Raw genomic sequence first — 144,179 nt, 5'->3', positions numbered from 1 at the left:
GTATGGTCGAGTTGTATCGCTTACCTATATTGAGGCGATTTAGATTTCGTTTGATCATGTTTACTGTTTTGACTGGTAGTTAATGTCTCATTTCATCATGTGAACCGTCTCTGAACTCTTTTCTTTTTGGCTGGGTATACATACAAGTGTGTATATATGTATACATTTGCTTATTATACTTGAAATAATTTATAAGACAGTTCTACACCCTTGTATATCTTATAAGCCAACCCACAGTTTGCTAAGAATATGAACCGTACAAATGTTGAAAATGACTCACACATCAGCAAAAATCCGTATATTTCATCAAGTATTTATTGATTTTATATCTTAAGCATGGATTAGGCAATGTTAGATAGGAAATTTTGATCGAGAGTCTAATATATTTTTTCCATTTGTTCCAATCTTCTTAATTCACAGTTAAAACATTTTAAGCAAGAACTCAATAAAATAAAAATATTGATTACTTGGTGCTGGCAACAAGACAGCCTCCTTTTCTATTTTTTATGGTTTGATAATTCATTCAATTTTTTTTTGCCTCGCAAAGTGCGACGGAATAATCGAAAACATAACTTCCTATTATCTATCTTGTTTCTCAATCTTTCGTTCGATGAGTTTCATCTCAGTATAAAAATAACAGAGACCCAGAAATTACAGACGGTATCCACCGTATTCATTCCCTCTAATTACAGCGTCTTCAAAACAAAAGTGACCAACGAAAAAACAAACACCCGAAAGCGAAACCAGTCTGATTGATCTGTACGCGAGCACTGTGGACATGGTGCGGTTTGGCGAATTTGAATTTCTTTCCCATCTCGAGTACGTAATATTTTCAAACTTGTTTTTCGGCTTTGCATTTTCACCGGATAAAGCAACCTTAAAAGAAACATTTGGGAAAATAAATTTTGTAGCTTTATTCTTTGTGTCGAATGTTATGATTGTTTTGAGTCAGTTTTTTTCTCAATCAGTTGAACTCAAAATCTGATAGGGTTTTTGTTTTTAATAGGTACATTTCTTCGTAGTTTAGTATTCAGATTAAGATAATTTTTTTAATACTAACCTCGTCAAATGTTCCCACTTGGGGGCCAAAAATGCTGTGTCACACATGAGGTGTTAATTCAATGTTATCAGTGTGGAACACAATATACTATCATATTCTACACAGCAAAAACTGTGTTGTTAACCGGTGTACATGTGTACACTGTGTGTGTTGTTAACCGGTGTAAGAACCACAACATTTATTTTACACCGGTGTTAAATTGGTGGTGTTAGTTTTACACCTATAGGTGTTATTACAACATCTTTTGTTGTTACATTTACACTATCTGGTGTTATGTTTAATCTCTAGGGTGTAATTTTAACACCTCAGGGTGTGGTCCTCTATTAACACCAACTGGTGTCAATTTTAACACCGCAGTTTTTAGAGTGTAGCAGCGTGAATCAAAAGATCATGTAATCAACGGACTAAACATGCTGTGAAAAGTTACTAGCGCCTTAGGCAAACAGAGGTGTCGAAAAAAAAGTGAAATTATTCTCATGTAGTTCGCAATGTGAACAAACTGCCACACATTGTGCGACACTATTTGCTTTCCAACATTGGTGCTAATCGAATATTGAATCATTTTCAGAGTCCGTTTAGGATTTCAAAAAAAAATTGCAATAAACAATTGCACGTTTCTTTTCTTTTTTTTTTTTTATTATTCATTTATTTATTTTATTAATTCATTTATTTATTCATTTGATTTTTTTTTTTTGGGGGGGGGCTATCGTATTATATTGGATGACTCAGTATGGAATACCAGAAATATTCCAAGAGTTCGGGAAAACATTCTACAAATCGGAAATGAGTGGAATATTTCTGGTATTGAAATAAAGCAATCCAATATAATTGTCACCATCTTTCCCACCCCACTCCCGAATAAAGAAGACGGAACAATTTGATTTAACAAGTCATATCACTTATCACATTATGCCATTATCACTTCATATGTTCAATGACGTATTCATGGCGGTGGTGCAACCTTGTCATTGTTCAATCTCTGTATATAGACAGACCTATAATTTTCACTTTTGTTACGTTTTCTTTGATGTTATCTTAATCTGTATATACATTTATGAAGAAGTCACATCAGTATGCACTGTAACTCTATGTGCGCCATCGGCTGATATGTGCCAAGTTTGCTACTGATAGTTAATAGTTCTAGCCATTAGAAAATTGATACATGTACACTGTCGCAAAATGACAGCCCTCGAGGATATTTTTATTTCTATCGTCATGGATGAAGTTGTCGGTTAAAATATATTATTAGCCTGCGTTTACTGTGCCGTCATTTAGGAAGCCTGAACATAAATAAATCTTAAACCCGTTGTTTTTAATTCGATTTTTAATCAAACTTTCACCAATATTATCATTTTTCTGTTTTCGATGTTCTAAAACCAATTTATCGTCGGGGTGAAAACTTCTCGTAATTCATCACTCTCCCTTTTTCTCTGTGTTTGGGGGTAATGCATGAAGATGAAAAGGAAACATAAATATAATTTTTCTACGCTGATGGAATGGGGACACCGGTTGGAATGGAAATAGGGGAAGAAACGGCCAATGTATCCAACTGCAATCGCTGCAGTGGAGAAAAGAAATACAATATTTATAGAACTTAAGATTCTTGGAAGACAGAGATTAGGTGAAACAAGTATAAGATTGAAAGAGATTCACCAAAGTAGGAAACAAATTATCTGGGGAGATTTCATGGTGAAGCATATTCTTCATCAATCTCCTTCAAATAAATCTCTCAGTCTGGACATCCGGTATAGATTGGACAGCGCGCATGTGTAGTTGGAACATCGGCAATTCGTAACTATACAATCTAAAGCCTTTTGGGGACCAGATATCATCTATCATGTATATTGTATGATTATTTCCCTATTATTTGAAGGTTAGGGTTTAGGGTAAAAGGTATTAGTTATATGACTTTAGAATGTAATTTATCAGTGGATACTATAAACCCATCAATGATATTTTGATATCAGCCATAATGTTGTTGTCTAGCAATTAAAATGTGAAATGAGCAATGTCACTTGTACTTAATTTTAATCCTATACCCAACCTTTCACTATAGGAGACGATGGATGGAGCTGTTTGGTTGTTAAAATATGAACATTGCTGTCAACAAAAGTGAACAAACAAAAATGAATGAAGAAAAACTGTGAGAAAAAGAAGAAGAGGAAGAAGAAAACAGGAGAAGAAAAAGAAGGAGGAGGACGAGGAGGAGAAAGAGAAGAAGAGAAAGAGGAGGGGGAAGAAGAAGAAGAAGAAGGAGAAGAAGAAGACGAAGAAGAAGAAAGCAAAACGGGAGAAGAGAAAAAACAAAAAAGACGAGTATGAAGAAGAGGGAGAGAGAAAAAAAAGAATGGGAAAGGCTGAGGAATGGATCATTCTTGTATATAGATTAAATATTGCTGTGTTGATTTTAAAGAGCAGCCTTGATTAAGCTTGTCCATGATTTATTTCGACAGTAATCGACATTAATGTTTGATAGTGTGATAAAGTGCACTATACTTTCCATATTCCTCAGATGTTTTGCAAACATTCCCTAATGTAGCTCTTAGCTATCAGGAAGCTGTCCGATCGATTTAACGCATATGTGCCAAGCAATCTTTTCACATGAAAGCACCCATTCGTCATCGATAAGCAGGTCTGGGTATCATTTTTCGTAGAGTTTTTTTTTTTTGCTTTTTTTCAAACGGTTGTTGAAGAGCAGAAAATATCAGTCTGGTAAGAATACAGTCCTCCAAGCCATTTTTTTATATTCCCAGATACATTAAATTTAATGGGTTGTTATATATACTAACATACTAATTTCACAAACATAAATCATATCCATACATAAATAATAATTATTCATATATATTGTTAGGTAATTGGTAGTATACATCATACTCATGCATTATATTTCTTATACGAAATATTGATGCATTATCAGGTAGGGGTATAATGTTTTATTTTTTTTGTAAATAAACCAAATGTATTAAGTGTCTTAGACACTTAATACAACACCCAAACCGAATTGCATTTTAAGCGTGATTACGATCATTTAAGTGATTTATTAGACTAATAAATCACTTAAATGATCGTAATCACGCTTAAAATGCAATTCGGTTTGGGTGTTAACTTTATGGCAATTTCTAATTCGCGGGTTTCAAGTTCTCCTAACAAAATGAATAAAATATTGAACCTGTTTTTTGTTTTTCGTTGACCCCCCCCCCTCCCTTGCCTCATGTCTTAATAAACTTTTTTTATTCATTTTAGACAACGCTCAATATTATAATACAAATCTGCAAAAGACGGGTTTATTTACCCCCGCCACATAGCCGGCTCCAATATGGCAAATGCCAACGTGCTGAACACTTAAAAATATATACTACATTCAGGAACCTGGTTGAATTAAATAAATAAAGATACACTGCAAAAACTCCGGTTTGATTTAACACCAGCCCGGAATCTACATGTATATATGTCCACACCAGAGAAGTGTTAAACAACACCAGTTTCCTTTTGGTCTAATACCAGAAAGGTGTTTATACAACGCCAATTAGTATACAACAGCATCGGTTTGATTCAAAACCGGTGTTGTTTCAATACTTCTCTGGTGTGGACATATATTGATTCGGGGTTGGTGTTAAATCAAGTGTAAAGTTAAAGCAAAACAAGCATGATAAAGGTGTATACATTTTGCCCTAATAATTTATCAAGGGCGTAAGGCTGGTTTGAGGAGGGGCACATCTTGGGAGGTGGAACTAAAGTGGTATGGTTGGAGGTGCACATCTTTGGGAGGTGGAGCATAGGTTTTGAAGATCAGCTGTTGTAAGCAGAAGTAGGTGTTCAAATTTAGTCCTGCTTATCAGTGTCGGAACTCCTCTGCCTCAGCGGGAGGGTGTACATGCACACTGTGCACACCCGGGCTACACCTTTATGCATAAGTATATTGTGACGGAACCGCTGGGCGGCGGCGTGGGTTCGGTCCGCCGGCAGCTCGCTCTTGTCAGGATGCCTGCCGCCGGCGGGTGCGTCGCCGCGTCGATTTCCAAACTCTTAGTCGTGGATCCGTTTGGCAGAGATATACTGCCGCAGTTGACACTTGCACACGCCTCGATCCTGTCAGTACCACCACCAGGCAACCTCCAGACGGCTACACTCTTTGTTGTCAGCTCCAACAGCTCACCCGACCATATGCATCTGATTCCTGTAGTTAAGCTCCTACGACCATATGCATCTGAATCCTATAATTAAGCTCTCTCGACCATAAGTATGGGTTTCTCTGTAGTTATACTCCTACGACCATACCCATGGACTCTGTTAATTTCCTCCGTCGTCTGCTCACGACCAGCTACTACGTCTGTTCAGTACAGCAACCACGTCTGCTCCGTACTGCTAGAACGTCTGAATTTCCGTACTGCAACCACGTCTGTTCAGTACACGACCACGTCTGATACCGTACTGCAACAACGTCTGTTCAGCACTGCAACCACGTCTGTTCAGTACCACGACCACGTCTGAGTCCGTACTGCAACCACTGACATCTGTTCAGTACTGCAACCACGTCTGTTCAGTACCACGACCACGTCTGAGTCCGTACTGCAACCACCGACATCTGTTCAGTACTGCAGCCACGTCTGTTCAGTACCACGACCACGTCTGAGTCCGTACTGCAACCACCGACATCTGTTCAGTACTGCAACCAAGCACGTCTGATTCCGTACTGCAACCACGTCTGTTCAGTACCGCAACCTCGTCTGTTACCGTACTGCAACCAGGGACCTCTGTTCAGTACCGGAAACGACGTCTGGTTCTTCGACCATATGTATGGGTCCTTCTGCAGTCAGGTTCCCACGACCACACCCATTGGCTCTGCTCTACTTGTAGTTTTTCCCGTTGTCTGCTCCGGACCTCCGACCGTCTGCTTCCAGACCAGCAACCATCCGCTTCAGACCAACCCGTCTGCTCCGGACCACCAGCCGTCTGCTCCAGACTCCGAACCGTCCGCCTCCAGACCAACCAGACTACCAAAAGAGCAAGCCCTGGTATAGTCTCTTGCTGGCGTGCAAAAGACCCAACATACAAGGAAATCTAACCACAGTCGTCGCCTAGGATTCTAGGTTTCCCCGTGGAAAGACATGCGAACGATCATATAAATCATTTCGATCGCATCCACCAACTTTATTTATTGGATAGCGAATCCAAATCGATCTGCATACTTTACGTGCAATGCACCCCGTGGGCGCCGTATTTCAACAGATCATCGGCAAAGCCTCACGAGTACACCAACTTACTGTAGTTATGCATTAATTATACAATATCTGTTATAGTTAACCTCTGTTACAATCTTAAAACAGCTATAACTTTGGTCTCCAAAACCGGATATGCATGAATGACATATCAAATTAAAGCATTTATTTAGATCAAGCTAGTGATAACCATAATAATCAGTTAAACATCTCCAGGAAATTGTTATTCCACAAAAACGGTTCAAAACATGCATAACTTTCAATGTCTTGTCTACGTCATTATTAGTGTAGAAACATGCATGTAATATCGCCAGCTACGACAAAATCATTATAAATCAACCAAAAATAATTTCCTAACACGAAATAAAACCCATTTCGTGACACAACTCCCTTATTTTTCAAAGCTCGGCCCCCGAGCGTCATTTAACAACATCATACACTGTAGCACGTTAACAAAACGTATCCATATGTATTAAACTATCCATTGTGTCTTTTCTCCAAGTATAGAAATGCATGAAAGAGTCCTTAGAAAAAAACAACTAATGTTCAGGTTCAACAAAACAAAAACAGCTAAAGTTCAAAGAAAACACTTAAACAATGCGCATGAAGAATAATGTCCAAGGTACATGGTGACATGCCGTCATATAGTGTCCTTGTATTAACAACATAACAACATGATAAAGAACACGATAGAGATACTGTTCAAGACGACTCTTTCTTCTTGAGTTCCTCCGTCATTACTTCTAACAGTTCTCCTTCCTTAGTGATGTAACGCTCTGTGGTACGAACAAAGCTAGGTGACATCTGGTGGAATCTGGAATGTGTCGGTTGACTTGTTCAGGGTCACCTTCTCTTCTGATCCGCCAGTTCTCATTGCCTGGATTCTCTGGCGGGGGTTGTCAGTCTGCGTCTCAGCATTCCTACCGCTGCACTCTATCCAGTCCCTGGTAGACGAAATCTCCGACACCAGTTTCCTAAAAGCGTATCTCTCATCATAGTCCAGGTCCTCTGGTTCAGGGGTAGAATTCCGACCATGCCGTGGGGATACTTCTGGTCGGTCAGGTTGAACAGACTTTGGACAATCTGGAATGGATGATTTAGGTATGTCCTTTTGTAGTGTCCTGGACCTCCGTCTTGGTGATCGGGAACGGGAGTGTCGAGCCAAACTACCACGTTCTGACCGACGTGGTGAGCGAGATTCAGAGCGACGTGGTGACCTCTTCAGAGATCGGCTCAGTCGTGGTTCCTTATCTTCCCGGTCCGGTGGCACAGGGTCTATTCGAAGAAGATGGCATGTAGAATCTTCCTTCAGTTCTAAGGCATCCCAATATTCCAGTAGATGTCTAGAAGCCATGGAACACGTGCATGCTTCATCTTGATTAGGCCTGTTGCCAAGTTTCTTGGCCGTGTAGATAGGACGTATGTCCTTGTCTTCTTCTTGCCAGTCAGCTATCTCCTCTGAGCCCCGGTCAGTGATGGTTTCAACCAGTTGTATCTGCTCCTGAATGTCGTAAATTCTAGGCAGCGGGTAGGCATCTTTAATCGTCTCTGCATTGAGTTGACGGTAGTCAACACACAATCTTTGACTGCCATCTTTCTTTTTGATCAGTACGATGTTAGATGCCCATGGGCTGGTCACTGGCTCAATCAGTCCCTGAGCTAGTAGATTCTTTACTTGCTCGTCTATTCCTTTCCTCTGCGTCCAGGGATGTCTCCTGTCGGCTTGACGTATTGGTTTCGCAGTAACAGTATCTATGCCATGTTGGACAAAACTGGTCTGTCCAAGATCCGAAGGTCCTGTAGAGGAAACATCTGCATTCTCAACCAGCAGTTCTTTTGTCAAATCATGGCATTGGGCTGGCACTTCGTCAGTACTGCGAACAAAGAGGTCCTTCAAATGTTCTGGTATGTCTTTGTTGGCATTGGTCTCAGTTGGCTCGGCAGGGTTGCACATTTCCATGGTCACTTCTTCCAGCCCTGACAATGAAGCAATGGCAGTGCCTGCCTTTATGATCCTTTGTTCCTTGGTTGGGTTGAAAACCCGAACAGGTAGTACATCTTCGTCTGCCTTCACAACAGATCTGGCGACGATGAGTCCTTTCTTGATTAATTCTGTTGGATTTGCAGGTGGTTCTACTAATCCATCACCTAGTGACACTTTTCTGCCGGTAACTCTACCTGCTAATACCATCTCGTGTCCTGGAGGAATTGAATAATCTTCTCCCGCTACTATCCTCCTGCAGAATGATTCTCCGTTACTATCTAGGCATGGAATTATGCCATAGTTGGTCCTCAATTCCATCTTTTGGCAGTCTAACACAGCATTGATTTTGACTAGGAAATCTAGCCCTAGAATGCCCTCATTCTTTAGACTAGCCACTGTAGCCATTGTAGTGACGACTATATCTCCAATCTGCACTTCCAACATTGACTTTCCTCTGATTCTCAATTGAGATCCATCTGCTTGTAGTACAACACTTGTCACTGGTAGTAATTCTGGTCTTCTGATTTCCTCTATCTGGTCAAACACTTTCTCTCCAATGAGAGTGTTGGTAGCTCCAGTGTCGACCAGTAATTTCAATTCTTGTCCATTTACTTTGCCTTGAAGGTAAAGCCCTTTTCTCTTGGTATCTAGAGTCGCTCCGACTCTGGTTTGTTCCTCTTTCTTTTGTCCTCTTTTATTTTGCTCATCTAGAGTCACTTCGACTCTTGTTTGTTCCTCTTTTTCTTGTTCCTTTGTTCCTCTTTTCTCTTGTCCATCTAGAGTCGCTTTGACTCTGATTTGTTCCTCTTTTTCTTGTCCATCTAGAGTCGCTTCGACTCTGATTTGTTCATCTGTTTCTTGTTCTCTTATTCCTTTCTTGTCTTGTCCATCTAGAGTCGTTCCGACTCTGATTTGTTCCTCTTTTCCTTTTATTTCGTTCATCATTTCCCTTTCGGGTACTTGAAAAGCTGCTGTTCTTCCTTTTATTTTCTTTGGATATGGGCAGTTGTTCCTCCAATGACCCAATCCATTGCAGTTGAAACATCTTTGTTCCTCCTGTTCATCAATTCTTGATTTATTTGGTTCCTCTCTTTTTCCTTTTGGCTCTACGCCATCTGTTCTTGATTCCTGATATTTGGTCCTGATTTTTGTTTCCTTTTTCTTGTCTCTTTCATCCAAGGCGTCTATGACAGCCTTTACTATCTTGTCGATAGTTGGATTTCTTGGTTGCTGTTCCCGCACTGCTGCAACCTCACACTCCTGCTCTTCCAGAGCTCGGCTGTACCTTGTAATCCGCTTTACTTCATTCCTCTGACCCTCCATTCTCAGAAAGGCCTCTGTGTTTAAAGCAGCTTCCACAGCATCATCCAATGTGCGAGGTTGAGCACGGAACAATCCCTCTCTTATTTCTGATGTTACTATGGCATCTAGAAAATGCCCTCGGGCAAGCCGATCTTGCCCCTTTTCGTCAAATTCGGGATATGCCAATCCACACAGCTCCCGTATTCTTTGTCCTAACTCCTGGAGGCTTTCCTTTGGTTGGCGACGACGTTGCCTCAACTCCGCCAGGTATACCTCAGCTTTGCCTCCTAGGCCAAACCTGTTTCTGAGCCTGTATACCAACTCGTCGTATGTCAACACCACTCCAGGTTGTTGGGTCAACAACTTCACAGCAGGGCCCCTCAGACTTGCAGCAAGAAACTGAACTGCTTCCCTTTTTGTCCATCCGTTTACTCCAGCACAGGCCTCAAAGTGATGCAAATAATCTTCGACAGGTGTACGTCCATCAAATCTGTCCGGTACCAGATGTGGTCGTCTGCCAACCATAGCATCAAAATTTGCCATCCCCGCATCCTGAATATGTGGGGAAAACTGTGGGGGTGTAAATTGAACACCGGGTCTTGCAGTAGATGATCGTCTCATCTGCTCTCTGGGCGTTGAGCTGAATCCAGCCTGCTGTGCCCCTTCCATCTGTGAGTTATTCCTTGGTCCTCTATCCGCTTGTCCACTCACAGTTGGGGGAATATTCTGTCCACTTGATTCTGCACCGGGTGCTTGTCTCATGGACAATCTTAACTGCTCCATCATTTGGTCAATTTCTGTCATACTCCTCTCTAAGTGCGCCATCATCTCTCCTGGCGTCGGTCGATACTGCATATTTCCTTGTTGTGCCATTGTCACTGGATCCCACTTCTGACACCACTTGTGACGGAACCGCTGGGCGGCGGCGTGGGTTCGGTCCGCCGGCAGCTCGCTCTTGTCAGGATGCCTGCCGCCGGCGGGTGCGTCGCCGCGTCGATTTCCAAACTCTTAGTCGTGGATCCGTTTGGCAGAGATATACTGCCGCAGTTGACACTTGCACACGCCTCGATCCTGTCAGTACCACCACCAGGCAACCTCCAGACGGCTACACTCTTTGTTGTCAGCTCCAACAGCTCACCCGACCATATGCATCTGATTCCTGTAGTTAAGCTCCTACGACCATATGCATCTGAATCCTATAATTAAGCTCTCTCGACCATAAGTATGGGTTTCTCTGTAGTTATACTCCTACGACCATACCCATGGACTCTGTTAATTTCATCCGTCGTCTGCTTACGACCAGCTACTACGTCTGTTCAGTACAGCAACCACGTCTGCTCCGTACTGCTAGAACGTCTGAATTTCCGTACTGCAACCACGTCTGTTCAGTACACGACCACGTCTGATACCGTACTGCAACAACGTCTGTTCAGCACTGCAACCACGTCTGTTCAGTACCACGACCACGTCTGAGTCCGTACTGCAACCACTGACATCTGTTCAGTACTGCAACCACGTCTGTTCAGTACCACGACCACGTCTGAGTCCGTACTGCAACCACCGACATCTGTTCAGTACTGCAACCACGTCTGTTCAGTACCACGACCACGTCTGAGTCCGTACTGCAACCACCGACATCTGTTCAGTACTGCAACCAAGCACGTCTGATTCCGTACTGCAACCACGTCTGTTCAGTACCGCAACCTCGTCTGTTACCGTACTGCAACCAGGGACCTCTGTTCAGTACCGGAAACGACGTCTGGTTCTTCGACCATATGTATGGGTCCTTCTGCAGTCAGGTTCCCACGACCACACCCATTGGCTCTGCTCTACTTGTAGTTTTTCCCGTTGTCTGCTCCGGACCTCCGACCGTCTGCTTCCAGACCAGCAACCATCCGCTTCAGACCAACCCGTCTGCTCCGGACCACCAGCCGTCTGCTCCAGACTCCGAACCGTCCGCCTCCAGACCAACCAGACTACCAAAAGAGCAAGCCCTGGTATAGTCTCTTGCTGGCGTGCAAAAGACCCAACATACAAGGAAATCTAACCACAGTCGTCGCCTAGGATTCTAGGTTTCCCCGTGGAAAGACATGCGAACGATCATATAAATCATTTCGATCGCATCCACCACCTTTATTTATTGGATAGCGAATCCAAATCGATCTGCATACTTTACGTGCAATGCACCCCGTGGGCGCCGTATTTCAACAGATCATCGGCAAAGCCTCACGAGTACACCAACTTACTGTACTTATGCATTAATTATACAATATCTGTTATAGTTTACCTCTGTTACAATCTTAAAACAGCTATAACTTTGGTCTCCAAAACCGGATATGCATGAATGACATATCAAATTAAAGCATTTATTTAGATCAAGCTAGTGATAACCATAATAATCAGTTAAACATCTCCAGGAAATTGTTATTCCACAAAAACGGTTCAAAACATGCATAACTTTCAATGTCTTGTCTACGTCATTATTAGTGTAGAAACATGCATGTAATCTCGCCAGCTACGACAGAATCATTATAAATCAACCAAAAATAATTTCCTAACACGAAATAAAACCCATTTCGTGACAATATTCAGGATTGACAAGTTTTCAATCAACTTTTTTGTAACGGTATTGTTCCTAACTCCCGACTAAAGATGAACAGTGGAATACCCACCCCCTCCAAAAAAAAAAAAAAACACCCTCAGCCTTTTCTCAAAATTACTTCACTGTTCAACTGTCAGTCTAGACTCTAGAAAAATATTGTTTACAGGTAAAACAAAAATAATTAATAAAAATACAAATTCAGTCAACTTCTGCAAGAATCGATATTCGTTTAACTAAAAAAAGCAGCTAAAGATTACAATCACGTTTGTGGTAATGCATTCCCACGGCCAAGTCAAATCTCAATTCAGTTGTTTTGGTGAAACATTAGGAGGAAACACTCAACGTTCTAATTGGAAGCAATCTGTTTCGTCCTAGATCAGAACAAAAACACAATTGAAGGCCCAAGTCACGTCCTATCCAAGTTGGTTCCATTGCATTGCCTTCATGATAAACGTGATCGAAAGATCTGAAACAAACGATGATATTTATATCCAAGTAAAGATACAAAGGTTTTCTAAAACGAATTGTGTGTAGGCATTCATACTGATGTACGCGTGGAATAATTAGAGAATGCATAAAAAGTATTGTATGTGCATGTTTATATTCGAAGAATGACTTTAGTTCGTTTTGCGACATAATTATTTCTCAAGAATTTGTGATGGATTTCCGTGAGGCCATGGCCCTGGCAACTCTATTTCCCCGTTTGCAGCGATGAATATAATATATGTATACAGGGGCCGCGGAACCGCCGGGGGGGGGGGGGAGTGGCTTATCCCCCCCCCATTTTTTTTTCAAAACTCTGTACAAAAACGCAAAAATGACCATGCGATTGTGATTTTTGCATTGTCAGCCACTTTGAAAACCGTTCAGCGGCCCCTGGATATATTTCTAATTTCTAGCAATAATTCAAACAATGTGGAAAATGCAATTTCACCTAGAATATACTCGCGTTTTCCACCATAATCATCGCTTAGTTATTGTTGTTGTTTTTCATTACTATTATAATCATAGTGGTATAGCATGTGATGGATTACCGCTGACATGGTTAAGTTAAATGTAGTCGTAGAAGGACTTTGAAGGGCAATTATATTCATTCTGATACTTAACAACCGGAAGCTTGGTCCGGTCTAATGATGGATGTGGACCTTTATTTCAATCAGTCCGTAGGAACGGTCGGATGGAAAGGCTGGTGGGGGGGGGGGGGGTGCTGTTGGATAAGCCGTATGGTCCATGGATAAGCATATAAATTCTAAGTAGGCATCGAGGAGCTGGGGATGGGGGATAGGGTGCGGGTTGGAGTAATGAGAAGACGACTTCTGAAGGATATGTACCTTGATTGGTGTCGGGAAGGGTGGGAATATTCTTTTTTTGGGGGGTGGGGGAGTGGATGGGGCTTGTCGTGTCGGCCCTATTTGAGTGTTTTATGTCGTGAGGCGTGGTGAGGTTGGGCGAGCTTCTGCGATGGATACGCACATCTTATCAGTCGGGTACGGGCGGGATCCATGCCGGGAAGGGAAAGTTTATCTCACAATATCGTGATATTGCAGTGGGCATAACAAAATAATGCATTATGACACTGAAAGTCGTTATTACTTGGAGCTTTTATTAATAGTAATTAACGTATGAAGCGTTCTACCAAAAAATAAAAAACGCAAGAAAAGAAGAAATAAGAGGATGTTATCAAATTATTATCTTTTCAGCCGAATCGAGGTTCGTAAATTCTGGTTACATTCGTATCACGTTTGTATGATTATGGGATGTTCATCATTTAGTTTATCTTTTATGTTTATGGTGGTAGAGTTATAGATTTCGACCTCCTTATGCAGCGGTCACATCAACGAAACCGGCTCCAACTCGGACCGATGACAAACCATTAGAAACAACGTTAAAACTTTTATTGGTCTGGAGTCGGTATTGCCGGCGGTATTGTTGGTGTGACGGATCATTGCTTGGACTGCCAGGAAAGGACGCCCGTCCCTCAATTTGTTGATTACCATTTATGATAACACGTAACTATCTTCGCCGAGATCTACGCATCAACGTAGTAATCTAGCGTACATCTGCGCTAAATGGTGCGTGAGTGCAATTCGAGGAGGAGATCTTGAGGACGGATTTGAGATTTAGGATTGTCACAGCAAATCGAAAATTGATAGCTCAGGAGTTGGAATAGGTCGTCCAGAGGTGCAGGGGAGGATTGTGAAACATGGTAGGGTCCATGGTGAAACAGAGGGCAATGAAGGGATTAAGCTACCGCGTACATTGTTTTGTTTGTATATAGAGGGGGCGTATAATAAAGAAAGAGGGTAAAAAAAACGCTGATAATGTAGAAGGGTCAAAAGAAGAAAAAAAGGAGGAGGAGGAGAAAGAAGGGAGGATGGGGAGATGGGGAACAGGAAAAAATAGAAGAAGTAGAAGAAGAATAAGCGAAGCAGATGAAGGTTCATTTGACTCATTTGAATAATAAGGCAATCACTATGGATAGGACTGTTATTAATAGGCATGCGCGTCGTTTCTATCGAAAATTAAGTTCAACAAACAAATCCATCTGGTCTTAATACTTATGCGCATTTTTTTATTAGAATTCCCAACAATTATATATGTGACAGGATAGATAATGCCCATTGTTTGCCTCGCTAAGAAGTAGTTAAAAATGTTTTGATCCATTGGACATCGTAAACAATGTATTAAACTGCTTAAATTTAATAAAAAAAAACAATTTTGAGGTAGAGATTCAAATGTTTACCTCCTCGCTTGATACTATGGATTCATGTATTATTCGGCTGGCTAATTGATAGTATAGAGTAGTTCCATTAACAGTGTTTTTTGAAAAAAAAATTAAAAAAAATGCCCGACCTTGAACCTGAAATGTAAATGGAAATTTTCACACTAAAGAACAAAGAAATAATAATTGGCAGATATTGGTATGTTCCTCAGTCTCCTCTCATGACAAGCTCCGACCCACTTTGTCATCTTGGTCATAGAAGGGCACCATACGCTTCAGGGTCGAAACTTTATAGCTTCCTTTTATTACATTAACTACACCCTAAACAAATTACAGAGTACTACTTATGATTTTTGAGGCATTTGTGTTAATTGTTAATGTGATCCTGATATCGATACATCCGTAGAGTGTTCAGTATCGATGCCCGGGGGACTCGCGTGTCATGAATGTAATAAAAAAAGGGTCGTCCCAAGAGGACGATCATACTGATAATGATATCGGAGTGCATCGGTTGACGATGATCAAATGACGATATCCAGTCGGCTGTTCGATCCGGGACGAGTCTTTGTATTAGCATGCCTTCAATGGCGGGTTTGCGGCATCGCGGAAAATAAGAAAAAGTGTGTCATCGTTCTGTGAAACCATTTTATCACCAACTCTTGAATTCTGATTTGAAGAATGATCTTGAAGGTAGAATTCCAAGGTTGAGAATAGTTTGAAAATGCTCATAAAACAGACAAATGTAATGCACCCGACCGCATAAAAGCGATTGATCATTGACCCGAAGCACCGATTTTTTTTATTTTTATTTTTTGGATAAATTTCATACATTCAGGAAAATCAGGATATGATAGCCGTATTGGCATTGTAGCAGGTCTTTTCTGTTTAGCGTAGCAAAATTGTACAACCTGTTTTATGATTGTTAGTCATTCATTTTCCGATGTGTAAAGCAAACAAAAATTATAGGTCAATAATCTTTAACAAATCCTACCGATTTTGATAAGATTATCGACAGTCATGGATGGATTGATATCAATTTTTTAAAATCTCAAATAAATGATTTAATATCATTTAAACTTCATCATGAGGAATTGTTTGTGTCTACTAAAAAAAAACAGGTGTACAAAAGATTGCACCGATAATCAATTAATAATTTGCACGCATTTGAAACAATATCTGAATCCATTTATAAAATTGCAATGGGGAAAAAATGTCGTAAATAATAACTCAGTTTTCGGATACTTGATTTTCAGGCCTATGCTATCAGGACTAATGATTCGTTGTGTGTCATTCCACATGAATGATTTAAGTAATTCTACATCGAATGCTGAAAAAATCCAAGCTGATAGTTTCCAGCGGTTTGTCCTATAGGGCACATGCGAGTAATCACTCCGCGCACAAAGCATGTCGGACAGGCGTACGTAAAGATCACTTGGCTTTATTGCTTAAGTTGAATCATTGAAAATAGACGAAATGTTTGTATACGAGAATAAACATTAACAAAAATAATTGTAAGTTCGTACCCTTTCATAATGTGTAGAAGCTATACTGTATTTTGTTTAAATTATTATTATCGGCAATGCAGTTCCGTTTTTTCTCGCCGTGAACTGACCGAGATTATGGTTAGTCTTCTATCAGGCCATTTAACGTTTGTTTGAGCGGGAAAAGTACCCGATTAATGTATCTAGTTTTGTTTTGTTTTGTATTGTTTATTTTGATTAATGTCAAGGAATAAAAAGTAAAACGAAATCTATCGAGGGATTGATATTGATGATTTTTTTTTGTTGAGCCATGATTTAACAAGGTTTTGAATTAGAGTTGGAATACTCATGTGTGCCCTGTAAAGAGTGTCCAATTGAGGATGCCATTTCGGGCAGCAAGATTCCCCTTTTTTATTCTTTGATTTTTTTTGGTTGGGGGCATATACAAAAACTACATTTTCTTTCTGTCCCTCCCTCCCTCCTCTGTCTTGCATTCTGAGAATTTGTCAGTAAAGAGTTCGAAAATAGCTGCGAATCTAGTGATTATTTTGCCTCATCATAATTAAATATGGGGTCAATACTTTTCTGCTGATTCTGAATTAATTCTGTCGTCATCGCCTTCAACTAAGACATTTCAACTATAGTTGCGATTTCGTTTTTTTTCCCCTAGTTTTTCGATTTAACGAGAGCAATTTCGAAATCAACTGAGGGTAATGATCACCTTTGTCGACATACGACACTTCCAATCATTGTATATTGTGCTAGACTCACAAGTAACTCTCCAAGCTTTCAGTTTGTCTGGATAATCTTTCGTTTTCACATTGCATTCTAAACTCTTGTTATTTGACAAATTTAGAGTGGTCTTAACGAAAGAGAATAGAAATGGGACAGTCCCTGTATTCATGCACCTCGACGTTGATACTTAACATTGCTAGTGAATCAAATAATTAAAGGTCAATCAATGTTGATTTGAATAAATATAAAAAAAAATCTACCTAGCATTTCGATCAAAATTTCAGCAAAATCATCTGGTGAAAAATAAGAAAGTTATGACGTTTTAAAGTTTTGTTATTTTTCACAAACAGTAATATGCATATTCATTGACACGCAAATGAGACAGTCGTTGATGTCCCTCACCCACTAATTCTCTTGTGTTCTATTGTTTCAATTATACAATATTTCATTTCTAATAGACTTGACAATAAGGACCAACTCGTCTAAACTATAATACACAATGCTAATTCCACATGTTTAGGGAGGAATTAATCGTTGTCTCACTTGACAAAAAGGAGAAGATTAGAATATTTCATATGATAAAATACAAGAGAAATAGTGAAAGGACAATAATCCGCTTTTATGTTTTATTGCGCTTTTTGTGCTTTTTATTGTGCTTTTTTCTAAGCGCTTTACAGATATATTATTACCCCGGTCATCGGATTCAATCAGTAATTCCCGCACGTAATGTGTGCACATCCTCCACTCCCTGGGGAGTATTCTAGAGAGTCTCCGATGAGGCGCACACATAGGCGCATACTGAACAAGCGACAATGACTTTCACATCCTACCGGGTACCCATTTATCACCTGGGTCGAGAGTGGCAAAGTGTGAATTAACTAACGCCTTGACAAATGACGTCAGACTACGGTGGGATTCGAACACACCACCCTCTGTTTACAAGGCGAGAGTCCGAACCACTTCACCACGGCTCCTCCTTTGCATACCGAGCAGGATGTCATAACTTTCTTGTTTTACATCCGATTTTAATGAAATTGTCAGTGTTATGTTTGTTAAATCATTCTCGTTTTATTCAAATAAACGTTTTGCTGGGTTGGACTTGACCTTTGCTATGTCTCATGTACTAGGTAGCATGGCTTGCATGCCCTAGCTCCTGTCATGTGCGATGGGTGAGATGGTCCAGGGGTAGGGGGTGAGGGCGTTACGGGTTATAGCTGGAAGGTGGAAAAGAAGAGCTTGGGCGAGACCAGAGTTGGAAAAATACACTGCGAGGTGGAAATAAAGATGGATTGATAACATATAGTAACTAAGTTTCCATTATCGATAATGGAAAAAAAAGGTGAACCGTTCCTGTGCACGATAGATAGATAGATAGATAGAGATAGAGATAGATAGACGGATAAATAGATAAATATATAGATAGATGAATACATATAGATAGATATATAAATATAAAGATAGAGATAGATAGATAGATATAGATAGAGAGATCATGGGATAGACTCCTGCTGCGTAACCTACGAACTACTTTATGAATCACCCATATATATATATTCCATATTATTCCTCATGTTATAACATATATACTTTGTTTGGACCTCTAGGTAGAACAGAGCCATTACATCATTGCCTCTGAATAGAGTGATCCATCCGTTTGAATATTTATATATTTTGATCTTAATATTTTTTGCAATGTATTTCGTTGAGATTTTTATGCGGTAAATAAAACCAAACCAAATCAGAACAAAATAATAAAAAAGATAGATAAAAACAAAGCAATACTATCACAAGTATAAGCTTTCTTTTTTCATATTTTACATTCCTATCCTCTAGCCTTTCTCGCACAATGGGGTTTTCGGCTGGATGAAAAAGTACATGCCAAAGTTTACCCCATTTTCGCTTTTGTTCTATACACAACAAAAAAAGTAAGTCCCCCCTAAATCAAACTGCTGTAACTTTTGAACCGAATTATTTTGAGATATGATATTTCATGGGTGGATTTATACACTCATTAAGCAACTCCTGGGGGAAAATGAGATTGATCGGTAGAGTCATGCATGATTAATTAAAGATTGAATTAAAAATGACCATTTTTGAAAGTCACAAGAGTCGTTTTTCAGATTGTGCAAATACAAAGTTGGGCAACAATTGTTTTTAGATGAACTTTATAGTGTTATGCTGTTTTACTATCCACCATTTAACCATTTCAGACAAAATTTTGATATCGTATGTTCATGGTTGAGTGAGCACGATGTATTGCAGGGGCCGCGGAAGCGGGGAGGGGGGGCTGGGGGGCTTCAGCCCCCCCCCCCACTTTTTTCCATAAGCAGGTACAAAATGTAATACGATTGTGATTTTTGGCATGGTCAGCCCCCCCCCCCCACTTTGAAAACTGCTCTGCGGCCCCTGTTTTATGACGTGTCATCAAGGGTTTGGGGTATTATCTTTTACAACTTGTTAGATCATGTTAAAATTTGAAAATGTTGATGGCTCCCCGATTATAGGCCCCTCCCCCATTTAAATTCTGGATCCACCACTGATCTGTCCATACATTCAACTGATCCTGAGAAATTGTTCGGAAAAGAATACATTTATGCAGTATAAAGAGCATTCATTCCTAAATTTTCGAATGTGCTCGCTCAACCATGAAATGGCTAAAGTTCGGAAAGTGTTTGGTGATAGAAATGATGGATGATAAAAACAACAGCAATTAAAGACACCTTTCAAACCAAATTTGCCCCCAATATTAACTTTATTACCCTTTAAAATGAGTCTGTGACATTGAAAATACCAATTTTCCCCCTTTGATGCGTGCTCACTCATCCATAACCAAAGAAATCGATTTCATTTTTGAACAGAATTCTGCCCATAGGTTGATAAACATTACTGCCAAACGACATTGCGAAAGACAGTCTTGAAAAAAAGTTCCACCATATTGAATAAGGGGTTTATGTATGCTTAAACATATGCACCCATAATGTACACAAGTCTATGAGAGAGGAAGTCAAAATTTTAACAAATATGAAATGAGGGTTTGTTTCACGAAGGGTTTTTGTTACTTCTGCCAACAGTTATTTCATGAAACTTCGCACATGGCTTCAGAGTAACACTATCCAAAATGTGCGCACACCAAAATAACCATTCGATTCGGTACAGAGTGGGGCCAAGGCCTTGAAATTTCTTCTCATTTGCATAATTTTCGAATATTGTGTGCTCACTGATGCATTAAACATCGGGATTTTCATAAAAATCAAATCAAATGAACTGTGCAAGGAGTTGTGTGACAGATATCCATAGCTACAAATTGCAGTTATTCCACTAACGTAAAAAAGAACTAATCACATTCTACAAGTTCATTCAAGCGTAAATGTTTAATTTAACACCTTTGAATCATTGAAGCATGTTAATTGGTCATGAATATAACAAAAAAGTTGAGAAAAGATCATTTTCAGTTAGAAAAATGAAGCAATACTTGCCTACGATATTTGAAAATCGCATTTTTTGTTTCCAATAAATGTTCATTGAACCGTGAAACGGTGAATATTGTTGGAGATAGTCTTCCCCAAAATAACTGTCATCATATTCTAGCATTTTTTATTGAAAGAAATGTGTAAAAATCCAATTATAGCAAATTTGGACTTGAGTTTATTCAACCGTGAAATTTAGCTCAAAAAGTTGTATCGTCTTTTAAAAGTACCCTTTCCAAGCCTTCTGACTAGTTTTCATGATGAGAATGTGGAATTAGTTCCAATACAATGGAATCAAAGTCGTGATATTTTGCTTGTGACTTTTGAAAAGTGACATTTTTGCCTTCTGACGGTGCTCACTGAAGCATGACGTAAGATACATCCACAACATTTACTCATAGGGTAGCTTATAAAATTACCTACACGCTCATGTAAAAATTTATCAAAAACTCGCATTGGTTCGGAAATTATTGATGTTTGTTTATGGGGGGACTTACTTTTTTTGTTGTGTATATTTCCATAACCTCATTATAATTCAATGAAATGCCATTTTCAAGATCTGTCTCCTTTACATTATTCCAGGGTGGGGCATATAACACAATTGGCCCTGTTAGATGCATGTCGGAGAACAAGGTCAATATCAAAGTTTACAAAAGCAATAGACAAACGACATAGATTGACAAGAAATGCATAGATTATACGCTGTTTCAATCTGGCATTTTAAGGATGGGTTATCATAAAAGGTTTCTTGTATATATCTCGTCGCATCTATCCATTAGCACTAACTCGATGGAATATATCCCCGCACAGGCACTTCCTCACAATTTTCTCCCTCTCTCGCTCCCCCCCCCCCCCCTCCCAATATATATAAATATATCCTTAGTGAAAGAGCATCATCATAATGTTCAATATAGAATGAATATTGTCTTTATCTTTTTCCGTGATTTCTCCCAATCATACATGATGTTCGTTTATCTGTTTATGATAATGTCAAAACAAAATTGGTGACATTTGGCGCCCTGTAATAATTGGTTTATATCAATTTCTTTTAGTCCGATCATTGTTTCCGTTGATGCATTTCCGGTTTTCGCGCTTTGGCATGGCTGAAATGATTTTGTTTCATGAACGTAGATGTATTTTAGCTGACATAGCATACCAATTAAGGTATCTTATTTTGACAATAATGAACGGAACAATTATACATGCAGGTCATTGATATAACAGGAATCCGTTGTTGTACTGAATGAATATTTTATTATAACCATGCTTTAGCCGTTAACTGATTTATAAACATATTTTCTGATTAAACTTTAATGATTTAGAATTATATTTTCTGTTTTCTATTCCCTTCGAACTTTTTATAATTTTCACGACACATTCCAATGGGCGTTGTGGCGTTCGCCTGTAATCCCAACTGTGGGGAAGTTACAAATTGATGAAGAGGTTCGAGCCCTTATCGCGTCTTTCGGATGGTGACGTTATAGGTCGGTCCCAGACCTAAATAATCATACCTGATTGATACACGTCTGACAAAACTCAAACACACACACACACACACTCATGTTGGGTTTGTATAGCTTTTTTGTGTGCATGTTTGCTTCCTTAATTAGCCCCAAAACCCGAACTTCCTAAACACAGAGGGAGATGGAGCCCTGCCTCCACCCCTCCCCCGAAATAGATCACCATTAGAATTAACACCCCAAAACAAATCTTTTTAAACTGTAAAAGTTACAAAGTATGCGCAACATCTTGTAATTTTAAACGAGAAGTTTTAACATAATCAGCTTGTTCGTTTTTACTCTCTTGCTTATATGTATTACTTTTCAGCATATTTATGTCCAAAGGGACAACCGCAATTCATTTAAAAGCATTGAAGGTACTATTGGTTTATATTAACCGCTTGATTTTTTTTCTTTCGAAAGTTGTCTTAACATTTTTATTTGATTGTGGTATTTCAGAGCGGCAGTGGTTTAAACATTCTTCGGCTGCTATTTTCAGTCTCAATTGAAATTTTCAGAATACGATCGATGTCCTAAGTTGCCCCCGTTGTAGTCCTATGGTTATGTCGGTATATTACACGCGGATGGTGAATAAAACATGAAAAGAAAACAAAGACGATATCAACATGCCGTTTTCCCCAACTTCAAATAACTAGATTCTTTGGACTTGAAGGATGCTGTATGTGTACGGAGAATAATGGTGACAGTGGTAATATTAAGGTTTGAAATAACTGTATTATAAAAAAAAATAACTGTTCTGATGTTTCGTTAAAATCACTAAAAAGGGGGGGGGGGGGTTCATGGAATGGAGATAATAATCCCAATCGAACGATTGGATGAATTCTTTCACGTGTATGTATACCAGGAAAGTTTGCCATTTATTTCAGCTAAGTGAAAGTTTGCCATTTACTGGTACTCATACAGTTGTATTGACCGGCCCTGGTTTTAAGATGATGATTTATCAGATAACAACATGAACAAGGATGCCTGTCACTTTCTTATTAAACACTATTGATTGAGCGTTATACGCAAACTATTCCCTTCGAAATAGTACCAGCTCTTCCAAAGGGACCTCAAATTTTCCCACTGATTCATTAAATAGCTACTAAAGCATAAAATACATGGATATGCTCTAATCGATCTCTTTCTCACAGATTGAAAACCTTCGTTGATAAGGGGTGACCGTTTTATATTGTCTGGTTGTTCGATTTGGCGGGAGTGCGCCGAGGGGACACGCCGTCACTCTGTAATTTGAGGTATATCTTATCTAGGGGTAGCAATTTACATTCATCTCGGTATAAGTTGAGGGACGCCATCCTTGCTTAGAGATGCAGTTTGGTTCAAATTGAGTGGAATCATCCAGAAGGACATTGCTGCTTTCTTGATATAAAAGGTCTACATCTATCTGATATGATGTGGGTTAATTTCGGAAGGTAATAGATGAAATAAAATGACGAAGTGGTGTATGTTCTCTGTTCACAGAAGCGTGCCAGGCAAGCCTCACCCCCTACCCTTATGTAAATATAATGCATATCATCTATCTTATAATGCACGATAATGCTCCACATGAGGAAAATCTAAAAAGAAAAATAGGCATAAGGAGTTATAAAATGTTTAAGGTAGGTCTTCTAAGGCAAGAGGAAAGGTCTTCGATTTTATGTGCCATTGAGTCACTGTAAACATCGTCATGACCATAGAGAAAAATAAGTAATTGGAATACACAATCCGATTAAAAAAAACAGATAATAAAAAAATAGCATATAAAAGAGATTTTTATTAATTAATACACCGTAAACAGCCATTATGGAGTACTCTGGAAAAAGAAAGAATTTGTGTTCTCTTGAACATTCTCCATACTTAATCAGAAAACTCCATCCTTGATCTGTTCCATCATGTCCATTGGCCGATTGTCTATCCTCGATCTCTCATTACTTGACAAAGATGAATTGGATGCAGTGATGGATTTGTGATGAAGTTAGCAATAATGGACAAATTTGACCATGGATAGGATGGAAGGATTGGGGAATAATTCATTGATCGATAGGATGGGCAAATGAATGATTGTTCATTCATTTAACATAAGTTCCCTGAGAAAAACATTCTAAATAAAAAACTTGCCAATGTCACTGATAGAAACTGATAGAATACAAGTACATGTATCTTGATCCGAATCTTCATGTAGTTCTATTTTCGTGTTCGTAACAAGAGCATGACATATCAATATATAAACTAATCAAACTAGTGATATATACAGTGCGTCCCAGAAAAAAAACGAAACCGAGATTAAGCGATGATTTATCATAACTTAATGACAAATACAATAGACAAATGACCTACCAATGTAATGCTTAGAATCTCCTCTTTCATCTGATAATACTTAGATTATTCCCCATTCACGCATGAGTGAGCAAAAACAATTTGAAGAAAGGATACCAAAAACTCATTTGGCGGGGGTATCTGAATTAAGAAAGAAAATCACATGCCTAAAAAGTTCCATATCTGCTCTTTTATTTGATACCTTAATCACAAAAAATGGTAAAGAAGTAAAAAACTTATGCTCCCTCGAAACAATGCTTGTATTTCCATAATTTCATATAATAAAACGTGTTTTCACCGGTTTGCAACAGAAGCTATCGCATGGTTAACAAAAAACTTAATGCATGGCTAATCGTCAACAAAACGGAGTGTCAAGTGAGTTTGAACGCTAGCCTGTAGAACCTCTTAAATTTATGAAATTATTGAAATTCAAGCCTTATTTCAAATACCAGAACTTTATTATTTCTTGACAATTTTCTGTAATTGGGGTATCAAATTAAAGAGCAGATATTGAACTTTTAAAAATGTGGCTTTCGTTTTGAAACCCAGATACAGCCCGCCAAATGACTTTTTGGTATCCCCTCTTCAAATTGTTTTTGCTCACTCATGCGTGAATGAGAAATAATCTAATTTCAAATGAAAGAGGAGATTCTAAGCTTTACAATGGTAGGTCATTTGTCTATTGTATTTGTGATTAAGTTATGATAAATCATCGATAAATCTCGGTTTCGTTTTTTGTGGGACGCACTGTATAGTCGTTGTTTAGATTGAAAGTTATTATTTTAATCGAAACTCGCTTTATAGTCTACTTTTTATTTACTTATAAACTACTACGTAGGATACCAAAACAAATATACCAGGCCTTTATTTCGAAAGTATAGAGGGAATTTTTCATCCTCGGTTGTACTGGTATAATCACTATTTTTTCCCTCGGGGCTTCGCCCCTCGGGAAAATTAGTAATGCCAGTCCAACCTCGGATGAATAATTCCCGCTATACTTACTCAAAGCCTGCATAAATTGCTGGCATAATGCTACGATCGGGGCCATATACCGGATTACGTAATTGCATAAAAGAGGGCAATTGACCGATCAGAAGTCTTTTCTCATACAACCTTTTATAACAAGATGTAAAATACCTAGTGACACATAATTCGTGTTTGTGTAAAATTACCGTGCACCCAGGTGTCCTGTTTTTAATAAAAGAAGAACTACTTCTTATTATGATGCTAAAAATTATTTTGAAAAAAAAAACGTGACTCTGATTTAATATCTTTTCACGCATGTGGTTACTTTGGAAGAACGTCGTGGAATACTAATTGGAAACTAATATCAAAACGAAACTGCTGGCGATAATTCTGTGAGAGAAAATGAGAAAATCCATCCATTTGCAGTTTTGAAAATCGCGGTTATTATTGAAGGAGTATTAAATCGATAAAGCGCCCCTTAAAAGAAGCTGGGTAACTGGATGTATTTGGAATACTTGACATCTGAGAAGATGAAACGTGAATATTACCCCATTCGTTGTAGACATCTCGAGGCCGTGGAATTTATTTTGGTAGAGCAATATAGGGAACATATACTTCAAAAGCGGAAATGAATGCCCAGTCCTGCTTCGAGGAAACTCCTAATATTTCTACTGTTTTTAGCGGGATCCCGTTTCTGAAATGTTTGAAGGAGGAGCAACACATGGGATGATCGTGATTTCTGCATCGTAGGTAGTTAAATATACTATGTATTGAAAAACAAGGTCCTCGGTCAATGTGCTCGCTTGTCATCAAAGTCCCCAGTTGATGTGTACACTGAAAATATGGAAGGCGTTGTTGATAGGAACTTTTCGAGTTGGACAACTGCTAGTGGACTGTGATACGAAATTAGAAGCCTTTTTGAGTGTGTGTTCAAGTTTTGTAATATGTAATGTCGATTGAGGTAACGCAGGCTACTGCGCATGCCCAAATTCGACTACTGGTGCCTGACATATCAACACTGGCATAAATCATTGCGTCACACCTATTGCTCAGATTGGATGATCTACTGTTCCATCCCACTGAACTGCTCGTGACAGCAACTTGAATCCCCTCCCCTCCATTTTATACCAAGATAACAGACGGACAAATTGTGCTTGCGTATGCTAAGTGTATCGTGGGGCTTCATCAACTTCGTATGCAGTGGAAACAGTAAAATATATCGTACTTCCTTTAGTCCACTGCTAAACATGCAAGTCGACAAGTCCCTTATAATACGGGTTGCACAGCGAGATGTAGTATTAGGTTATACAGTAACATAGACAGATAAAGGACAAGTTTAAAATCTTCACTTAATCACAATAAAAGCATTAATGTGTTCGGTGATATGACGTACTAGTTTTACGAGTTTGTTTGTCTCTGTTTCCATGACATTACGTCAGGTCTCGCTTGATGTGTATCTATAACAAAATAATTACGAATAGTTCGCAGGAAAAATGTATTCTTTTCACATATTGTCTTTTCATGTATTGTCACAATACTGAAATATTACCGGAATAAATGCACTGACTCATTGGCTTTCTAATGTTGTTTTGGGAAATTGCGCTCAATGCATATAGGATTAATACAATGTGCACTTTCCTTATGTTACACACATGCATAATTACATATCTGTATTATGCTCGCACTTTTTAGTTTAACAGACTAAAACAAGAATCGAATCAAAACATACCCATGACAAATATCTTTCATGACATGACTAAAAAGAAATTGAATAAATGGTAATCACTTTTATCGTTGTCTTACGATGATGGTTGTGTATGTGCGTGAGTATGTAGAGAGTGTGTTTAGGGCTGTGTTTGCAAGGGAAAAGGTGGTGAATAACTACCCAATTATTTTTTAAATGTGTTTATAGTGTGATAAAATTGCAAACGACTTATATCTTCTGAGTAAATTTCCGCACCAGGGTCGATTGAGGGGTTGACTAAACCTCATCCTTCCCCCACCCCACCCCAAAAGAATTAGATTAACGGAACGTGATTTTCAACACAGTAATGTCCATCGAATTTCCATTATCTTGACATCTATGGCACCCTAAATTTGGTCGAAAAGTAGTAATCAATTAATATTTTTAAAAATACTTTCCTTCTTAAACTTTCCAAGACCTATAATAGCCAGGGGGGCGTATTCTGAAAAATGTTTTAAGATAAATATTCTTCTATCTTCAGAGGTACAATAACAATCCGTAATATGAAATTTCTTGCATCTTTTTTCATGTGTTTTTTGTAAATTTTCTTGTAACTTTCGCTGAGCGCGTTTGATGTCAGAGCTAGAATTATGCGTAAGTTAAAAACGGCGCATAAATATTTATGTGCGCAAGATAACATATCGAGATAAAAGGTATTCTGAAAATTATCTTATCTTTGCGTTCTGTTAATTCCTTGGAAAATACAAGAAAATTTACAAGAGGTAGGGGACTGTAATTGTAACTTAATGTTGCATGCGATATTTGTCCGTCTGCAATAATAATTTCTTACTGCATCCCGCAAGAACATCATGTTTTACAAAAGGAGACATTCCAAAGACATAACGACGGATGGGAAGACTTTTCAATAATTACAAATTGGTATTCGATATCATGAAACTCTTCAGAGAAAACATATATTTGAGAACAGCCACGAGGATTTTTAGCACAGAATTTGCAAGCGCACAAGCATAAGCGTCGGGGTGCAAGGAAATTACGCCTCATATCAACGATGCGCTCAATTATTTTTATTATTTATAGACGCTTCTATTGGTTGACTTAAGCATATAAACAATTTATTGATTGGTTGATGATAAAATATTGGGCTTGTCAGAGATAAAATAGGGGACGTCCTTACAGAGATAAGACAATTTTCAGAATACCGATTTGAGACAATTTTAGCGAGCTGTTATCTTACTGAGTTACAAGAAAAATTTACAAGAATATTTAAGACAATTTTCAGAATACCACCCTAGGCCTGCCATGGCTACCATGTCCCATATGCCCTCCCTATTACTGGACCATCCATGATGTTGACCATAAATAGAGACGGAAAATAAAACAGTTGGATCATCCTCTCCACCAAAGTTCAACAACATTCACTTGTTAACACAAAGACATTAGCAAACATTTGCGTTCTCGCTCCGGGAATAGCACCACGTGTAAATGATATGGGGCAAATGCGGCAAAATCCACCCCAGGAAATCGATTTCGATCAATATAGATCGCGGGCCATAACGCCACACCACGCCTCTCAAGCATATTCCTTGCTCCAGGATCTTCGAGACATTAATGCTGCAGTCACACCGATGCCTAATCCATGCCGGTCAAAGCTATGCGACATTGGTTTCAATGACATACCATTGATCGGTCTGGATGGGTTTTCGTTGGTGTGAATGCACGAAATCCTACAGTCATACCCGCAGAAGCAAGTTCAGACCGGCAAAATCTTTTAACGTTATTTCCAGTAACAGAATCGGTCGCTTTGGAGTCGGTTTGACTTTGGCTCCCGCGCTTGCCTGACCTGTGTGCGGGAACTCCTCATATCCACGTCCCTCACGCTTTTTGCACCATTCAGAATCTATTGACACCCTTCAGAATCTATTGAAAATAGATTAGAGGTAAATGGACAAATTAGAGGTAAATGTCGAATGTTGGTGGACCGGGACAGCACGTCATCCAGAGATTCGGACCAGACGAAAAATTGCAAAATATGTTTTCTGTCCATGACGACACTGCTATTTTGATTCACCGTATTTCGACAAAAGCTGTTTTGTTATGAAGGGCTTCTGACAAGAGATTATCAGCGTTATAGAAAGCGTCTGCGAAATGATTGCTAAAATGCCCTTATGTGCTGAATGACCACGTGGGTGACCTCCATGGTATAATCTACTCGATAGGGTTTACAACGTCTGACGAGTCTTTCAGCCACTTCAGTATGTGCGGTCTGCACTAAATTCTATCCACCCGAAGCGGTAAATTTAGAAATCTGATATTGACCGGAATTCAAATAAGACAGATCCAATTGCAAGTACACCATAAGCGAGGGAATGCATGGCAATACATACTTCAGAGATTGTTGGGCGCCATAAAATGGAGCATTTGAACATTGATTTTGGACTTCATATCTATTCTTGAACATGATTAATTTACTGCGAATTTCATGGGGAGTTTTCGTCGTTAAACATAATACATAATTGCACTCCATATCGGGTTTTTTTTAATCAAAAAATTGAAAGGTCTTTGAAATCCTTTAAAAAAATGATCATCTGTCGGAGATTAAAATAACACACATTACGGATTGCTCGGATATTGATTTCTATTTCATCAATTTAAAAAATACACACCAATCAATAGACGCCGTATGACCTCAGAACCAGATCTTCCATCAGATGTGCCTTCCCTGTACGACCAAAATGAGGTCAGTGCACGCACTCTTCTTTTCGTGGTGACATCCACAAAGTTCTCCTGACTTGTGATGCTTGGGTTGTCTGGGGACTAAGTATTTTGGATTGATTAGCTTAAACAAGAGACAATTGCTTCGAGGGTTGTCCTCTTCCAGAAGTTTACACTTATTTACAGTGACACTCCCCCTCCCACTTCTAACTCTGAATGCAGACTATACATCATTATAATTCTCCAAACTCCTCGATTTTATCTAAAAGCCAGTGCGAAAGATATACTTAGCAAGGCTGTTATTGGATCAAATATCGAGAACACATTAAAATAACACATTAAGTACCCGAGGAAAACTAATCGAGAAATAGCCTACGAACCAATTGATTTACATGAAATTTTAAAAGGATATTCACCCTCTTTAACAAAAAAAAAAGATCGTTATAGAAATAAGCTCATTGTACTCAACATAACTTTGGTGCTTTCCTTGGTTCCGATTAAGAAAACATAATTTTCTAGTAAACGGCTTTTTCGTTTAAAATTTGGGGAATAGAAATTTCAAAAATAATTTCATCAAGTCAAACAATACTGAAGGTAATTCAATAACTAAAAGCTTTCGAAATACTCCCGTACTTTTGAGCTCCGTCTACTTTTCTCTTATTTATAAACCATTGATAATTATACTTGCTTAACACTTACTTTATCAGAAGTCTTAAAGCGCTCTACAGCAATGGAGCATAATTACCCTGGCTTTGGCTGAACAGCTGTTACGCGCGCAGGTACCCTTTTGCCTCACCTGGGTTGAGTGGAGCATAAAGTGGGTAAATTTCTTGTTGAAGGAAGAAACGCCATGGCTTGAAATTGAACCTACTTCCCTCAGATTGACCATGACGCCCTCGGTCTCATGGCCCTTCTCTTGGGCTTATCATTAATCGATCCCAGATAAAAAGGGAGAGTGAGGCGAAGGTATACATACGAGAGACAAAGCCACAAAACAATATAAATGAAAACACACAAAAAAAAAACAATACGGAGAATTGGAGTCCCTTCCATGTAGGGTATAGGCATAGAGGGGAGAATGCTCCTAACCTGGGGACGGAGGGGAGGGGTGGGAGGTGTTACAACATTTTTATCTTTTTTCTCTCTTATGTCATTATATTTTGTTAATATTTCATTTTTCTAATTGCTGAAACGCATTAGAATTAATTTCTAGTATTTTTGAAGTTTGATGTATAATTTGTATAATTATTTTGTAATGGATTTATTGCATAATTTATAATCATGTTTCAAATAGTTTGTACAAATTGTTTATAGAATGTGATTGTGTATTTGATTTGAGAGAATATAATAAAACATCCTTTAAAAAAACCCGGCCACCGTAGACATGGTAGATTGATCGCGAAGGAATATTTTTTTCCATCCATGGATTGATTGTCATTTTAGATTGCTTTAAGCAGATCTTGTGATTGCGGGATATGGTTTTGTCCGCAACTGATGCATGTTGAAATCTTAATGGAATTTACATATTTTCTAAATTTCTTTTTTTTTCGGAGGAAAAAAAATAACAAACTATAATAAAAAAAATCTTTCAGATCGTATAATTCAACCAAGGAAATCTCCAAGAATGACAAAGTATTTTAGTCGCACTTTAAATCTCTCGTATAGTGCAAACTTTCGGCAAAGTGCTTTAAGTAATATTTTTTGGTTGGTCGGAGCAATTTTACATCTCTTTAACACGCACAATTTCGCAATCAGATTTGGGTTGTGCGGTAATCGTTTTACTGTTGCAACCTGCAAGACGTTTTTCGGATAATCAAATCGATTTGTTAAATCACTTGGACGATCGCTCCCACAAAAATCAATACCCGTATATCTATTCACGCCAGGTTAGATCAGGGAGAATGGAAAATCTGTCTCCCTGGTTAAATGACGGTAAAAGGAGAAAGACTAGTCTAAATTGAGCGCATGCCGGTCTTTGGAAATGTAATAAAAGTGCTGACATGAAATGTGATTAATGGGACTGAAGTAAGTGAATAAAAAGGAAAGCTAAAGGCGCATGCTTGTCAAATGTCCAACGAACAGTCAAATGAACGTCGACACGGCGCGACAAGACTGGCAATCGGTTTGTTTTAATCTCTCAAAGACAACATGTCTTTAAACAAACAAATCTGCCTGTTATCACCATTTTATTTCATTTTTGGACCATTTTTGTTTGCTGTGCTGAGGGAACACCAATCATTTTAAGGATGACCCTCTTAGCATGACCCAGCACGAAGATATATTTTGGTTAAGGAAGGATTTGCAAATGCTTCTTGAAACTCCCCGACTATCGATATTGTGATCAATATTTATACCCTCCCCGGCTCTTTCCTTGCCCCCAAGAGCTAGTCAAGAGGTCCCGCGATTAAATCTTAATGCACATAAACGAAACCAGTGAATAAATCACCCATGAACTCCGTATGTGATGCTAATTAATCCGCAATCCCGGCCAGTGCATTTTCTCTTAAATTATTTCGCATCCGTAGGAACGCAGGAGACAAGACGGATGGGAAGATTCGCCGTTATGACAGAAACTTGTTGAACGAGCACGCACACTCTCTCACGCACACTCTCACGCTCGCACCCATCCCTCGCGCACACACAGAGCGGTGCCTTCGTCATGTTCGTCGGTAGTGAGTGTACTTGTATCAATGCATCAGTTCGCGCTGTACTCTCCGGTGACACACGGCAGATGGAGTCACCCTCGCTCATTCGCTGCTGATGGATGGTAATTAAAGCTATCTGTGGACGACATTTGATTCGTTAGTGGTCCTCATACTTGTTTATGTCCTCTTTTACTTCCTGCTCAGATATTTCAAGCTTACTTGCACCAAGAAGACTAATTATTTCGGTGATTGCGTTCCACGGATTCTTGTTCCGTTCCGCAGGCCCCTGGAAGAATTACGGTAAGAGAAACCAATTTCACTCTTCTAATTAGAGCTTGTCATCAGTATATTCAATTCACGATTGTGAAATATGACCAAAATTGTAATAGGAAGTAGGAAGAATGTGCAATGCACCATGGGTTCATTTTCTTTTTTGTTTTATGCATACAAATTATCAATAGCTGATGATTAAAAAGATGCATCAGCATGCGCGCCTACATTCAATTTTTAGTATATTGCTGCATATTGTTCGTGGTAACATTAATCTTGTCAAAATGTTATTGAAATATCTATAGCATTTTAAAAAGTATTTTCTGCGCCAGGATACGTCAACGACTGATCTCAAAGTACGCTGCATAGTACAATTTTCAAATGCCACTCGAAGCTTTTCATCCACGTTTAACGTTTATTCTCAATCTCTTTCCTTTGGGGATAAAATGTTACGCATCTGATTTTATCAATTTTGCGATTGGAAATTTTCGAGGTTTGTCGGCAGCTGACAGTCATAGAGGATGAGAGAGTATATATAGTTGTATTTTCCGGATTAACGTATTTCACTTTGGGCAAAATACAGCTATAAACAAAAAAATATATTCAGTATAATTGTAAGACAAATCCTACATGGAATAATTGCAATTAAGTTTTTAGATCACATATGAATAATGGTTTAGTTGTCTGCAGAAATTGGCGCGGGAGATAATTATTTATGACCCATATTCTAGTCGACATGCTTGTATTTACACTTGTGTATCATTTTAATGAAGAAAGTCACTGTGAAAACTTATCTACCATTGAAGCGAACGTGGGCATACATGTATAATAATTATTGTAAAAGTTGTCTTGTACACATCAAACATTATTAAATCCAGTAATTTCAAACAATGCGTAAAAACACCAAATCCGGAGTAGACTTTTGGACAGAAATGGCGCCTCACTTGACAGGATTATAGTCATGGCCTGAGAAGCGAGGGTGCTAAAGTACCCAAACATTTTCCCAGGGGATGCTGCGTGTATAGGCAGCATTCCAGAAAATCTGACAGTTTTGGCAAATTGTGAAAAATATAGGGAAAATTACCCACAATTAGTAGTGAAACCTTTCTTTCTTCGCTTTTCGAATTTCTTAGCACAAAAGGCCTTCACTTTGTAATGCTAGTGAATCTTCTTTTGTGTTGCTTGTCAAATTTACCTCAACACCCACGGCAAAAGAAAAAAAAATGTTCCCGGGGCCCTAGTTGTAATCATTTTTTTTACAAATATCAATTAGCTCTGGGGGCTTTGTTTTTCTAATAATTGCATTTAAAATTTTAAATATTCGACTCTGATTGATATTTCTAATTATAAAGGTGCTGGGACATGAAATAGTAAAAAAAGATAAAATATACAGTAATTTGGCCCGTAAATGCCAAATATGGGTATTTTGAAAAAAAAGTAAAATCCCATGAGGAAGATACACACACCCTCACAAACATACATAATGTTTTTAAGGGTGCGTTAGTTACAATGTGAATGATGAGTTGTGCTGATGTTGACCCTTAAAGAAATGTACGTGTTTACATTATTTGAATGCAAACATTTAATCCTTAAATGTGCCAACTTTCCCATTTTCAAGATTGGTCCCTTTTTCGAGTTATATAATATGTATACATGTATACTTATATATGCTTATATAGCGCTTAATACTTACTTTGTCAGAAGTCTCTAAGCGCTCTACAGTATATGCAGCATAATTACCCTGGCTTTAGCAGTGCAGCTGTTACGCGCGCTGCGTTTCAAGGAATGAATTCCTGCCAGGTACCCATTTACCTCACCTGGGTGGAGTGCAGCACATTGTGGATCAATTTCTTGCTGAAGGAAATTACGCCATGGTTGGGATTCGAACCCACGACCCTCTGTTTCAGAGTCCGGAGACTAATCCACTGGGCCACAACCGCTCCACTGTATAATGTGCTCGCATCCTGTCAGGTATGCACACTTTGAGAACCTGGATGGAGAGTTTTGAATCTGATATTTTTTTTCAAAATTATTTTATTTTGATTCACAGCCCCAACCTTCACTGAATCAATAAGTCATTATACGTCCACTGTTGTAACTTACAAGTCATGAAGGGTAACCGAATGTTGATCTATACTATCAGTTGATCAGCGTAACGGACGTCAGTGATGCAAACCTTATTTAACATGAAATATTGGAAAGTGTCCACTTGATCCCCATATTTAGATTCTCCTCAGGACTCGTTTCGACAAGTGTCTTGTCCGCTGGGATAATTTAGGTAATCCCGAGAGTGTAAACTTTAAAGCCCAGTATACGCTTCACTTCAAAATATGATTTGCTGTATTTAGGCTAATTGCTTATTTCGGCAATTCTTTCTTGCAAGTTTTAGAACCCCCCCCCCCAGCTTACAGTATGTAAATTAACATGCGAACTGCACTGTTCCTAGTTTATTGTCGCATCAAAGCGACGTAAAATGCATGTTTCGGTGGGGGTTTTTTTCATGCCAAATACATGTTGTCCCTTTTCGACGTCATGAACTAGCACGATATTGAGCTTAAAATCATCCGTCGTCTATGAATAGCAATTAAGTGAAAACTATTCGTATACTGGATTTCACTTCATTAATTGTATCGTGCTTCTGGTTAATTAAAACCGATATCTATGTGTAGATTTTTCCTTTAAGCCGTACTGACCACTTCGCAAAAGCAGTAGCCGTCGGCCATTCACACGTTCGAAGTGCTTTGAGAGAGGTGAAATTCTCTCCGTCGAGTCCGTCTGCTTGTCCACCCCTTCCCCCCCCCCCCCTCTCTTTACGTTCTCTTTCTAAGAGGCGTTGCATACTCGCTTTAACAATTTCTGAAATGAAATATAATTTTAACTTCCTGATCGTTCTTTTAATACAATCGAGAAAGGAAATTGTGTTCTCAGCTATTACACAACATGACATTCTGAGATCTTTTTGAAGTGAATGATGTGGCTTTTTATCATAACTATAACATTTTATTGTGTGCTTATAAAAAAAAATAATATATATATATATATATATATACATCAGAAATGCGAAACAAATTCACGAGTAATGCAATCCTTGCAATGCCAACAAGTTCTCTTATTCACTTTCCAAATCATCCGTAGACATCTACCTTCTTCATGTTCTTCAGGGAAGATTCGTGAATCTTTCTCAAACAATACCGACATCTATATTCAAAGGGTCTATGCATTGAAGAAACGACATGAACTTACCGAGAAAGGTTAAAAACTGTCACATCCAAAGTTTTCAGAACAATTTTTCGTTATTTATAATACCGTAAAACATGAAAAATTTACCCCCAAAATAAATCCATAACTTCGAATCGAACCCAAACCTCGGTAGTTGAACAAAAATGATAATAATAAAACTGTGATGATCAGCGTATGAATGATAATAAATAGATGAAAATAATTGAAAACGTTTAAGCTTAAATATCCCCTTTTCAGCATTCTATTATTTTGAGATTTAGGCCTATCCGAGATACGTGACAGATGTACAGAACGATCGTTTGCCATTGAATTGATGGTAATGGGGGCACGGCATTGTGGGTGTTGAGTGGGATAAGCATCATTGCAAGAGACAAGGGGGCACACTTGACTCAAACCAATAACCGTACTCCAGGCACATTGGTGAAGCTGAACCCAAACTGAGAGAGGTAATACGTTATCATCAATGACAGAATATCGGTCGGTTCGTACAGGCATGGTGGGTGTGACTGTTATGACTAGAGAATAGATTGATTTTATACGCTTGAATTTGGGGAAACTGGAATAATAGTCCTACAACCGGTCTACAGGGAGTTGAAATTCTCCTTTTTTTAGGGGGGGGGGGTGAAGAAATCGTCTTCAAGTTCAATATCTGATGGTTACTTACATTGGGAACCCTAAACGTTTTTTGACGGAAAAATGGGAGGGGATGATTTAAAAAATAGAAAGTCATTTTTGGAATAATTTATGTCAAAATAACATATCACAAGATTAGATTTACATTTATTAAATATACCAACATTCTGCGCGCTCGCTACATATAACACTTTTCTTTCTTCCCCTTCATTCAGACAGCAAAAACTGTGGTGTTAGCCGGTGTACATAGAGGACCACACCAGTTATTTTACACCGGTGTTAAATTGGTGGTGTCACTTTTGCACCTATAGGTGTTATTACACACCTTTTGTTGTTACATTTACACTCTTTGGTGTTCGTGTAATCTCTAGGGTGTAATTATAACACCTCAGGGTGTGGTCCTCTATTAACACCAATTGGTGTCAGTTTTAACACCGCAGTTTTTACAGTGCATCTTTCTGTCCCTTTTCTCTTTTTTCCTGCTATTTTACTATCATAGGTGGTTACAGGGTAGTCCATATAGTATAGATATAGATGGATAGATTAGGAGAGAGTAAGATGGACAAGGTATAAGCTCAAGAATCCCTGATAGGAAAACAAGGGAGACCGGACATCAACTGTCGTCTGTAAAGAGAATATGAAAAGAGGGTGATACATTTGTGTGTGTGTGAGAGAGAGAGAGAGATAAAGAGAGAAACAAACAGAGAGAGGGGCATTTATAATGAGAAAGAAGCCCCCCAAAAAAAAATATATATATATATATGAAATAAAATAAATAACAAAAATAACAAAATAAAATAAAACGAAAAAACAAATAAAAATAAAAATGAAATCCGTAAAACGAAATACAGAAGGCTCGGATGGCAAATTAATGGATCAATGAAAGATATGATGATTAGAAAAAATGAATGTCTGTAATAACGTCGATAAAAATTACACGGTTAACATCTATACAATATATAAACAAAACAAGAAAGGGTAAATCACAGGCGGGATAGATAGACGAGAAGAACGTTGTTATGAGATGAGAATATATATTGAACATCAATGAGATTATAAGAAATCCAAGGACTGAATTCTTTCCTCGCAGTATTTTTTTTCCTAAACACGTTTTCTCGCAAGGCCATCGATAATGTTTCATGAAATTGTACACATAAGGTCATTTCTAATCAATAGTTATTTCCTTGTTTTTCCCACTCTTTTTCCTACAAGGTTTTGTAAACCCAATCGATTGTAATTTGGCATCCTTCACGTACAAAAACAGAAGATAGCAAGGGAAAAAACACACGTTAAACATTCTCATTCGTCTACATTTTTTTTAATGTTTTATTCCTATATCAAGTTAATTTTTTTCATGATATTCACATGGAAAAAAACGCACACGCACACACACACACACGCCAGTTTGCATGTTCCATGGCCCTGGGAAGCTGGGGTGCCCCCCCCCCCCAGATTTTCCTCGGGTGTGCTGCGTGTATTATTCTCCATAGACATCTGGAATTTTTGTAGGTATTAAAAAATTGAGAAATGTAGTCAAAATGAACTACAATATTTTGAAGCGAAACCTTTTTGGTTGGCTTGTAAAGTTTCTCTTGTCCTGAATAACCTTAATTTTGTAATGAAACCTCTTCTTTCTCTGTTTTGTTTGTTTGTTTTTGTTTTTGCTTGTCGAATTTGCTCAGGTCCGGAATTTCTCGTTTTGTAGTGAAACCCCGGAATTTCTTCGTTTTTGTTTTTGCTTGTGAAATTTACATCGGTCTTTGTTTTTGGTAAAATAAAAAATGTTCTCAGGGCCCTGGCATGTTATATCTCCTGTCACAAGCACGGACTGATCTTGACCAATCGATTATATATTAAGGTATATTCGGTAGAATCAATCATAAAGATTTGTTCTACAATTGATTGTTAAGCTTGTGTAATGAGGGCCCTGTGGAAAGTTCGGATCTTTCAAAATGATATAAATCACGCTTTACAAACCAGAAAACAGGATTGATTGCGGAGTGAGCGAGGTTAATGTGGATCAGGTATAAATCACTCCAATTTCTACTAATGATTAGAAATGAGAAAGAATGGAAGGAAGCAAATGAATGATTACCTTTATTTGATGATGAAATATTTCTGATACTGACCGAAAACATCAACTGATAAAAGCGAAAAAAATATATATTTTCTGGTGAATATATGCACGTACATCTATGAATATATGTGACTCGGCATACCGAAATGAGAGAGAAGTCGCAAATGAAATTATTTTACACTGAAAGAGAGATGTCATATACCACCGTATGTTTTATGTTGCCAAACATATTATGGGGTTATTACGACTGGACACATGTTGCAAGTTTTTTTTTGCGTTATACCATTGTTTCTTGATTTCAATAATCAAGAAATGATTTGTCTATTTCAAGAACTGGACACCTGCTAGATCAAGAAATATGATTAACGTCATAAACGTCTTGAGATAGATACATTGCGTCGGGATGCGCTGTCTAAAACGTCCAGGGTTCCGGTTTCATAAAGACGTGTTATGAAATAGTTTCAGCCAATCACATTTAAAGATTTCCGTAGCTTTAAACTGTTATTGCAAATTTGTTATCATAACAAGTTTTATTATGTGACAGCGCCATGTCAATGGGAGATGCGCAGATGAATTATGATTTTCTATTATATTTTCAATTCTCAGTTTGATTCTTTATAGATTGAAAGGACAACTGAACTTGGTGTTATGTTAATCAGGTCTATTTCATTCTTGCTCAACTGTTCTCAATATCTGAGGTGAAATTCCATCCTTCTTGGAGAAAAAAATATACAAATAGGTCAAGATGATTCCTTGTTGGCCTGAAGCTAAAATAAGTCCCCCCACACACACACATACACACAAAAATAAAACTATGGCACGGAATCAAATAAAATCCAATCAATGTAGATATAATACTTATCAAAAATCTATAAAAGATTTCCTTTTCAAGGTTCATCTACAAACTTTCGTAACTGTTGATGTAGGCTAGGCTTATATGATTGTGCTGCTCTTAACACATTCAAATCATGTGTTGCACTATAATAATTCTGACAGAACGATTTATCAAAGGCACCTATTGTGTGATTCATGATACAAATAATGATAATAATAAAGATAAGTTATTATATTGTGGAAGCAATCAGATTTACTCGAATCCATTCTTTAAAAGTGACGTGAGAGAAGGGACTACATTATAGAAAGCGTGGCAATATATATTTAACAATGGAGGTTATGCCGACAAAGCTTTGTCCCTTAAAACCCCGTGTAAAGTACTTCTTTTGAAGTGTGTTAATTATTACCGCGTTTTCGTAATTAGCAAAGCATGTATAGCATTTACCATTTTATTGTTCAGACGAGATTTTCTTTGGTCGATTCGTAAAAAGGTTTCCGCTCGCAAGAGGTCATGCCAAATTAGCCGAAGTCTTTGGGGACCGGTAGTTAGCACCATAAATCAGGATAAAACGCAGTATTAAATTTGTGTAATCATTTGAATTTGTATCTTATACAAAACGCTGTACAACAGACAATAGGATGCAGTCAATGGGGAAATCGATGCAACCTCGTCCGGCTTTTCGGTTTTCTCTAAATACAACAAGCCACTTTTTTTATTCAATCCCGTTGTGCATAATTATGTAAATATTCTACTTAATTGTTTATTTTTTCATAAATATTAAAGCCTCCGTTGTATGTAATCATATAATTATTGTATTTATTTAATCATTCTCAGGCACAGGCATCAAAGAGAAAACACTGCCATCATGACCATGATGCACTTCTGACAGAATGAATAAAATAAAACGATTAAGTGATATGGAATTAAGAAGGACACTAATAACCGTATCTTTGAGCAAACACACCAAAGGTATTGCAACAGATTCCGGAAACAATCAAATAACAATTAGATGTTTGATTTGTATGTTTAACTGAATTATACATCTTTTTAATGGAAAACAAAAATTCTCGTCACATAAAGTTCCATTGTATCAAACTTCGATAAGAGGAGGCGAAACTGTTATCTCGAAGATAAACAAATTAAGTAAATGTTTAGTGAATGAATATGTATAGACCTGCTAAAGATTATTTCATCTATAATGGAGATGTCTTGTTGGTAAAATAAAAAAGTACATGTACATCTCGCGATTGAATACAGGCGTTGTACTGCAGCTGCATGCTCTGCTTCTTTTCCACATCTCGAGTTAATTATTGTTGCTTCGGGCGGATTTGGGGTCCCTCGCCCCACCCACAAACCTGTCCAAATCGGCAAAAATTGAGCAAAATTTGTTGTTTTTTCCCCCTCCAAAATTGCCCAAAACAGTCCGCATACGTGCACTACATTAACATTTCTTAAGAGGAGTGTCTACCGTATAGCGAGATTCGACTTTGACTATTCCTTTACCAGTTAACAATAATCTTAGAAACGAGTACTATACCTATTTGAATTCTAATATATCTGGGAAGTCGGTTTTTTTAAGTTGATAGAAGAGGAAAACACTTTAAAAAGTTAGACAACTCTGATCCCTTTTCTACATTTTCTCTTATATGCTGGAATTTTTTTTCAAACTTTCACAACTATTCTCCATATTTTTTATATTTTTATATGAAACTTTTCGTCTGGGTGATAATTTTCATTAATTTATTTATAAAGCATATCACTACGATTCCACGTGCTTAATTGTTAAGCAATGGGGCTGGTACACACTTGAACATTTTAGCCATCATCCATCCATGCCTTTCTTTTTATTTGGAAGTTAGTAATGAGTGACTATTTTTTTTCACAGGCTGGATGCTAGCTTTTGCCGACGTACGTGCACTGTTGCGAGCCATTTTCTTGATCCCATTTATTTGCATCCAGAAGTGCATTTTTGTTTATTACGCTTATTATTCTTCATTATAAAGAATGTGAGTTCTTGATATTTTGTCCTATTGCAGTCATACCTAATGCAGTTCGCGATATCAGGAATTGAATGCTAGATATCAAGAAGCTTCGAGTAGAAAACTAGACACGCGTACGGTTTGTCGTCAACCGCTCAAAGAAACCATTATTTTCTAATATGTGTGAAAATAGTAGTCAATTCTGACTTGTTTCCATCAAGACCAAGAAAAGAAGAAGACGCAAATAAGGAAATCGAAGAAGAAGAAGAGGAAGAAATGAAGAAGAAGAGGGAGAAGAAAAAAAAGAAGAAAAAAAGAAAAAAAAGGGTAAAACGTTCAGGTGTGACATTCTCTTCAAATTACATCTAGGCGGTATGGTATCGAGCGTTATATCCAAGTATTCTCTTATAATAGGTATCCTCGCTCGGTTGTCAACACAATTAACGGATCCACACGAATCCTTCGTTCGGGAAAAAGTTCTTGTCATGAATAGAAATTTCATCCTTCCACGATAAATCATGATCGCTGAAGTATTAAAAGAACTAATCACATTGGCTCTCCTGTTTTCGCAGCAAGACGATGCCCCTCACCGATCGTCTTTCCGTAATTTGCTGCCGAAATTGGGTCATTCCTTTACCGACGATGTTGCTGTCATCTTTCTTTACCCCACCCTATCACGTTCTCTCTCGTTCCCTACCTCCCCCCCTCTCTCTCTCCCTGGCCATAAGCATATGGTTATTTGTCCTTATCTCTCTTTTCTCACATCCCTTCCTTCCCTTTCAACCTCTCCTCGTCTTCCCTTCTTTTAGCATTCGTAACATTTTGTTCAATTTCTCTTTTCAAATGACCCCCCCCCCCCCCTCTCAAATTTTCACACTCTTTTCTCTCGCTCCATCACCATTATCACTCTCTCCTCTCTTATACACACCCACACACGCACCCACACCGACCCCCACACACTCATACGTACGCATATTATGTGCACTCCATCAACTCCCCTCTCTCCCCCTCTGACAATCACCCCTCCTCCCTCTCTCCATCTTTCTCTCCCTCACACATTCACACACTCTTTCTTACTCTCAACAGGCTTTCCGGCCCGCAGGTTCTGATATTTAAAAATCACTTTATGATCACGGGCGTGATATATTTCAGAATATCAGCAGTCGCTTAAGGCGATATCTTTCAATGGCTATTCTCATTGTAGGGTTCCAAATCATTTTTTTTTTCAATTTTTGTATAGACAGGGTAAGATAAGAAAGTACACGATATCTAGGTGTTGGCCTGGATATTAATTGTATTTTTTTGCAATAGCATGATGAAAATTAATGCTCAATAATAAAAACAACTTTTGCCTATCACCAAATATTGTGTTCATTCGCATGACATTAGACGGTTTGAATATGTTGCGCCCATTTGCGTAAAGAGCCATTTTTTTTTTTGGGGGGGATGCAGCATGGCGATTATGGAGAAAATTTCTTTAAAACAATCACACAGTGAGTGAAAATGTTTCCCTTTGTAGATATGAAATCCTAATTAAGTTTTATAATTTTACATTATATTCAACAAGTAACATGAATTCCTATTCGTTTCCTTTTACCTCTCTTTATTATTATCCGTATTGTCTTCTTTTTTTGTTATTAAACTTGTATTGGGGGTAAGCCCACTGCCACCTTTACCGTTTACGCCATTAGTTGCGTCACTGCATAGTGTCAAAAATCAGTGCTATTGACAACCCTTCAGATTTGTTATTGATATTTTAGTGATGTTTGTGTTACAAGTACATTACTTTTAGCACAAAGTATCAGTATGGTTATGATGAAATTAATTAGTTCCAGTTCAGTTCATTTATTTCGCAATCAAAATAAATACATTAAAAAAAATCATGAATAAGAATCGGAAGGACCCCAAGAAAAAAAATAGCTTGCGAGGATGGGGCTTGCTTAAAATCAGCGCTTGCTCAAGTCTTAGTTCTGAAGTTGATAGTGCTCATGCGATGTCCCAATAACATGAAACACATGGAATGTCATAACGAACTTTAGACAACGTTAACTATGCGCTATCTAAACTACACTCTAATTTATCAATATCGGACACTGCGTAATACATTTCTTGATTTGTTTAGCTGTAGATTATGTTTAATTCTGCACTCCAATGATTTCAGGCGGTTATTTATGGAGCGGTATAACCCTTCATCTTTACAAAACATTCACTGCATTTGGAACGGTATATAGACTGGAATAAGCGTAGGCTACATAGCACGGAATTGGGGGATATTTCCTTTTATCGACGCAGCCTTGGCGATTACTGAGTACAATCAAATGGTCATCAATTGGCGCTTCCTCCCTTTCCTCTGGTTCCGCTGCACTTTCAGCCGCCTCCAAAGGACAACATCATCTGACTTCTCATCTCACTCTTCTTCTTAATCCATCTCAATTGTGCCCCCTTGGTTTACACAACGATCTGTTATCCAGTGTGGGTGATATGGAGAAGAGGAAGGTACGTAGGGGGTAGAGGCGGACTGTGCGAAGAGACTCTTAATGGGGCACTTTAGGCTGCATGAGAGGAGGGAGTCGTAGACGTAGGGGATGGGAGGGGGGGTGTCTCGTGTAATTTAATGTACCTGTAGCTGGTACTTAGCTTATAAATATCGTTTTACAAAGAGTTTAGCATTATCGATTTTGGAATGTGGCTTACAATTTTATTGTAAAGTGGAATGTGGCTTACAATTTTATTGTAAAAGCCCCGCCTCCAAAACATCAGTAAAGTAAAAGATCATTTTGTTTTGAAGACTCACCTTCCGAAAAAAATAATGGGAATTCGACCTCAACTGCCCGACAAAATTTCCTCATCCCCTTCCCTGTTTTGCACTTTTGAATATTTTCCGTATATTTTCTTGATTTATTGGTAGGCTCTGTATTTAGTTTTCTTCTAAATTTTCGACATAACAATCCAGAAATCCAAATTAATAATAAAACAATCAAACAACAAAACAATGAAATTATAGGTGTAGATGGGTAGTATCGATACATCGGAAATAAAAAATCTGATATCATTATTTCTGAAAATAAAGCATTTGACGAACGGAAGGGGCGGCCTCCATTGCATTTCCTTGTCTACGCCACCGATTTGGTCTGAGTCAATATCACACGGGAGTTTTGCCATGCTATGGGGATTTGCTTGTTGATTGCCCGGTGTCTTCTTCACTAATGTAGACAGGGGTAATAATCGCAGTAATACCCCCAGATTCCTCGCAGCTTACTGTATTTCAATTTTAATCTCAAGTCAACGATACCCCCTCGATTGGCTTAGTTCATCTTCTTTTTGTTTATCTTTGTTTTTCTTGGTCATCTAAAGTTTTATTTCTCCCAACGGTTTGCTACTTTCTTTTCTTTCTCCCTTCTTCGTTCCCCTTTTATGCTACTTCTATTCGTACTCCTTTCTCCACTTCTTCCCTTTCATCTTATGCTCCTCCTCATCCCCTTTTACTTCTTCTTCTTCTCCTCCTCCTTTTACTACTTTTACTATTACCACTTCTTCTTGCTGTTCCTTTTTATTTCTTTCCCTTTTTCCTCCTTTCTTCCTCCTTTCTACCTTTCCTCTTTATGTGTGTGTGCCCTTTAGATTTCGACAAAAGCTTTCACTCTATGCATGTTTTTTCTTCTATATCTGCAGCTATCTGTACGTCTGTCCTTCTTTGATTCTATTCATACCATTTTATATCTTTGTATTTTACTTTCATATCCGTGACCTTCGCTTTTCCTTCTCATCTAAGCATAAAAAGACAGACATGAGGAGCATTTCATGAAAGAAATATTCAGCGATTTCCACTGAATACTGTACCTTCAGCCAATCAGACGCAAACATTTGCAGTAGCCTTTAACCTCTATCTGTGAAAATACCCGACAAAACGATTCCTGAAACTCTCCCTTGAAGGTAAGGGTGACCGTGCCCTTTTCATCCAAGTAAACCGCGAAAGGAATTGGCGCCGCCAATCGACATCTTACATGTCGATAGTCGATAGTCTTACAAGACTATCGAACTACACATTATCGGTGCTAGTAGTTGTGATAGCCATGGTCATTTGTTATCGCAGTTTCAACTCGGCTCGAAGTTTCTTTCGGACTATAAAGAGTCTCATCCACGCAAAGCTTCCAGTTTGAGGCAAGGGAGTAGTATAGCGATGAGTTTTATTGCTAACGTATTCCAGTTGATATTTTGTAATGAACACTGATGAAGTAATCATTTCGATTTCGATATTGTCAAATATTCACGCAGATTTTTGTATGATATTAAAGTAATTCTTATTGAACGCAGTGTTCACATGCAGTTGCAAAATATAGTTTTAAGCACTAGCGTACCTCGGGGGGGGGGCGGTGTGCCCCCCTGATGAGTCACTACCCATGCAAAGGACGTATCCCCCCATGACGAGCCTAAAAACCTTTTTTTCTGCTTGTCACTTTTTTCCTGGTACGTAATCCTTATTTATGATTGAAGGCCTTTTTTTGCTTGTCAATTTTTTCGGCGGACGGTTTTACTCCCCTAGGTACGCTACTGGATTTACGTGAATTGAATCTTGCATTTTTTTAAACGCACAACATACTTAAAAACATTACGGTCGAAGCGTTAAAATGTGTGCAGGATTACAAAAAAAAATCATAACGACGCTTTCCCTCTTTTCTAAACTTTTATAATAAAAAAAGCAAATTATACAAATCACAAATTTACAAAACAATACATCATTCAAATCATCATTCCCATCTTTACATAAGATAACTACCATTCCAAAATCGCAGAAAACTTTGATTGGTGTTTTCTTTTTATTTAAATATAATTTAGTTTTTTCGAACTCCCAAAAATGCACTGGCAGTTGAATATTCATGCTATCCGTGAACTAGCGTAACACCCCCATAACACCGTGAACACGACAGTCCAACAGAAATCGTAGAAGACATACCATACATAACCAAGCTCACCATCCTTGACATTGACGAACAAAATATATTCTCTTTTTTTTCATTATCTTGTCGAATACTTGACGATGTCTTCGTCAGTCATCGCCTAAATAACGAGGAACCTTGTCGTTATCCCTGTCATCATCCCAGTCAACACCAAACTTGTCATCATCTACAGGCGCGATCGAAAAGTCATTGACAATCAGACAACGAAGCCGAGTTATTAGAACTATGCTTGACATTGACATTGGCACACCAAACTTCACAAGTGAAGACCCTGAGCTCATTTTCTTTTCAGTAGTGACGCTGAATGTATATTTCGCTCATACTCCATTTATCAGTTTTGTTAGATTTGTATCATATTTTATCAGACAACGCGAAAGCGCGTTTTGACAACTTGCCTGACTTTGAAAGCAGCAAAAACAAGACAGAGAACAGCACATTTTTTTCTAGCATGATTTGGTTGATTTAATATAATATATAACATTTACGGGGCGCCAATTAATCTAGTTTCCTATTCCTATCTATTCCTGCCGGGTACCGATTCACCTCACCTGGGTTGAGTGCAGCGCAATGTGGATAAATTTCGTGCTGAAGGAAAACACGCCGTGGCTAAGATTCGAGCCCACGTCCCTCTCATTGAAAGATGAGATTCGTAACCAGTAGACCACAACGCCCCCATTTTAGCCTTTAATGCATTTGTTAGTGTTTGTGTGTGTTTTTGTGGACGTGTATTATAAGAGAATTTCCACAAAAGTGTCCTACACTGTAAAAAACAACAATAAACATGACGATTTTACAATAAAATAGGAGATTTTGCAAAAAGTAATAACAGAATCATTCTGTCAATTCATAAAGCAGGAATTTTTCTACAATTTAGCAGAACAGGTCTGTTTGAAAAAGGGGAAAATGGTGGTATATTTAAGGAAATTTGTAAGGTTCCATACACAAAATACAAATTTCCAGCAATTTTACATGATATAAGGTAAGATTACGCAATCTGGTAAGATTACAGGTGTTCTCGAGACTCTGCTGCAGAAAATTCTTTTATTTTAAGGATAAATTTTCTGACAGTGTACACGTCAAATGATCCTCATATATCGAAAAAGGGATCATTTCAAACCACCCTTTCCACACTTTCACAACTTTCAAAGGGCATCATGAGTGCCCGTTTGTGACGGAGAAGGGCCGGACGAGCAGTATCAAGCATGGAGACCTACTTCTGAAGTCCAAGGCGTGGGTAAACATGGTCGGAATCCTCGGGGCCTTATTATCTGTCCATCTCATCTCTCACCTGTAATGAAGAAAAAGCGAAATGAACTGCAACCTGAACCTACACAACACCAGAAAATAAATAATCAAAGCTACATACTTCAACGCAGAACCTACTCTGTTTACACATTTCGCGTGTTCGGCATGGTTTTGTTTTTGTATTTTTGACACCAAAAACTATCAAGGCCATCGTGAGTGGTGCAACAGTCACACAAACATGAGACGTGAAACCGACTCCAAATCCAACCGATGATTTGCCATTGAAAGTAACGTAACAGCTTTGAACGGTTTGGGCCAAGTTTCAACATGATCAACGGGATAACTAGTTGCCTGATGATAATGCTCATCGCGCGATCCCTTGACGAACCTTCAAAGCTCCTTGATCCCAACAAGTGTTTTCTTTTTCTTCTTCCTTGCCCTCGACCATGAAGCCCTGAACTTTGATTAGACTTGGGTTTAATCAGGCGTAGGCCGTCGATGCTCCCCGGGGGTTCACGGTCGATCTCGTTTCAAAAGATGATCATGGATTTCCGATTTTGGTCATAACGCCACCAGCCGAAGTTGGGATAGCGTGTCACCAGGATGGCCGAGGGATTTATTACATAGATGACCCCGGCGTTTAATAACCGTCATCAAACTCTTCATTAACTAAGTCATAAAACATCTCATTCATTATATGCCTGTAAGTTTGAAGATGGCAGAAATTCGTTGTGATCAAGTCACAATAATATAGGATTTGTTTAGCACACATATCTTCTTAGTTAAGTGCACAAGGCGCTCATGTATTATCACGGCTAAGCTAGTCTACCGATTTCGGTGATCACAGCTTTTCAAGGAATTTATTTCTGCCGGTACCATTTACCTCACCTGCGTTGAGTGCAGCACAATGTGGGTAAATTTCTCATGTCATGGCTGGGTATCGAACCCACGTCCATCACATTGAAAGACGATAGTCTTTAACCACAATTCCTGACGTCTCCACACATTACCCTTGTAGCAAAAAAATGACTTCATATTAATAATTTGCTTCAAGCCTTTTTTTCCACATAAAAAATGTTTACCGTTAAAAACTTTATTTCTTTATTCATATTTTTGTCTGTGGAAGGGGGGGGGGGTGGCTACCGTTATTGTTAATTTGATTCCCATCCTTAATTGGATGGAATATCATTTAAAAGTTTGAAGAATTTTCTGAGATTTGACATGCGGAAAGCTCGCCCGGATCCATCCGGAAGAGCTAAACGGGTACAAAACAAAACAAACAAATAATATGTAAAAAAAAAAGAAAACAAATAACCAAAGCAATACCCCCCAAAAAATAAACAAACGAAAGTAAACATTTTCGGATGAAGAATATCAAAGAAACGGTCACCGAGCAAATGTATGAAGAAAATAAATATAACATGGTAACTATGGAAACATAGAGAAATCGTATACGGACATATAATGATACTGCTATCAACGTCAAAGAAGTTGATAATCGCTTATGGATACAGGCAACATCAGTTTGACATCTTGATCTCAAGATTTGAACAGAGCATGCACTAACCTTCCCTCTCCTGTATTTTCCTCTTACCATCGGCATAAAAGATACATTTATGGGAAAAGAAAATATAATGGATGTTTTGGGACATTATGGTCATTAGATAATGGCTACGACCTTCCCACATAAACATTAACGTCCACAGCGGAAGAGCGTACTTGAATATTACTAAATTCAGAATAATTATGACCCTCGTCATTATCCATTTACCTTGTTTCTACATCTGTCTTTACTGTTATATCTCATCCCATTTTACTATTAGAATTATAAACCTCGCATCGTCTTACAAAATATCCAGAAGGATTAAAGGCTATTTCAGGTTTGTTTGTATCTATTATCAAGCTGTGCTTAAGGATCATCCTTAGATAACTCATGCCCATCATGTTGTTATTCTGAAGAAAAAAAAATGTACACACAATGATAATAAAAATTCGAATGTTAAATCAACATTTGAAAGGATGGAGGAGTGACAACCTTTTCCAAAGGTTACATCCAACCTTGTATAAAGCTAAATCCAACATTTTAAGTGTTGGGTAGAACAGTTTAAAGTGGCAAATGCTACATTTCAAATGTTTAGTTAACATTTCTTTTTGTAGAGTGTAATAATAATAACACTAATGATAATAATATTAATAATGATGATGATAATCATAACAATGATAACAGTTACAATGACAATAATAATGATAATGATAACAAGAAAGAACTAATCAACGAATAAATTTGTTATCCCGCACTGGGTATCCTTTATGATCATTGTCCCACTAAGAACCATTTGAAAATATTCATTTCGACCGAAATCAACTAAAACGAATGAGGTGATGATAACAAATCATATCTTAATTTTTTTTCCTTCATCCCCCCTTTCTGCGTGAGAAGAATAATGACATGGCTTAAAAAGCCAGGTGCTTAGCTTTAGGATGGCGTCATTTCTGGAATTCTTTGGCTTATTTCGGATATTTCATGTGACAATGTTTAGCAATTATCATTATGTTGCTATGTTTGACTATGCTTTTCTCATAATCATGGATTCGGTAAATGGGGCATAATCGTTATTAGGACATCTCTCCCTTGTGCCCACTTGACACTAACGGATGTTCTATTTTTACATTACCTAATGGTTACGGGTATTGGAATACACATTTGATGTGATCCAATAGTTGCATGCCTTATCTATGGATATTTCAGATAATGGATCAGTTTGAAATAGTGTATTGCTGATTGCACGAACAAAATGCCACTTTCGTTGCATTGTGACATGCAATCCTGTTGATCACGTGATTAAACTAATTTATAAACGTGACATGTGGTGTGAAGGAAATAATGTACGCGACAATTTGATGTGAATTACTGATTTCTAATGACGCAGAAAAGTATTCGGACGGATAATAAACAAATCGGCTCTCAGTGCCAAACATTTTTACATATTTTTGCATTCTTATTTACGATTTATTTCTTTAAAGGTGACGCTAAATATTAATTTTATATAATAATCATTGGCGCAAATCGGCTCTCAGTGCCAAACATTTTTACATCTTTTTTCATTCTTATTTACGATTTATTTCTTTAAAGGTGACGCTAAATATTAATTTTATATAATAATCATTGGCGCCAAATCGGCTCTCAGTGCCAAACATTTTTACATCTTTTTGCATTCTTATTTACGATTTATTTCTTTAAAGGTGACGCTAAATATTAATTTTATATAATAATTATTGGCGCCTAATCTAGAATGATACCCAAAATTATATTTGTACTATATATTTCAACAATTTATAATGAAAATATAACTTAACATAATTTGAACATTGAACGGCGCAGTTGTTAATGTAGGCAAACACAATATCAACGCTGGTGGTGTCAAACTACAAATACGCCAAAGCTACGTAAACTTTGTTGCTGTTAATGTGGTTATGGTGATGATATTTTTTTTTGGCTCATTGTTAAGAAAGCATGAATGCTTGTAAGTAATATGAGGACCGAAAGTTCCCTCCAAACCTCCGAGCGATTTCGTAATGAGGTAAATGCATTAATACCAAAGGGGAGAAGCGCGACAAGATAGAATCGAACCCGGGTCACTGCGGTCCAAAATCACTGTATCTCATCTGATGCCGTCGCAATCAGTCTCACAGCAACTCATGCACGTTGTGCGTTTCCTCCCAGAGGGCCAATCTTACAATTTTAGAATGGCCTGAAACATATCTGATATTATGAAAGTGTGTCTTATTTAGTATTCAGAATATGTACAATTCAAGGGGGGCACTTTTTGGGAGCTGTCTGATAGCGTCCTGTTCTGAACCCTTGGATCACTGTGATTCTAAAAGTTATTTCTTATTTTCAGTGAGCCTCAGTTTCATGTTCTGTGTGTTATATGTTTGAAAGAATATAAGATTTTTAGGCATACTTTATTATTATCTTAAGGGGCGAATAGTGGGGTGTAACTTCTTAATTAACTATAAAAGAATAAGAAGATAATATGACCTTGGTATCCATAAATAGAATAAGCCATAATATTTTCAATATTCGTTCTTTCACAAAGACCTTCAGATAAACTATCAGACTCAGTTGGTCTTTCTTCTTTCTCCAGCCCGCTATAGGGGGGGGGGGGGGTGGACGTGCGAGGGTTGTACGATCGATGTAATTGCCGAACGTCCCCAGCTTGGTTGATGCAATATAACGATGCACACAATGAACTTGGGTGGTTTGGGTCAATCTTTCAACGTCCTCACTAAAGTTTGATATATATTTACTGATCCACGGAGAGAGATGTCAAACCTACACGAAGGGTGAAAATCGAGAGAAACTTCTTATCCATGTACGGCGGCAGTTCCTGATACAACTTGAGAGAGTTGTCCTCCACGTCCAAGATGCTCAGCTACCATGATTACAAAATACATCACTTGATACAGTCTTCAGTATGATCTTGATAGCGTTTAATAAAATAAATGATGTTCGCTATTTGATCCTTGGTAAAACCTTGTTTTGAAGGATGTTATGTCGGAACCGTTAACTTCTCTTTACTGTTCGGTGTTGTATTTCACCACCTACCTCTTCATTCTATGTGTGTCCTCTTACCACCTCTGCAACACCTCATTTTAGTAAAACGTTAATTCCAGGGCAAGGAGCTCGTTATCAACATCACAGCTGGGGTTCATTTCTCCCCCGCTAATGAGAGATGGATACCTAGCAGAGCAAAAAGATAATTTTCAAAGCCAAATATCCCTTGATTGGGAATGTTACTTGATCCATGGACTTTTTTTTGTTTTGTGGTTTTTTTTTTGTAGAAAACGACTTGACAATGATAATGACTTCACACACGTGTCACCCCGCGTGGCAATGGGCGACCGAGAGACATATAAGAAAAGATAATGAAAATGGGTAAAAATAATGCGGAGTTTTCTAACAAAATCTACCAGAGAAATCGATGTTCATAAAAAGATGATAAATTTTCGCTAGCTAACTTTGCCCGCTCGCGCCTTTTTTTCTGCATACGTTTCGTCGTGCCTCTCATTTTCTTTGTTTTCGGCTCATTGCGCCACCATTGATTAGACATGCCTTGTACAGCTAAAGCTTCTATGTGACTTTATTTGCAGCTGATTTTAACAGTTTTATTTGAGTCGTTATGAAGAATATACATGTACATAGGAATTTCAATTTGTAGTGTTATTTTCTATTCATTCACATCTTTACCAAATTAACTGTAATTGCATGTATGTATTTTAAAACTTGCAATGCAATCCATTAACAAAACAAGTGGAATGCCTCTGGCCGTCTCACCTGCATCACGCGGTTCAATATAGCAGCAGTGCTGACTTTGTAAACTACTCTAACTCGCACAAGATATTCAGTGATACATGGTTACTCTTACGTCCACTTTTTATGAACTAGACCAATAAACTTACAGAGATATGATGGTTATTCAACAAAAAAACCAAACATGGCCAAAGTTCATTGACCTTACATGACCTTTGACCTTGATCATGTGACCTGAAACTCGCGCAGGATGTTTAGTGATACTTGATTACTCTTATGTCCAAGTTTCATGAATCAGATCCATAAACTTTCAAAGTTATGATGGTAATTCAACAGATACACCCAATTCGGCCAAAGTTCTTTGACCTTGGTCATGTGACCTGAAATGTGCACAGGATGTTCAGTGATACTTGATTACTCTAATGTCCAAGTTTAACGAACTACACCAATAAATTTTCAAAATTATGATGGTAATTCAACAGATACCCCCCATTCGGCCAAAGTTCATTGACCCTATTGACCTTTGACCTTGGTCATGTGACATAAAAAATCATGCAGGATGTTCAGTGATACTTGATTAACCTTATGTCCAAGTTCCATGAACTAGGTCCATATATTTTCTAAGTTATGATGACATTTCAAAAACTTAACCTCAGGTTAAGATTTCGATGTTGATTCCTCCAACATGGTCTAAGTTCATTGACCCTAAATGACCTTTGACCTTGGTCATGTGACATGAAACTCTAATAGGATGCTCAGTAATACTTGATTAACCTTATGGCCAAGTTTCATGAACTACGTTCATATACTTTCTAAGTTATGATGTCATTTCAAAAACTTAACCTCATGTTAAGATTTGATGTTGACGCCGCCGCCGCCGTCGGAAAAGCGGCGCCTATAGTCTCACTCTGCTATGCAGGTGAGACAAAAATCATTCATGTGGATAATTTGGTTGCCGTCTTGTTGTTCCAAGACACCATTTTGGTGTGTTAAGCTGGAATATTGCTGGTAAAACAAACTGCTTATTATTTTAGAAGTCATCTTTGTTGCTAAGCTCCACAATATGTCACTTCACTTCTTGGATAACCATGATTGTCATTTGTATGCTAAATATAATATGGTTGGTCACAGGTCATCATTCCCCTTCTAAATTTTTAGGTTATGTTGAATGAAATATAGCCTATTGTAATTTCACATAATTGTTTGGTTCAGCGACACACAACCTACATTCCTGGATGGCATTGTTTTTTAAATTTTAGGAGGATTCCCAAAGGAGTTGCTCTGTCAACGCGCCATATGTGTCTGACTTCATCTCTAGAATGTCAAAGAATTAGTAGGTCCATGGTTGAAGACGGTTAATCTAAAGGGAAAATGAGGGTGTGTGTTTTTGTGTGTTTTCGTGTGTCGGGGGGGGGGGGGGGTATTGATAAAAGAATCAGAGTTAGAATTTTAAACATTTTCCGTGTCGTGGCGGATTGATTAACTGAGAAATACTATCCGACAAGAGAGGACCAACTGGCATTTTCTCATCTGGATGTGAGCCCCTTCTTTTTGATAAAATACCATTTTACAACATTAATATAGGGTATTTATATTGTGCACATATCCACCTTGTTAGGTGCTCAAGGCGCTCCTATATTACCCGGCTAAGCTAGGCGTTCATAGCACACACATCTTTTTAAGGAATTACTTCCTACCAGTACCCATTTACCTCACCTGGGTTGAGTGCAGCACAATGTGGATCAATTTCTTGCTGAAGGAAATTACACCATGGCTGGGATTCCAACCCACGGCCATCTGTTTCATAGTCCACAGACTAATCCACTGGGCCACAACGCTCCACATTACGTGTAGCGTGACCAGTATCCTCGTTTCAAACGGAATCACATAAATCAATTCTGAGCAAATAATAATGCCGCAAATGATCCTTTCTCCGTTTTACCATATGATTTGTTCATATGAGTGAAGATGTGATTTTCAACGGCGATGGAGTTAAACAGTGTTCACATCTAGCAAACAAACAGCAATTTCGTTTTCCAGTTTTGATGGTTGTTCTCGCAGACAAAAAATGTGATTGCAGTGACATATTCCGGTCTTGAAAATTACGGATGTATGTCTTCAAATCCCATTATTGAGTGGGATAGTTAGAATTGGATAGGCATAGGTTTCAAACTGATAATGAAAAAATGTCAAGCATGGAATATGGACTGACTTGTTATTATTCATTGAGTGAAAGCCTTCTTATCCATCTATTTTACTATAGAGATTACTGATTGGGTGTGTCTTCTCCAGCACCTTGCTTTGGTTCTAATACAATGACAAGAAAGAAGTGGAATTAATCTGCTTCACTTAGCTGTGAGAAGGTCAACGATAATGGTACTAACGATGATGATGGTGAAGACGATGATGAGAATGATGATGGTGATGGTAATGATGGTGATGAAAATTACAAGGTTGTTGATGATGATGAGATGATAAAGGATGATGATTATTTTGATGATTATGATGATGATGACGATGATGGTGACACGATAATGATGCTGAGGATGATGATTACTAAGATAATGCAGCTCTTACTTAAATGAAAAGTAGTAATAATAATGATAAAATCAGCCAGGTTTTCTTGATGATCTTTAAAACTATCATGCACTTGTTTTAAGTAAAGAGGATCCATAGCTTTCGGCAAACATTCAACCCTGCCCCAAAACTGCCATGATGTTACATCTAAGCATGATGTGTCGACTATAAATCAGCATCATCCTACCCCCACCCCAATGTCAATGCATAACGATTCAATCGAAGCATGCGAATCGCGAAATGGGACCTACTCGATGAATATCAACCTAGATAGACTTCCAAACTGACAGAACATTAAGACATTCTTTGTCTGGTAACTTTGGTCTTGATGAGGCCAGTGAACCACTATTTTGTCCAATAATTCGCGTGTGTATTTTAGTTTGGATACACAATGACGTTGTAGGGTTGGAATATAGATAACTCCAAAACAGATCAGATAAAGTGAGAACTAGCATCGTTCTGTTTGCATGTCCATTGAAGTAGTGCAAGTGTACAACCACATGTATTATGCCTTGATAGGGGATGCCCCCCCCCCCTCCAACAAAAAAGTTCTACCGCCAATAAGATGAGACAAAGAAAAGAACATAAAAAATGGTGACATGAAAATACATTCTGAATGTATTATCAAAATTTCTTATGCTCTCTCATCTCCTCTCTCTCTTAATCGTATCAAAAAGGGTCACTTTTGCTGCTCGTTTTTGTCGGTCATCAGTGGCGGACCGTGACACCGAGGAGACAAAGCATTGGGGGCACGGCATTGTTCACAATCAATGCAGTGCCCCCCCCCCCCCAATGCTTTGTCTCCTCAAGGTCACGGTCCGCTACTGTCGGTCACGACTATCATGACTATTATTTTGTTCCATAATGCCCCTGAATTTTTGGGCTCACTGTGTCAATGAAAACAACATCCATGTAAATACTCTGCAATTTTTGTCCCGTAAGACAACCCCAGAACCCCCTCCCCCAAAAAAAAAATACACACAAACACACCATTACTTACATACACACACACAAGTGTTCACGGACATCAAATAGTAAACAGATGCATGCATCTGATAGATAAATGACGTAAATGAAATTATATAAATAATTTTAAACACAGTCAAACAGTCACATATTTTCCAAAAATACAGTCGTTCTGACACTGATCGTTGAGTAGCTGCGTTTTCTATTCACACTCCCCAATGATAATGAACTGCCTTCGGTGCTAGTGTATATTTACAGCGTTATCCGGGATAAGATGTAAAACTATCGTGTAATCGTATAATGGCTTCGTCTGATTAACAATTTTAAATCTAAGAATTTCGGCGGGTTCTATTTCCCGCCATTTATCTGTCTGCGATCGAGCGACCAGTAATCGATATCGAGAGATTAAAAGCTTCTGCTTTTTAACTTAAGCTTAAACGTAGGGTAAGAGCCGTCTTTGGTCTGCTGCGCTATATTTTGTTTCTCTGTATGTGATAAAGATTGCCTATCAGTATCACACGAACATTGATGCAACGTTTATATCACTGTGAACGAATGTTACTCTTATTTCTCCTATTTCAAAAGAGATGCCTCATTTAATGTACATTAAAATGTACGATCATCGATTTGTGTTTTTTTTTGTTACGAATGATTTTCTGTCAATGAAACGGCGACTCTATTCAATTAAAAGGTTGTCATCGAATGATCTGTATCTCATTTTGTTTTTTAGTGACTGATTTTTGTTTGTTTTTAAAGCCACGGTGACGAAGAAAGTAATTAGGTGATTTGGGACGCACCATTAGATATCCAAGGGTTGGAAGCCCCCCCCCCCATCCAAAAAAGAAGATAATTGCTAACTTGCTATATGAGCACAAAATAAAAATTGACTCACCATCAGAGTAAAAAAAAATGGTCCACTGACAAATCATCTGAAAGGCGAAAAAAGACTTGTCTCTATGGAGTAAGGAACAAAAAATGCTCAAAGGAGGAAGGAAAAAAATCTGCATCCACCCAAACCACTGAGGTGCGACTGGCTTCCAACCCCCCCCCCTCCCACCTGGTTATCTAATGGTGCGTCCCTTGTGTTGAAATAATTGATAATTTTGCTTGCGTATGTTGGTCCAGTGGTATAGCGCCTGCCTCTTGAACGGTAGGTCGTTGGCTCGAACCCCAGCTGCCTTCTAGCTAGGCGCACAGTATATGCATTATCTATGCAGGGCCCATGGTATATAAAACAGTTTTACCCAGGGTAAAGAAAACGTCATTATTTTTTTTCTGAAAGTATAATACTTTGAAGCTTCATGAAAAGGCGTACCTCCTAAAAGATTTCAATTCCTGATAAGATAACTTCCTCTTAAAACCAAGCATAAGGTATAGTGATTGCATATAGGTACCAGGTCAACGCATATAAGAAAAAAAGGTGTGGATTGTGAGCCATAATCATCATGTACATCTAATTTCCGCTGGCCCGTCATTTTTCTTTGTATTTCTAATTCTTATCAACGTCATTTGCGGGATGCATGATAAGACGGATTTAGAGAATTCAGTTAAAACTCTTTCCCACCGATCGATCTCCTGGACGAGGCAGCGCATACAAATGAAGATTGTTAACCCACAGAATAAAGATGTATATAAATAAAATCATATATATATATATATCAATGAATAACAGTGACCACTGAAATCACTAGCATATCCTGTAATCTATTTGAATTGTCGAATATGATGTATTAGAGTGTGGATAGAGTCATGAATATTTCATTATACTTCTAAGCCTTCTTACTTGATGGTGAAGTTGTATGGAAATTGGAGTGTTTTGCATTAAAAGATATTCTTCCTCTCGGGAACCCATTTACTAAACCTGAGTGGAGAAAAGCAAATGTAGATCAAGCCTTGCCAAAGGACACAAGTGCTGTGGTGGGTATTGAACCCTTGATCGTGTGGTTAAAAGTCCGAAGACTTATCCTCTGAGCCACAACACCTTTCCAGCAATAGTGATTACCACATGAAAATAAAGGTTGTGTGTGTGTGTGTGTTTTTTAGACAATAATTTGTGTACGTCTCAGTACCATATTTTCCAAACCCACTGCCACCCTGCAACACGTATTACAGGTTCTGCGAAGAACAATGTAAATATTTTTTTCGATTTTTCCAAGCTGTTCGATTGTTTTATTTACCCATTCCTTTCATGATTACTAGTTTGACGGCTGTTTACTTTTTTGCAGCCTTTTTGCCCCAGACGGAAATACAAAATGGTGAATATGGCGAGGCACCATAGGCTTTTAGGGCCTTTTCACACGTGAATCTTGAATCATCATTGTAATGATGATTGCAGGCATTCGTGATTCTCATCATTCTCTAGGTTAGTTTCACACGTGATAAAGACTAATCATTAGCCTAATTTTTTTCACTGGAATCATTCAAACTACGATTTATTTTGTTTACCGTGTGAAAGGACTGATAATGATTTATCTACATTATCTAGGCTACGAAACGCATGGCAACATTAATTTTCAGTAGGTTGACAGGGTTTAAAACCAAACATAGTGTTTGGTATTCTTTGTAGGGTCCATGGTATTTTTAATCTTTGGGGTGTGGACACTAGTTATCTTAGAATAAAACAAAAAAAAATTTGCCTGTGTCTTTGTTTTTACTGATTTGTGATTCTAATCATGTTCAAGTTTGATTTCACACGTGCTAGAAATCATTAGTCTCTTTTTACTGGAATCATCATTCAAATTATGATATTGTTTACCGTGTGAAAGGGCAGTTATAATTTTTTTATCGTTTTTTTATTGTATTTCCGAAATGAAATCCGGAGAAAGTTTTCACATCCCAGTCGTTATACAACATATTGAACTCCTATGAACGTCCAATGTAGCGAGCAATTCTATTGAACATTAATGTTCCTTGGTGTCTTTTCAAGTGCAACACGCACTTTTTTTTCTACTTCAAATGCCTTCAAGCTACCTTCGTCTCTTTTTCAATAAGAAATGCATCACAACATATCGAATGTGTTCTTAGCATAATTCCATATTATTACCCTCTGGGGAAAGATAGCAGGCCTACATATCGGAATGTAGGCCAATCATGACACTGCATTGTTTATGAACCGATGATTTTCGGATTCGAGCCATCGGGCTTACATGTATGAGCCCAGTCACATTGAATGTGCTTTTTAAGTCAGAAACGTCATCACGCACCAATTACCATGCATTAAACATTATGAATGTCAATCGATTTTCGTTCGATGCGACCAGGGTGCAGAGAAATCCTGAATTGACTAACACAGAGGCTGCTCTGAAGTGGTTTGAATGCAGACGGTTAAACATGTAAGCCGGTTACTTATCATGCTTATAGTCCTATTTAAGTAGTGATTCGAAGCAATTAATAATAAGTGCTCCATTACCGATGCTTCTACATGTACTCTATTTCGGTACCTTGTTCGAGTCAAAGGCAAAAATGATCACGTGAATTTATACTTGTACTATGGAGAAATCATAATAACACCTATTTATTTACATATTTACTTTTGCTTTTTATTCTGTTTACTGTAAGACAGCGCTATCCTCACGAGAGTTAAGGCTCTGTTCAATCTATTGTATGAAGCCGTGAGGCTGAGTGCAAAGGCGTGAACACAGCCTCAACGAGAGTGGGTATGTCGCATAATGGACGAATGAAGACATGCATCTTTTGTTTATACAACTAACTTTTTAGATTTTGTTATTTGACAATAGAGAAGAACAATAAAACGCAACAAAAGCAGATTGAATTAAGACATATTTTGCCTTCGTCCGGCAATTCATTTTTCTCTGAAAATATTATTTTCCCCGTTTATCAAAGCAGTTAATTGATTTATTCTTTTGTGATCATGATGTTGAAGCACGATGAATAACAAAAGTTACCGTAACGAGTTGCAATGTCTGTGCAGACGATGTTGATGATGACAAACAGTCAACTCCCGCAATCCATGGGTTGAACAGCGTTAATTAAAACAGGTTGATGATCTCGACGAGAACTGAAAATTTGCTTTCAAAGTAACTGCAAACAGTTCATTGATCGCGTGCAAATAATTCCACAGGATATAAATGTTGTATGCCAGTTAGAAATAAACTATGCCCTGGCATCAAGTCTGGTGTGAAACTCCGAGTTCTGATCTGATATGATGATCTCCTTGAAGAAACTGCCAGCGTACATACATAAATATTCACTATTCTGGAAGCTTCTAGTATTGTCTTTAAAAAGAAATTTACCCTTCGTTCTAGAATAGTCCACTTCTAGAGGATTCTTGAACGACCTCAGTGAAATTAACAATGTAAAAAACATAGCTAATCATATTGTCCTTTTCCACTACCACTAGGAGTCTATTGTGCAGCAATCTATTGTTTAGCAGTCTGTATTGTCTCTCTTTGTACATTCCATAAATATTAAAAATTACTCCCATCACTCTCATTGAATAGGTATATGCATGCCTAACAAAGCTTTACTGAGACATTCTGGAATATTTCTTAATCATTATATGCTATGAATATCATTAAAGAGGAAATAACTGAATAAATGAATGTAATTGCTCTTACAATTCTACTTATGTATACCAAATAGAAATTGATAACTCAAACACTGTGTACAATTCACCATAATTATAAGAGAAAACACAACACAATGCTTTTTCTCCTGATTTTTTTTTAATCAAAGGAAGGTGAGGGTGCTACCTGCATTTCACCTCTGGTATTTCTTTTATCCCCTCTTAATTGTATTCTTGCCTGGGAAGTATCTAAATCCCTTGCATTTATTATCCCATCATCCGTTATTTGAATTTATATTTTTATTTGTACAAATCAATATCCCTACGTCTTATCTCGAGAATATTACCCCTGGTTATGGATCACTTTTATATTGCGTGGAATTCTGAACAGGTATGCGCACAAATATCATATCCTCTAACATTTTTGTTCACCTGTCATTTCATGATCTAGTACCCAGTTTTTTGGTCTTCGTTATTTTTTTAATACACACCGAACATGCCGAACGCATCCCCCATCACGGAATATGCATGTCGCCGCGTTTACAATTTCATCGTGTACCTTGGGCGGAAATCACTTCCTTTTTATTCATGTAATTAATTACATTTTCAATCAATATAACATGAATTCAGTTCGCTTTCGTTTGTCAACTGCACAATATTTTTTCCATAGGAAAATCGTGCCCCCTCTCCCAATACCGTTTAGGTTCATATATCTTTTAAGGCATCTAAACCTGTAGCGTTGAATTATCTTGACGTTCTCTCTCATGAGGGCAGAACACTTGGTAAGAGAGGGAGGACGTGACAATTTCCCCCAACTCGAATGTTATTCTGGCGTAAAATGTTTAGGGGACCGGTGGGAAAATTGCGCTAAAAAAATTATTTGAATAGAAATAGAATGGATCGCTCCCCCATCGTCGCTTCGCCCGCGGCAAGAATGGTAATATCAAAAGAAAATTTATCATACACGAGATGCATAATTTCTCAGCGGTATACGTTCCCGATACGATAAAGGGATGTACATGTATATCGTAGGAAGAGGTGGTTTGTCTTGTTTTGCCCAAACCTTTATTTCATGATGCCATTATTGAGATGAATTTCTACGTTAACATTCGTCTCTTGTCAAAGTAAGTACATCCCACACTTCCGAAAGAGAAAGCCGCTACGATAAGTACGTTTATATTAATCATTCCTTTATTGCAGTGTGCTTATCTTATTGATGTACAAGTCCGCTTACATCAGGGTCAAACTGCACTTCCGAAGAACTTTGGATAAGGATAGCCATGTCATCATACAGTGCAATTATTTAATTGTTGCCTTATAAGCGTTTCTTGAAATATCTACAATTTTTTAGCCATATATAATATAAAAGTTATATTACTAAATAAATCGATTATTTGAAAAACAATGTATATTACTTCATGTCATACCCAAATCATGTTTGAAAACGATTTAAGTATGAAAACTGCTGTGTTCGGGGAGGAATATTGGGCTCAGAGTATCTTGCCCCCCCCCCCCACAATAAGAAAAAAATACCAACAAACAAACTCAAACACACACGCACAAATAAAAATAAACAAATGAATGAAAAATGAAATAAAATCAATCGTAAATAGCCTTAGAAACGGACATAATAATTATGCTTTTCGACATGACACTAGAACAAAACACTACAATCATAGAACCGAAGGAAAACATTGTGGAAACTGAACTGCGAGTTCAGTGATTGGTTGTCGAGGTAAACAAATCAGGCTTAGTAACAGCAGTTGATTAAAGCAAAACAACTAAAACAAGACAAGGGTTCTCATGAAATCTGGTGGTACAGAATGGGATCTCTAAACTAAATTTTATGCTGCTTCGAGCATGCTCAGGTCAGTAAACATGGTAAAACTTCTCGACTGAGTCCAAAACCAATGTGAACAATGTTGTTCATTATGAAACAAAATACATAAATACATGTATATGAATAAGTAGATAAATAATCAAATAAAATGAATGAGAAAAATGGAACAGGAAGAAAGGAGGTGAAGGTGGTGAAAAGTCATGACTATAGTATCTAATTGTTTTCTGATATCATGTGAATATCTTTGACATTACTATAAATCCATATTCATAATACCAACCATAATCATTGTTCCCTCGCTTCACTTGAGCGCAAATCGATCTGTTAAAATCTTCATAAATTGTTTTCCGCTTAAAGTGTTGGACTCCTAAAGTGACTAATAAAACACAACAAAATAAAGAGTAATGGTTTAGTCACGCCTAACTGATGCTTTATTTTCGCAAAATTGTTCTTCCAGATGTCTGAACGAAAATTATTTTATGCGAATTCTATGGAAGTCATTACAAAATATTTACCCGGTCTGACTAGCTAAATGCGCTTCGGAACAATAGCGATCATGACTCTGACGACTGTCTCTTACGCATGTCGGTGCTTAAAAAAAGGCACCGTTGTCGTTTTTTCCCAATAGAGTCCTTTCGCAATCCGAGGACGGCAACATTAGATATGCGATTCGTGCGCAAAATCCTTGTTAGTACTACATCTGTGTTATACAGCGACTTGTCGAGATCAACGCATGCGACACCATGCATGCCATTCGCAAGTTGTGAGATGAGAAAATCCTGTGCTTTCACATACTTACGACTGCTCATCACAACATGCCCGCCTGATCCCGGGACTCCCGCCGCTTGGCTGGAGATATCATGAGAAACTATAGCGAGTGGGTCCTCAAACAAATCGAGTACATATTCAGTGAGAGAAAAAAATACAGAATTAAGGCTTAGGTGTATATCAAGACAGTCCATTGAATCGATATTGCATCTAATCCACTGAATCGATATTGCATCTAAATGGGACTATTGGTGAATCGCGTGCAATTCAATCCCTTGGTAGTAATAATAATGATAATAAACGGTACATGCATATTTACCAATACCTATTTGGTGCGCACAGCTTTTTAGAGAAATTACTCCTTGCCGGTACCCCGTTACCTCATCTGGGTCGAGTGCCGCACAATGTGGATAAATTTCTTGCTGAAGGTAATTACGCCATGGCTGGGATTCGAAACCACGACCCTCTGTTTCAAAGTCAGAAGACTTATCCACTGGGCCACAATTCTCCATCTAAACCATTTCGGATGCGTTGATATTTGCACAGCAAAGTCTGCCGGAAAACGAACCGGATTTGTTTTCTTTATCTCTCTCTTTTGCTGGCTCCTCCTACACAAACGGCAAGCAATCGCGTACACAATGTGAAGGACATACTGTATGCCCCGTGGGCATTATTTTATTTTCTCGCGAAATGGGGGATTATATTTCAACACTGATTCTACCGCCATGATTTCAAATTCGACTTGGGCGAATTCCATTGACGAGTGGACACCAGGCCCGACCCTGGGGTTTCGAAAAGCACGTAACCTCAACAAGTATTTTCCATATTCTGAAAATGCACCCCTTAACAAGTATCGGCGTGTGAAACTCTACCCTTAACAAGTATTAGAAACAAAGTGGTACCCTTGAAAATTATTCCCTGAATTGCCCCCCTAAACAAGTAAAGCGATATTGATCACGTACGTAGGCTTTACCGTCTACACTTCGTAATTCCGAAGGTTCGCAATTCCGAAGCACGTTAATTCCTTATACCTCGATGTTCGTTAATCCGAAAACGAAAAAGGGTTCGTTTATCCGAACATTTGTGGCGTTATTCCGAAGGTTCGATAATCCGAAAACGAAATAAGGTTCGTTGTTCCGAAGTTTCAATAATCCGGAAACGAAATAAGGTTCGTTGTTCCGAAGGTTCGTTAATCCGAAAACGAAATAAGGTTCGTTCCGAAGGTCCGTCAATCCGAAAACGAAATAAGGTTCGTTGTTCCGAAGATTCGTTAATCCGAAAAATGAAAACCGGAAGAGCAGAGGCAAAGGGGGGGGGGGACACCGTTGCTGTTCAGTTCAATTGTTATGAGGATGGGAAGGCAATGAAAAAATGAAACTCATAAATCAACATGGGCACTTTGGTGATATTTTCACCTTGAGATTACCACATGCGTGAAGTCATTTTGTGTTTTAAAGTAGCTGAGTAGAGAAAAGCTTTTTTGAAGTGACTTCTGATCATGGAAAGATGTATATTTAGGCTTTATTTTTCGCAAGCGAGGATAATGAGCGAGTGGCCTGAAAAAAAATGTCAAAGCTGAACTTGTAAAACTCGTTTTTGGGGGTCACTGACCAGAAAAGGAACCTTTAAATAATGCATTTTGAGACCTCTTTAGGATACATATTTCACCAATCGAATAATTGAGAGTGCGAAGCGCCAGCTGATATTTTGTAATATTCCTGCCTGAAAACTAATCTAAAATTTAAACTTAAAAAAATGTTTTATTTCGAAAAACGGCACATTTTTTAAAGGGAATTCCGATTTTGGAAAAATAGCATTTCCCTGTTCTTGTTTTCAGTTTCAAGTGCAAGTGCCCAAACTTTCGCCTATAGGGGGGGGGGAATTTTTCACCCGTATTTTCCCCGATCGGCAGCTCAAAGTTGATTTTTGTTAGTTTCGTTGAAAGGATAGTCTTAACAGTCAATAATTAGCTTTATTCTTATAAAATAAAGTAAATATGTAATACATCATAAGCCCTTTTTAAACAATGCAAGCTCGAAGCGCAAGCTATTACCAGAGAGGCATGCACACAAACCGTAGATTGAATGTTTCTGTTGTTGAGGTACAAGGTAACCACATTCTCATGTCACAAAACTTGCATTGCAAGACAGCCTTTTTACGACGGGTCCAAACACCTCTTCCAAGATCAACTACCGTCTTATTCTGTTTCCGTCGTCCTGCGAAAAGTCCGGTATATTTAATGGCGTAGACGGAGCTTCAAAAACCTTACGCTTTTCGCAGAATTGCCCTTGAAGGATGGTTATTATTTATGTAAATCGAATTCAGTCTGGAATTAAGTGTGTTTCCTACCCTAAGGAACTAATACTATTTACCGAGATCATGCATCATCACGAAACTGGGTTTCACGCAGAAAGAAAAAAAAGCATTACCCAGTCACACCAATGTAACATATTCCAAGCCGATCAATAATGTGACGTAGGAAATAACGTAATAACTTTTGTTGGCATTGGGTCGGTTTGTGCTTATGTGACTGTGGTATATGGGAGACAAGAAAGTGACGGACTGTAATGTATACCATGATGGGCTAACAATACCACTGGGTTCTGTTTACACAAAACATAGCAATCAATTGTTGAAAATATATATTACCATTCGTTATCATATGCAATCTATCACAAGTTTACGAATGAATCGATTAGAAAGATGTTGAAAAGGAAAAAGAGTAATAAGAAGAGTACAAGTGAAACACCAGATGAAGGAAACATTGGAATTTAGGCATGTTAGAGAAATGAAAATAATAAAGAAGGCAAGAAAGAGATGCTGAATGCAGGAGATCATGGAGATGAAATAAAGGAAATTCGACGTTAAATATACACTGCAAATGATTCCAAGATGATTAAATATTAACACCTGCCCATTTTCTAAATGATAATGATCACACTAGAAAAGTGTCCAAACAACACGAGATGGTTTCGACCTAACACCACATTGGTGCTTAAATAGCAGCAGTTGATGTTCGTGTACCATCGGTTTTATTCCTTCAGCAAGAAATTTATCCACACTGTGCTGCACTCAACCCAGGTGAGATCAATGGGTACCCGGCAGGAAGAAATTCCTTGAATGCTTTGAGCGCCTAGGCAGCCCAGCTAAAGCCGGGGTAATAATAATAGCAGGGCCCGCTGGGAGAACAGTTTTCGGAACTGAAGCGGCTTCCCTGGGTAAATATACCTATATCATTATTATTATTATTATTATTCCTATGTATTGTTTTATACCACTTCTCTCACAGCATAAAAACGTGATTTTTCCAGTGTCGGGGCATTCCCACCTATATTTTGTTCCCATTCAGATTTCAGTGAATGATCACTGCATAATTAATAACGGCTCGTCTGATCGAGCTCTTTGATGGTCGCTGCCAATAGGCCTGCCTGTTTTCTGTAGCTTTGGTTATTTATTGTGTTGTCTACATGGTTAATAGTAAGTGTTTGGTATTACAACTGGAACGGATTCTACATCATCATTTAAACTAATGAAAATCCCCGTCAAATCGCAATTAACAGCCACGAGACCTTTTGTCAAAAATTGGTTGAATCCTTACCGGGACGCGAAATCGCTGATGGTCGTAAAATTGTGAGCTGAAGAAAAAATGCGCAAAGTCACGAACGACACTTCTGTTTTGATTCACCGATTTTTGACCAATGCTGCTTTATCATAAAGTGCTCTGACAATAGATTGTCTACGATCCAGAAAACCGTCTGCATAATGGTCGCTAAAACTCCCTAAGAGTAACATTGTTGGTCTATTTGATATGGAATTTCAGGCATATTTTCTCGATTTTTCCACAATTTTTGAACACGCATTAATAAAATTCAAATGATGCACTGGAAATGGCATGTCGTTCAAGAGCGTATAGGCTGGGGGTGCACCCTCCCGCGGAAGCAGAGGAGTCCCGACACTGGGGAGCAAAACGAAATGTGTACCCCTTTTTCTGCTTTCAACAGCTGATTTTCCAAACTGTAGTTCCACCCCCACAATGTGCCCCTCCCCATGCTCAAACCAGCTAGCCTATTTTTTTCTTTTCTTTTTTCCAGTTATTCGCGCACAACGCACCGCCAAAACCGGTGTGTTGGCTCAGTTGGTAGAGCGTCCGTCTCACAACCAGGAGGTCGGGAGTTCAAACCCCGGCCGCGTCAGACCAAAAGACGTTAAAAGATGGGAGTTGCTGCTACCCTGTTTGGCGTTCAACAATAAAGGGATAGAGCCTCGTCGATCTGGCGCTGCACAGAGGCTGCCGGGCCCACGATCAATTGGGCAAAACAAATTTTCGGAGTATTTCATTTCTGGTGTCTATTTCGAACAATAAAAGATGGATTTTAAGATTTTAAAGATTTTTCAAAGACTTTTTTCGACCATTTTGACTTGTCTGCAAATCCTTCAGTCACACGCATCAAATAAACTGAGTAAAACCAACCGATAGAACGACATTAGAAATGATCTTTTGTGAGTCTAGAGTCTGTTTCGTCGGTGTTACTGCTCACTGCGTGGCATCAAAATGTTCTAGCGCGTCATACCGTCGGCGGTCATCCAAACCGTCATATCACACATGCGACGGTGCAAACCCATTTGAGAGAAAAATCGACTTCAAAGTTTATTTTAAAATTCCCCAGCCTTACAAAATATTCATTGCTAGAAAAAAAAAGGCTGGAAAGACCAAGACAGTGACTTGACATTGGTACCTTTTTTAACAAAACCAAGGATCAGAGATGATATCGCAAAAAAACACAAGCTTGTATTGTCGGTTTGAGCGGTTTACATTTTCCCTGTAAAAAAATGCCATAGGGGATTCGACAACCCTGACCGCAATTCGCATGCGCGCAGCTAGTCAAAACGTCGTATCGCTTTTTTCACGTTCAAAGTCAATGTAGTGCCGATACGACAAATTGGCTGACTGCTCATTTGCATATTAAGTGCGCGCAACTTTTGTTTGCGTCGCTACTGTACAGCACACGTTTCTAATGGGATTTGCGCGTTTTATCAATCGCCTCATATCTCAGAAACTAAAATGATTTGCTGCCTAGAAATTTAGTTATGAACAGACTAAGACTTGTATATTCCATTTTCTGCAAAAATCCCAAAATCGATTTTTATTTTTTAAACAAAAAATTGACCGATACGATGGTTCGCATGAACGCCGACAATACTTGAAAGGAACAATGCCGGTGCGGTTCATGGATACAAGTCAATCTGAAGACCAATTTACGGCTCAGATTCCCGGCTGCTAATGGTACCGCCTAAAACAGTGGGTTAAATGATCAGTAAAAGGGAACACGACCATCGTTCACTGTCAGAATAAATGGAATTCAATCCCTTCTCCAGTTAGCTCTTTCTGACCTTGCAAAATTCTGAGAAAAGTGGTAATTTGTGAGTTTTGTGTCCCTTGTAGCATTTTGTTTTATTTTACTCGAAGAAAGGCAACCCCTTGATGGGTATTTGCTCTTTCATCATGTCCATGACCTATAGTCAATAATATAACATATATATAACATAATATATAACATGCTGATATAATCAAGAAAAAAGAAATTAACCTTCGTGGTCTTTGTCTCGCCCACAAGAGGGAAGGCGAGACTGATTTGATTTATTTTATTTAAGCACGGTAAAAAGCCCTCGATCAGCCAATGGCTGGTTTTCAGAGAGGCCGTGCAATATACAAACAAATACAAAGAATAACAAATCATAACAAAGTAAAATAAGTAAAACAAAAATCTATATACAAAAACAAAGAGGGGGATGAAACAAAACAAAAATAAAATCAATACAGAAAAAGAAACAACTGTAACAAACATAAAAAGAAAGTTTGGTAAAAAAAAGACTAAGGGATTTAAATCGTCCGTCCATCCGTCACAAACATTAGGACACATAACATTGAAACAGTAAGTCTTGTTTACCCGAACTCGAAATGTAGATGTACTTAGGGGACCTATAATACAAAATGCAGTCGGTGGTCACATGGTAAGGTGATTTTATTTTAACGTTAAAGTTTACGTGCAAGACTCTCTTAGGACATACAACTCCGCATCCGTAAGTCCTTTCATCGTGATCTGGATTAAACCAAATCCGGGTTTTAGAGGGTTTTAGGAGACCTGTAGACCTGCAAGTTATGCCGCAGTCGAAGGTCACATGGTAAGGTCAAAGGTAATTTTGAGGTCAACGTTCAAGCTTAGGTGTACGAATCTCTTTTGACAAATTTTATTTCATCCCAGCTATTTCACAAAAAAAACCTTTTTATACAATTCTGTTGCGTGCCGTTGCAAACGTGATATTTCTGATTATACCACATGTGGGCGAGACGCAACAATGCTTATACCTTGTTTATTGTAGAAATTATCATTTTTTAACCAATTTCAAGAACAGTAGTAGTTTTTTTTTCAGTATTATACATACAGGTCCGTTCATGTAGCCTAACTCTACCATAATTGTATGGTACTTTTACGTGACCTACAACGAACTACACGACGTACTGGATTCCATCCCTTTATACAGTAGAACCCCAAATACAAAGGTTGTTTGTGAATTGGTTGGGTAGTTTATTGAAGTTTTGACATTGTGGACGCCATTTATTAGAATCTCAAACTTGCTTGAGAACATGTTTACAAGATTTACATTTTTATTTCATGAGGATTAGTTGCAGAAAGCGGGGCAGAAAGACAGTCATTTGTCTTGATCTTTCTGAAAACATATGAGCATTGTCTTTTAAGTTGCTCCGTCAATTGTTCACGGATTGTTTTCACAGTAAGTATCGTCCAGACAACTCACGCAGCGATAAGTTTTCCCCGAAAGCATCAGCAAAATGCATCAGATTCGCAATGCCATCAAAGAAATCGTTTTCTGCCTCCAGACAGAAAAGAAATGTTATTTCTAGCATGGACTCCTTGTTTCCAGTAACATACCATCGATCAATGTTTAGTAGGCTTTGACGTCGTGTCTGGGCATTATTACGAATAGCTCTATCCCTGCTTTAATCATCGATCTGAAATCGGTTTCATTGGTGTGACTGTTGGATGTTAAGCCCCCATCACACTTATTCGGAATCAGCAGGAATCAAGCGGAAGCTGGAACAAAACAAATATTCAAAAAATCTAGAAATTTTTTAGAAGAACTTATTCATTCACCAAACTGGACTTGAAATTCAGTAAATTGACCAGGTGAATCATCATACACTAGTCAAAATGAACCGCAATGGAGTAAGATTGATAATTCGTGCTACATTCTTGGACATTCTCGGCGCATTATAAATATTCTGACTGCATTCGAAATATTTTTTGCCATTTCTTTTGGCCGTCCCGAAGGTTTTGGTCATGTTCAAAAACATTCGAGGGGTAATTTCGAACGGTGTTCGAAGTAGATTTAAATGACCAACTGGTGGTCAAACAATAGACATTTCATTCTGGCCAATTCTGCTTGATTCGGAATAAGTGTGATGGGGCTTTAAGGGATTTGCGCTCAGCGGCACACGGCGGATTCATGGAGATAAATAATCAAGAAGTCTTCGTAGAAATTTGGTAAATTAAAACAACAGTTTTGTCCTGGATTCTGGACAAACGACATGATGTTTTCAATTGTTCATCAACTCCGAAGCTTTTGACGGATGGCTGTTTTGGTCCACCAATTCTCGACAAAGACCTCCTAGCTGTTCATTGTCATTCGACGGGCAATTCGTACACGACACATACTGGTATCGTAAACCAATGGATGTACAAAATTAAACCTGTCTGTGGCGAACGGATTAATACGTGCTTCATTTTTCATGTTATCCCTTTTCTAGGAGATAACCATCTACCTCTCTAGAAAAGCATGAATAGGGTCAGTGTTACGTCAGTGGGCATTTTTTTAGTATATTACTGACATTAAAAGTATTATGCTAATCAACTATTTCATCCCTTCGATATACATTTAAGACCAATCAAGAAAACATCCCAAAGCAAGTTTTATTGGCATCTGGCGTCGTCATGATCGTGGTTTTATCTTCTTATTTTATTTTCGCTTGCACTATTTCGTTGTTTCAATGCATTTTCATTTCGGTTTGTGGAATGAAGTAACAAAGGGAAGCCAATAATGCATTAATGTGCAATTTGCGTCATTACTAAGAATAAGTTTTAATTCTAATCCGTCAGATAGTATCATGATCAATAATACTTGATGAATGTTAACAAACTCATCAAATTTCTTTTTAAAAGGTTTCTGTTTTTTCAAACACCTCTCCTAAATCCATTTTAATTCATGGCGCCTTTTTCTCGATCCACTTGCAGTTTCTATTATTACGAGTCTGCTAACGTGTGAATATTCGTGTACATGCATTCTGGCTTTCCTTTTTGTTTAAAGTCGCTCTCATTCACCAAGTGGAGCTCGTCTTTTGGGTATATTTACTTGTGTCTCGCCCAAATATTTACACCTTCCTCCCGTGCCCTAAATAAAGTAGTATCGTCTCTGCCATGTGCGGGGAAGGAGACGGGCGTACTTGATGAAATGTGTTCCGTATTTACATGTTCTACTGTTTATACTGTCGTTTGATCTGTTATCAACATTTGTTTTACCCTCTTTACACTAATCATTGTCGCAGCGGCCACCCCCTCCCTCTTTTCATCGTTTTCCCGTCGTCTTCTCCCCCCCCCCCCTCCCTCCTCTTTCAACGCCGTTCAAAACTTACATTTGCCTTCTTACGTTATTCTCTTCCTCATCCTCTTTGACCATGACGACCCATCTTTCCACCCCCTCTCTCTCTCTACCTCTGCCAACTCCATCCCCCCATATCCCCCTTTTCACCCACTTCCTCTCATTTTCATTTCTTTAAATTTTGCACTAATCTGGAAGGTGTCTGTACATGACTGTCAAAATTTTGAGGACATTGTCAGGAAGCTTTCCTTGGTTTGCTTGATCTGGTGTTCATTCTATGTATTTGAATAAGCATATTGAAAAATAAAACCGGCACACATTCTTTTTCTCTTACCTCATTCTAAGCTTGATAAATATGCTTATGTTCGATTTATGGATATTATTATGATGGTAGACATGCAATATTATTTTACTGTCCCGTATTTTTTTTATCTGTGTATGAAATGTTTCTTTGTTCACAATAACACAATCTACACCGATAAAACGAATATTGAAACTGATCCAAGAAAAAATAAACTGATTAATAAATCAGGCTTCATTTGTTAGCTTGAATCAATACTCGTTTTGGTACGTCACCGGTGTATCATTTTTCGGCGTGTTATTTCAAACGCTAAACTCTGTCAGGTAGACCGAAAACAAAATCCGCAAATATGAGTAAATTGCATGATTTATTGGACTGACTTCGACCATTTTCGCCCCCATTTCTATCACCCTTTCAGGAGACCGAATATTTTGACAAAATGTCAGCGGGTCAAAACGGAGACAGAGTAGAACAAGGGGCATATCGGACAAGATATTTCATTATGAATCATGCACCAAATCGCGATGTTTTATTGATTTTGTTTCCAAAATAATGTCAGAATCAATTTGATTCATAAATCAGCATAGCAGTAAATATTGTACGTGACATGGGACCGCATTGTTCTTCTATTATTTGCGTTGGAATGACATTGTATATGGGATATTGAGAGAATGTACATTAAGATAAAAACATAAGGTCATGCATGCAGGAGAGGAAACAAATATTATATAGGCCTTTATGATGTTTCTTCTGGGACCGAAATTGAGCTCTTGAAAACTTTGTGGCAGAGAAGGGACTTGCTGTTGATATTATTTCATTCTTCGCATTTTTTTTATCTTTCTGTTAATTGTAAGGTTTTTCATGGGCGTTCAATAGAATCAAAATAAGTTTTTTTTATATATTTTATTATTTTTAACTGATTCCTTGATATTCAACACGGTTATTTTCCAGGAAAGAATTAAGATTTTTCATGGAATTTTAATTACAAACATCTCCTTGACTTTCGATGCCATTTTTATTTTTGACATTGGTGCGTGCATTGCAGTCGTAAGATGTACCACAAAATAAACATGGTATAGATGGTAAAAGTATTGTGTTAGCATATACATGTACTTATTTCCTGTTGAAAAATGATAATTAATTTTAGCGAAAATTTTTCTTTTCTGTAATAATTTTACACTTAAAGTATCACGTTTTTGTGCTGAACAAGAAAGAAAATTGTTCTTGATCCAAAGATAAAGCAAAATAATTTAAAATGAATCGGTATGTGTAGAGTGTAACTAAAACAATATCAAACACAACTAAAGTTACTAAAACAATATCGTTTCAAATATTTCTTATTATCAATTCCTTTGACTATTATAATTCAGAATAAAGATAAAAGCTTTAGTTCAGTTGAAAAATCCCTTTTCATCATGCAATGCTATTATATTCACAACAATCAAATTAATATATCGTTAATAACTCGATTTGAGCATTATTTATAGTTTCGATCGGGTATTATACCTCGTTTGTTTGGTGAAAATAAAGGATATATTGGCGTTTTGTAGTGGGCGTAGTGATTTGTTTTAATAATTTCATTCACTCCTCATTCAATTTACAGAGGTTAGCTCTCGGAAAAACAGATATCAATATCTATCAGATTACAAATACTTTCCATACATGTTATTTAGAGATCGTGGATACATGATAGTCTTTAAATATGCCTTGCAAATGTTCTTGTTTTCTTGCTTTTTATAGTCACAAATGTGCCAACATTTTGCATGTTTAGATACATTAAATAAGCAGGACATATATGAAACTGATAATTTTTGTCCTTGTTTGCATTTCGCACATACGTTTTATAGTATAGCCTTGGGTAATTTCTTATTTCAAACATATAATTCATGAGTCGTATTGTTTGACTTTTTTCCCCTTTCCCTTTCTTTTAGTTTCATAATCATGACGATACCAGAAATCACGTCTTCGAAAAAGAAAGTAGTTATAGTTTAAAGGATGTTTTGACAATAAAGGAACATTTTAAACTTTCCATTTTTTTCTAGAATCTATTTATATGGTCGGTGTATCCTTTTAGATTTGGGCAATAGCCCTGATGTACATAATGACCTTCCGAATTAATTTTTCATTGTCTTTTAAAGCAATTTTGTCATGTGTATGACGTATATGCATGTTCTGAAACGCTTATAGGACTCGCGTATTAAAGCCAATCACACCTTACGACTGGTCCACCATGTCCACGATCCGGTTTGGAGCAAATCGCCTTTAGCTCATTTTCTGAAAATGTGAATGAAAAATATTTTTATTTCAGGTTCAAATTAACCGAAAGCTTACTAATATAACAATCCTAAATGAATACAAGCTTTTATTTTGGGTAAAGCCTAAATTAGTTTCAACTCGCAGCCAATCGTATGACTGCTATGACGTCATCACGACTATATATTAATTTGTTTTTATCCTAATAAGGATGATAGCAGTGTCACAGATCTGAAAGTGTGTATTCGTACGATTATTTCGAACATTGCACAGTAAGATATTCCATGTCTCAATATTAGCATCAGATTCTACTACGTTTTATTCCAAGATCGGATAGCATACTAATCGTATTGTATGCAGAGTCCTCTAGCGAGCAACCGCCCCCTCCCCCTCACATTGGAAAGTGCGACATTGCTCTCTCTGGCACCACAGTCACACCAGGGGTCTGTTGCATAAAACTTTTTTCCTGTGAAAATTGGTAAAAACTGAAAACTAAGGTTGTCTAATTAAAGGACAAGTCCACCCCAACAAAAACTTAATTTGAATAAAAAGAGAAAAATTCAACAAGCATAATACTGAAAATTTCATCAAAATCGGATGTAAAATAAGAAAGTTATGTCATTTCAAAGTTTCGCTTATTTTTAACAAAATAGTTGTATGAACGAGCCAGTTACATCCAAATGAGAGAGTCGATGTCACTCACTCACTATTTCTTTTCTTTTTATTGTTTGAATTATGAAATATTTTGATTTTCTTGTCATTGTCATGTGAAATGAGGTTTCATTCCTCCCTGAACACGTGGAATTCCATTATTTTAACATTTTGTGCTTCAGGCAAGGAGGTCCTAATTGTCAAATTCGTAAAAGTTGAAATATTGTATAATTCAAACAATAAAAAACAAAAGAAATAGTGAGTGAGTGACATCATCGACTCTCTCATTTGGATGTAACTGGCTCGTTCATATAACTATTTTGTTAAAAATAAGCGAAACTTTGAAATGTCATAACTTTCTTATTTTACATCCGATTTTGATGAAATTTTCAGCATTGTGCTTGTCTGATTTTTCTCTATTGATTCAAATCAATATTTTTCTGAGGTGGACTTGACCTTTAAACAACCTGAGTTTTGCAACAGGACCAATGAAAGCTTTTTGCCAAATCTAACGATGGTCATGGCGATATGTCATTGGTAATAACCTAATAACTTTCGTCGGCCTGGAGTTGGTTTCTTCGGTGTGCCGGTAGCCTATTGACAACGCCCCGTGTCGGATATGACGTGTATTTCAGAAACTGAGCGACTAGTAAGATTAGACTAATTGCTCAAACCCGGGTGAAAGACCCATCCGATCTGTCGTTCGATCTCGCATTCATTCGGGTTTCCTCACCTCTCTTCCTCGACCGCTAGTCTCGTTTCAGCTCCTACGTGACGAATATCATAGCCGGGTTACGAGGCCTTGTGAAAAGGCTAGTGTGACTGCAGCATCGTAGTCATTACGCAAAGAATCGGGCACCCTGGTCAAGTTTAACAGCTGGGCTTCCCAATTAGATGAACTGGGGAAATGAGATCTCAGCAGCACGCGTCAGAGCGATGGAGTTTGTTTTCCCGCCCATGCCGGCACAGGTGGGCTATATACGTCTCCATAATGAACACAATTACACTTACATGTATGGTGGATGAAGTAGCGTATCTAGGATTTTGCTAAGAGGGGGACTGGACCCATATACACTGTAAAAAATGAAGTGCTATTTAAGCACTTAAAGTGCTTGAAAAGTGACTGCACCACGAGTGCTGATTTTCTAGTTCAAATTTAAACTAAAAAATCAACACTCGTAGTGCAGTCTCTATACAAGCATCGGAAGTGCTAAATTAGCACTTTATTTTTACAGTGTATTTTTTGAAAAAAGGAAATGCAAACAAACACACGAAAAAGAAGCAAACCAACAAAGTCCATCACTCCCATGCAAATGAAGACATTTGTAGTTTAATACTTAGCTGGCTGGGACATATTGTTTCCTATCCCACTGCACCGCTCTTTCTAGATCTGCCACCATTCGCTTTCTCCTTTTTATGGAGCCCATAAGGCCACCCCCCCCCCCGATCCGCCACTGACAGATGGATTGATTTCTTTTTTTTTCTTGCCGCGTTGACAAAACGGCAATACCAGTATAACGTGTGGTCTCTTTTGACTCATCCAAATTGCGCATAATACTTGTACAAAGAAATTTATGCGATTTTAGAAGGGGGTGTGCTTTTCAGCCGATTTTGATCTTTTATAATCATTTTTTGTATCGTTAAAGGTGTAGTCCAGTGCAGTGGCGTATCTAGGGAGGGGGCACGTGCCCCAGGCGCCACTTTAAAGGGGTGCAAAAAGGGAAAGGGGCGCAAATAAAGAAAACGAAAATATACGGTGAACTTAGGAATAAAGGCGCAGAAAAGGAATACCACTGGAGGTGATTAATACCCCTGTTCTATGCTGATACCGTGGTGATGCAGTTTACAACTCATTTAGAAAATTAATATTGCATTTTTTACCCAAGGACAAACATTTGTGTCAGCTTTTGGTTAGTGATATACTTATTCTTTTCGAGAATTCCAACAAACAGTCCTGAAAATATTTCTTTTATCAATATAGCTTTTCATCTCTAGCTGCTGGTTAGCATTTTGATACGTTACTCTTAATTAATTCCTACAAATAGTTCTGAAGTACACATTTTCTGGTTTAATTGTCAAAGACTATAATCAAGCGCTGATTTGATAAGGGCGGAACAAACACGCTTCATTAATTTTAACGTGCAATCGTCCCTTTTTTAGGAGAGAAAGGGCCTATATACATAACAAAAAATCAGCTCGCGCTCGGATTACGCCGATGAGATATGTATGTGAAGTTCAAGGATTCATAAGAATGCTCCTTAAAAATGTTCCCCTTTTAGGTGAGCATATAAGAAATGTCAGCTCATCGCTCGTGCCTGCATTAATTTCTTAGTTTAGATACGCATCGTGGGATTACTTCTCTCTAAGATCCCGATTTCAGGTATAAATATCAATAACTTTCGGCTCGCGCTTCGCGCTCGCATTAGTTATACAATTGTTTAGAATAGTCTTAAGATCCTAATGTTGGAAAAAAGGTGCTCGCGCTTTGCCCTCGAATTACATGTCGGTTGATTTATTAAATGAGATTCCTATCATAATTAATCTATAGTAAATGTTCCTTTTTCAGGTCTGAAGACCAATAATTTTCAGCTCGCGCTTCGCGCTTGCATTCATTGTTAAGTTAGATACGAATCATGTTCATGTTTACAAAAAACAAAAACGAAGAAGTATCCGTCTTAATGTCCATTGAAAGAAAACTTCGCACTCTCATTGATATAATACACTTTGAAAGGGACGCGATCTCTTGTCCCGGTCGCCGTTTGTCCTAAATACGCCACTGGTCCAGTGTCATACTTGGGGCACCTTTAAAGTACATGTTCACACCTATCAAAAAGGTGCATCTTAGCTTGACACATTGTCATGATTACACCGAACATAAAGCATGCTAGAAATAGGCACAGCAGCTTTCCCCCGTAAATTCACCATGCGCGAGTTCAAGTACGACGGACTTTGATAATAAGGCGATTTTTTTTTCTTCAGCAAACACCAAATAATGCATGTTTTTAAAGAAACAAAAACACTAGCGTTGCATTTTCATGTAGTGTAATTCCAATGTTTTTATATATCACTCTCATCCTACGCAGTTTTCCTTCATCCTCCGATATAAAACCGATCCATGGCATCCATTCTTCTATTTTTGTTTTGATGTTTTTATTTTGTTTGGTTTTTCTTCATCAGTCTAGCGACATAAGCCAAAAATGAACATTCTGCAAATAGTGCAACAAGTATCATTTCAATGAGTGCCTGCGGCTCTCAATTGTCTTTCACGTTATAGTGTGCGGTTATTTGTCAACGTGGTTGAAAACGAATCAACACGAGTGAACAACCACTGTGACCATGCCCACGGCGCCATTTAATCGCAGTGTATCAAGTTGCGGAGGAATTGTTCTGTCCAGAGGTTCATGGTGTCCACCCACTATCAGATAGATCAGATCGCATACTGCAGAGTTCAAACCATGGCCGTCCGCTGCTGGTAAACCAATGGAATACGATTAAAGCCTTCCTTTTCTTATTGTAAATTTCCACAAATTCCCAGCAAGAGTGTTATTTTCAACATGCAACAATTAATGGAGAGGATCGTCTCTGTCATTTCGCTCCTTTGCTTATACGTGACTTCTTGATATTTGACGATTCCCCCCCCCCCCCCCCCCTCCTGACCATGTATCAAAGGAGAAAACATTAATATCACAAAACTTTGAGGGACCTGGTTTACTCATTCAAATTTCTTTGTTTGGCATGCCGGTAGTCATTTTAGATAGTGAGACACTAAATTGTGCCCGTCTTCCAGTCCCCTTTTTAAGGGGGGGGGGGGGGTCATGTGACAAATATTTGAAAGCAACTCAAGCGCCGTAGGTATAATCATTATACAAACACCCCCCCCCCCTTAAGGGTAAAATATACAAATAAATAACTAAGAAAATAAATGCACAATTAAAAAATATATATATGAAAAGAAATAAATGAATACATAACTAAATGAATAAATTATTATTTATTCATTTAGTTTACTTGGAGAACATATTTTGGAACTGGAGGGCTACCCTGGGTAAATATACCGTTATTATAATTATTATTATTATTTATAAAATGGTACGTGTTAGTTTGTAAAACTTGTAAAGGTAAAATATGTATGTATTTTTTCGGATGTTTCTGTCTGTGAAGATGGGTGTGGTTAAACACGCATGCGCGTGTGCGGCTGTATGTGAGGTGTGCGATATTGCAACGTTAGGGTGTGTGGGTAGGCTTTGGATTGAACACAAAAACTGTTGTGCAAGATGTATGGATTGAGTTTAGGATGCTATGTATTTATGTTAAGGTAGGTGTGATGGAAAGGGAGTGAGAGTGAGGCAGAGAGATAGAAAGTGAAACAGAAAGAGGGAAAGAGAGAGATTTTAATATCCTTCCAATATGAAGTTTCTGGGGAAACATTTTCCGGTGTGACATTTCTTCCTCTGGGACCCTTTCCATTAATCAAAAACCGTTACTCTGTTTAAAGTGCATGAAACGAGGTGAAGAGCTTTTCCGTTTTACTACGACAAAACAGGAAATATTGGGTTCCTCTCCATTTTATATTCCTCGAATGCAGGAATATAAAATGAACATTTTTCTCGCCTCGTAGGTAACTGAAACATTGCATCTCTGTTCAACAGTTTAATTTGACATAGGGGCTCCAGTATGCTATTCAAGGACTATTTATAAAATGGTTTTAAAAATGCATGGCGCTATTTAGGTGCCACGTGGTTTGTGTGTGTGTGGCCGGAGTATGTGAATAAATTTGCGGTCGTTCCACGAGATCGACTCACCGGCTGTTGGTCTCGTAGTTAGTCGGCCTTTTGGGCGTCGGTCTCGTAAGTTGTACCCCCAAAATGCAGGAGGTTATGAGGGAATGTTAATAGAAAAGTAGAAGGGAGTTTTCAAATGGAGATGGTAGTTGCGAGGCCGGGATGAAAATGTCATCAGAGACTTTAGGACTATCGTTCGATGCCCTACCTGATTGGTTTCGAATGGCTTTGTCGCCATCATCATCTGCTCAGCTCTTTTTCAAAAACATTCGGGTGTCACCAACATTCCTCTCGTATCGACGCATTTATCAGACTGATGTAAACAAATAACCTATCACCTTGGTAAAAAAAAATATACATTTTTTAAACAAACGGCATCGGTCCTCGGATAATATACCGCCACATTATAAGGAAATAGACCTACTTCTATTATAGCCTTGACGAAGCATACGCACCTATTTAAGGGATACCATGACACATGAAATATTGATGCTGAGTTGAATTAGCCCGGCATGGCCTATTGGTATTCATTGCCACGAATGCAATGAAAATAGGACACCATATTGCTAGAACATTAGGCCTCGAGGATATAAAGCGTTAGATTTAGAAATATTATTGATCGAATGTTTCCATAGCCTAATTAAGTGCATATCCTTGTCTCCGTCTGTGTATGCAGCAAAATGTCCATGGAAACATACGGTTGTTGTTGTCGTTTGTTAGATTATGATTATAGAATAAAATTCCAGTCATTAATCTAATTTTAGCGTTTACATATAACTTTGAATTTTCTTCAGAAAATGTGGGAAAAAATATATTTGATTTTTATGTAATCGAAATTGCTCTTGTATTTAATATTCAATTATGTATTCCTTCAGTATGTATATCCTTATTTAAGAATCATCAAAATTTTGGCAGAGATCTACTTATCCAAACCTATACAAGTAACGTGACGACGCAGAAAACCCGAAGCGAGGTCATGTGGTCTCGTTATGCACCAATCAGGTTCCATATATCAGAAGGATATCTGGGCGCCCTACATTTTGCTTCGAAAGGATACATTGTATATATTGCCTGAGTAGGTGACTTGGCTGAATTACAAGATCAGCGGTCTTCTCATTTTTTGTCGAAAGACCCCTAGATTTTTACAAACTTGGCTCATTCTCCTGTGGACGTCGAGATTGGATGGCCCTTTTCAGGACCAACACCGTGAAACCTACTACACTAACCCTAGATTGCTTTATTTTTTTCAATGAAAACTAACAAATAATCGATGTATTGTCTGTTTTTTTTCCTATGCAGATTTGATCACGTGATCATTTTCCACTCCGAATGACCGAAGCAGGATCAATGTTACCCGATTTCGCAATGGTTTCTTCTGAAGAAGAGTGTATTGCGTTGGCAAGCTCGTATAAAGAAACGAGTGAAGGTAAGCTATTAAATCCACTTTAATGAACCGAGCATACTACATCTTAAAGATGTCTCTTTGAGCATTTCATATCAATTCCCTCGTCGTCAACTCCTGGCAAATCGCCAAACAGGACTTTCTCCTCTCCTTGGGGAGCATTCCAACAAGAATTTTTAAAAGCACACTGTAATAAACTTCCACATCCTATAGGGTACCCATTTTAATACTGAAGTCAGTTTCGCCAAAGTGTCGTAGGTAATGGGTCTTTGTCATGTCTATGCAAGGAAAAAATAGGGCGAAATGGGAATTTCCCTTCTTAGAGCTATTTCCTTAAACAATATAGCGATGGCGTAAATGTTGTTTTCCAAAATAAAAAAAAAATCCATGATTATCGCAGGAAATGTAAGCGTATAAAAAGTGGAAGAAATAAAATCAATAACTAATCCAGCATTGCTCCCATGTCGCCCCAAACGCAACTCGCCTGTCATATTCCGCCCTGTGGTGAAGGAATGCTAGACCGAGTTCCATATATGAACTTTGAAAAATCTAGGCTTTTTTTTCAAAAGAAAATTGTTCTGCATGGTCGTGACACTCCCAGCCTCGGGATTGGGATGGTAGTCATGGTAGTTTTCCATAGTTCTGGTGACTAGACACATGGCACCATGTTTCGATGCGAACCCACGGCACCTACATGTACGTCGCTCAGGGAAACGTTTACTGAATCTTACGCTTATCTTAGACAAAAATGAGCGGAATATAATCTTGGTAACAATATGTGGATTTTTTTTTATTATCGAAGTGCCTCAACTAATCATAAATTTTTTTCATCTCCAACTCAACTGTTAATGTATATTTCACTAAAAATGACCTCATCCCTATCTTCATCACTGTCATCGTCGTTGTCGCCGTTTAAGTACAACTTTATCACCTTTATCAGGAGCACGAGCTCCACCACTAACAACACCACTTCATTGTCAACATCATCGTCATCTTCCTTGTCAGTATTGTCATAATCGCCATTTCATCACAATTCAATTTATTAACATAATGCGTCTCATAAGTTTATTATGCCTTCAGTGCCGTCTATGCGAACATTTGGGTAATGCGAATTGTATTACTTACCGAGCAATCAATTTCTCGGATTACCAAAGTTTGCAGTTGATTAAAACTCTCATTTTTGTAGGTTCGTCTTGGAAAGCGCCATCAGGTTTAAACTTGATAGCCGCTTATGGCCATGAACAACCTTCAACCAGCCTGTAAAGATGATTAAATGTGCTTCCTCCAATACGCCCCGATATCATAAACAACGCATCGCGTTATTCATGATATTGCTGTACTTATTCAAATAATAGTTCACGTGAATTCGTGGCGTCTGCATGTGCTGCGGAGAGCTCTCTAAAAATTCAAAATGTCTCAAACAATCTGTATTCATAATTATATAACAGTAATATCACTTGCCACTTGTTAAACACTTGTCTTACATGTAGATGATTGTAAAATGAAATTTACATCGGCCTTTTTTCTTTTTTTTCCATTCTCTTTTTAGGAGAGTGCATTGAAGTAATAATACCCAACAAGCTCGCAGACAAATTTGACTAAGAACGGAAGAAGAGGGGGGGGGGGGGGGTGATTTTCTTTGCACTTGCCGCCTCATTTTATTTCCTAGTAAGTGTTGCGAATTTCCCCATGTAATTTGGGACCCATCAGTTCATTATCGAGGAGGTACCGTATTAGCTTGAAACAATGTTCCGGCTTTTTATCATACCCATGCTTCAGAACTGTCTCCCCTGCTGCATTTTTCTGATTACCCTCACGACCACCATAAATCCTCTTTGAACCTAAACAATGCACACTAAACGGCTAAACCGACTCCAGACCGACAAAATCTATTATTTGCAAACCGCCGGTCGGTTGGTGCCAATGGGGAGTTTTCGCATTTACGACGGAGACACTCTACAACACTTCCATTCTTCGGGAAATGTAATCAAAATCACATTGGGGAGCTGAGAGGCTTTTGCCGAAATTGGTGGACTGGGACAGCATATCATCAGAAGACTTGCACCGGGCGAACAGTTGCAAATATTTCGTTGTCCAGAGTCAAGAGATTCCGATGCTGTCCACCAACTTTCGACAAAATCATTTAAGCTCTCTATTGTGATTTGACTTGCATTTCAAATACATTGTTGCGGTGTACAGGGGCGGATCCAGGAGGGGGCCGAGCCGGCCCCGGCCCCCCCCCCTATTTTTTGACAACCTGCAGAAAAAGTGTACTCTTTACCTTGATAGAAACTACGAAAAACAGAAAGAAAAGTAAGAAAGAGGTATTTTACCCATGATCTGATGATGTGTAATTTACAGCCTCGTAAGGGCCGGCCCGACCCCGAAAGGAAACCAAAAAAAAGGTGAGGGGAAGAATTGGAAAATAGACTTTATATAACATTTTTCGCTCGTGCTTCGCGCTCGCATTGCCTGTGTAATGAATCCCATTCAAGAGGGTTAAATGACTCTAATATATAACCAATATATACACATGTACAATATACAATATATCCAGTTCTGATATCAATTTGCACACATTTTTTTTTAGCTCGCACATCAAGCTTTCATTATTTTGTTTGATTTACACAAATTGTTGATGTGTATCAAAATGTTCAGCTCGCGCTGCGCGCTCGTATTGTTTGATTTGTGAAAAACCTATGCTCTTTGGAAATTCTTACCAAAATTTGTCAAAATGCTCCTTTATCTCGCATTTAATTGTTTGAGACACACAGCTTGTTTATTTAAATAAAAACGCGCTTAGACTGTTCATTTTTTTCAGGTCGGAATATCAGAAATTTTGAACTCGCGCTTCGCACTCTCATTATTTAATTGGTGATACTTGTATCCTCTTCATTAATCACTAAAAACAGTCCTAATTGAGTCACTTTTCACGTTATACCATGATCACATTTGTTCTACGGCGGCCGTACGGCGACTCGAAAACGGCCGTTTTATCAATTTTGATTCAAACCACCTATATGTAGTTGGACAAAAAATGTTAAAACGGCTGTTTTCGACTCGCCGTACGGCCGCCGTAGAACAAATGTGACCATGGCATTACTATATGATAAAATTTCGGCTCGCGCTTCGCGCTCGCATTGTTTAGTTGGATACTTATCTTTGTTCATGATTATAAAAACTGCTCTGAATATTCAGTTCTAAGGACATAAAATATCAAAGATTTTTTAGCTCGCGCTTCGCGCTCGCATTATATATTAAGACCACATGAAATACCGTATATTGTTTATAGCAATAAAAATTAACATATAATTAAAACTTCAGTCTTTAGTTAGGGCTACCCCCTGAAAAACCAACCAAAAAAAGCCAGATTGTTGCGGCCAATCGAGAAATATGTTGATCAAAATATTTTTCGGCCCCCCTATTGGCGAAAGCTGGATCCGATGCTTTAAAAAATAATTAATAATTCCCGTCAGTAAAGCCCTTGCAGTTATCATTTTCGCCTCCATTATTAACCCCCCCACACACACACACACACGCACACACATTCACACACAATTTGCTACCTCTGCCACCAACTGTACACAACTCGTCATTTAAGTGTCGCCACTCTTTCCATCTTTCCATTCATCCAGACCATACCACCAATCCCCTCCCTCGTTTTTCTCATGTGATCACTACATGCCATACATCACATCAAGTTTATTGTAAAAACACAGCTTTTTACGAGCCATGTGCAAAATCAATACAACGCTACAGAAAAAAAGAGAAAAATCCGTGCCCCTACCACCCCACCCACTCACTCATCCACCCTGTCTATACACTTTCTCACCGGTTCCGTAGTTCCTGTCTTGCACCGTTTCGTTCGACCGCCATCAAATCATTATCGAGAATGCATCATGTAGTTAGTTTAAAAGACAAGTCTGTGTAGCATGAGCATAATGAAAGTCCCCTCTGGATTGCAAGTGCCGATTCGTCTGTAAACACGTGTAATGAATGAGGAATTTTTGGTTAACGTTTGATAAACTATGTCATGTATGTAGTTGCAGCTGCCCAGTCTTGGATCATGGTACTTTGGAGCATTGTATAAAAACCTGAAAACGATTCCAGTGCACGTATAATTAGCGCCGTTGGGTTGGTGGGGACCTGCAGAACCAAAGGTGCAAAGAAATGCACTTCCGTAATTGTCACAAAGACTAATGATAGACAAAATGATCACCGTTGATAAATGTTAAGTAAAAAATAACGTATTTAAGGCGATTACTTTTCGGAAGCGAAGCTTAAGAACGATATCGTTACACAAGCTCGCACGGAAAGAATTAACTTTATGGACGTTTGGCCAATCAGATTCTTAGTAAAGGAACCAGAAGCATGGTTCACCAGCACTATTTATTTGTTTTAATTGAGAAATATACATCTTTTTTTATTGACAAAATATACTTCCTTTGTCATGTCGTATAGTGGTTACGATGGGGGGCATCGCGATCTAATGGTTAAGATTATCGTCTTTCAATCAGTGGGATGTGGGTTCGAATCCCAGACAAGGCGTGTTTTTCTTCAGCAATAATTTTACCCACATCGTGCTGCACTCGACCCAGGCGAGGTGAATGGGTACCCGGCAGGATTAATTCCTTGAATGCACCAAGCGCCTTCATCATCTGGAGCTAAAGCTAAGGTGATATATAGTGCGCCTTAGAATAGAAAACCTCCGCTTCATTATTCCGAGCACGATCTCCATCTCGTGTCGTTCATCTATACCGAGGGACTTTAAGGAAATCATGAATGCTCCATACCCAATCTCCTACATTATCGTTCCATTAATGGGCCCGAGTTCATTCGGCGACATGTGTTTCAGGGATGTTCATAGAAAAAAAGAATCGCCCAAATTAAAGTCCCCCCCCCCCCTTGTTTTCCTTTGGAAGTTGGTAATCGCGACTCTGACCGGGAAAGTGGTAATTTAGACTCCCACTACCCTGCTCTTACATTGAAATAAAGACAGTCAATTCATTTTGTGATTAGTAATTTGAAGATGAATGTCTCCTTTAGATACTTGCTTGTAATTCGCTGTATACCTTTAAACTCGTTGGATGTTGGACGGACCCTTCAATTCGAATCCATGTTCTAGCATACAGACCACCAAAGTGTGCCTTTGTAAATACTTCCTGTCTTACTGGACACAGATTAGGTTCGATTCATGATAAACACACTCACACAATCCAACAAGTGATCAATGTCCCTGCTGGAATAAACACGATTTTCACACTGTATAAACACACTAACACAAAGTTTAACTGCCTTTTTTAATAATATGACCTCTTCGTGAACCACATCCTCACACCGTCAATTGCATGAGTGTGAACACACTTTGAACACTCACGGACGAAGTGTCAGCACTGTGGACTTGTTTTCACACTGTTAATCAGTTGACTAATGTATACTTCCAGTCCTCATAGGTTATGTACATGGACCATCTAACCGATTCCAGTAGTCAATGGGTTAAGAATTTAACAGTCGTTGGGAACATTAACACTTTCGAGGTGACCGTAATGTGGAATTATAGACACATTTTTTTAATGATAATTTCAACATTAAGAATCATATCTTGATATACATGTAGTCCAATGTTGTGCACATTCTTTGTGTTGAAGTGTTCACAGTGTGAAAATGTATTCACACTGTTGTCATTTTAACAGTGTGAATCGATTTTGTCCATAGTCCATTATGTGAACACCTACACTCTCGGGCGGTCCAAAGTGTGATACTGCATTTACACTGTATGTCCACTATTTTGAACACACAATATACACCCGCTCAGAAGAGGTTCCGCAGTCAGACAGTGTTGAATTGTCTTCACACTGTTAAAGGGCAAGTCCACCCCAACAAAAACCTGATTTGATAAAAAGAGAAGCAACAAGCATAACACTGAAAATTTCATCAAAATCGGATGTAAAATAAGAGAGTTATGACATTTTTATGGAAGCTTATAAAGTGCCACCCAGATGTTGAGATAGTTATCTTGGAAAATCGACATCTTGCAAGCAAAAAGACCAGATGACGAGATCCCGGATCTCATCATGTCCACATCTTTAAGAAGAGATGATCAAATGAAAAGATCCCAGATCTCATCATGTCTTGTCAGATGACAAGATCCGGGATCTTGTTATCTGATCATCTCTTCTAAAAGATGTCGACATGAGATCCAGGATCTTGTCATCTGATCATCTCTTCTTAAAGATGTCGACATGATGAGATCTGGGATCTCGTCATCTGATCGACTCTTCTGAAAGATGTGGACATGATGAGATCTGGGATCTCGTCATCTGATCTTTTGCTATCATGATGTCGACTTCCCAAGATAATTATCTCAACATCTCGGTGGCGCTTTTAAGCTTCCATACACTTTAAAGTTTAGCTTCATTTCACAAAACAGTTATATGCTCATCTCAGTCGGTATGCAAATGAGGGAAGTGATGACATCCCTCACTCACTATTTCTTTTGTATTTTATTATATTAAATATGAAATATTTTTATTTTCTCGTCATTGTCATGTGAAATGAAATTTCATTCCTCCCTGAACACGTGGAATTCCATTATCTTTAACATTTTGTGCTTCAGGCAAGGAGATCCTAATCATCAAATTCGTAAAAAATGAGATATTGTATATTTCAAACAATAAAAGACAAAAGAAATAGTGAGGGAGTGACATCATCGACTCTCTCATATAGATGTAACTGGCTCGTTCATATAACTATTTTGTTAGAAATAAGCGAAACTTTGAAATGTCATAACTTTCTGATTTTACATATGATTTTGATGAAATTTTCAGCATTGTGCTTGTCTAATTTTTCTCTATTGATTCAAATCAACATTTTTCTGAGGTGGACTTGACCTTTAAATTTGAGCGTTTTGATACAAAGTCCGCACTGAACATACTGTGAACACACTGAAAACACAACTTGAACTTAATCTGAAATGAGAAATTACACAATTACTCTTAGTTTTCACAATCATGTCCACTGCTGACGTCCCCAATGCTTTTCTTAATCTTAATGATAAGGTGACATTTCAATTCATTTCTGATATTCCTTTAATATAATGCATTTTTACAGCATAGGGATGCAACACTACCTGATATTATGATAGCGTATAACATTATTGTAAACGTTATTCTGAACTTTGACATTAGAAGACAAACTGTATGCTAGGTGATGTGATTCCGTGCCATGAAGTTGTAAACGATATGCGCCGAATGTTCCGTGAACTAATGTAGAGAATGATATCTGATGTTGACCTTCAACCTCTGGTATATGTTGGAAATGTGGACAGACACCTGCTGCACTTTGGAATAGACTATGTGATATACATGGTGCTGACACGAAGCGCAAAATCTTTACCATGTTTACCGTACTTGTGTCAAGGTGGTGTTTGCTCGGTGACACGACAATTGCTCCTACGACATTTGATCCGTTCATTGTATATCAGACGGCATAGGGATAGAGTTAGGATTGCAATAGAGTCTTTGGTTGAGAACATTGTAAAGATAATGGTTAGGGTTTAATTAGTTATGGAGGTTAGATTTTATGTATTAGCTTAACGTGCAGATTTCACCATCTGAGCAATTGTCGCCGGAGCAAATGTCATGTTCATTGTCGTCACTTTTTCGTTATCGCCCTCTCTCGATCATCCACATCTATCATACTTCTCACTCGATCTTCCTCTTTCTCACATACACACACACCCCTTCCTTCTCTCCATATTTCCCTTTCTTCCTTTCTTCATGGAGGTTTACCAGTTTATTTTTTTTCCTTTTATCTTCCCACCTTCTCTTCATTCGTCTGCATGTATTATTCTAATTATTCCAACCACACACTCTCTATAAAATGAAGAAGAGCTAACATTTTACCTAGTAATCACACTCCTCTCCGAGTGAGTCCATTCGGAGCGAGCTGTGCCTTAATGAATAGAGCAGTATAGCTCATTCTAGAGTGAACTATGCATCATGTTAGATATTTCATTCCAGACAGAATAAAATCCACTCTCAAATAATGCAAATCTTACTCCAAAAGGAGTGGCATCGTCGACTCACTCCGAGAGGAGTGTGATTGGAACATAGAGGTGGATGAAATAAGCTTTAATTTATCCAGCTATATGGATTGGAACCAGATCACCTGTTTTAAATTTATAGAATAAAGAAAGTAAGTTCTCCTAGTTTTCCCTGGGCTTCATATATACCTCTCCGTCTTCTATGTTATTTATTTCCATTAATTCATCTAGTCCCAATTTCACTCTTTTCTCAATCCATTGACCTCTTGGTTTCCCTTTGTTTTGTATGTACATCGGCTGATATAAATGCATTGCAACGAATCCATGAATATGACGTAAACATGCAAGTATCCAAACTCCAAATCATACGTCTGATTGATTCGAACCTGTTATGGCAGAATGTAATTTAAGCAATATACAAATCTACCAAATCTCTATTTGATTGCCATGTCAAAATCTATTGACAGAAATGAGTAATTGTGGCTTTGAGAAATCAATTAAGGACGACCTCACCAATCCATAGGCTCAGAAGAAAGAAGAAGGACATGGTCAGGCAAATAAAGAAAATCTACTTTCCGATAATCCGTCACAACATACTGCATTTGTACCATACAATAACTTGGTTGTTAGAACTCGTACATAAGGCTGCAGTCACTTAGATGAAGCAGAGTCCAGAGCCCATCAAAGCTATAGCATCATTTCCAATGACACGCCATTGGTCGATTTAGAGTTGGCTTGGTTAGTGTGACTGTACCTAAATGAAATTATCTTTAGATCTGGATCCCGTTTCCAAAAAGATTTGTTATAATAACAGTGCATAATTTCTAAAAACCAATTTACTTTCAGCCAATCGGTTTAGCTGATCCGTTGCTGCAGTAGGTCCATGGCTGACTTCAGTAGCTTATAACTGTTATTACAAAATTGTTATTATAGCAAGTTTTATGACATGGACCCCTGGATATTCAGAAATGCTCTACCAATACTGCATGAGGATATGATGAATGATAAATGTCATTGATTTGATACTATCATGATGGATGTGTGAACATTTCGGTATTGCAACGGGTTTACAGAAATAATAGTGTTGTAATATCGTTCCATTTATTTTGATGAGGCTGCAGCGATCTCTGTCAATTTAAGCCAGGGAATATATCGAAGATGTTTAAGGAAATTGACGAGATTTTGCAGTCACGAGGAGATCCCTGGGGAATTTTACAGGGTGTGTTGCTTGGGAAATTAGAGTATCAAATGATTTCGACAAGATGATCATATTTTGTAAATCCGCGAAAGGTTAGTATAGAATTATTCATTCTTTAAAACCAATTTTATTTGCTGGCGCCTAGGACGCGCTCAGGACAGTAGTTTTATCCATTACCTTGTTTTACAATCGTTGTATTTTGATATCACCATGCTCTTTTCCATTACTTCTATAGGAAATATTTTTTTTTAGTATCATCGTCGTTTTCCTCTATAAGAGTTATCGTGCACTACTGAATACTAATGAATTGTCATTGTTTCGTATTCGTAATCGTGTGTTTTGACCTCTTCTTCTTCTTTTTCTCCTTCTTCATGTTTTTTAATTTCCCGAGCAACGGACCCTGCATAATTTCCCAGTGATCTGCAAAATCTCGTAAATTTCCTTAAGCATATTCAATATATTCCCTGGCTTATTTTGACAGCAATCGCTACAACCTCATCAAAATAAATGCAGTAATATTACAACACTAAATATTTATGTCTTTATGTAATATTTCTGTTTAATTTAATTATTTAATTTTGTTTATTTTATCTATTTTTGTATAAGATCTTGCATGTTATTATATTCTGTAAACATGTTTATTTCAGCCAACGGCTGCCAATCATGTATTGCCAAAAATCATTACTATTCTATTCTTATTCCCTTTTCTCATTCTCCTTTCTCTTATTCTTCTTCTTCTTCATGACCTTGACCCCTTTTCACTACTTATTCTCCTTCTCCCCGTCTAACTCCTCCCTTTTTTAAATATGAATCGGTTCAAAATTGTAGGCCTATATGGATAACCCAAAGTGACGTTGTATTGGTTGTTATAGGGGAAAATAGCTTTTTCATCACCTAGTTGTATTAATGCAACCAACTTCATCATGCAGGGTGCTCTATGTGTTACTTATATGAACAGATGAAGTGACAGAGGGTGACTTGGTTCTGAGGAGGTCTTTACTGCATTAAGTATATAGTTGATAAGTCGTAAACGTTGGGACGGGACAAATCACAGACACCCACATCGACTCACCAATAAATAATAACGCGTTCACCATAAACATGATAAATATTGAAAAAAAAATAATATACACTGCAAAAGCTGTGGTGTTAAATCTGACACCAATTGGTGTTAATAGAGGACCACACCCTGAGGTGTTAAATAACACCCTAGAGATTGAACATAACACCAAAGAGTGTAAATGTAACAACCATAGGTGTAGTAGTAACAAACATAGGTGTTGTAATAACACCTATATGTGTAAAACTAACACCACCAATTTAACACCGCTGTAAAATAACTGGTGTGGTCCTCTATGCACACCAGTTAACACCACATTTTTTGCTGTGTAGGGTCTGCCCTTTCTAATGCGTGGTTCAGTGTCATTTTAATGCTTGATTTGTTAGAGTTGTCACATTATTTTGATTAAACCACATTATTTTACCTCCCGCTGGTTTTATCTTCATTTTCCCTGTTTATTATCGATCAAGATCATAGGGTGAGGAGAAATAAACGCAATAAATGTTATTGCTCTTTGGTTCATGCACTGTTGGGACTGTCGTGGACATGGCCCTCGGAATCCGGGGTGCTGGGGGTGCCTCAGTTTTTCATAGGCAGCACTCCCTGGTATTCTGGTAGGTGTGTCACGTTTCCGAAATGTACGGAAAACGACCAACATTGTCTGTTTAAACGTTTTTTGCTAGTCAAAATTGTATTGGACATAAACTACCTTCATTTTGTAGCAAAACCCTTTTTTTGGGGGGGGGGGCTTGTCAATTTTTTGGTGACCAAAACGACATTCCTTTTCTAAATGAAAACTTTTTTCCTTTTCTTCTCTTTTTTTTGCTCGTCCATTTTACTTCAGCAACCCCAGAAAAAAAAATGTTCCATCGGTCGTGAACAATTAAGGTTTTGGGGAGGGGAGTGGTTTAGTGTTTAAATTCGAATGGCTTAGAAACGCATTTTATTTTTAAATAAAACGTTATTTCGTCGATATTTTTTTTTATTCAATCAATATCCGAATTAATATATTGTTCTATATAATTCAACGAGAAAAAGGGGGTGAATGACCCCTGAGGAGCCCTTCTGACATCCATCTATGTTTCGAAGCTATCTATTAGACGTATCTTCGTGTGGGTGAGTCGGGCTATGTAGTAATGTTACTCAGATATCGTAAACATTATCATAAATCATGCATCACTGTCCTACAACCTCTTGTATATTGAATTATGATGAATGATACCAGATCATTCCTTATTCATTCCCTTCTCCGTTTTGGGTGTTATCCCCATTTTTTCGTCAAAAAGAGTTTGTGCTGCATGCCTTTGCGTCCATAACTAATCCGTGGGAGGGAGGGAGGGGAGTCTCGAATTCTCTGTGACCATATTTCATCTTTTAATGGTTTTGCTCTAGGATATGGTGGCTAAACCTGACAGTGTTCTCTTTAAACATTCCGGTGATCTAAAAAGTTGTTGGAACATTTTGTCAGAACCCGGGAGCCGTCATTGCACATGAATCAACGTTGTAGTCTATTTCATGTTCAGAGCTGTGTGACATTGCATTGTAAACATACCTTGTGAAGTGTTTCCCCCCACCATAATGTAAACCCGTAGACATTCTTGCAAACATCGCTAGAATGTTTGAAACAACAAGCAATCGGGATATATGTTTCGGATATAACGCTGTTGTTTTTTATTTAAAGATTAAAACCAGTTTCTCTGTTAATGCGTGTCATTATTTTCATGCTACCAAATTCGCATTTTTTAAAGAAAAAATGACAAATATGTACCTTGATAATAAGATTGGTATTGCTTTGGAAAGAGTATCATTGATTTTTACATCGCTGCCAGTAGAAAGGTAAAATAGAAGAGTAAGAACCGCGATGTGATTAAATTTGGCATTTACACGTACGGAAACACGGCACGTGAATGGACGGTCGTGAAAGTCTGTAACATTGACTGAGGCCAATAATGAAAAAAGAAATAATTCCTATTAATGCCCATTTACAGTAAAATACCATTGCTTAAATCATTCCTCTTCGCCCGCTCATTGACACAAAACTTTATCGAACCGAAATTTAAAAGTGTGCCGACCAGAACTTGGAATGTTTCTTTGAGTCACTTGCAAAGAGGCAAAATTTGAAGATGTACATGTACGTACTAGCAAAATAATCACACAGCCTATTACTACTCGACGTTGATCCTTCGTGAGACGTTAGAGGCACCAGCGACATATAAATCATAAATGTATCCTATGACAATTATTAAGGACATTAAATCTGGCAGGCGGAAGTCATAAAAAAAATACCCGAGCGTACATTATTATCGGATTGATCGTGTTCGCGCCGTTACACTTCATTTATTAATTCATACTAATCTCAACTACAATATGAGTACCAGGGTTGATAAAGAAATTTAAGGATCGGTTAGACATCCTTGGACTGGAAACATTAACATTTCGTGGGATTTTACAGGATAGTGGGACCTAAGTGAGCCCTAGAATTCCTTTCACTCAGATGCATTGAACCTTACGCGGTGAGCGGGAAGGGTTGCACCCCCCCCCCTTCGTTCTCCGAATTTTGTACAGTAAGATGGTCGCCTCCCGATGATGGACCAATGAAGTCCCTCGAACCACCGCATCCCAAGTAGATATATCAGGAGCGCCATCTCATAATATTTTAAGTGAATATTGAATGCGTCGCGGGATGAAATTAAATATTTTCTGACTTCAAAACAAGACCTATGGTACTTTTTTTTTAAATACAGATGAATACATGATGAAGAAACGCCCTACTTCGGTTGTGGACTAGCCTGCCGAGGTGCCGTTTCAATTACCGGCAAAACCCGAGACGACTTTTGCTTGATTAGGCATAATGTAAGAATATTGAGACTGTTCCGTCCGATTGAAAAGTGCCTGGTGACATCACCAGGAAAGAATATCATCCTTCAGGATCCATTTTGGCTTTTCTAATAGAGTTTTTCTTCAGATATTGCGTGTACTTAAGGTCCACTCCTGGCATTGGATTTTTATTGGGTTGAGTGGACAATAAAACCTACGCTGATTCGGCCGTGTCCATTGGCATCATATCAACTTGAACGTAAACGAGACGGGGGTGGGGTAGGGATGATGAGGCGAGGTCAGGGAGACTTGCGAATGCCGGCGCCGAGAGACGGGAAAGGGGACGGGATAAAATAAAGATACATGCCATCATTTATTTGAAAAAAAGGGGAAGGTTATTGCATGAGGATGATAAATGTGCGATTGGATAGAAGATGGAAAGGTGCATGGATAGGGGGAACTAGGAATGGGGCATAGGGAATTCAAAGTTTTAAAAGGGCGACGAACATGACGAAGGGAACCCGGGGGATCAATCTGCCAGTGATCGAGTAATTGAAGAGCAATGTTCAGCGGTTGCAATTTTAGGAAGATGTTCGTAGCCTCACGCATGAATTTACGAAACACTGGATCCTACCAAGCCAAATGTAATTCTCAGTTTAGTGAACATAATATCCAAGTTGTCGAATGATACTGTTTGTATAAGTTTGCCAACATGCCAATACAACCTCTGAAAAAAAAACCCGTTTGGGTTGCATTTTATTGTATCATATTCCATCGGTGTGTAAAATTATGGTTACAGCCGGATTAGAAGAAATTATATAAATTGGTTAATGGGCTAAGTGGCAAAGAGACTATTGAACTTAACTCAACAGCATTTGTTTAAGATATTAAACAGGTTTTTAAAACATCAAAACTATTGAAAAAGAAAGTTCTTTTGAAACTATTTTTAAATTATCAACATTTTAACTGTGTATGTATGGTTTAGTGCATGAACTACATGGATTAGACAATATTGGATCTTAAAACCAATCGGGCATTTTAGTCAAACCGATTTTAGACCGAGTGATAATCAACCACTCCTATCCCCACTTTCATGAACCCATTTTCTTTTTATTTCCTCTTCTATCAGGTTCACCATCATGCCTACCCGACTGGGACGGTGAGATATGCTGGCCCTTAACAACGGCTAGTCAAGAGGTCGAAATGGATTGTCCAGATAAACCATGGATAGATGCGTCAAGTAAGAGCCATTATAATTTATTATCATGATTACAGAGATTTTGTAACTTTTAAAAATGTTTATTAAAAACGTGATTGAAGAAAAAAAGCTACACAGTGCAGTTTTAGTGAATGATCATGATAGTGGTGGCATTGGTGATAACTCATTCTATTTTCAAACATTTATGACGTTGGGAATCAGACAACCACAAAGAAAACAAGTTTTAAAAAATATAAAGACAAAGCTTCTTCGAAGGGATGCAATGATAAAAAAGACCCTCATCAAAATAGAGGCTTTACATTTAAAGTTCAAATCTCCTTGGTAAATAACACCAAATATGCAAAAAATCAAATTGTTCGATCTAATAGCAAAATACAAAATTATTTGTTTATAGTTTTATTATTATCATTAACCTCCCTCTTCCTGTCTCCCCCCTCGCCCCACCTTATACAGAATCATTTTACAGGGCGTGTAGCTCCAACGGGACGTGGGCGGGGCCTGGACAGTACTCGGATTGTTTTCTCGACAGTCTCGTCACCAACCCGACGTTGTATCTTGCCAACATCTCAGACGCACAGCTACGGGTAATGTATATTATTTAGTATTGACCAATATGACGGGCAATATAAACACAAAATGTTCAACATGCTTCATACAGTGGATAGGATACATAATTGTGGTGCCATCGAAAAAAATAAATTATTTATAAGCGCATTATGTGCATTTTGTAAGCGCTTTATGTCGCTCTGAGCATTAACCGTTTGTTCCCTTGAATACTTTGAATCCACATGACAATTTCTAACTTTCAATTGTTCTGAAATGCAAACAATAAACTGTCCATTGTCATTATGCTCATAAACCATTCTCCTGGAAGCAAAAAAAAACTAAACGCCTTTCTATGATGTAGGGGTGGGCAGGGAGGGGGTTTGACGGAATAATAGTATCGGGGAAAAAATAAGATTCGCCTGATATTTAAAATTGACTTAGGGGAAATGGTACTTAACAACAACTTTAACATGTTTAAAAGAGAGATGCTCGATGTACCTGTATAATTTCGTCAATACAAACCTGCTCAAAACATGTTTGTGTTCTTAACATTTACGTTCATGACAAATATAATTTACAGCAGTGTGATGCATAAATCCGCGGCCATAAGCCCTTAAATCATATGGGATAACCTACGCCTTAAAAACTAATCACATTGTATTATTGACTAACATGGCAGCAGGGTTTAGCAGCAAATGAAGTTCAAGTTCCTTGCCGATTAGTGTAATGTCAAATTTACCATATTCCCCGTACAACATCACCCTCGAGCTCTTGCATGTTTTCTCAGATCTAAGAACGACATCTTGTCGCTGACACGTGCCCCTATAGTTTTTAAGACCCAATACCTAAATACTACACAAGATAGTCCACACTTCCAAAACGTAGCTGTTAAATTAAACACCATATCAATGTATAGGCATATGTCGCGTTCCCGAAGCAGATGTTGGAAGACAACCAAAGCAGATCTGGGCCCCGTTTTACAAAGAGTGAAGATGGATCCGATCAACCTCAACTGTATGGAAATTTGTTAAAGTCATACTTTCTCTACATGAACTTTGCTCTATGTCTTTTTTCTTTTAAACAAAGCGAAGCACACTAGATTTTCCCGAAAACAACGAATTTATGAATATTTCGCACATTTAGAACATATGAACGAAACATGTAACTTAGATGTTGACGTTGCTGGGTTTTTTATAGTTGTGGTAATCAGGTCAATTGTAACTTTTCGTATCGTAAGACGGGGCCCTGTTCATAAAACCCGTGGGAAATCATTGTTTGTTATGGTGTAATGGGCATGATTCCCATTGTTATGTCATCCATAGTGACGTCATATGGGAACCCCCATATACAGGCCGTTCAAACTGTCCCCCGTCACACGGGGAAAGGGGGGGGGATCTTATCTCTTGACGACCGACCGTCCATACATATCCGGTGTCCGGGAGATTGGCACCGGGGGATGAGTGGGCTAGGTCGTCGGCATGGTTACGTAAGGCCCGCCCGCACATGATAACGGGGGAAATGCAATTACTTGCAGTTGGCCGAGCACTATTGTCGATCGTGATCAAACTGAGCGGAAGCAGTTCTCTTGACACCACATTTCGCGCATGCGCACTTATGATTAAAACATGTGCGCGATCTCGGACTACGAGTCAAGGTCGCTTATCTTTCGAAAACCCTGGGGGATAGAACCGGAAGACGGGGGACGATCCTTCATACCCTTTTCATAAACCTATCCTCCAATTAGCCGCCTAAGAGTAATGCGTATAATTCAATAAAAATTGCGTTCATAAACTCCGAAAATAAGCCGCGTTATTTTTACGAGCGCCCGTCCTGAAAAAGGCGGATAGTCGCCATGACAACTGGACACGCCCCCTCCGATGCGGTTGTGTTGGAAAAGGGTGACCTTGTGACCGCACCATGGCAATTATCCGCATTATTTGGAAATGCGTTCATAAACTCAAAATCTTGTCCCGATGCTGCTATTATGCGGATAATAGCAGCATCAGAGTAATGCGGATAACTCTTGTCCTCCTCCAATTTTACGACCAAATTATGCTGCTATTAGCCGCCTAATTCATTTTAATGGGGTTTATGAAGACCGTCCAGACTGTCGATTTTCCCAGGGATGTCCTGGGTACCGGGGGATGTGACGGGGGACAGTCTTAACAGGGCATTTATTATATAGGAAAACACCAGTGATTAAACAGCACCAGATATGCTTGCTTTTGGCTAACACCAGGTTGGCATTCAAACAGCTTATTCCGAGTTAAAACAACGTTGGTTTGATTATAAGCTGGTGTTGTTTCAACAATTTCCCAGTATTTCACGCGCAATGCAAACAACTAGTTATTTCTCTCATTTTCGGCCATGGATTACCGAAAGCTTTATCCATCGATGTGCGTTATATCCGATAGCGGCTTCTATATAAAGCAATATATCATACCCAGCTACCTGATCTGCCAATTCCATTGCCTACTCTTTTTAGATACATGGTTTTTTTTTCATCGCCCTTAGAGCTCAGAACAGCATGCATACTGTCAAATTGACCCTTTTGGAGGGGAGGTGGGTCACGCGTTGCATTATTGGATACCTGGAAAACGATCAATTCATTTTTTCAAAAGCAATCTCACGGTAAGAGGAAACATAGCTTTTACTATGCAATAAATTGCAATTTCCCTTCGGATCATGTTGGGTAAAGATGGTTTATGAAGGGATAGAATGGAAATTATGATTGATGGTAATATCCATTTTGGTTCATTATAATGTACTTTGTTTCTTTATCAAGGTTTACAGCGCTTATGCCATCATCATGTATCATGCGTACTCTGTAATCCTGACACATAAGCTAAACGCTTCAAATGAAGTAAGGGGTCTGTAAGATCTACCAAGATTGTATGGAAATGGGAGCGACGCCGGGACTATTAGGATACAATGTGGGAAAACGTCATGGGACATTGTTAGGGATCACCAAATAGTGCCATGCAAATTAGATAATGCTCTTAGAAATATAGCTTCACTGAATTGTGAAAACTCTTATTGTTTAGCATAATGGTGTACTGTGGGAAAGTGAAAATTCGATCTCGATATTTTGGGAAACCAAATATAAATGATTGATGTGGAAATAATGTATGACCTTTAAATGCTCGTATGAAATCTTCCAGAGAATTCGATGCGATGAAAAAAAAATACTTTCACATGTTTCAGTCGAATTCAAATATGCATTATATTTCCAACGAGTTTATAGTAACAAGAAATCATCTTACTCTCTATACCTCTCTCTCTCTCGATATATATATATATATATATATATAAGGGAGGGAAGGGATTCGGTGCAAAAACAAGCCCTCCATCACACCACATTCGGGGTAGTCATGAGACTACCCTTGCATATTAACATTCCTCGCATATGTATCTCGACTGATGTATCTTCGTCACTACATACTGTTATCAATAATGTATGTTCATATCTTCATTAGATCAATGGGCAGAGATCGGGAGGGGGAGGGGTAGGGTAAAACCGAGATCCAAATTTCGATTTTAAACAATTATCTATGGAGGAGGGACTGTCTATTACCCTCCCCATCTCTTCTACATGTATCTATCTCTCTCTATCCCCCCCCCCCCATCTTACTGGATCTGACACTAAATCACTGTCTAGAAGAGATAATTTAAGAAATAAATACACATCCGTGGCTTTTCATGAAATCCTTTCATAATTCCGTACTCAAGGCATGTCGATGTCACCTGATCGATGCCACAAATCCGACTCTCCAAGAAACGACCTGTTGCACGTGGACGCGAGAAACCACAAGCGGGTGTATAATACATCTTTGTCAAACAATCCCTGATCGCAAGCATGGTGATCAGATTTGCTACCTTTGTCGACGGCGCGAAAGCAAATACTTAAAAAGGAATAATCCATTCCCTAACCATGACTGATCGTTTTTGGGAAACCAAAACCTATTATCAAGATCCAGAAAAAGTCAATGGAGTTCTACAGGGCTTATTCTTCATTTTCGTGAAGTAAATCTATGATTGCCAAGAGTATGTAAGTTATCCATCTCACACCTTTTGAAAATCAAGTGCCACGCACGCAAAATTGGAATACTGATCAGACGACATCTTCTTGTAACACAAAAAGCTGCATAGGTTACATTTACCCTTTTTTTTATTCATTTGTTATATTTTTTACTTATATTACTTTGGGCTTTTGTGGGAGTACTTATGCCTCTTGCAATAGGGCTTAAAGCAAATTTAAAATTACAGAGCTCTTTATACAGTGGAACGTAATTTCTAAGCGCTTTATAGATAAGTAATTACCAAGGTGATCTCAAGAAGCAATGAATTTTGGAAGAGTTTTGGAATTGATATGAATGTTTGTAATTGTCGCAATACCGTTGTAGCCATTATAGTAAATTCCATTGTACACCCTTAAAGTGTTTTCTTTAATGAAAAAAATTACGTTTCTCAACTGAAATTACAATGTTGAATCGTGATTTCCAGTTATTCATTCAATTATTCATTCATTCATCTATTTATTTATTGATTTATTTTTGTATCTGTGTATTCATTCAGTTATGTATTCATAAGATGACTATTTATTTATTCATTCATGCATGTTATTTATTTATTTTTGGGGGTATAACAATAAAGCAAAATGGTTTATATTTTAAACTTCATGTAGTGAAAACATGGAAAACGAATATAATGCTTAACGGATGGTACATTGCAGCTGTGAAATCGCCAACGCCAATTAGCACGCGTGTTTACTAACGTTCTGACCAACATGGCCAAATGATCCATTTAATAAAATAATGATTAGAATTTTCTTGTAATTCCAGAGGAATCTCCAATTTTATAACAGAATCATTGGGCATGTAATGTTCATTTCTCATGTTAATGCTTAAAACACTCATACTTATTTTAGATCCCCCCCCCCCTCTGTTTATCCTTAATGATTAACAGAATAGGAGAAAATTCCATTAGAGAAGGTCGCGCTTAAACGGCTACCCGACCAACATATGTTTTTGACCGGTTGGCCACAATGTCGCCATGCATAAAAGTATTCGTTTTTATTTTTATTAGTATTTGTTTTCCTTTGAAGAATATGTGCTTTGCTTACGGAACCTCTTTTTGTCTACCATAGAAAGTCACCTATTCTCGTTTTATAGGTATACATTCTACCTTTAAAAGAAATCATCGGTATTAATGATAAAAGCCAAAACTGACTGTAAACAGTTAAATAAAGATGCACTCCATTCACTAGACACAAATACCTGATGTAGCCCAGGGCACCCAACCTCTTTGCTTTCGCAATCGGCACCTGGTTTACACTCTTGAGCTTGCAATTCGAATAGGGTTCGGTGTATAAGGACATGGGTTCCTATATCGTTCTGCATTAGAGGCTTACCGTATAGATTATCTATATGCTTTCGAACACACCTGCGACGCCGAAAATGTCACGTGGCTATTATAACGGAAAAGGGTACTTGGAGAGCGAGTGCGTGTGTTTGTTGTTGTTTTTTTGTCTCGCATGATGTATGAAGTCTGAACGTTTTCAAAGAACTGAAAAAACATACTATACAGTGCGTATCAAAAAAAAGTTTACACTTTGAAAAAGCCCTGGGAATTTAAAAATATACAACATGTGGGTAATTTTTTTACATACAATCCTGGGTTTGGGTCTCATCTATCTAATGAAAGTAAAAGTTTTGACAGAATGTTACACTTGAGTGAGCACTGTCCATTTTTGTAAAGCTCGCAGAAATCTGTTTGCGCAGAAATGCCCGTTTGTACGCTGTATCAAGGGAAAGGGTGAAATCAAACTTACCCTGCGAAACATTTCTCATACATTTCCCTTGCACTTTTAGTCAATTAAAATAAAACGGATACATTCAAGCATTTTCTAACAAGTTTGCCACCCAAATTGAAATTTATCACTTAGTATACACAACTTTTACCCTTTTTGTGCCTGCTGGATCTGAGGATATAACTAAATCTGAACCAAAGTTTACATCAGACATCTCTAGCACTTTTTCACTAAGTTTTTATCATTTAAAGTGGGTTTACATTTCATTTTTTATTTAATACTTGTTTCTCCACACTTTTTCCAAGCTTGACAATGATTAACAAAATGAAAATCAAGCCTAAGCCATTTCATATAAATCACAGCCCAGTGTAAGCAAATATCGTCCCGATGGCCTCGGTGTGTGGGGGAGTGGGGTGTGGCGCAATGTACTCCTCAAAGTGGTTTCGGCAAAGAAACAAGTTAAATAGGTAAAAGATATCTTCAAATCAATTTTACTAGCTAAATTCCACGTGTTATTCATGAGTAAGGTCTACTTTTATTCGCATAACTATTTCAAAGTTCTGCGCAAATCATTTTTCACTAACTTTTCAAAAGTATGTGGTGCTCACTCAAGCGGAAATATTTTTCGACAGTTTTATCGTCATTTGCTTAAATGGGCCTGTACCAATGTTAAAATGTGGAAAAATCTTCAGGATATTACAAATGTATAACTTTACAGGATTTTTTCTAAGTGTAAACTTTTTTTTGATACGCACTGTAGAGTAAGCGATGTTTTAAAGTGTTTATTTCATAAACATATTTAGTTGCTCGGGGTCAATGCTCAAATACTGTAAAAGCGTCCTCCTTTTTCTTCTATGTGGCCCTCTCTTCTGCCTTTACCTTTTTTCTCTCTTTTTCTCTCCCTGTAATTCTCTTTCTAACGTACATGTACATATCACACTTTCTTAAGTTCTCCCACTATCGCTGTCCCATATTCTCCTGCTGCCTGTGTGTTTCTCACTCATTTTTCAAAATTATTTTACTTCATGCCATGAACCCACCCCACCTTCGCCCTAACTCATGCAGTCTCCAACTCTCATGAATTTTACTACGTAAGAAATCAAGGTTTTACATTGCAAGTACATTTTCTCCATCCTTATTTCTCGTAAATTTCCTTCATATTTTTGTTATCATACAGCCTGTACAATGCATAGGCCTCATTATCTGGTCCATAAAGGCAAGGCGCTTCAAACACAGCTCATAGATAAAGGCAATCAGATAAAGAGAATACTCTCTCTCTTCGTCCCCCCCCCCTCCCCCTCTCTCTCTCTCTCTCTCCCTCTGCATGTCAACCCACGCATGATAATCCACAATAAGATAAATCCGTCCAGGGTTTAATTCTTCTCGATGCGGGTGTTTAAAATGCTATTTGCATTCCGAAACTCTCAGAGTGAGAGCAAAAATGACAAGCAGCAAGGAAAGCTGATAGCATCGCTTCGTCGTCCACAGAGCCGAAGGCTACCCGGTGTGAGAAGGTCAGAATGGCGCCAGGCTCTCTGTTGGCCGGGCTGATAGCACCATGTGTGTTATGTGGGTATATATTGAGGTTTCCCCGTTGAGTGTTATATGCTTTACTGCTTATGACTTCGACATATCTATCTGAAATTTAAGTATTAGTTGAGAGTATTAAAGGGGACTCATATGTTTGGTTGCATTACCGCGCACCCTATTTCATGTACTTTATGGCCCGTATTCTGAAGTCGGGTTCAACTTAAACTCAGGTTTAAAGTTATGGTCGAAGTATGGGAAGCCAAAAGTATCAAAAATTTTATTCAGTTGTATGTTTCTTATGTTTAATGTGCTCTTTCCTGATTCATCGATAGTGAAGACAATCATCTATTTATACTTCCTAGACAATTATGAATGATTTGGTAGCCAAATGAACTTAAGTATGATATCTCTACTGTGAATTATGTAACAATTGGCTCTCCATACTTAAACCACAACTTTAAACCTGAGTTTAAGTTAAACCCGACATCAGAATACGGGCCTATGTGTTTATGCTGTACTGAAGATGACCAATATCAAAGCTAAAGGCAGCGATAGCCAATTGTAAGTTCGAAAACATGGTCAAATCAAAGGGAAAGATGATCAAATACATGTGTTCTTTTTTCTTTCTTCTCTTAGATGGGGCCGGAGTAAGAATGTTGAACTTGTCAACATGGCGTTTAGAAATTTTACAGAAATTGTATGATTGAATTTTGATAGACTCATTCGAATTTGCTTTTTTTTGTAAATCTTTGCAGCATAACGAATATTTGTAGAAACTTATGGATGGCTTGGAGGGGTCGGCAAATGCCCCCAAAATAACCCCTCCTGTACACAACCACAAAATACAAGGAGAAGAGTTGTAACACATCATATATTTCGAAGGCAGGGCGAATTTAGCAATCCCCTTACAATAAACTTTGTAATATCAACCAAAAACTATTCAGATTTAGTCTTTGGAGGAATATTTGAACAAGAGTTTCAGCAAGAAGTTGGATCCATTTGTGAGGTTCACGTTAGAATATGTCATTTTATATAAAAACAAAATATTGGGCCGTCCCGTCAAGAGATGGCCACTGCACCTCATTCATTCAATGAGTATTCAATTTGAACACACTAATCAAAGTAAAAATAAGTACTAAAATACAAGGTTGTCTATTTAGGAAGCATACCGGTACATTCATTATAATGGTGATTTGTTAAGCCGCGAGCCTCTCGATTCAGAACGATTGAATTAGTGTGGTTTCGATTATCATAATTAGAAATCGGTAAATCTTAGAGGAAACGGCATCGAATATGCGTATACCATTATTGTTTTTTATTTTGTCTCTGTCTACTTCTTTCTTAGAGTTTCTAAAAATAGAACTCTACCCATATTTTAGTTTTGTTTTCCCCACAACCGGTTCCCATTAATTTCAATAATTTTATTAGAATCAGTTTGCTATACTATGGACATTCGCTCCATGGGACGAGTATTACTTGTTCTGCATTACAAAATGATATCACCGAAGAGACACATTATTTAGAAGACGCAATCATGGCAATATGAAGAAAGGGGATGAGAGTTCAGCTGTAAAGTGTTTTGATTTGTTTTTTATCCTTTTTTTTACTTTCAACAATTAAAAAGAAGAGAAAGTTTCACTCTTTCCGCCTAATTCGAAATATTATTCTTATTTGTTGAAACCATTTCAATCTACAAAATGTACTAAAATACAAAGACATTTAAAGTTTCTAAATAAATTACAAATTTAACGCACGACCTTCAGATCACGAGGCGTGTGTAAGAACCGTTAGGCCAGAACGCTTTACATCATGTGTATAGGAAGCTACAATATAAAATTGAATAATGTATAAACTACATTCGCCATTACACTTCCTCGGCTTGCATCGGCGTGAATGGGGGTTATTAATTATCGATTTGACTATCGATTCTTAGCCTTCGCTTGTTAGAATTTTGTGCATTGTGGAGACGTGTCACAAGATGATTATGCATGGAAAGCGATGCACTTCTTTTTATCGCGAAATTTATTTCTCCAGCTGACCTGGCGGTTTGGCAATTATTATTACAGTTGAATAATTATGCAATTTTAGTGGGTGAATGACGTTGGGTATTTTCACTTTAGGGGTATTCACCCAAAGTGTTTGAATGACAGACCATATAGGAGGAGGAGAATTTAGCTTTTTGAAACGTTTGTCTGTGATTATTCATTCTAGATTAGGTTTCGATCTGCATTTATCTTAGTTATTTTCCAGGCATATATATATATATATATATATATATCTACATATATATATATGTAGGAGAATGATGGTGATGATAGAGTTATGCCTATATGCATATCGTTTCCTTGGAGGGTCCGGCCAGACGCATAACAATTTTGAAACACAAATCAAACTGAGTGAGGGGGCGAAGCGACCAAGCTTGACTAGAAGCACTTTTGCATTTTCAAAGTGAAATTGATGAAATTGCGCACACTCTGGTTGAATGAAAAATGCCACCTACACTGAGTGCGGTCATGATACAGCTAATTGTCTCGGCAGTGATCGTGAGTTCTACGGAGGTGGCAACAGTATTTCATGTGAAAAGTGAGAGGCTTATTAAAAATCTAAGCTTGCAGTGCCTCTCATAAGCACAAGGAACGTATTCGTAATCATAAGAAAATGTAAAATTGACCGTAGGGCTTTTTGGAAAAAGGGAAGGAAATATGAAAAAGTGGTGCATAAATGAAATAAAGTGCTAAGGGAGGTCTCTGTTCAAGGCCATGGCCTTTGATATTTCAATCTAGGTTTAATGATCATTAATCATACCAAAAAAGTGGTGATAAATATCTGACTTTCAAAGGATGGTATTCGCTAATTTGTCAAAAGCAATCGTGCTGTATATTTGATTCCTTCGAAATGTCAATTGTTCGCAATCTGATTCGATTTCTCCTCATGTAGGGGCGCCATCAGAATATTTTGAGGGAAGGGGTAGGCCCAGGACGACATTAACGTGGTATTATTTTTTTCACCAATTCAAATAATGGGGAAGCGTTGATGTACTTTTTCATATTCTTCTCTCATCTTTTATCTGTTTGTCCTCCGTTTCCTCGTTCTTTTACATCTACCCTTTTTAAGGTCATAGAGGGCGGTCCCCCCCCCCTCCGTTGCGCCGCCTCAACTTCTCATATTGTCGCTTTTATCTTCGTCATGTTGGTCCATAAATCATAGATCATACTACATGGATAAGTTAATATATCCGCTTGATACCGACATCAATAACTGAAAGGGGCCATTTAAGACATGTGTTTTTCGCCAAAAACCCCCGATTATCCGACCAGTCACGACCTCACCCTCGTTTTCTTTTTATATTTAATTTCTATTGATCTGTTATCTGCCCTATCGTTTGGTTGAGATGGGAGAGCTCGATTGTTAAAACGCTTGACATGAATTGCGTGCTCATTACAATTCCAACGACATGGCTCTTAGACCTTTGCAAATTATGCAAATATGAGTTGCCTGCAAAAATGCATTTGCTTTGTAAAATAAAAAACAACGCAAGACCTTGTGTCTTGCATCGGATCCCACTTAAATCGTTAGGAAGGTACTCGCTTTCGAACTTATAGCTATTTGACAGTAGTTGCAGTATTAAAAACACTGATTTCGTGAGAAAGTCTGTAAAACCAAAATTAAGTTTTACTATGTCATCGTCGATCGAGATCTAGATCTGGTACAGTTACATAAGATGAACTTTGTGAAATCATAAAATCTAAGCTGAACAACAATCACACTGAAGATCGGCAACACAGATAGGCACACGTGGGACAGTGTATATTATATTGCTGGAATAATGGCCCGACGGAAGAGCCCGAATCCGCGATTATTTTGCTTATTTCACAGCAATTACACAATTTCTTTCAGAATCCTTTGGCACATATTTTTTATTCATATACACAGACACTTGGGTGGTCATTATATTGGATTCTGTAAAAAGTCATCTTGAGATCGTTACCACTACTGGCATTTACTAAATCATCAACAAAGTATAGACTATACCTTCTAATAAAGGCGAAATACCAGCATTTTACAGGGTGTGGACATTTTAATTTCCAAAATGTATTATTTTGTTTTTCAAAATAGAGGCGTACATTAACGGAGGGACAGTAATCTCTACATATTCCCTGTACAAAAACGACGCTCTCCGAATAGTGCCTTCCAGAAAGTAGCTTTCGTGGACGATGTGCAGTTTACCCCCCCCCCCCCTTCAGATTACTTTTCAAATACCAAACGATGACATTTTCTCCGAAAAGGCGATAAGACCCAACGGTTTCCTCCATTTTGTCTGATGACAATATAAGCAAGATTTGAACCATCACTTTGGGCACTTACCGTGCTCACTGCTAAAAAACAGTTGGTTGTGAATTCGCAAGCGGCTCTTCCCCATATCTCTATGTCTTCCCTTGGCCTCCCCGCCGGGTTCACGGCGATGTTTTGAAGCTAAATATTGCAAATGGACACATTCATTCATCGAGTTTAGCACTTTATTCATGCAGGATGACACCCTGAAGACATGGCCACCTTGCAGATGAAAACATACACCGAATTTATTCAGATGTATCTCTTTCCCCCGGGTGGTCAATGAAAAAACATGCAGCTCCATTTTCGCGATGGATCGGGTCAAAATTCACTTCTGATCATGAGAAGGCGACAAATACTTTTTGAGAGGAATACATACATAGATTGTTTTTCCTCATCTAATACGATATTAAATAGGGGAAATCTGGAAAACACAATAATTGGAGGTTAGAAGAAAAAAATCAGATTGCAGGATCTTTATTTAAATTGCATTAAATCACACATTGGCGATTGAATAAGTAGATTATGACAATTAATTGGTGTGGGTAAAAGTTATACTTCCGTTTACTCATTTTTCATGCTATATGAGATTTAGATTATGTGTATATTCACGCCCTTTTACTATGATGTAGATATATTGTAGATATTATCTGTTCTACTTGAAGAATTCGGTAGTTTTTTCGTGAAAATTTGCTTTGATCAGGTGTCCTTTTATGAAAACGTTATATAGGCGTATATATCTTCATCCGCTATATGAACTTTTTTTTTATTCATGCCCATTTCCAATACGTGGACTATTTCCAATCATGCCGATAGCGAACTGTAATTATTACCTACAATACTTTAACTGCAACCTAGTCGCGAGTGAAAATTAATATGCACTGTAAGAGTATAGGAACGCAAAAGGATACTCTACATAGCATAATATCAAAGTTAGTTCTCCATTTGAAACACCACAGGGAGTGCATCTTTTTTTTTTCGCGTCATGTCACACGGAATTCGACGAAACTCCTACACCCCCATTTTCTTCCATCGTGCCATCACCATTACATAAAGCGGTTGATGGGTGCGCCGGGGATTCCATGTTTTACATAATTTTCTAGCTATATGGCTCAATTTAAAGTAGAAATATATTGAAAATCGTAAAACTGGAGAATCATATATCACAATAAAGGAGAAAATAAGGAGAACACGATGGTGTACATCATTTATCATGGAGACGGATGAAACTCAGTTAATTGATAGTTTAAAGTTCTCTCTCTGAATGCTTCAAACACGCAGAATTACGTCCGCGAAATTGGGTTTTTTTTTATGACGTCACTGTCTGTACGAGAGGCGTGATTGGCTCTCCCACGTGAAGCTCCACTTGCATGCAAAACCTGTTGCAAGGGTACATTTTCTCCACATTGTCACTGAATACTTCGATCCCGAAATGATCGAAAGAAAACCCAGAATTTTATCTAGATTTGGATTTTCAAATTGATGATTTTGAGATGAAGAGAATGATGATGAAGTGAAACAACACAGTGACGTAGTTGGAGGTAAATTGGGGGAATTACGCCGATGATGAAAATTCAACTTGCAACACAATCACAAGTAAAGTAATGTACATACCGATTCGCTACCAATTCATGCTGCTGGAAGTGCTAGCTACACCGCTCGGGCCAAATTTAATTCATGCTGAACATGAATAACCACATCCAGACAGTCTATCATAAGAAGGAAAATGATATAACTGTACTTACAAACAAGTGAATAATCCGAACCTGAAGGCAAATCAACTCAACGAATAGTACCAGACGATATGGCATATGCACTGACGATAAACTTCATCCGGCTGGATAGATTGTCACTCGTTCTGTTAGATGTAACTTTTATCTCATTAATTTGACAAAATTACGAAACTCGGGGAATTATTATTCTATATAAAAATATAGTAACATCTCTTATCATTTTTTGAATTACGATAAAACCTGTTTTGAAGGAAAACGTTGAGGTAAATTAAAATTAGATGTAAAAGATCATCCCATCATGCGTAGCATTATGTGATCGTAAACAAACCATCACAACAACACATGCCGTATTGTTTGCTCGCCTTGCATTGGCTGAGACTGAGAGAATAGATCTATGCACGTTTTGCACAGCTCTCAATCAGCAAGGAAGGAATACGTGCATGTTTGCGATGGTTTGTTTGCAATGACATACAAGCTACGCATGTTGGGGGGGGGGGATTTAAAAGTAATTTTAGTTTATCTCAACGTTTTCCTTCAAAAGAGGTTTTATCGTAATACAAAAAAATAAGAGATGTTACTATATTTTTATATATATAAATAATTCCCCGAGTTTCGTAATTTTGTCAAATTAATGAGTTACAAATTACATCTAACAGAACGAGTGACAATCTATCCCAGCCACATGAAGTTTATCGTCGGTGCATATCGTCTGCTGCTATTCGTTGAGTTGATTTGCTTTCAGCTAGGTTAATTCGGATTATTCACTTGTTTGTAAGTACAGTTATATCATTATTTTCCTTGTTATGATAGACTCTCTCTGGATGTGGTTATTCATTTTCATGGATTTAATTTGGCCCGCGCGGTGTACGTATAGCTACCACTTGTAGCAGCAGCTGCATGAGTTGGTAGCGAATCGGCATGTACATGACTTTACTTGTGATCGTCAGGCAAGTTGAATTTTCATCATAATCATCGGCATTGTTCCCCCATTATTTACCTCCAACTACCTCACTGTGTTGTTCACTTCATCACCATTCTCTTCATCTTTAAAATCATCAATTTGAAAATCCAAATATAGATAAAATTCTGGGTTTTCTTTCATTTCGTGATAGAAGTATTCAGTGACAGTGTGGAGAAAACGTACCCACGCAACAGGTTTTGCATGCAAGTGGAGCTTCACGTGGGAGAGCCAATCACGCCTCTCGTACAGACAGTGACGTCATCAAATTCCAGTCAATTCAGAGACCGATGCGAGGCATATTTCGGAGGGGCATTTTAGCGTTTTTCAATCGGCGATTTTCACCTTTTTGTATTATTTTCGGTATTTTTGAATGACCCACTGATGATCCCCACATCATTACCTTTCCATTGATATATAATAAGACCACATTCATAATCAATATATTTCTCCTTTAAGGGAAATCTCTTGAAGGAATGTTGGGTTTTTGGGTGCAACCATTTGTGAACTTTGTTTATTTTGATCAGCTCATCATATTCCAATAATGCCTCGTAATATATACTTGTAAGTGCATCCAAGAAGGCTTTTCTTTGTTTCCTCCTTTATGACATCGAAAATCATCCATATATCTTATTTTCCTAATCTCCTGTTAATGATTATTGTGAGTATACATGTATGTGTGCATGAACTTAAATTCCAGATGAATTTCTTGACGTTTTAAGGTTGCCTTGCAATTTCGAATTGAGAATTTCCTCCTGCACTTTTTCGTCTCATCAGATTTAAGAAACATTTAAAATCTATGTGGTAAAGGGTTAATAGTTTGAATTATACTTGAGTATCATTTAAGATTCCAGGGTTTTTTACGTTTTAGTAGCTCTCAACAGAAATTAGAGCTGTTAAATCTTTGTCAAAAATTCGGTTGCAATTTTTCAAAAACATATCTCCTTTCGCTCTGTAATGTTTTTTATAAGGGGGCACACATCTTACAAAATTGGGTAAGACATACAAGAGAAAGTTACATACGTCACGAATTATGTAGCCATTTAATAATATTGTTTGAAAATTGTTTCATTTCAACATGAAGAAAAAAGCATTCCAGACGTACAATATAGTTTGATCGGGCATCCGATGGAAATAAGATTACCTGTGATATCGCATCATAGACCTGATAGATCCTGCAACACACGTCTAAAATTTATAAGAGTTGGAATGGTGGCATGCACCTTTAGCACTGGCGGATCCAGGGAGCATATCATCAAACATGTTAAATGTTGACCCAAGTGTGCCCCTCATCCTAAAAAACGAAGACCATTTTATTTTATTTTTGCTTGTCAAATTTCCATCGGGAAAATGTGCCCCCCCCCCCTTTCAAAATCCTGGATCCGCCCCTGCCTTAACGTTTTCACGAAAACTTAAACCTGGGTTTTATATGAACTCGATCCCTCTGAAAATACATATTTTGATATCATGTTTGGATAGAGTGGAATCAATGGGCATCACTGATCCGTCTATATGACAGAGCCAGCGTGTCTATGGTTTCGTGATTGCTTGTGACAAAACCCAATCTCCTGCGATTTTCTGCCATGACATAATGAAACAGATGTAAGTCCGCGTTATGATGGAAATATCTCCAGTAAATGAGGGGATATGAAATTGGAAAAGGAGGAGAGATACGTTGTAAGGAACTACCATAATGTTCTGCAGTTTCTACATCCTTTATTCAATTTTCTGAACAGGGAAATGTTGAGTGCATCCTTTCTAGATTTTTCCTCCTTGCTATTTCTTTTTTCTACATGACAAATGAGCAGATAGTTCTGTTTGTGTGTGAGAGGCATGATATGGGTTCGCAAAAGTGGGGGTGTGATTGTGTCTGTCCGGCTGGGTGGATGCGTGTATGTGATCCTGTGAGCAATGTCATACAGGACCCCCTTTTCACATTTCGCCATATCTCCCCTTCACTCATAAAAAATGGTTTACCCAACGTTGGTTAAAATGGGAACATGCATGTCGGTTGGGTAGAATGATGAAAATGAAAATCCATAATTTATTGTTCGAAATAGACATGAAATGAAATACTCCGAAAATTTGCTTTGCCCAATTGATCGTGGGCCCGTCAGCCACCGAGCAGCGCCAGATCGACGAGGCTGTATCCCTTTAATTGTTGAACGCCAAACAGGGTAGCAGCAACTCCCATCTTTTAACGTATTTTTGGTCTGACGCGGCCGGGGTTTGAACCCTCCCGGTTGTGAGACGCTCTACCAACTGAACAACACACCGGTAATGATACCCAATATGTTGAAAATTTTACGCAATGTTGCGTTGAAATAGGCCAATTTGGGGTAAAAAAAAATACCCAGCAAACATGCATGTTCCCTTTTTACCCGAATTGGGTAAAATTTTACTCAGTGTTTTAGAGTGCTCTCTCCATTTCTTTCTTTCTGCCCCCCTTTCCCTTCTTTTGTTACTTACACTATAATTAACTCGCACACTCATTCTTTCTTTATTCCTTTCTCCATTTCTCTCTATCTATCTATCTAGTTATCTAGCCTATCTTCCTGTATTCCGTTTACTTCGAATCCTCATTTTATCATTATTCTCTCATCACTCCTGTACCCCCTAAACCCCTTTTTACTTGCCATTCCGTCCAATGATATGTATTTGGTGCCCCCACTTCCACCCCCCCCCCCCTATCCCCCCCATACCACCTCCATATTCAGCTATCCCACTATACCCTAGTGCCTTCCCCTTATTCAGTTTTCCCTTCCCGTCCTTGCCCGTATTCCCCGCATCGATCCCAAAACAAATCACGATAATTTCAAAATGGATATTAAATACCGCGCAACCTGCTCCTGGCTATGAAACGATCTATTTTGATGTACACGATCGAAATCATTTTGAAGAGGACAGGCACGTGTGCACTTGTCATCGGGGGAAGTTATGAAATGAAATCGCAAAGATGTTGGACAAGTTTGGTGAAAGGAGATATGAATGTTTGTTCGAGACTTCCATTGATCTTTTGGGTTATTGTTTTGTGTTTTCGCATCGATTTAACTTAGTTTTGATGAAACGATGAATGTTGAATCCCCCTACCTTCGCATTCACACACACACACATATATATCCGGATATGTATATATATATATATATATATATATATATATATATATATATATACACACCCACACAGACCCAAGTCACCAACGATTGTGAATGCCGATTCAATCAAATGCAATACAGTATAGCATATACGTGACATGCCTGTTTATTATATTTCTTTGTATTAATGTCATGAAGAAATGTACGTTAATAAGATCTTATTAACACGAATGATTTATGTTCACGTAATCACAATCACCATAGACATCAACACCTCCACCACCGTCGTCACCATCAAATTCATTACTATCGTCGTTTTTTTTATCATCCCCACTTTTCATCATCATGACCGGCATCATCATCATTTTTTTCTAATGACTTTAATTTTCTTGATGAAACGAACTTTTGTCTCCATGTCATTATCCATACTGTTTATCGTTCGAAAGAAATAATTATAGTTTTGATTTTTTTTTGCCCTAAATCAATTAGACGATGACGGTAGCCGGAAATGCAAAGAGAAACTTGAATGCGTTTTACATGGCGAATTGTCTAGGATATAAAATTGAATATACTAAATGAAAACGTACCTTGAACTAAATCATTATCAAAAGTACCAGCCTTAAAAAAGGTAAATGAAAAGGAAAATGAAAAATTAATAAAATGAGAGGCGAATCCCAGTAGAAATAAACCTTACAAATCTATTTGCTTTAAACTAATTAGATTGGATACCATTTGATAATTTAAAAGTGAAATGTTGTGATGTGAATCTTCCTAACCCTCGGAAGTTGGCTGTAGATTCACTTAAATTAAGACGGCGATGCATGTCCCAATGAGTGTTTTGAATTCTCCAGGTAAAACAACTTGAACAGGTAAACCGCCCATTCGCATTTCCGTTTATATTATTCTGGTGTTGTTTATTAAGCTTTGTTAATAGTTAAGATTATCTTGACTCTATTGAAGAGAATTTTTTGCTAATTTCCCGAGAGAAATCGAGCAAATAGAATCTCCAATTATGAATTGAATGTAAGTTATTGGAAAAATGGCTTGTCCATAAATAAATTTCAGCAACTTGAATGTTGTATCGAATTAGAGCAGTAATCGGAATTGAAAATCGGAGGTTTATAGGATTGAAGCAAAATAAACTACTAAACAACATTGAGGGATTCTTGTTTTGTCACACTGAGGGAATATCAATTTGTTGTTTTTGTTTCCTTGAATTAATGGTATCGTTTTCTATTTTATGTTTTAATATATCTTTCTCTCTCTCCCTCTCTCCCTTTCACTCCCATCCTATGTATGTTAATATTATGTATTCATTTTTATGATATTCTCTCTCTTTCTCTAAGTTTGATTTTTTTCTGTTTGTCTATATTTCTTGGTGACCAATCTTTATCTGTGTGTGTCTCCCCCTCTCTCTCTTTCACATTGTGCCTTTCTAGAGGGTCAAGTATCCTACTCTTGTATTCCTTTATATAGTTGACATGTAAACAGATATATGTAGATATCTTCCAACGGGCATTCTTATTTTCTATAAGACTTTCAAAGTAATAAACTTCCCAAATGCTTCAATACCGCCTCGCCAGGAGAAATAACGCCCATGAGTATTCAATACAAATTAGGTCCTCTGTTTATTTGTATTTTATAGGCAAAAAAGTAGGTTAAGCCCTATCATGAGATTTGATGTAAATTTCGATGAGTTAATTATTTTCGTCGTTTGACCTGGGTACCAATCTTCCCGAAGAACCTTAAGTTCAAGTAATAATCCAAACGGTTCTATAATTCGACAGGGTGCATAGATGATTGCATTTCTGCTAGAAACATGTAGGGAAGAATATTTGGTTGTAATTCAACGATGCCTTGATAAATTATTTATTGTCAGTTGTCAAAACTTCCCTGTAGGAGTTTATTGATATGGGTCCAATGTTCAAGGTCAGTTGATGGGGTGGGGTACAAATATTTAACCCCCCCCCCCGTGCTTGAAAGAGTGCGTTCACCTAAGGGGATTAACTCAATTATTGTATAAGATTTGTAAGACTTGGGCAACAGTCTAAATATGCATTTTAAATATTTTTTGTCTTATCTTTCATCGAAAGGCTGGCCTTGATTATCAGATTCTTTGAATTTTGAAACAAAGATCACTTTAATATCATTTATTTACACAGTCCGTGAGTGCGCTGAGCAAAATACACTCAATCTGACCGTTCTTGGGCAAGATTTGCTTACACGAACGGCGATCATAAACGGATATCATAGATGCCTGTTAATACTCTTCGAAGCACATAATGCATAAATGAATGTATGAAATCGGTATTGATCTGGCTGAGCTCGTATTCATGGATAGGCCTACCACTTGTGCTATTTATCCCGGGGGCGATGACTGTAAAAAAGGTAGGGAATTCAAAGAGCTAAGTAAACTTTTATTTCTTTGCATGGATCTTATGAAACTACATCAATATAAGCTTACCATGTTTCTTGTGATGGGCTTTCCTCGTATCTACATACAGCAGCATCAACAACAACAGCAAGAGCAACATCAGAAGCAAACTTTGGAGGGAAGTGTCTTAAGATTTCAAAACGAAAACAGCTTTCAAAGGGATTGTTTCACTTTGTGAGAAGCTGAATTTTAAAGAATCTCAAACAAAGATGAAACATGTGTATGAGTGCTTGGAGTTGGGCTCAAAAAACCCTGGGCAGACCTCAATATAGGATGAAAATCTCTTATTTAGACACAAGTAGCAATATATCAACCTGATTTTGAGAACCGTCTGTAAGACGCATTCAACTTATGCCCAGTTTTCTCAAATTCAAAAAGTGCGTTGGCTGTGTTGACTGCCTCCCCTAATCACACACTACTATTAGCTCCACGTTAGATTCAGTGTACCTTGTATACACTGTAGGTTGGTCATGCTGGGTTCATCCAGAGTTTATTTCTTCAAATTCGCTGTATGCACACTTTTGAAATAGTTCCTATAAATAATGAAACTGTTGAACTTTTGGGATGGTACTTTTAAACTATAAGCCTAATATTTAACCCATTTTCAAGCGACAAAAGTATCTTTTTTAATAAGAACAAAGTGAAATGATCACTTTAAGTTACAGGGCAAGTTCACCCTGAAGAAAATTTTGGTGTAAAATAGCAGAAAAAATATATTGGCGAGGGTTCAAAAAAATCAGTTAAGAAAGTTACTAGAATTTAAAGTTTTGGATATGTGACGTCATAAACCAACAGTTGACAATATGTTATGTAATATAAATGCATGAATTTCCTTTTTTCAGCGGTTCCTAGCGAGTAAACTATTTTTGTTTTCTATCTATGATCGGGTGTGAAATGATCTGTCTATTGATATACACAAGGTGCAGTAAAAGAAAAAATCTGAGAACATTACATTTCATTGATTTTGTACTATTTGCTATGTAGGAATGCTGCTCGCATATGATGTCACAAATGCAATAATTGAAATTATAATAACTATTTAATGTTTGATGGATTTTTCTCAAACCTTCAACAATGTTCTTTTTATCATTTTTCTGTTATTTTCTTTTACAATAAACCTTTTTTTTCAGGATGAACTTCCCTTTTAAGTTCAAGTGAGAAAGCATAAGTCTAGTATTATTTTTTCTGCTATTTTTACAATAAACTTTTTTTCATGGTGAACTTCCCTTTGAAGTTCAACTGAGAAAGAGAAAGTCTAGTATGGTTCCGATATTCAATATAAATCAAGTATTAATGATGATAATAATAATGATACCGCTTATTTTTGCCGGGGAATACAAAGCTTTGATATCATTACTCCGGCATTAGCTGCGTAACCGATACAAGCGCTCAAGTTTTCCAGGAACTTCTGCCTACCGGGAACCCATTGACCTCACCTGGGTTGAGTGCAGCACGATGTTGGAAAATGTTCTCGCTGAAGGGAAACACACCATGGCTGGGAATCGAATTCACTAAGAGGCCGTCGCCTTCCTTAGTACCATCCTGTCTGTAAATGCACGCTTCTTGCCAAACACATTCTCCACGCTTTGTGCAAATTAATGTTAGCGCCCTATCCCTTCGGGAAATATTCTGCAGGCGATACGTTTACGATTTGCATTCTTGTTCTGCGATTGGTTGTAATGGATTGATCACGAACAGTGTATAATGAGATAAGCGAGAGCATTGTATGTCCAATATGGCCGCGTATTATAGATTTGAATTGAATCTTAATACTACATGATTAAGGACTTAAAAAGAAGACGAAATTGAAAAAAAAAATGCCCGGTCTAGGTTTCATTATTCATTATATCTGTATAAGACGTCGAATGAAGTACGTGAAACGAAATTAAAAACAAATATATGTAACAACGACTGTTTGTTTCGTTGTGTAGAGTTAAGGTTTTGTCACCCAATCGATAATACATATTTGTTATTTGAAGCCACTGACCTATCTTACTTTGTCTGTTCAGTTTCCACACAGTCTGTATTCCCGTAACGATGAACCTACTACATATCTAGTTTGATTCAAAAACTTTTCGATGATAGAGAATGGAAATTCCATTTCTTGGCAGGGTTTTCCAGTAGAAAGGGGTCACAAAAATGAATTAGAGGCCGCTATATACTGTGAAGACTGGGCGAAGAAGGCGAAATGGAAAAAAAAAATTAAGGAAATATCACTTAAGCGAAGAAAATTTTTCATACGTACTTCAGTCAATCACACACTGTAATTATAGGGATTCCGATGCCCTTTTCATTCACCAATACCATCATGTTTTGCATTTTCAATGTGTTTTAAATTTTCAAATAATCAGCATAGCAACGAACAAATCAATGAGTTTTACATATAGTTATAAGCAAAACAAAATAATATATAAACGTCATAATAAATACATATTTCATAAATTTAGATATCGTAGGGATATGGTCGTTACGATATATAAATTGTTCCAAAATAAGCAATTAAACAAAATTACAAGTCGCAATCAACATATCAAAATGGAGATAAGGGACTGAAAACAAGAGCGAATATTTCATTTGTAGCCTCTCTTGGAAAAAAAATATCACTCATTTATCAAGTCTGTTTTAAACGAAATAACCATCAATATTTATTAATCATTCAGTTCAAAATCAAAGTGATGGTACACTGTAAAATATTACAATTCAATATCAGCAAATCACTGTTCACAAAAGACAAATAATTGTCCATAATACAAATAATCGTACAAAATGTCATGGTATTAACATATTGATAAACTAACCATTTAATCCAATATAAATTCACAAAATCATACAATAGTTGTGCAGAAAATTGATTGCTCAACATTGATTAAACTGAATGAAATCAATAGTATAAAGACGATACCAGGACTTATAACACCGAGCGTTTAGACGATAAGAGATGAAAAGTGCATGTAAATTGGTGGTTTCGTTTTTCCGTTAGCATCGTTGGATTACAAAATTGGCGTTTAATGTATACGGCGCGAATGTATATCGATTTCTCGAAATGTTGACAAAATGTAAACAATTTATTCTAATATCGGATGCATCAGGGTATGGCCGCTAGGTTAATCAAATACGAAAAACTGTGTGACCGAATGTGTGAAAGAAATTGGCAGGAGAAAAAAAAGTCAGGAGGAAATTGATACAGTATTGTAAACACACATTTAGTTGTGTGTTTCAATACGGTGACGGATTGTGGTGCAGGCTACTGGGGGCGGGGCAAGATACGTGTGTTTCAGATATTTCAGATTATGTCAGTGAAGGAGCAAAGCGACCTTCCAGATTTCTAATAATCGGAGCGAGCGAGTGAGCGAAGCGTCCTATCCCATGTGATGACCGGGCGTTTGTCTGTTGTTTTTCATATTTCATTTGACTTTGAAAATCTGATGGGTTTTATGAGTTGCATTTTGGAAAGAAATGCGGTAAAATAGAAATCTTATCAAGGGGTGGTGTCCCCACTGTGTATGCCGATAATCAAAATTATGCAATCTACTTTATTGGTATGCCCCATGATTTATTCTACATGGGGACCTACATTATATTTAAACGATTGACCTTGATCTGTACTGAAATGCAGGCAAAATTCCCCTTTGATCGCAAGATCAGACCGGAAATGTGCTCTCGACACGAGTACGCCATCAGTTATTGTCACACCAACGAAACCGTCTCCAAATCGACCGATTGTAAGTCAATTAGCGATAACATAAAGGCGTTGATCGGTCTGGGATCGGCATTGCAGGTGTGACTATAGCCCAACGAAGCCAGACAATGATGATCAGTTTTCTATTGAGACAAGATTTAATTAAACCGACCCGTCTCCTTCCCGCCCCTAGAGATGATCATGATAATGGGCAAGTGTCTTGATTAGGCATGTTAGGATGGGAAACATAACTCTCATCGCGCCTGCCGTAACTCATCAGGAGGGCCACAGCTCAATTGGAAACAAATGATTATACGTATGATTAAACCTCAAGGCTAGCAAACGACGAATATTAATATAGCTTTATGGGGTGAGGGGGAACAGTCACCTACATACTTAGTCCCATTAGACATAAACTGACGAAATGCTCGATTGTAGTATAAATTGACACATTCCTTGTAAAAAAAAAATAACCAGAATGCTAAGAAAGTCATTGTTTACCCTGAAAAAAAATAGCGCATTTTCGAGTAAAAAAATTACCCCATGCTAGTCGAGTGAAACAATACCAACTGCTCCTTTATTAACTTGTTTTCTCCATTCTCGTTCCTTTCTTCCTGTTATCCCCTACCTTTTTAATGAGAGGGGCGACCTCTGTAGACACTTAGGTGAGAGGTTCACAGTTTAACATACATGTACTTCGTCATAGTTATACTCAGTTATGATTTTGCTTGTACAATTATACACTTTTCTGTCATTTGTTTCCTTCCTACCCCTGATGTGGAAATGTCCAATTTTTTTTGTCTGATGGTTATGTTATGGGTACACCTGCTCTTTATCACTATGTTTTCTTTCTTTTCTTATCCCAATTTAATCCAGTTTTTTGAGCGGATGGTCGCTAGTAGTCGCATCCTGGCTATCGTGGGGAACTCAATCTCATGGATCAGTCTCCTCGTCGCTCTCTGCATATTCCTTCACTTTAGGTGAGCCATCGGTTCCTTTATAATGTGTAACAATTTTTAGAAGTGTTTTTCCATAAATAGGGTTTTTTTTAAGTCTGCCTTTGACATGCAATTAAGGTCAAGAGGCAGATTTATATTTTCGTAAGTTTTAATATGAAAGAAAATCAAAACAATTAGCACAGACTGTTGATGTAAATCATATTTGACATTTCTGCCAAAATTCGATTCTCTGCACGAAGTAATGAATGCATTGGTTGTGAAACTAATGTAAATGTGAAAAGGCCTCTTTCCCATGAGATTATCGTAAACTGTTTTTAAGAATATTTAAAACTGATAATATTCATTTTTGTTGGATTTTACAACCCCACCCTCCCCAAGCACACACACAATTAAAATATCATCTGGACATTTAAACGCATGATATGTTTTAGAATGCATAATAATTAGCTTAGAAGAAGCAATAGCTCATTGAACTAAAACAAAAAAAAGCTTCTCGCAATGTCGATACCAAAACACAAAATTCAGGTCCATGCGATAGTGTCATTTGGATGGGGAAAGGTCATTATTATCAAGCCTGCGAAATAATTCGGAATGTAAATAGCTTTAGATTTCTGTGACACAGCTAATATTATAAGATAGTCTCTTTGTCTACAAGACCTTTGTTCACAGTTCATCACGCGTGTTTTAACTGCCACATTCGTTCTTCACCGATTATGCTCATGCTTTAGCTGATTTAGATCGCATGGTCTGCCCTCTAAACGCCCTCAGTTGAACTCTGCAACCCCATTGGACTACGCGCGGCTATCACGTGATCACTCACTCACGGCGGCGCCAATATAGTAGTTTGTCTGTGAACGTATCGTGTATGGATCCATGGAGCTTAAGTTATATGGTTCGCCGAAACACGCAAGACGGTAGCTTGGAGGCGGAACGTATTACATGTGTAAATTGAACTGATGCAAACATAAACCCTCACATCAATACTCATCCTCTACTTGCCGAGATACCAAACACTCGTAATATGTGTAATAGTATTCCCCTTGCGGTTCAATCTCAAACGTCTTGCAGTTTCCTGTTCTTCTCTCTCACCATCTCCCCGGCAGTTTAATCCCCTCCCCTTTTTTTTATATTCTCTTTCGTTCTTTTCCATGTTTTTTCTTAATGCTTTCCTCCCTGTATTTCTTTCTGACTTTCTCTCATATCTTCCTTTCTCTTTTTTTTCCTTCTTTCTCCCCCACATTGCTTCCAACGTCGCCTGATAATCACTCGTTCATCGCTTTCTTTCTCCACCCCGCCCTCTCTCTCGTCTCTATTTGTATCTCCCTCTTGCTATCTCTCTCTCTCTCTTTCCCATTCCTCGCTCTTCATGTCTGTCTACATTTGCCTGTCTCTATCTGTCTCTCTTTTTCCCCCTCCTCCCTCTGTCTCTCACATGCTCACCCCCTCTTTCATTTCGTCAATCTATCTTTGTATTTGAGTCGAAACAGCTAAAACCTAATCCACGACCAATACTCCCGTCGTTTGTATATTTCCAGCAAAGCTTAGATTCTCCTCTGTCTATGTTACAAATATACTTCTCAATCTATAAAAAGAAGGGCACCGTGGACGTGCAAAACAGGGAAGCATTTAATACGAGGAAAGAAAACGGTTAAATAAAGAGATTAGTTCGATACATGCATTAATCAAATAGCTCAATGGGCTTAATGTAGCTGTGAAGTCATTTATGCAGCAACATATAATCTAAATTAGATTATTTATAATTAAGCTTTCCTTAATCATTATCATTTCCTAAGTAAAGAAAAAATTATGAGTAATACATAGGTTTCTTAACCCTTGCTGATACCTTCATGACTTTCAAGGTCGTGGACCTACTAAGTTGAGATAAAGACAGGTTCTTGACAAACCGTTTGGATAAAATAAATGATGGTGGAAAGCTTTCTCAAAGTGATTGGCAAAACTTTTTTATTTTCCCTGATATGACGGCCTTACTGTTTATCATATTCATATTTAATGAGGTTTTGTATTTGTTATATTAATGGCAGACCCGCCTCGATGACATTAGACTATTATTAAACTGATGTAGAGGGGTTTTTTGGTTAAAATATTGTTACATTAATTTGTTTGTGTTTATCTTGGATGATTTCACCAATTCCATGCAACCAACACTTGTAGTCAAACACAGTACAACTGAGGAAATGTATGTTGTTGCGTTGGATACCGTTTTATTATAGGTGTATAATGCCACAGATGATATCATAAACAATTCATGTGATAATAAATGATAATGACCTTTAACCCCGCAGGAGCCTCAACTGTAATCGGACCAAGATTCACAAACATCTCTTTGTCTCCCTGCTCATACGTCTCACGATCGAAGTCATCTTTGCTATCGATCGCCACTACAGTATCGAACCCGGTCACAGATTCAATACCAACACGCTACGATTTCAGGTGAGTGTCCTGTATAGATCACGTGACTCCCTATCGGCTTTTTCCGACACGCCAATTTCCGCATGGGAAATTGAAATGTGTCAAACATTTTTCGGTAAAAGGCCAGGAGAAGGGGGAAAGAGAATGACAATGAGCTAAAAGAGAGTTTTACAGACAGAGGGAGGAATAATAAAAATGTAAGAATATACCCGTGAGAGAGGTTGATAGGGGGAGATGGGGAAGGGGAAAATTGTACTTAGTCGGCATTACGGCTTTACTGTATGCCTACCAATCTGGAGTTTGGATGCGTAGAATGAAGGACGATTAGATTATCTTATAAAACATTATGCACCTGAACCCTAATATACAAGAATATGTACTTATTATATGTTTAGCTTAAGTTCCGCTTAAGCACACCATCCTAAGCAGAAAGAGCAAAAAAGGTATGTAGATCACATGAAGACTTACATACACACACATAGTCCTAAGCCTCAAACCCACGTCATTTATATCATTAAATGGGCCAGGGACAACACAATTACAATATATATATATGTATATATATATATATATATATATATATATATATATGTATATATAATTATATATATATATTCTTTGTTTAAAAAATGTCGTACGAAGAATGTTGTCCGATGGGGATTAATTTTGACAAGTTAACAGACAATTTAGGCGTATTTTCAACACAAAATCCGCTATTGTTTTTTTTTTCAATTTCATCATCCAGCATTTTGTTATTTTTTAGTTCAAAGATCACTCTAGCATCCATCTATACTATATTTTCATAATTTGCTTACAATTTCAAACTTTATCTAGATATTGCATGCAGTTCACAGTTTCTAATCAATAATTTTAATGAAAGTATCCAGTGCGAATCTGTTTTTCATTTCTATAATAAAATATTTCTGTCTTGTCGTACAGAATGTTACGCGGAAATGTTTTTTTCTCCTTATTTATCTCTTTATTCCAGCCCATATTGTGTGAAATATTCGAAGTGTTGCGTGAATACGGACGGTTTTGTGCCTTTGCTTGGATGTTTATAGAAGGAATGTATCTCAATTCGCTAATCTCCATTGCTGTCTTCGGCAAACCCAAGTTCCTTCTTTATTATCTCATCGGCTGGGGTAAGCGAAAAATCATTGCTAAAACTGCAGTTGTATCCATTCATTTCGATTAACTCGTTCCTATGCTTTTAGGTATATGTTATATCCAAAATGTATTCAATACAACAATAATATGTAGTAGAAAAGAGAAGGGATAAAAAACAATTTTATATCTTTACGAGCCTCTGACATTTTATTTTTTGTTCAAGTTTATTGTTATGATTGAGAAAGGATCATGCCTAACAGGCCTAACAGCATTCTGCATGCAGAATAAACGAGTAAAGAATATTGCCGTCGTTCGTGATACTTATAATGCTAGTATTCATGAATTTTTTTTTATTATTATTCATTCAAAAAATAATTCATTTTACGTAGAAATAATATTCGTTTCAGCTTCACCAATATAATAATTGTTAAACGGTAAGCGATTGAGATATGTATATCGTTAACAATTTAACACGTATTTTTTGCTGTATTGCACATCACAATCGTGTTCTACATTTCTATATCATTGGCAAACATGTGCGGGGACTCGACTAAATAATAACTCGAGAACGTTGATGCAGTTCAGACATTTAGAGAACAATTTTACACACATATTTTGCTGTGTCGCATATCACCAAATTAAATAATCGTGCTCTACATTTTTGTATCATTGGCAAACATGTGTGGGGGCTTTGAGGGCTCACGAAATTGAGGTTTGTAACTCAAACCTAGTGAGTGATTCCATATGCAATAAACGCTGATGAAACACTTGAGCCATCTGCATTGATTGAAGAAGATGTGTGCTTGCCTCAACTTACAAACTATTCCATACTTCACATTATTTGTTCGATAATCCAAAGAATTATCGCCTCTACTGGCCTTCATTTCCCTGCGAGTATCGATTTCGTGGCGCAATTATCTTACCCTATATTCAGGATTCTGAACTGACAATTGATTTGGAGAATATGCAGGCGCTTTAGAAAAAAAATGAAGAAAGTGTTCGGAGGTGGGTATACATGGGTGAGGAGAAAGGATAAAAGAGATGCAGTTTTAAAATGATAAAACATTTCAAACATGTTTGATCGACACCACTTTCTTTGAGGTGCAGCCCCCCCCCCCCTCCTCAACACAAAGTCGATTAAATAAAATGATAAAAAATGAAACCATCATGACACTGAAAATTCCATGAAATTCCTTTTTTTTTAGCAATTCGCTAAATTTTGCAAAACAGTTATTCACAATCTGTGTCGGTATGCACATGTGGAGACCAATGTCGTCACCCACTCATTATTTTTGTTTTGTAAGGCCTATATGGAATATCGTAATTCTCTCCTCACTATAATGCTAAACAAATTCATCACTGGTCATATAGTATTGCAATCGTTGTAACTTATTGTGGTTCGATGAATATTCTCCTTATTTTTAATCTAAATGTTTTAATATTTAATAAAATGGAAAATTGTATGATTAAGACAAACACAAAAGAATTAGTAAGCCAGTACCATCCCCCAAAGTCCTATTTGCATGCCTTTCAGATGAGTTATTTTCACAATAAAATTTGGGCCCATTGGAATATATATTGCAAATCAATGACCATGCTTACTGTAGATGTTTCCCCGTTAAAAGGCGGTATTTTCTTTTTTTTTTTACTTAACATTATTACATTATCGTTTTTTTGCAGTATTTCCTATTCCCTTTGTAAGTGCTTGGGCTATTGCAATGGAAATGACGAATGGTAGTCGGTGAGTTTCAATCATTTCTAGATGTCCTTTCTTTTTTTATTCGAGATTATCTGCAAATAAAAGTTTCCCTTCGAACATTCTAACATGTTACCATTGTCGAAGGGCATATCATATGCATTTTTACTCCAAATGCGGGGATGGTCATTAATTATTTTACACTTTCCCTGGGTTCACTCGAAAGCATTTGATTTACATATTTCTACATTTTGAAGGTAATGTAATTTTGTACCCTATACTGGACTAGGAAAGATGCGGGAAATTGTGTGATCTCTCAATATGCTGAGGAGAATTTATACACATATGGCATGTAAAGTTATTATGATCAGCCCTCTGCATCATATTACTTTGCATGTAATAGCGACCATGGTGACGCTTGTGATATACGATCTTAGAATTTTCAGTAAAAAAATTAAATTAGAAAAAAAAATCACTGACTATATGCTAATATTCACATTCCTTATATCATTCTTTCTTTTACAAAATCCTTTTGCGTGAACAGGTTATTTCCATTATTGTTGTATTTCAGGTGCTGGTATCCGCATGTCAATTCATTATTCTTTAAAGGTCTCATTGAAATTCCAAGAAATATTCTTCTTGCCGTGAGTATTAAGCATCCAACTAATAATTATGACAATTATTCTTAACATTATCATCATAATTAATATTACTGTTATAATTATCATTCTTGTTATTATTATTGTTGTTGTTATTATTATCATTATCATCATTATTAATATTATTAGTGGAGTTTGTTTTTTCTATCTATTTTGTTTTATGTGTTTTTCACAAGCTTCATATTTATAATGATTTAATATAAAACCGATCAATTACAAGACTAGTTGAAAAGATAACCTGTCAGAGAGGTAATGAATAAGATTTGTACACATTGAAAATTCTTTGCAAATTGAATAGTTTTAACAAGAAACTCTTCCCTATTTCTCACTAGTTTTCTAAGCTCTGATTTTTTACTCTTTCAGCTGTCTTATTACGCATAATATCTTCCTTAAAGTTTTCTTTTCAAGCTGTGCTTCACCATAGGTCCCCATCCTAAATTTCGCTTTAGATTTTTATTTTGCATCTGTTTGTATTTCGTTTCGTATAGATTTACGAACAATAAATTAAATTATTAAATCAAAATAATAGGCTTGCCAGTTGTAACAACAATGGACTTGTCGACACAGGGGGATCTACTGTCGCCAATCAATCAACACTTGAAAACATCGGGCTTATTTTTAAGTATAATTGCTTTGCTATTGTATGGAAATTATATGCAAATCGAAATGCTTCTATCGTCATTAGCATCGGCGCTTTCCTATTCTTAGGTACGCCTTCAGCGTTTCCGCTGGAAAGTTATCAAACCCAATGGGTTAAATTTTTGATGTCTCTAATGGGTCATTTTCTCTGCTGCAGTTGGTCATTCTTGTTCGAGGTTATGCATGATTGTGAAAGTTTCTTGCTTTCAAAATATTCAAATAGAAGTAGGAAGCAATTATGGACGAGCGAACTAGGGAGCATCATGTATGGGAATATTCGTCGAAGTAATTGATAACCTTCCTTTCTACCCCCCCCTCTCTCTCTCTTTCTCTTTCCATTTCGTGTAGGCCAATATTCTTACGAATGCAGGGGCGCTTTGTTAGTGTTTCAGTGTGTGTTTCTCCCTTTTCAACCCAAAATGCCATGCTAATTTCTAGGTGGATACTTGATTCTAGGCCCATCGTCTGTATGTCTACTTTGCACCATCTCATCCAATGATTAGTCAAAGAATGGGTAGAATAAGCAATCTGTCCACCAATTGATTCAGAAATTATTCAATTATGTACACGTACATTTAGATAAACGGAAAAAATAGAAATATATCTTAAATATTTCTCAAAATTAATTTCAGTATTCATAAAATGTTTCTGCAATACAAAAAGAAATCAAAATTCATCAACAAAAAATAATTAGTATTGATATGGAAATTGCTAAATTGTTTGTACTACATAACTTGAATAATCATTAAAACTAATAAAGAGATAAAAAAAATTATATTTTCCAACAATTTAAATCACCCCAAAAAATTATGAACGAGGAAACGAACACTCGAAGCGGGATGAAACAATGGGAGTGGTATTCCAGTATGAGGAGGGTCGTAATATTGCAGGATTTGAAGGAAAAAAACAGATGATATAACATTGATCTGTTGATAGATAAACTAACAATGAGGAAATGATACTAACAGAACTATCGACTTACCTTGAGCTATACTGACTATTCCCGATTATCTGCAATCATTATTTGTAACATGAGAGCGTTTAAAGTATCATACAGTAAATGAGTTATGCGTGAACTACTAGTATACGATCCTTTCTACCCCCACGTTTTACCGCTCGTTAAATGTATCATCGTTCATATACTTTTTTTACGTCGTTTTGCAGTTCGTCCATAACATTAATACAGCGGTTGTCGTGCAGAATTCCGTAAAAACAACGCACTATAGTTACTCAACAAAAATATACTGTACAATGGCATCAAATAGAAGCAATGCATATTACTAGGGTCTAACAAGCCCGATATTAAAGATTCAGCTTCAATTTCAAATCTTCTTTCACTCATCCAAAGAAAAAGGGTACAATACATATCAAATAGTTAATATAGTAATAAATAGTTATTACCCATGGCTCTGGAAGCGGGGTGGTAGGTTGCCGATGGTATATTCATTTTTTTATAGGCAGCCCCACCGCAAATTGAGAAATGTAAGCAAACAAAATTCATATTTGTAGTGAAAACTTTTTTGTTTAATCATCAATTAAAAAAATGAATACAATACCAGTCACCATTCTTTTGAATCACTATTGCCTGTTTCTGCTGGATTTTGGCTGAGGCAGGTAGTGGTAAGTCTGGGAATTGTGACTGGTTGTGTATGTTATCTTTGAACAATTTTGTATTTGTAATAATTCTAATTTTAAATGTTTTTGAACTCAATCATTACAGAACACAATGTTACTTTTTTAACTATTATGTATATATTGTTATTTTTATGTTAACAGGACCAGGCTGAAAAACAGTTAAACTGAGCCTGCTATCCTGTATAAAGATATTTTAATAAATAAATAAATAAATAAATTTTGTTTTAATTTTATTGTTGTACCCCCCACCCCCTGCGTCCTCATAGATGTGAATTCAGATATTTGCTACACAATATTATGAAATGACCATTGTTTTGTTTTTCTTCTGCAGATCAATGCCATCTTTCTCATAAACATTGTTCGGGTTTTGGTCACCAAATTACGAGAGAGTAATTCAGGAGAAGTTCAACAAGTAAGGTCAGTTCACTTAAAAAAAAAGATATAAAATCTTTGTGTAAAGCGGGCCTTCCCACGAGGCAAAGAGTACAAGAGGCCGAGTGTCCAGTAGTACGAGTTGTATTATTATTTTACTTATTTATTTTGCTTTTTTTTCGTAATTGTTCTTATTCCGCATCTAATCGATAATAGTCTAGGGGGTATTTTTTCTACATTGAATAATAGGTTAACCGCAAGTCTAGACAATTTTCTTGATAAAAGAAAATACAATATGAGAAAATCTCCTCGGACTCTTGCGTCCTTTTCCTCGTGCACCCCCCCCCCCCACCCCACTCCCCTAATGAATAGCATGCCGCGGTTTGGAAACCAACGCCTGGTTCACTATCGAGAGTTTCGTGAAGACTCGGGAATATGGCCAATGCTGGAAGTGTTTTTACCTTTATACAGCTTGCTGGTAGCAAAACAATAAAACCTAGGGGTCCAATCAGCTTATATAAACGATTTGTAACCATTAGTGACATGAAAACCCCCTGGAAAACATAAGCAAGGTGGCAATTTATCATTGTCCAAAGAAGAATAACAATTCCTGGTGGAATAAAAGCGGGAATGGGAAGTATATTTACCTCTTCTTATTTTATACTTGCTTCTAAAAGTTTTTTTGTTTAAATGTTAATTATCCGAATTGTCGAATGAATGAGGAATTTTGACTTTCAATCTTGGACAAGGTTTACTTACTGTCCAAACATGATCGCAAGCTTTCTCTATTTAAAAGCCTTGTCTCATTGGCCGATGGACGCAAAACGTATTCATGAAGGACACAGCGGACGAAATTTAAAGGATATAAAAGGATATAAACAAAATATATCAGGCGTTCCCTTCGAAAGCATAGTGGGAATTATTAATCCTCGGTTGGATCAGCAAAATATGTAGCAATATTAATTGCCAGACCAACCTCGGATAAATAATTCCACTATACTTTCTCCAAGCTTGATATATTTGTTAACTAAAGGCCACCGCACACCTTACGATCCGACAAGTCTACGACTGGCTTGCGACAGAAACAGAGAAACTGGTACATTCACTCGTTTCTTCACGATTCGATTTTGGTAAAATGGTAATAGCCTCCTTTACAACTTACCAGATTCTCAACTTGGAAAATTGCAAAGGTTGCAAAATGCAGCTGCGCGTATTGTAACTCTATCTAGCAAGCGCAGCCACATCACCCCTATATTGAAAACTCTTCACTGGTTGCCCCTGAAGGAACGCATAGTCTTTAAAATCCTTCTTTTGATTTTTCATATAGTCAATGGAACTTCCCCCAGTTACAATAGGTCTTTGATGCATCATTACCAACCCTCAAGAAATTTACGATCCTCATCATCTAATCTCTTACAAATTCCAGTTGCTAAGAAATCATGCAGGGAGCGGGCCTTTGCTCATGCAGGGCCTAGCCTGTGGAATTCTCTCCCACACAGTGTGAAAACCCAGACTTCAGTGACCACCTCCAAGGGCAACCTGAAAACATACCTGTATAAAAGTGTTTTTTGATAGACATTGACTTATTGTTCAGACATGTATTATATGTAAATAGTTTTTGTTGTTCTGCTCTGAAGCGCCTTGAGCATCTAATCAAGATTGAAAGTGCGCTATATACATGTAAATCTTATGTATTATTATTATTAGAGAGGGGAGATGTGACGTCACAGCTCTTGTCAGCTTGAGAGTCGCAGACCGGTCAGAGACAAGTCGCAATGAAAATCATAAGGATTTGACATGTCGAATCCTTGTGACTTAATCGCAAGCTCAATCCAACTTTCAGCCAATCAGACAGCAGTGTTGCACGACACGTGTACGATATACAACGCGCATACGATGTAGTAAGCGCCATTTTCTCAGTTGTTATGGCAAAAAGCGCATGCGTGAGTCGCAGACAGCATGGTAGTCGAATCGCCGGGTGTGCGGTGTCGAGGCTTATGACTACCTGCCGATTCATCTCAACTCACTCAGTCGCAAGCCAGTCGTAGACCAGGGGAGCGTTTCATGAAAGGACTTGTCGGACGTTTTATCCGACAAGTCTTGTTTTATCCGACAGTTACTATAGTAACAGTGCTTCTTAACCAATCAGAATCCAGGAAAGTTGTCAGATCTGACAACTTGTCGGACGAAAATATTGATGAAACACCCCCCAGGTGTGCGGTGGTCTTAAAAGATGTGACATTATTTATGACTGCTAGACCCTGTCATACGTTTTTTCATATATTTTGCTTGTATAATTATTGGGGTTACGCGCATATAAAGCCGCGTATTTTTGGTGCGCGCTAAAGAGACGAGACAAAATTTATGACAATTTTTTGACAAAAGTTATGACATTTTTTTTTTTTTTTTTTTTTTTTTTTTAAAACCAAGTACACACCTAGTTACAAATAATGCGTGAAGCATTTCCATTTATTTGAATGCAGGATAAAAGAGCACAGGTGTCGTAGCCGGGGATCGAACCCCGGACTTTCCATGTATAGCCAGGCGCCTTAGACCACTCGGCCACGGCACCCTCATCCACCAGAATACCGATTTTGTCATCTCTCCGAGAAAGAATAAACTATGGAGAAAAACAATGTTCAGAATACCGCCCCCTGTGTGTGCAGCTTATATGGAACAATCACCTGTTACATGACATGATCTGATTATTTGAATTACTTAATTGTTTTAATTTTTGTGCAGAAAAGCTGTAAAGGCTGCCATTGTTTTACTGCCCCTACTGGGGATAGTCAACCTGTTATGGGTCCTCCCCGAAGCTACGGCCAAGGATAGCAGGGCAATCATCGTCATCTGTCTCTTCATCTTTAGATTCTTCGCCGAGTTTCAGGGATTTTTCGTCGCTTTACTTTACTGCTTCTTAAATCAAGAGGTAAATCGTGCATAATTTTTATTCATTTATTTTTCCCCAAATTTATTTTTATTTGTTTTTTTTGGGGTTTTTTTTTTTGGGGGGGGGGGCATTACCCATGTTTCCGTTAGATTTCCGTTCATTTTTGTTCACTTATAAAACCTATTGATTCATTAAAAGTTAAAAACGTTTATACTTCCATTTGCCCATGGCATGCACTTAATTCAGTTCACTGTCTTATATTTTACTCGGAAGGTAGTGACAACAGTAAATAATATATTTCTAATGAACATAATAAACTGAGATCAATGTATGGTAGCAAATTAAAATATGATATCTATGAATTGCGTACCTTCGTGAAGATAAGGACGATATTGTACGTTCTTACCCTCACATTCGTTTGGTTTGGTTAATGAGAAGAATTATTCTCGTGACTTTACAACTATAGATGGCGCTCTAATAGATTAAAGGAATGGGTCCCTTTACTACAGTCTTGACAATAAGTTGTGATATAGTTGATTCGTTCAAATAGGTCAACAAACTAGAGTTCAAATTATTCTAAAAAGGACGTCCAGGGTCCCGTAACAAAAAAGGATAGCGATTGATCGTAAGCTTGATTGTACGTTGTAGTCTATGTCATCAATCGTAAATATATTATTCTACGATGAGTGTAAACTTTGTGTTTCGGGCCAAAGGTGTCCCACAAAAATTACTATGAATAAATTACCGGTAATAAAACGTTGGCTCAAAGCTGGCGTCAAAACGATTCTTAAAACACAATATTTCCCCACGTCTAACTATTTTGATAAATATTATATTCCATTTTTGTCAAGGTTCGGGTGGTTTTGAGAAGGAAATGGTCGACGTGGAGGAATTACCGTGATCCGACAACGAGACGGACGTCGATGCTTACCTCAACGTCAGATGTAAGTAACGCCCTGCCCATACCCCCCCCCCCCCCCTTCTACGTCTCCCTCGTTACGCACCTATATACTTCCCCCGGATATTTCCCCGCCTCGTCCACTTTTAGTGGCAATTTTCTTGTCAAAAATAGGAACTATACGCTGAATAAGATTTTTTTCGTCGTCTACGTCATGGCTATGTAACTAGGGCTCAGCAAAAGGCTCAAAAGTATGATTAATCACGAGTAATAAGGTTACACTTTAAATCTATTTAGTAGTGATAGATTATTAATCGAAACATAATTCTTAATGTAGACGTATTAGTAAAACATTGTTTTCCTAATTGTGAGCTCATTTATATTTTGGGACTTTATATCACTGTCTTATATTTTTTTTTCTTTTGTTTTCTATGCATATGCTATTCTTTCTTTCTTTCATTCATGATTTCATTTCTGTATCTCTCTCTCTTTATATACTTATTCATATTCCTGTCCTTTATTCAAACTTCATGATATTTCTCATCGTTTTGTCATCAATATAATCATATTATTCATCATCGTCGTCGTCGTCATCACGATTGTCGTCATCATTATAACCACCACCACAATCATCATAATTGTCACAACCCCCGCTACAAGTTTTTTCCTCTCTCTCTCGTCTTTGTTATCCCCGTTTCCACTTGCATTGCTCACATCATCATCGTCATTCTCGCTGAATTTCATCATCTCCCTGCCACTAATTTTTTTTTTTTCACTATCATGGGTTTATCATGTTTCAACACCTTCATTTTGGCTTCCAAAAATACTCATCTTCCTCTTAATCAGGTGAATTGTTTATCTTACGCATGCTTCATTCTTTTTAGATTCATTCGACAAGAGGAACGAAACCGCGAATGGGTGGCGGAGGGTTCGAATACATTACAGTCACGGTCTGAGATGAAGACTATCTATACAGAGGCCGAATAACGTGCGAAGAACGACACGACACGTCACGAATGCATTTCCAAACTTGAGAGCTACAAAGCGGCGTCATCAGGGATTTGTCCATCTGGTGTCTTACATGAAGCCAATAAAAGATGAAAAAAAAACTTCTAAAACAGGAGGAAACTTGGGTGCAACGTTTCGTTTGATTATCACAATGCTATGTTCAAACCTAATTTCAAAATATCGACTGCAAGGCGTTGTTGAAAACGGCATGTTATATTTTAAAATTGAGAAGAAACTGAGTACATCATTTTTCTGCTGACAAAGACATGAAAGAGGAGATATGTGACATCGCAACGACACCATCCGGACTTGCGGGAATCTAAACCTTCGCTTTGAAAGTGTTACAAAAAAGCACACGTGTGCCCGTCATTATAATCAGTTCATAACATTTATTGCACATTCATTTATTTATTCAGAGTTCAAATATACATGTATGTGTGTGTCCCCATAGTATGTGTGCATTTATACGTATGTGTGGTTATTAAGTGGCCATTGAAACGGCCCCAATTGTGAACACAGAAATAAAAGGAAGATTGTGAAAGTCTATATTTCTGTGTGTTGGGCACAAGAGGGTAGGCGAATACATGAGAAAGCGAAAAGGTAACACTATTAGCGAGAGGCAACATGTAATCTCTAGGCGTCTTTAATGTTTTTGGATCACCCCAAAATATTCATGGGCAATTTGGCCTTAATCAAGTTATTGGCCTATCTATCACATGCACCGTAATGTATTTGGAAATGATCGACAATAAATGCAGGTGTCAATATTGGCTAGACTATGTCATTTATTGGTAATTGATTTTGCCTCCCATTCATGCCGAAATAAGACAGACTCATCACTTAAAACTTTGTGAGTTTAGATTTATACAATGTAATACAAGAATTATGAGTTTTATCAGATATCTTGCGCACAATGGACCAAGAAGTAGTAAAAATTTCGCTCGTTCCCACTTTTTCTCTCTATCACACACACACACGCACAAACTCTACCTCTCCATTTGTATCTCTCTCATGGCACCCCGTCCCCTACCCGGCTTGCCTTTGTAATACTGTTCAGCGTTTGAAGACCAAACAAATGAATCGCACAAATATCAATCTTCATCACATTAACATTTTTGTTTGAACCATCGTAATGATTTCTCCCCTCCTTTTTACAAGCGGGAATGTTTAGTCTTTTAATTTGTTTAATGCTGAGATGAAATTTCATGTTTTTTTTTCATTTTATTTTACACTGTAAATCCGCAGATGTATCAAATTGTAATATATATATATAAATATAAATTAAAAGATGTACATGAATAGCATTATCTCTGTAAATTTAATTATGTAAATAATATACATACATGTAAATAAGGGTTTTGAGAAATTGTAAGTACGATTTTTGTGTGTGTATTTTTTGCTATCAACAATCTGTATCTGCAAGGTTATTAATGTATGTTGTGTGTATAATAGAATCACTGTATAAATGCAATACCTTTATAACTTAAGCGCTAAATTAATATTGGTCAATATCGAGGATTGCAAATGCGTTCACTAAAAAAAGAAAATCAGGTTTGTGATCTACGTGTGCAAAATATACACATGTTGGTCATTTTTGCACCTGAAGGAACAATTTTGCACCTTCTGATTCTGTTATGAGCTCTAGGAAATTGACAGGGCAGCATTTTGCTGGAATAAATTACATAGGAAAACATTTTACGTCTAATATAATCAGGCACAGTGGTTATGGACGACACCAAAGTAGAAACAATGGGAGAGCGAGTTTCGAACTTCATTCACCTAAGTGTGTATACAGTGAAAACAAAAATAAACAACAGATAAGTTTGGATTTTCATTCACAGAAAAGTGCAGGTAATTTTATTAAAGTTTAGGAAATAGGGTTATTTTCTTACTACTCACCGGAATGAATGTGTCCAAAACTCTAAGCCAAGGCAGTGCTCGACTAGAATTGGTAGAATCCACTGAATAAACTGTCGATAAACAAACGCGAGAGTTTGGATTGACTCATGAGTCTCGACTCTTTGCTTACCGCGAAAGTTAAGTTCAGATATTCTGCATTCCCGGTGAAAACAATAAAAGATGCCTGGAATCTAATAAATAAATGTTAATCAAACAAAGAGTAAATCCAAGTATATATAATCCACGCGTAAGAATCCCAAGAGAATAGAAAAAGTATTCAAGTTGATGGATTGGAGGTAAAGAAATAGTGATTTCAATCCTGATAACAGGTAAACACATAATTAGCACGACAGAGTTTTAAGAGTAAGTGTCCTATTAATCGATCACGCGGAATAACTAAACGTGGCAAATCGGTGACCAAGTTCAAAGATGATGTTCATTGGATGACTTAATTAATGGCGTAGAGTTATGTTGAACGCTGATTGGTTAGATACTGAAGGCAAGCTCTGATTGGTTTAGAGAAAGTTCGGCGAACTAAAAAAAATTACATGTGATCATCATGTGGTGCGCTTACTAAACACCCTGTATTGTGATACTTAGCGCGAGGAATGTTTGAAACAAGGTCAAGAAGTTCAACAATGTCTGCATACGCGTAAATGAAGAAACGTAGTCAAAACAAACAAGGTAAAATGAACAAAGTGGTCTGCTGACTTTTGAAGCAGTTCGAGACAAAAAAATGCAAAGACAGTCTTGTTTTTAATAAAGTTGTATGCAGATAAAATAGTTAAAGTATGGTAGGTCACTACAAAAGTTTCAAATATTATTAATTGCACTCTACACTGTACAGGGTGTGTTGCAAGATTTTATAAGTCAGATTCATTAATTTGCAAATTGGACCGACCTTGACCTGAGCGTCACCCTCCGGACGACCTTTGACCCATTCAAATATTTTAAAAATTGCACAGTCTAAACCGATGTAGAGAGTACTGCAAAAGTCTATCAGTCAGATATCTTAATTTCCAGTTTGCCCCACCTTGACCTTAACGTCACCATGCTGACGACTGTTGACCCCTGAATTTACTTGTATTACAACTAAACACTATGAAATACATGTAAGTAATGACATGTGGTCACATGATACAAGCTTGTCATTTCCCTACTGTCTTTATTACTATTACATTATATTTTGGGATCGTAAAAAGGAAATTATTATACAAACTAATATGCAACTGTACAATCAGTGGCGTGATGATTCAAACACAAGGGACAAATTATTATTATTATTATTATTTTATTTGGCATTCAAAAGACAAAGAATACAACAGATCAAAGACAAGATCAATCAAACTTGTACATGATAGAGAAAATAAGACCTGGATGAGAGTTGGAGAGGCTGCCTGGGTATGGAAAAGGCTAACTTAATAGCCATAACCCACAGGTCTTCCTCCCCAAACCTCCCAACCCCATCCAGGTCATGACAGTAATGGTGAATTTTTCGATACAATACACTAGTTCGGAGAATCGACGAGTTTTGAATTAATGATAAATTCTGTTACAAATTTGGTGTTTAAAATATCATTTTGGTGGAATTTTAAAGGAAATACATCCAAATTAATATGATTGTCTTGAAGAATGCTATTATGACAACTACTGAACAAAACAAAAAAACAACTGTTAATGATCCCGTACTTCGCCACCGGTACGCAAGCTAGACAAGTACATGACCAGGTAACAGGGGAGACTTACAGCGACATCGAGACGACTCTACTACGATAAAATTACGACTTTAACGTTCAGTCAGGTTTCGCGTTGCCTAAAAGAAAGAAAACGGAGGGGGCGGTATCTGCACATTTACATTCCGTTCTCGATATCATGAGATAGATAGTGACAATACTGTGGTCTGGCCTAAACATGGTTAAATGCACGTTATTATTGTCGAGGGTTCATAGTTTTGAAGGCTATCATTCAAACTGAATAATCTTAATGTAATGTTATAAAGACGAACGCCGCTTTTTGTATTACATTTTTTTTCTTTCATTTGTTTTGTCTAAAATCTGGCCATTCAACGCTCAGCCATGTACACACTCCATAATTGCCCTCATTGGGAATTCACTGCTTCATTTTTCATAAATTCGAAAATTTTCCTTACAGAAGCACTATTCTAAAGCTAGTTTGGATTGTACCGCTGATAAAAAAAAAACGATGCAGTGGAAAACCGATCGTTACGAGCTAATTGTCCGTTGTGCTGGGGACATGTTTCGCCAACATTGATGATTTTTTTTTAATGATTAAATCGCTGACATGTTTATTTGTAATTTTTTGTAGTAATAGTTTGAAGTTTCATCCTTTTCTGCTAGTAACGAGGCCTAAATGCGGTAAGGTTTACAATTTTGATGGACCAAACATGTCACAACTGTTGACGAGATCATTTTATTTGAAGCGACAGAACGTTCTCATACCATAAATTGTATTATTTAATTTCCCAAAGAATTTTATTTAGATTGATAATTTATCGGCACCCCGCCAAACACCCTTCGTATTTCTTTCCGTTCTTAGAGTGATAGATTTCCTCGGCCTCGAGTGCATGAACCTGCTACTAGACGAGTGTTACCCTTAAGTTAGCACTGTCGGCCTGTGGGGATATCAGTGTTTTTTAGCTTCGGTCTGGTGGATTGCCGACCCCTTAGTAGTAACCTTTTGTACAATGTCCTACAAGAAAATCAGTACTACCAGACTACGGTCTACCCCAAAATCATGACACCAAACTTGAGTTTAGAATATCCATATTCGTGATATTCATTATTTGCACACTGTAAAAAATGTTTGCCTGATTTTCGATAAAAAAAGGGAATTACTTATGATTCTTCGGTAAAATAGAAACATGTGTCGCGCTTGCTATGTTGATTCTAGACAAAGTTGAGTAAACATTTTTCCCATGAATATATTTTTTTACTACTGTATTTACTCAGCAAACATTAATTTTCTGCAATTTCACCCTGTGTTGAATAGACTTTTCTCAGACCTTTTAGCGTGTAATTAAGTATAAAATAAACTTGGTTCTTAAAAATGTTAAATGAATGTAATGTACAGTTGTTTCATACAAAATTCAGGCATGTTTTTATATTCTCTGCAAGATATCAAAGTTCACGTATGTACTGTTTGCAAATGTAACAATACCGACTATTTCATCACTGTTTATGTAAAGAAACCCCCTGCACAACCTTTATCGTTTCATTAAAGAACATTGTTTTTTGTACGCCTATTTTTTCTGAGTATGTTTAAAGTTGTCATGTCAAGAAATTGTATTGACTTTTATAATCTTATGACATCATACAAATTAACCAGGGGCGTCGATCCATTTTTCAGATTGGGGGGGGGGGCAAAATCATTAACGTTCCAAAGGCACACAATCGTACAAGACACACACACATACATACACACCCACACATACATACATACATACATACAAACCCTCACACACACACACACACACACACACACACACACACACATATATATATATATATATATATATATATATTTATATATATATATATATGACTCATGAGACACAGACACGTATCTCACCAACAAATTAATGCGAGCGCGAAGCGCGAGCTGATTTTTTCTTAGTATACTGACAGGAAAAGCGTGCCTGTTTAGAACTGTTTGTAGTAACTCATGAGGAGGATACATATCTCACTACACAGATAGTACGAGTGCCGAGAGTGAGCTAAAATTTCTTTATATTCTGACCTGAAAGCTTGATATTTGTATCTAAAGAAGAATAGATGCGAGCGCGAAGCGCGAGCTGAAAATTTTTATTTTTCGATCTGAAAAAATAACAATTTAATGGACGTTTTTGATAAAGAACAAGATACATATCCAAGAAGAGATGAATGCAACTCGAAGCAGGAGTTCTTTTGAGACTTTAAAGTGAAAACGGGACATTTGCATTCACCTATTTAATCATGAAAATTATGGGGTTTTGCTACAGAAATGATGCGAGCGCGAAGCGCGAGCTGAAAATTTTTATATTTCAATCAGAAAAACGGCCATTTTGAGCACGATTTTAAATAAAGAACGAGTTGTGTATCTCATTCTCGCTTGCTGAACATTACATTCTTGTTTTTTTTTTGCCATATCCAGAATTATTGGGGGGGGGGGCAAAATGATATGTTTGCCCCCCCCCCCAATATTTTCATTGGTGGGGCGATCGCCCCCCCTGCCCCCCCCCCTCCCCCCCCCCAGGATCGACGCCTCTGAAATTAACTATTGTCGTTATTTTCGAATGCCATTAATTCGAAAAGGGAGGGCAGATGGAAAATGTTTCTTATTGTCATTTCAGTATCAAATTATGGCGATACCCGTGGCCATAATAAAGCAAAGGAAACGGAATAGCATACGTTATTCACATGTATATCGATATATGTGTTTATATTGTTAATAATATAATCGTGTTAATCATTGCTCTTGAAAAAAAAACACCCGGGCTTAAAGTTTTCTCGATAAAGCATCATAATGTATATAATAATTATTAAACGGATTTTTTTTATTTGGCTTAAAGGGGTTTGTTCATTAATTAAATAGGTGAAAGGGACACCCCATCTTGCAACATCTGGAACATCTCAATTTCTTTTTTTTTGTAATTTAAACACAAATAAAAGTATTCGATTGTAAATGCAATTCAAATTGTTCCGAGGGGACAGGAACCTCTTATCTTTATATGCAATGAAAATTAATCGCCAATCTAATAAATTACTGATTGAAATGAAAGCAAAAACATAATTATCACTTCCTGGTAACCTGACTACTGGTGGGGCTACAAACATTCCAAACAAAACATGCTTTATTGCAGTGAACTTAAGTTTACTGCAATAGAATCTGTGAATCCCCCTTCCCCCCCCCCCCCCCCAAGGAACAAAAAATGGGTCAAAATTTGCAACTTGAAAACATGCCAAACATTTCCGAGCCGGAGGTCCTCCAGTTCTTAGTAACCGTTCCTATTTTCGCCTTTTCCACTTTTGCAAAGTCTGCCAAAAGCAACAATTGACAAGCCGCCTGCTGGCAACATCGAGTACAAGCTCATAAAATCACGTACAGTTATTTGGTGCGGATGTTTTGGGATGAGGGTGGGATGTGTGTGTTTTTGTACGCAAACCGTAATGGTAATAACCCTTTCGTGCGAATTTTTGAACTACCCTTGATACACTTTCAGAGTGTTAACACTGGTTATATATTCAGCTTTCAGACGAATGAGATATTTGTATAAGACGTGATTACGAAGGATTTGTGTATTTTATACGCGGCGGATCGATATCCGACGGGACTTTTTTCGCGTCTGCGTGCAGCGCCCGATGCTGATGCGTCGTTTCAATATCGCCTAGGAGTGTGTGAATCGCGTTATTGCGTAACGGGTCATTCCTGAATGGCCCTGTGTGCACTCGTGTATACCTCTCCGATAATGAACTCAGTTGCTTAAAAAGGGTCCGGCACACTTGAGCAGATACATTCTTGCAAAAAAATAAAAGTTCACAATGCGTACAACTTGAATGACAATGTAACGGAAATGTAATACTGTAGCCGAACACCGCGACGCCGTTCTGGCATATGTAGGTTTTTACACGCGCCACGGCGCGCCGTTAGCCTCCTGTGCATATGGATCGCTAAATCAATGAAAAACCCACGAGGGAGTCAAGAAGGCAAACACAGGATATGCCATGGCACATATGAAAAGGGAATTGATCTTCAGATTCCATCATTCATTCAACATGCCATGGCTACCATGTCTACGATGTCACTCTTCACATCAGATGTCTATATAATGGGTAAGCATTTTTAGTATTGAATATTCATTTCATACTTCAATTATTACACATGAAATACTTACAGAACCGTTATTATACTTTATTCAACTTAAGTTTAAAGCATATCTATCTAACGGTTACATTCCAATCTCACAAAAAGTGTAGATCTTATTTAATCAAGTAAGATGTTTTAGTAATGGATATAACACAGAGATGCACTTTTGAGAGATTTACACTGTAGAAAATATTGGGTAAAATTTTAACCTGCACGAGGGTAGTTATGTGTCGAACTAATTCGGGGGAGTATTTTACCCAATGCGAGAAGCATATTGCCCAGTGAGGTTAAAAAAATAAGCAGCAACATATACTTTAGATTGGGCACAATTTTCACCACACTGGATAAATGAAAATGCCCCAAAGAAATGCCCAATATTGGTTGGACACGTAATTAACCTCGTGGAGCATTTTTACCCAGTAGTTTTTTTTTAGAGTGTAGAGAACCAGAGAGAACCTTGAATTGGCTTCAATGTTCAAAATGAAATCAATATTCAAATTAATTCCGACCTTTCCCCTCTTACTAAAACTCAATGCCTGATGAGGTCCCAATTATCATGGTTAATCATGTATAAAGTTAAGGTGAAATACTTGAACATGACACACTCTTACCCGTCAATAGTTGAACCTTTTGGTAAATCTAGTACACATCACGTGACCACTACGATTTGATGAATTTAAGAAGTACCGCTGCGTCAGAATCCCAATTTGGGCATGCTACAAAATGTAAGAGCAACTTTAATCTTGTGTTGCTGACAAAGATAAAGATACGGACTTTAGGGTACCCATCACCCATTCCCTTCCTATAATGAAAAGAAAACATAAAACAGCATCCAAATAAAATTAATTCCAAGACCAAGAGTAAAAGAGAGAGAGATAGAAACAGAAAAGAAAATTAAAATGGTTATATACATATTAAGTTAGAAAATTTATATTGCGTAACAATTTGTCTAAAGATGGACGTAACGCGGGTCAAGAGTGGAGTAAAGCTAGCATATGTTACGTGTTTTGGAATGAGACAAGATATTGAATAAACAATAGACTTCTGGAAATGAATGAACAAATAAAAAAGTATCTATAAGATGATGAAAAGGTACAAAGCAAATACATAAGAACGGCGAAGATAAAAGTATGTATTCAAGGCCCAACTTGAAAAGTAGGCATGGCCCGACCTGCATTTAGATCTCCCCATGACCTTCATGTTGATCTCATTTTGCAATTACACTTAATGAATCCCATTAATAGGATAATACTTATCCTGGGGAGAAGTTGATGGCTATCTTTATCCAAGGCGTGCGGGTTCAGATCCCACCAAACCCTCCCCTCCATTTTTATTTTATTTTTTTTAATTTATTTATTTATCTATTTTACTTATTCATTTTATTCTATTTCATTTTATTTTATTATCATTATTTTTTTTTGGGGGGGGTAATGGGAAATGATCTTCATGAGTGGTGGTTATTCCCCCTCCCCTCCATCCCCTCCTATCTATCTGACTGACGAGTAATAAAACATGCAATTGAGAAAGAAACAACGAGGAGACCGATTGTTGGGTCTGATGATTGAGGGGGGCGTCCTTAACGCCTAACAAGGACAGTATTGTTCATCAATACCACGACTGAAATATATATGCATATAAATATATATATATATATATATATATATATATGTTATGAAAAGATGGGAAGAGCTTACGGCCGTGTTTACGTCGTCGTCTAGATTTCTTTGTCTTCCGCTTGGCGACAGCACGCAAATCGAAAACATTTCCAGTGGTCGATCAGGCATTGGCAATGGGATAGGACGAGGGCCCCATCGTTTCTTTTTTAAAGTCTTCCAACAGGCCCCCCAAAAAAAGATTGACGAATGAAGAGAGGGAAAAAAAGGAAGGATTTACTATTGGCATGGTGTACACATATTTTAAAAAGGGAACTACATGTAATAACTTGGTCACGTTTGTTCTACGGGG

At 37.7% G+C, this 144,179-nt stretch overlaps 1 protein-coding gene across 1 annotated transcript; it reads left to right on the top strand.

Moving 5' to 3' along the window:
* The first annotated feature begins 81,608 nt into the window (after positions 1-81,608).
* Positions 81,609-135,295, top strand: LOC121426463 (PDF receptor-like). The gene is made up of 12 exons (XM_041622781.1): positions 81,609-81,730; positions 95,955-96,065; positions 96,498-96,628; positions 121,037-121,140; positions 123,423-123,570; positions 124,538-124,691; positions 126,337-126,397; positions 126,924-126,996; positions 129,617-129,702; positions 132,400-132,586; positions 133,399-133,491; positions 134,330-135,295. The coding sequence occupies exons 1-12, from the start codon at positions 81,634-81,636 to the stop codon at positions 134,399-134,401; spliced, it is 1,317 nt and encodes a 438-aa protein (XP_041478715.1). The 5' UTR covers positions 81,609-81,633; the 3' UTR covers positions 134,402-135,295.
* The last annotated feature ends 8,884 nt before the right edge of the window (positions 135,296-144,179 follow it).

Source organism: Lytechinus variegatus, chromosome 13, assembly GCF_018143015.1.
Source record: "Lytechinus variegatus isolate NC3 chromosome 13, Lvar_3.0, whole genome shotgun sequence".
In the NCBI taxonomy this organism is placed as follows: Eukaryota; Metazoa; Echinodermata; class Echinoidea; order Temnopleuroida; family Toxopneustidae; genus Lytechinus; species Lytechinus variegatus.
Note: the sequence above shows the minus strand (reverse complement) of the source record. Positions and strands in the feature narration are given on the sequence as shown.

Coding starts and splice junctions, on each gene's coding strand:
- LOC121426463 (XM_041622781.1), top strand. CDS start 81,634: ATGACCGAAGCAGGATCAATGTTACCCGATTTCGCAATGGTTTCTTCT. Junction 96,066..96,497: donor ACCATGGATAGATGCGTCAA/GTAAGAGCCATT, acceptor CACCTTATACAG/AATCATTTTACAGGGCGTGT. Junction 132,587..133,398: donor ACTGCTTCTTAAATCAAGAG/GTAAATCGTGCA, acceptor ATTTTTGTCAAG/GTTCGGGTGGTTTTGAGAAG.